We start from the raw sequence: 144,179 nt of genomic DNA, 5'->3' as shown, positions 1-144,179 counted from the left end.
GAGGCCAGTATTGGAAAGAAAGTAACCTGGGTGAGAAATAGAGGAGGACGAGGATCTGAAGAAGTAAGAGGAGGAGAAGGAAGAGGTGAAATAGGACAGGGGAGAAGGAGAGGACGGGGAAGAGGAGTCAGGAGCACAATAACTGATGAAATCAGAGCGACATTGGTTGACCATGTTGTCAACCATGGGATGAGCATGAGGGAGGCTGGGCAACGGGTTCAACCAAATCTGAGCCGCTATACTGTTGCAGGTATCATCCGGATATTTCTAAATGAGAACCGGTAAGTAACTGTAAATGCTGTAGTCTTACTGGTACAGTAATATGTACTGCACTTTCAGAATGAGAAGGATCTATCACTAAAACCATTCAAATGTTTTTACAGAACTGCAAGAAACTCAGTATCTGGTGGAAGAGGTCGACTCAGAGCAGGAGACACATATTATAAATATAGTAATTGTAATTAACTGCATCAGACTCAGAACTTCAGGACCACATAATGGCAGATAATTCCATATTCCAAAACGTTAACAGAGTGAGTCTCTGCACTGTCTCGTCTACTGAAACACAACATAATTAGGATGAAGCAGCTGTACAGAGTCCATTTCGAAGGAAACTCAGACCATGTAAAACAACAGAGAAATGAAAATGTGCAGGTAAACTATACTATCCCATCATTGGTACTGGTTCTGGAAGTATGTGGTGCTACGTCATATTGACTGATCCCTATGATCGGACACCGTGCCATCATCAACGTCCTGGGACAACGTGGTGGCAACAGAACAATGTGTGCGGCTATTAGTCAAAACGGCGTCCTTCACCATCATGCAATCTTAGGCCCATACAACACTGCACACATTATCACATTCTGGACACCCTCCACAACAGACTAATCCCTAATGACAAGGGGCCAGAGCATCAGATACGTTATCATCTGGGAAAATGTTAGTTTCCACCGGGCAGTTGTGGTCCGCAATTGGTTCACAGGTCTCCCTCTTTTCATTGCACTCAATCTCTTCCCATACTCTCCGTTCTTGAATCCTATAGAATAATTATTCTCTGCATGGCATTGGAAGGTGTATGATCTCCAGCCCCACCAACACATACTCTTTCTACAGGCAATAGAGGAGGCTTGTGGAGACATCGGTCAGGGGTCATGCCAGGCCCGGATAAGGCACTCCAGGCAATACTTTCCACGCTGACTAGCTCAAGACAACATCACATGCGATGTGGATGAAGTCTTATGGCCAAACCCACAAAGAAGGCGAGATGTAGCCTCATTCTATTCTGTTATTTTCTTTCTAGCACAAATGTTTTTGTTTTCTACTGTGCTTTTGTTGTTTGAGGAGGGTTAGAACATTTGAGAAAAAAATACACTTTTTCCCCTTATTTGTATCGTGTGTTACGATTTGGATACATGTGTGTTTACTACATGTATGACAAAACTTGCAAACTGCTATGCCCTGCACACAGAAAAAGCAAAAGCCACAAGTGTTTTTCATTTATACTATCAGTACGTAGTTGGTGCTTCGTGTGCTTATTCAAATGATGGTTTGTGTGTACTGTATTGACGCAAAAACACAATTCTTTAAAAGAGTTTGAAGAGTTTTGCAAGAATTGTTTGCTTTTGCAAGAGATGTATAATGTTTTGCTGGTTTGGTGTAAGGTTTTGTGATTAGTGTGTAGAGTTTTGCAAAAATAGCCTATAGTTTCAAAGATAGTGCCTAACCAATCAGAAAAAAAACTATAATATGGCCCTGGATGCCCTTCGAAACCCAGACAAAAAAATAGCATGATTTGGGGGATTTTCACCAAATGTAAACCATAGAATATTCCTTTGGATGAACAACTGTTGACATATATTTGACATTTGCATCTGAAAGCATAATTGAGAAATAATTTAGTTTGCATATTTAAAACATTTTGGCTTTACCCTGGCCTCCTTTAATAATAGAGTGTTTAGTCTGTAGGTGCTACAAAGCAAACATTGGTGTCAAGTGGAGATTTACTGCTTGCTCTGTAATAGGAGTAGTATTAAAAAATATAAACATGAATATTGAAAATGTGTCAAATGTTTGTATATACTGTTGAACATAAAATAGTGGGATATCTGCTCCTTTTAGACTTATGATCCAATTTTTAAGCAATACCAACAGAATGGATTCAAAATGGTCGCCCTCTGCTGGTGACTTTCAGGATGTGCAATGATACAATTAAAAGCAGTGTTGTGATTGGTTACATTGCCTACTATGCCAATTTCTCTAAGACCCCACTCTGGAACTTTTAAATGCCCTTAGGGTATATGTATATAAAACATTTTTTGAATCAAACCAAATTAAAAATGTTGTATTTTCTATATTCTCCACGATCAAGAAGGGGGCCACTGAAATGTTTTGCCACGAGGTAGTGGGCCCCCAAGCAAATCTTGCTTAGGGCCCCCAATAGGCTCCTCAATAACGATTAAGTATATGTGCTTGTTATGCTTTGGTTTTTGGTAGGTGATGTCTGAAACCTGAAAGAGACAGGGAGTTAACTCTGTGACATGTTTCTTCATAACAGTAGCTATATCCATTCTGTATGTACATTGGCCTATATAATGTTCAAGTAGTTAACTCCAAGTCAGATAAAACACACACACACATACAAAAAAAAAAACACAGAAAGTCTCTTATAAACAGTGTTAGATACCACGTAGCAACTGTAACTACTTGACAAAGTGCAAATAAAACTTGAGTTTTATTCTTTAAAGAATGTGACAGCAACTTTTCACCATTCAGCAACCAGTCAATTTGCTGTTATATCTTAATAAACCCGCAGTCATTAGATGCTTAGCTATTTACCTGTAGCTGTACATTTTAGTTGGGTCAGGACCGCTGACCATGTAATTCTGCTTTCAAGACAACTGGGATGTTATGACGCGTGAATGAGGACCCAAAAGCGAATTAACAAAACTGAGTTTATTTAATGACGAAACACACGTAGGCTCAGATGGACAGGCAGATTCCGACAGGACAGGACAAGGTTGCAGCAAACACGACGATAGTCAGGTTCAGGCATGAGAACACAAACGAGAATCCGACAAAGACAGGAACAGGAACAGAGAGAGATATAGAGACCTAATCAGAGGGAAAAAGGGAACAGGTGGGAAAAGGGGTGAACGAGGTAGTTAGAGGAGACAAGGAACAGCTGGGGGAAAGAGGGGAAGAAAAGGTAACCTAATACGACCAGCAGAGGGAGACAGGGTGAAGAGTAAGAACAGGAACAGGACACAACATGACAATACATGACAGTACCCCCCACTCACCGAGCGCCTCCTGGCGCACTCGAGGAGGAAACCTGGCGGCAACGGAGGAAATCATCGATCAGCGCACGGTCCAGCACGTCCCGAGAGGGAACCCAACTCCTCTCCTCAGGACCGTACCCCTCCCAATCCACTAGGTACTGATGACCACGGCCCCGAGGACGCATGTCCAAAATCTTACGGACCCTGTAGATAGGTGCGCCCTCGACAAGGATGGGGGGGGGGGGGGGGGGGGGGGAAGACGAGCGGGGGCGCGAAGAACGGGCTTAACACAGGAGACATGGAAGACCGGGTGGACGCGACGAAGATATCGCGGAAGAAGAAGTCGCACTGCGACAGGATTAATGATCTGAGAAATACGGAACGGACCAATGAACCGCGGGGTCAACTTGCGAGAAGCTGTCTTAAGGGGAAGGTTCTGAGTGGAGAGCCAAACTCTCTGACCGCGACAATATCTAGGACTCTTAGTTCTACGCTTATTAGCAGCTCTCACAGTCTGCGCCCTATAACGGCAAAGTGCAGACCTGACCCTCTTCCAGGTGCGCTCGCAACGTTGGACAAAAGCCTGAGCGGAGGGGACGCTGGACTCGGCGAACTGAGATAAGAACAGCGGAGGCTGGTACCCGAGGCTACTCTGAAAAGGAGATAGCCCGGTCGCAGACGAAGGAAGCGAGTTGTGGGCGTATTCTGCCCAGGGGAGCTGTTCTGACCAAGACGCAGGGTTGCGAAAAGAAAGACTGCGTAAGATGCGACCAATAGTCTGATTGGCCCGTTCTGCTTGACCGTTAGACTGGGGGTGAAAGCCGGAAGAGAGACTGACGGAAGCCCCAATCAAACGGCAAAACTCCCTCCAAAATTGAGACGTGAATTGCGGACCTCTGTCCGAAACGACGTCTGACGGAAGGCCATGAATCCTGAAAACATTCTCGATGATGATTTGTGCCGTCTCTTTAGCAGAAGGAAGCTTAGCAAGGGGAATGAAATGAGCCGCCTTAGAGAACCTATCGACAACCGTAAGAATAACAGTCTTCCCCGCTGACGAAGGCAGTCCGGTGACAAAATCTAAGGCGATGTGAGACCACGGTCGAGAGGGAATGGGAAGCGGCCTGAGACGGCCGGCAGGAGGGGAGTTACCGGACTTAGTCTGCGCGCAGACCGAACAAGCAGCCACGAAACGACGCGTGTCATGCTCCCGGGTGGGCCACCAAAAACGCTGGCGAATGGAAGCAAGCGTACCCCGAACGCCAGGGTGGCCGGCTAACTTGGCAGAGTGAGCCCACTGAAGAACGGCCAGACGAGTAGGAACGGGAACGAAAAGAAGGTTCCTAGGACAAGCGCGCGGCGACGGAGTGTGAGTGAGTGCTTGCTTTACCTGCCTCTCAATTCCCCAGACAGTCAACCCGACAACACGCCCCTCAGGGAGAATCCCCTCGGGGTCAGTGGAGGCTACTGAAGAACTGAAGAGACGAGATAAAGCATCAGGCTTGGTGTTCTTAGAGCCCGGACGATAAGAAATCACGAACTCGAAACGAGCGAAAAACAGCGCCCAACGCGCCTGACGCGCATTAAGTCGTTTGGCAGAACGGATGTACTCAAGGTTCCTATGGTCAGTCCAAACGACAAAAGGAACGGTCGCCCCCTCCAACCACTGTCGCCATTCGCCTAGGGCTAAGCGGATGGCGAGCAGTTCGCGGTTTCCCACATCATAGTTACGTTCCGACGGCGACAGACGATGAGAAAAATACGCGCAAGGGTGGACCTTGTCGTCAGAGAGGGAGCGCTGAGAAAGAATGGCTCCCACGCCCACCTCTGACGCGTCAACCTCGACAACGAACTGTCTAGAGACGTCAGGTGTAACAAGGATAGGTGCGGATGTAAAACGATTCTTGAGGAGATCAAAAGCTCCCTGGGCGGAAACGGACCACTTAAAGCACGTCTTGACAGAAGTAAGGGCTGTGAGAGGAGCTGCCACCTGACCGAAATTACGGATGAAACGACGATAGAAGTTCGCGAAGCCGAGAAAGCGCTGCAGCTCGACGCGTGACTTAGGGACGGGCCAATCAATGACAGCTTGGACCTTAGCGGGATCCATCTTAATGCCTTCAGCGGAAATAACAGAACCGAGAAATGTGACGGAGGGGGCATGAAAAGTGCACTTCTCAGCCTTCACAAAAAGACAATTCTCTAAAAGGCGCTGGAGGACACGTCGAACGTGCTGAACATGAATCTGGAGTGACGGTGAAAAAATCAGGATATCGTCAAGGTAAACGAAGACAAAGATGTTCAGCATGTCTCTCAGGACATCATTGACTAATGCCTGAAAAACAGCTGGAGCGTTAGCGAGGCCGAAAGGAAGAACCCGGTATTCAAAGTGCCCTAACGGAGTGTTAAACGCCGTCTTCCACTCGTCCCCCTCCCTGATGCGCACGAGATGGTAAGCGTTACGAAGGTCCAACTTAGTGAAAAACCTGGCTCCCTGCAGGATCTCGAAGGCTGAAGACATAAGAGGAAGCGGATAACGATTCTTCACTGTTATGTCGTTCAGCCCTCGATAATCTATGCAGGGGCGCAGAGACCCGTCCTTCTTCTTGACAAAAAAAACCCCCCGCTCCGGCGGGAGAGGAGGAGGGGACTATGGTACCGGCGTCAAGAGCTACAGACAAATAATCTTCGAGAGCCTTACGTTCGGGAGCCGACAGAGAGTATAGTCTACCCCGGGGGGGAGTGGTTCCCGGAAGGAGATCAATACTACAATCATACGACCGGTGTGGAGGAAGAGAGGTGGCCCTGGACCGACTGAACACCGTGCGCAGATCGTGATATTCCTCCGGCACCCCTGTCAAATCGCCAGGCTCCTCCTGTGAAGAAGAGACAGAGGAAACAGGAGGGATAGCAGACATTAAACATTTCACATGACAAGAGGCGTTCCAGGAGAGGATAGAATTACTAGACCAATTAATAGAAGGATTATGACAAACTAGCCAGGGATGGCCCAAAACAACAGGTGTAAAAGGTGAACGAAAAATTAAAAAATAAATGGTTTCGCTATGATTACCAGAGACAGTGAGGGTTAAAGGTAGCGTCTCACGCTGAATCCTGGGGAGAGGACTACCATCCAAAGCGAACAAGGCCGTGGGCTCCTTTAACTGTCTGAGAGGAATGTCATGTTCCCGAGCCCAGGTCTCGTCCATAAAACAGCCCTCCGCCCCAGAGTCTATTAAGGCACTGCAGGAAGCTGACGAACCGGTCCAGCGTAGATGGACCGACAAGGTAGTGCAGGATCTTGAAGGAGAGACAGGAGTAGTAGCGCTCACCAGTAGCCCTCCGCTTACTGATGAGCTCTGGCTTTTACTGGACATGAAGTGACAAAATGACCAGCGGAACCGCAATAGAGACAGAGGCGGTTGGTGATTCTCTGTTCCCTCTCCTTAGTCGAGATGCGGATACCTCCCAGCTGCATAGGCTCAGCACCCGACCCGGCAGAGGAAGATGGTAGTGATGCGGAGAGGGGGGCAACGGAGAACGTGAGCTCCTTTCCACGAGCTCGGTGACGAAGATCAAGCCGTCGCTCTATGCGAATAGCGAGTTCAATCAAGGAATCCACGCTGGAAGGAACCTCCCGGGAGAGAATCTCATCCTTCACCTCCGCGCGGAGACCCTCCAGAAAACGAGCGAGCAAAGCCGGCTCGTTCCAGTCACTGGAGGCAGCAAGAGTGCGAAACTCAATAGAGTAGTCTGTTATGGATCGATTACCTTGACATAGGGAAGACAGGACCCTGGAAGCTTCCTCCCCAAAAACAGAACGATCAAAAACCCGTATCATCTCCTCCTTAAAGTCCTGATACTGGTTAGTACACTCAGCCCTTGCCTCCCAGATTGCCGTGCCCCACTCACGAGCCCGTCCAGTAAGGAGAGATATGACGTAGGCGATACGAGCTGTGCTCCTGGAGTAAGTGTTGGGCTGGAGAGAAAACACAATATCACACTGGGTGAGGAACGAGCGGCATTCAGTGGGCTCCCCAGAGTAACACGGCGGGTTATTGATTCTGGGCTCCGGAGATTCGAAAGCCCTGGAAGTGGCCGGTGGACCGAGGCGGAGATGGTGAACCTGTTCTGTGAGGTTGGAGACTTGGGCGGACAGGGTCTCAACGGCATGTCGAGCAGCAGACAATTCCTGCTCGTGTCTGCCTAGCATCGCTCCCTGGATCTCGACGGCAGAGTGGAGAGGATCCGAAGTCGCTGGGTCCATTCTTGGTCGGATTCTTCTGTTATGACGCGTGAATGAGGACCCAAAAGCGAATTAACAAAACTGAGTTTCTTTAATGACGAAACACACGTAGGCTCAGATGGACAGGCAGATTCCGACAGGACAGGACAAGGTTGCAGCAAACACGACGATAGTCAGGTTCAGGCATGAGAACACAAACGAGAATCCGACAAAGACAGGAACAGGAACAGAGAGAGATATAGAGACCTAATCAGAGGGAAAAAGGGAACAGGTGGGAAAAGGGGTGAACGAGGTAGTTAGAGGAGACAAGGAACAGCTGGGGGAAAGAGGGGAAGAAAAGGTAACCTAATACGACCAGCAGAGGGAGACAGGGTGAAGAGTAAGAACAGGAACAGGACACAACATGACAATACATGACATGGGATCTTTTTTCCCCGAGTTCCCAGTTGTCTTGAGCACACTTAAGTCAGAAGTCGGAGATTTACCAGTTGTTTTGAACGCGGCATAAGAACTTCCTACCAGAGTAACGTTAACTAGGCAAGATTTACAGGAATGTTATACAGACATGCCTGGTGCCCAAAATGTATGACGTGTTGCACAGCAAGAGATGAGTGGGGGCAAACAAAATCGGTTCAGTCAGTAGCCAGATAGTTTAATATGTTTGTAGCTAGAAATTTCAGAGAGAATTTGAAACTTGTGTGCTGAAGTTGGGACATGGGAATATACATTTTTCTGCCTGAGGGGAGCGTTGTTTACTACCTAAATTATTTGGTTCATCTGGTTATCACAAGTGCTTGGAAGAAATTGTTCTCATTGACAAGACAGACCTGGTTGACATTAAATTCACATTATTGTATTGACCCTTGTTCTTTCTCTGTACATTGTGTGCAAAGACACACTTTGTACACTCGTGCCAGTTGGAAATTGGCCCACTAACATTTCTTGATTTATAACTGGATGGAAAACTGATAGTTGCCTTAACTTATTGAAATGCATGGCGAATAAACAGAGCGACTATGTTTTTAAAATGTCAATTGTATGCAATGCAAATGACACTAAAGACAGCCATTGTGAATTCATTGTATGAATTAATTTTGTACAGTCTGATTTGGCAAATTTGTAAAATAAAGGCTTATGTAAACTGGAATTGTGAACTGGAAGTGTGACTAATAGTTTACACAAACTTTTTCCCCGTGGCACATTTTCTGTCTGGTGTCCTCATTGCCTTCATTGTTGTTTTCCTTACAAATAATTACTTTGGACATATGTGCGTTCCTATCAAAGTAAGTGCCTTATTTAATGTATATCGTGTTGTTGTTTCTACTGTAGCATACCGTATGTATTTATCAGTGGAGGCTGATGATTTGAAAAACTGAGGAGGATGGGAGACCCACGGTATAGGCGCGGAACGCAAGAAGACGTCAAAGTGTGTTTCAAAAAAGAGTAAATATTTTAACCTAAAGCATATAATAAAGACATTCATAGTAGAATACTATGGGGAATGGGAAAGAGAGGGCTACTTACACCTTTTTGGGAAGGGATCACAGCAGTGATTGAATGAGGGTATGAGGCATGAATTGAGGTGTTCAGAGACTTGACTTCAGTGCAGGACAGGATTTGACTGGGAAGACAAAAACAATAATACAACACACTTCACAGTTAGACAAAAGAGCTAAGAATGAGTTAGTCCAAGCAAGGAATAAAATCATTGATGTGTAATAATGTGATTGGGTTTGTGTATGTGATTGACTCTACATACAGTAATGAGAGAAAAAAGAGAGGGGTACCCACAGTGCTTGGAGAGGAAACATTAAATTTAACAGTGGATGAGCGGGCACATGAGACGTGGCTTCAGTTCATGTCAGGAGAGAGTTGACAATGGTAGTGGAGTTGTCATCAGTTCTTAAATCAGGGAACAGGAGGGGACTTAGCTGTAAATACAAATAGCAGATTGTCATGTACTGTCATGTTGTGTCTTGTCTCTGTCCTTTCCCTTCACCCTGTCTCCCTCTGCTGGTCGTTGTTAGGTTACCTTTTCTCCCCCGCTTTCCCCCAGCTGTTCCTTGTCTCCTCTGACTACCCATTCACCCCGTTTCCCACCTGTTCCCTTTTTCCCTCTGATTAGGTCCCTATATCTCTCTCTGTTTCTGTTCCTGTCCTTGTCGGATTCTTGTTTGTTGTGTTTCATGCCTGAGCCAGACTATCGTCATGTTTGCTGTAACCTTGTCCTGTCCTGTCGGAATCTGCCGGTCTATCTGAGCCTACCTATGTTTGGTTATTAAAGAAGCTCTGTTTAAGTTAGTTCGCTTTTGGGTCCTCATTCACTCACCATAACAGAAGAATCCGACCAAGAATGGACCCAGCGACTTCGGATCCTCTCCACTCAGCCGTCGGGATCCAGGGAGCGATGCTAGGCAGACACGAGCAGGAAGTGTCTGCTGCTCGACATGCCGTTGAGACCCTGGCCACCCAAGTCTCCAACCTCACAGAACAGGTTCACCATCTCCGCCTCGATCCACCGGCCACTTCCAGGGCTTTCGAATCTCCGGAGCCCAGAATCAATAACCCGCCGTGTTACTCTGGGGAGCCCACTGAATGCCGCTCGTTCCTCACCCAGTGTGATATTGTGTTTTCTCTCCAGCCCAACACTTACTCCAGGAGCACTGCTCGTGTCGCCTACGTCATATCTCTCCTTATTGGACGGGCTCGTGAGTGGGGCACGGCAATCTGGGAGGCAAGGGCTGAGTGTACTAACCAGTATCAGGACTTTAAGGAGGAGATGATACGGGTTTTTGATCGATCTGTTTTTGGGGAGGAGGCTTCCAGGGCCCTGTCTTCCCTATGTCAAGGCAATCGATCCATAACAGACTACTCTATTGAGTTTCGCACTCTTGCTGTCTCCAGTGGCTGGAACGAGCCGGCCTTGCTCGCTCGTCTTCTGGAGGGTTTCCGCGCAGAGGTAAAGGATGAGATTCTCTCCCGGGAGGTTCCTTCCAGCGTGGATTCCTTGATTGAACTCGCTATTCGCATTGAGCGACGGGTTGATCTTCGTCACCGAGCTCGTGGAAAGGAGCTCGCGCTCTCCGTCGCCTCCCTCTCCGCATCACTACCATCTTCCTCTGCCGGCTCGGGTGCTGAGCCCATGCAGCTGGGAGGTATCCGCATCTCGACTAAGGAGAGGGAACGGAGAATCACCAACCGCCTCTGTCTCTATTGCGGTTCCGCTGGTCATTTTGTCACTTCATGTCCAGTAAAAGGCCAGAGCTCGTCAGTAAGCGGAGGGCTACTGGTGAGCGCTACTACTCCTGTCTCTCCTTCAAGATCCTGCACTACCTTGTCGGTCCATCTACGCTGGACCGGTTCGTCAGCTTCCTGCAGTGCCTTAATAGACTCTGGGGCGGAGGGCTGTTTTATGGACGAGACCTGGGCTCGGGAACATGACATTCCTCTCAGACAGTTAAAGGAGCCCACGGCCTTGTTCGCCCTGGATGGTAGTCCTCTCCCCAGGATTCAGCGTGAGACGCTACCTTTAACCCTCACTGTTTCTGGTAATCATAGTGAAACCATTTCTTTTTTAATTTTTCGTTCACCTTTTACACCTGTTGTTTTGGGCCATCCCTGGCTAGTTTGTCATAATCCTTCCATTAATTGGTCTAGTAATTCTATCCTCTCCTGGAACGTCTCTTGTCATGTGAAATGTTTAATGTCTGCTATCCCTCCTGTTTCCTCTGTCTCTTCTTCACAGGAGGAGCCTGGTGATTTGACAGGGGTGCCGGAGGAATATCACGATCTGCGCACGGTGTTCAGTCGGTCCAGGGCCACCTCTCTTCCTCCACACCGGTCGTATGATTGTAGTATTGATCTCCTTCCGGGAACCACCCCCCCCCCCGGGGTAGACTATACTCTCTGTCGGCTCCCGAACGTAAGGCTCTCGAAGATTATTTGTCTGTAGCTCTTGACGCCGGTACCATAGTCCCCTCCTCCTCTCCCGCCGGAGCGGGGTTTTTTTTTTGTCAAGAAGAAGGATGGGTCTCTGCGCCCCTGCATAGATTATCGAGGGCTGAATGACATAACAGTGAAGAATCGTTATCCGCTTCCTCTTATGTCTTCAGCCTTCGAGATCCTGCAGGGAGCCAGGTTTTTCACTAAGTTGGACCTTCGTAACGCTTACCATCTCGTGCGCATCAGGGAGGGGGACGAGTGGAAGACGGCGTTTAACACTCCGTTAGGGCACTTTGAATACCGGGTTCTCCCTTTCGGCCTCGCTAACGCTCCAGCTGTCTTTCAGGCATTAGTCAATGATGTCCTGAGAGACATGCTGAACATCTTTGTTTTCGTTTACCTTGACGATATCCTGATTTTTTCACCGTCACTCCAGATTCATGTTCAGCACGTTCGACGTGTCCTCCAGCGCCTTTTAGAGAATTGTCTTTTTGTGAAGGCTGAGAAGTGCACTTTTCATGCCTCCTCCGTCACATTTCTCGGTTCTGTTATTTCCGCTGAAGGCATTAAGATGGATCCCGCTAAGGTCCAAGCTGTCATTGATTGGCCCGTCCCTAAGTCACGCGTCGAGCTGCAGCGCTTTCTCGGCTTCGCGAACTTCTATCGTCGTTTCATCCGTAATTTCGGTCAGGTGGCAGCTCCTCTCACAGCCCTTACTTCTGTCAAGACGTGCTTTAAGTGGTCCGTTTCCGCCCAGGGAGCTTTTGATCTCCTCAAGAATCGTTTTACATCCGCTCCTATCCTTGTTACACCTGACGTCTCTAGACAGTTCGTTGTCGAGGTTGACGCGTCAGAGGTGGGCGTGGGAGCCATCCTTTCTCAGCGCTCCCTCTCTGACGACAAGGTCCACCCATGCGCATATTTTTCTCATCGCCTGTCGCCGTCGGAACGTAACTATGATGTGGGTAACCGCGAACTGCTCGCCATCCGGTTAGCCCTAGGCGAATGGCGACAGTGGTTGGAGGGGGCGACCGTTCCTTTTGTCGTTTGGACTGACCATAGGAACCTTGAGTACATCCGTTCTGCCAAACGACTTAATGCGCGTCAGGCGCGTTGGGCGCTGTTTTTCGCTCGTTTCGAGTTCGTGATTTCTTATCGTCCGGGCTCTAAGAACACCAAGCCTGATGCTTTGTCTCGTCTCTTCAGTTCTTCAGTAGCCTCCACTGACCCCGAGGGGATTCTCCCTGAGGGGCGTGTTGTCGGGTTGACTGTCTGGGGAATTGAGAGGCAGGTAAAACAAGCGCTCACTCACACTCCGTCGCCGCGCGCTTGTCCTAGGAACCTTCTTTTCGTTCCCGTTCCTACTCGTCTGGCCGTTCTTCAGTGGGCTCACTCTGCCAAGTTAGCCGGCCACCCTGGCGTTCGGGGTACGCTTGCTTCCATTCGCCAGCGTTTTTGGTGGCCCACCCGGGAGCATGACACGCGTCGTTTCGTGGCTGCTTGTTCGGTCTGCGCGCAGACTAAGTCCGGTAACTCTCCTCCTGCCGGCCGTCTCAGGCCGCTTCCTATTCCCTCTCGACCGTGGTCTCACATCGCCTTAGATTTTGTCACCGGACTGCCTTCGTCAGCGGGGAAGACTGTTATTCTTACGGTTGTCGATAGGTTCTCTAAGGCGGCTCATTTCATTCCCCTTGCTAAGCTTCCTTCTGCTAAAGAGACGGCACAAATCATCATCGAGAATGTTTTCAGAATTCATGGCCTTCCGTCAGACGTCGTTTCGGACAGAGGTCCGCAATTCACGTCTCAATTTTGGAGGGAGTTTTGCCGTTTGATTGGGGCTTCCGTCAGTCTCTCTTCCGGCTTTCACCCCCAGTCTAACGGTCAAGCAGAACGGGCCAATCAGACTATTGGTCGCATCTTACGCAGTCTTTCTTTTCGTAACCCTGCGTCTTGGTCAGAACAGCTCCCCTGGGCAGAATACGCCCACAACTCGCTTCCTTCGTCTGCGACCGGGCTATCTCCTTTTCAGAGTAGCCTCGGGTACCAGCCTCCGCTGTTCTCATCTCAGTTCGCCGAGTCCAGCGTCCCCTCCGCTCAGGCTTTTGTCCAACGTTGCGAGCGCACCTGGAAGAGGGTCAGGTCTGCACTTTGCCGTTATAGGACGCAGACTGTGAGGGCTGCTAATAAGCGTAGAACTAAGAGTCCTAGATATTGTCGCGGTCAGAGAGTTTGGCTCTCCACTCAGAACCTTCCCCTTAAGACGGCTTCTCGCAAGTTGACCCCGCGGTTCATTGGTCCGTTCCGTATTTCTCGGGTCATTAATCCTGTCGCAGTTCGACTTCTTCTTCCGCGATACCTTCGTCGCGTCCACCCGGTCTTCCATGTCTCCTGCATCAAGCCCGTCCTTCGCGCCCCCGCTCGTCTCCCCCCCCCCCCCCCCCCCCCATCCTTGTCGAGGGCGCACCCATCTACAGGGTCCGTAGAATTTTGGACATGCGTCCTCGGGGCCGTGGTCACCAGTACCTCGTAGATTGGGAGGGGTACGGTCCTGAGGAGAGGAGTTGGGTTCCCTCTCGGGACGTGCTGGACCGTGCGCTGATCGAGGATTTCCTCCGTTGCCGCCAGGTTTCCTCCTCGAGTGCGCCAGGAGGCGCTCGGTGAGTGGGGGGGTACTGTCATGTACTGTCATGTTGTGTCTTGTCTCTGTCCTTTCCCTTCACCCTGTCTCCCTCTGCTGGTCGTTGTTAGGTTACCTTTTCTCCCCCGCTTTCCCCCAGCTGTTCCTTGTCTCCTCTGACTACCCATTCACCCCGTTTCCCACCTGTTCCCTTTTTCCCTCTGATTAGGTCCCTATATCTCTCTCTGTTTGTGTTCCTGTCCTTGTCGGATTCTTGTTTGTTGTGTTTCATGCCTGAGCCAGACTATCGTCATGTTTGCTGTAACCTTGTCCTGTCCTGTCGGAATCTGCCGGTCTATCTGAGCCTACCTATGTTTGGTTATTAAAGAAGCTCTGTTTAAGTTAGTTCGCTTTTGGGTCCTCATTCACTCACCATAACACAGATAGATTCCATTACAGCTACGCCATCGTAGGTTTGAACAACGAGTTTGTCCATGAAGTTAAACAAAGCCTGTGCATCTCATCCACTTGACACATTAAAGTAACCCAAGAAACGTTCCTGAATAAAGCCCTGATCATCCACATACCTGATGATAACTGACAATGGCAAGCAGACTGGTGGCAACCAGAGTTGGGGGGCAATTTTTACGCCCTGGGGCCCAGTTTTTCCCTATCTGTTAAACTAACCAGGAAAACTGGACCCTATAAGGTCCCTAATCAGGTCACATGGTTTAAAAAAACTGAAAGAAACTCCTGGTGGCCCTGTTGGGGGGGAACCCTTAGACTAGATTAAGTGGGGGATTTCCTCTGCCCAGACACAGAGACAACAACTGATAGACAATAGAACTCACAGGGCTGAGCTTGTTTTTTGCATGTTTGCATCATGCAGGTCTATGCAACTGCAGGCTTTATAAAAAAAAAGTACTTACATCTGCCATCGCTTATATGTTTATTGATTAATTCCAGTTAATATTTTTGGATTGAAAAAAGTGTAGGCAGCCTAGCCAGCCCCATTTTGAATATGAACCAAATTTGATCACATTCACATTTTCTCCTGACACACATATGGACTATAAATACATAACGTTACCAATTAGTTACCCTGACCAAATAGACAGCGCACATAGGCTGTATGCATCAGCTCTTATTAGTAGCCCACAGTTGATCAGACTGAAAAAAAGGTTTCATCCCATACAGCAAGTCAAATCTCTAATGTGTAGGTGTATCCTAGGCTGCTGCAACATGTGTTTAATGACTTTTTGCTTGCGTCTGTCCGGAGTGATTTTGTGTTTATCATCTTTGATAAATAAATACTGTAGGAAAATGGAAAGCCTACTTGAACTGCGCTCTGTCAACCTCTCTCTTTAATCTAACTTGTAATGGGTGATGTGATGGAAGCTATCAAATCATTCTGAATGATCCCAGAAAAGACAGTAGAAAGTTCCATATGTTCAGCAAGTAAAGCATCGTAATGTGCAATTACCGCTACAAGCTCCTCCGTGGTTGCACTTGTTAGTTAGCGGAACATTCCCTCTTGTGTCCTTTAAAAGCCAATTATTGCATGCCCAAAAACGCAGTGGTGTTGATAAGCCACTTGAGAACATCCATGTTTCTTCTTACTTTCTCGTTGTGTTGCGCATTCTGAATATGCAGACCTTCGTCATGATCAATGCAACTTTTTCACAGAAGCTTGAATCTTATATGCTCCCTGCTTTTGTTTTGCCGTTTAGCTGAACGATCAATGTTCTTCAGATCACTTTACCCTCTTCCACCCAAGGCTCAGGCTTTCCAAAAGGCAGGCAAAGCCAGCAATACAGGCAGATTAACAGGGAGCCTTTCATCAATCTGCTATACTTTTGATATCAATTGGTATTGAACACCCTCACCCTTTCATCATTCTTCATGAAACTGATCTCAGGCAGAGGTCGACTCTCGGTTTAAATTCACACCTTTTCCGTGTACCCCAGAGAATGAAAGGGGTTCAACAAAAAGCAAACAACATTTGCAGTAGTGTTGGCGGCGAAAGGTGCACACTCGAACTGGTAGCTACCTAGTTACTGAAGTTAGCAGAGGAAATTGAAATAAATTGCACTAACTGGACACAAAAATAAAGTTATAAAACCAAGCTTCTCAACAACATAGGACTCCCCCATAATGTTCCGCGACACAACCCCATTACAACGCACTAGGTTAGTTTTCTGATCCTAATCATATGATTGGATGGACAAAATGTCAGTTCATACTGAAAAAGCTTTGATTGGTTGGAGAACGTCCTCTAGAAGTGGTCATAATTACCATGTAGGTCTATGGAAGGGGGTGAGGCCTACGAGCTTCATAGGTTTTTGTATTGAAGTCAATGGATCCAGAGGAGGACAGAAGCTGGCTGTTCTCCGGCTACATCATGGTGCTGACCCAGAGAGTGCTGTTGAAATTACTATAGACCTTCATTGGAAAATAGTGTGTTTTAATCAATAACTTGGTGACATATGAATATATTTAGTATAGTTTTATCTAAAAAATGATTTTTAGTGTTTCATTATTTTTATTTTTATGAAATTTCACTGAGAAGGATGGTCCTCCCCTTCCTCCTCTGAGTATCCTCCACTGTTGTATGTATGTATGTATGTATGTACAGTGCCTTGCAAAGTATTCGGCCCCCTTGAACTTTGCGACCTTTTGCCACATTTCAGGCTTCAAACATAAAGATATAAAACTGTATTTTTTTGTGAAGAATCAACAACAAGTGGGACACAATCACGAAGTGGAACGACATTTATTGGATAATTCAAACTTTTTTAACAAATCAAAAACTGAAAATTGGGCGTGCAAAATTATTCAGCCCCCTTAAGTTAATACTCTCCTCCGGCACTGACAGTTCTCTGGCTCATTCTGGGTTCAACTCGCCATCTTTCTCTGGATTTTTGGACTTGAAAAACGTCAAACTCCATTGTCTTTTTAAATGTATTTTTAATTTGGCTTTCCCATGATTCAAATTCAGTAGGGAGATGGCTAGAAATCAAATCAAATTTTATTGGTCACATACACATTTTTAGCAGATGTTAATGCAGGTGTAGCGAAATGTTTGTGTTCCTAGCTCCAACGGTGCTGTAGTATCTAACAATTCTCAACAATGCGAATAGTGAAATAATGAATAAATCATGCCGCGAGAGGTACCGGATCTAGGCAAATAAGTGCCGATACAAAAAAAGTCAAATCTGAGAGGTGCCTGTTCAGCTTTGCATGCTCTTGGTATTCTCTCAACCAGCTTCATGAGGTAGTCACCTGGATTTCAATTAACAGATGTGCCCTGTTAAGAGTTAATTTGTGGAATTTCTTTCCTTCTGAATGTGTTTGAGCCAATCAGTTGTGTTGTGACAAGGTAGGGGTGGTATACAGAACATAGCCATATTTGGTAAAATACCAAGTCCATATTATGGCAATAACAGCTCAAAAAGTAGAGAGAAACAGCAGTCCATCATTAATTTAAGACATGAAAGTCAGTCAACATGGAACATTTCAAGAACCTGAAAGTTTCTTCAAGTGCAGTTGCAAAAACCATCAAGCGCTGTGATGAAACTGGCTCTCATGAGGGCAGCCACAGGAAAGGAAGACCCAGACTAACAGAGGAAAAATGTATTCGAGTTACCAGCCTCAGAAATTACAGCCCAAATAAATGCTTCACAGAGTACAAGTAACAGACACATCTCAACATCAGCTGTTCAGAGGAGACTGCGTGAATCAGGCATTCATGGTCGAATTGCTGCAAAGAAACCACTACTAAAGGACACCAAAAAGAAGAAGAGACTTGCTTGGGCCAAGAAATACGAGCAATGGACATTAGACCGGTGGAAATCTGTCCTTTGGTCGGATGAGTCCAAATGTGAGATTTTTGATTACAACCGCTGTGTTTTTGTAAGACTCAGGGTAGGTGAACGGATGATCTCTGCATGGGTGGTTCCCATCATGAAGCATGGAGGAGCAGGTGTGATGGTGTGGGGGTGCTTTTCTGGTGACACAGTCTGTGACTTATTTAGAATTTAAGGCATACTTTACCAGCATGGCTACCACAGCATTCTGTGGCAATACCCCATCCCATCTGGTTTGCGCTTAGTGGGACTATCATTTGTTTTTCAACAGGACAATGACCTCCAGGCTGTGTAAGGGCTAGTTGACCAAGAAAGAGAGTAATGGAGTGCCTCATCAAATGACCTGGCCTCCACAATCACCCGACCTCAACTCAATTTGAGATGAGGTAAAGCAGCCAACAAGTGCTCAGCATATGTGGGAACTCCTTCAAGACTGTTGGAAAAGCATTCCAGTTGAATCTGGTTGAGAGAATGCAAAGAGTGTGCAAAGTTGTCATCAAGGCAAAGGGTGGCTACTTTGAAGAATGTCAAATATAAAATATATTTTGATTTGTTTAACACTTTTTTGGTTACTACATGACTTAAATATGTGTAATGTATATCTTCACTATTATTCTACAATGTAGAAAATAGTAAAAAATAAAGGAAAACCCTTGAAGGAGTGGGTGTGTCAAAACTTTTGACTGGTACTATATATTAAGTTCACCATTTTTTAACAGATTGACCAATGGTGTTTTCATAAATTGTGAAGAGAACAGGTCCCAAAATCGACCCATGTGGTACACCTTTATGTACTTCAAGAAATTCAGACTTAACCCCAACAATCACGATGGCCTGAGTTCTGTCACTAAGATAATAATGAAACCATGACGAAGGTTCAGAGTTCAGACCTACAGTATCAAGGACAACTTATTAAATCAAATAGCATGATCCACTGTATCAAACGCTTTTAACAGGTCCACAAACAAAGCAGAACATTTTATTTTAGTGTCTAAAGCATTGACAAGATCATTAACAACTAAAGTGGTTTCTGTAATAGTGGTATGCCCAAGCCTAAAGCCTGAAGCCTGTTTACATTCAAAATACATTTCTCAGATAAAAAAAGAACAAAGTTGTACATTTACCAAGGATTCAAGAATCTTAGCTTGACAAGGAAGCCTTGAAATGGGGCAATAATTATGAACCTCTACAGAATTGGTGGGTCCCTTGCGGGACGGTTGAGTTAACATAGGCTAATGTGATTAGCATGAGGTTGTAAGTAACAAGACATTTTCCCAGGACTTATCTGATATTGGCACAAAGCTTAAATTATTGTGAATCTATCTACACTGTCCAATATACAGTAGCTATTACAGTGAAATAATACCATGCTATGGTTTGAGGAGAGTGCATGTATTAACTTGAAAAGTTATTAATTAACCAATTAGGCACAGTTGGGCAGTCTTGATACAACATTTTGAACAGAAATGCAATGGTTCATTGAATCAGTCGAAAACTTTGCACATACACTGCTGCCACCTAGTGGCCAAAATCAAAATTGTGCCTGGGCTGGAATAATATATTATGGCCTTTCTCTTGCATTTCAAAGATGACGGTACAAAATAAATACAAAAAAATGCATGTTTTTGTCTTTGTATTATCTTTCACCAGAAATAATGTGTTATATTATCCTACATTAATTCAAAAATGTTGCCTTTCAAATGGTCTCAAGAATATGCACATCTTTGGATATGTCATTTTAGGCAAAACAAAATTAAAGGGTCCGATCCTTAAGAGGTTTTTAAGATCACTACTATCCTTATGGAGTGGCAGCACAAGAGCTGATTTCCATACTTTTGAAATATTTCTTGATAAGAATATGAAATATAAAATGTGGATTTTTGAGCCAACAATGATGGGAGCTGCACACTTAAGCAAATCTAATTGGTCAGCCCCTGTGGATTTCTTTGACTATCACTTCTCTGATCATTCAACAAGTTTCCCCTATCAGCATCCAGCCCAGTATTATTGTGAAGGCTTTAGAATAGCCCGCTGAAATAAAATGGTGATTAAATGCATCAATTATGGATTTTTTCCCCGTATTGAGGCCAGTGTCTGAATTAATTTGTTGTGGCAGAGAGGAGGAAGTAGAACCCTTCAAGGATTTTACAGTTTTCCCAGAATTTAGCTGGGTTCCTATTCCAATCCGAAAGACCGCTTACGTAATAATCAAATTTAGCCTTTCTGGTTTGACTTACACTATTATTCTTCAGTTGCTTAAAAGCTTGCCAGTCTGGGCCTAAGCCTGTGTTCTTGGCCTTGACCCAAGCATCATATCTTTAATTAATAACTTCTGATAATTTCGGAGTGTACCAGGCATTCAACCCGCCTTTAACCCTACCTTTAACATCTACAAAACAAGCTGAAATCTAAATCAGGTTCAGGGATAGGTGAAATACAATTAAGGTCACTAAAATGAAGTTAATGTAAAAAGCCTGTTCACTGAAGTTTCTAAAGTTCACGAGGCTTATATATATATTTTTTATCATTCTCCATATCTTATATTCCAATTTGTCCAACATTATGCATGCCCACTATGGTATTGGGCGGCCAGTATTTGAGAACTCTTATTGCAAGGTATGCTATATGTCTAGGCTATGCCATATGTATTGGCTAATATGCATATGCAGATGTCGTTTTTAAACCTCCATTCTAGAATACAGTACATGACACACACTGTTGTGTCTGGACTATCATTAAACGCGAAGACTGTTATTTTATAAAATCAATTCTCTATGTGTAATTATTATTATGTGATTAAGTGAATCATGTAAACTTTAATTAACTAGGAAGTCGAGGCACCACGGGAAAATGTTTACAGAGTCTCTATTTCCCGAATCGACGCTTCAGATATTCTCATATCTTATCGATTAGTCTTCTATTAATGTATCATTATTACCTCATCAGTTCTCATTACTGACCGTTGCAAACCCTTGGATATCTGAACGAACCCTGGCCTAAATGATGAATCAGCGATATACAAATTGGCTTATTTATTTATTTACTAACTAACTAAGTAATCACAGAAATACATAACAAACAAACAGTAGATATTGGTTACTAACACAATGCATTGATAACTCCCTAGTGGGCTAAACCGGTATCACGGCATGGTAGACAATCGAAAGGGGTGGGGACAGGAAAAGCGGGAAAGACTAAATGGATTCACTACACACAGTTGATCATTATATTCATTGAAATGCTCATCGTTTGCACAGGAATGGCCGATCATTCAAAAATAATTGCAATGCGTATATTTACACCCACATGTCGTTGTTGTCTTCTCTGTTGGAATCGTCGGTCCGTCTGTTGGAGAGTCAGTTCATCAGAGAGTCTCTGGTAACTTCCCCAAAAGTCACAATGTCTTTCATATTTGTCACTTTCTCAGTGGCTCTGGATAGTGTCTGTTGTAGTGGATACAGATGGTTGTTGCATAGAATAGATGCTTTTGCGGTTGTCAGTATTCTCGTACTAGACTTATGTAATTTCCAGCTGCAGACTAATAATTATACGTCTAGGATTTGCTCTTATTCTGTAGTGATCGATAGTCTCAGAGTTGAACCATTTCCAGCCGCGTAGCCAAAACTACACGCTGTCTGGTCCCCTGGGCCTATAGAGCTGTAGTTCTTAACCATTTCAACATGTAGCGTCAGCTCCATATTTTCTGGTCTAATGTAAATTTCATCAGGAGTTGGTTTATACACTTCTGAGAAAAGGGCGGTCCATGACGCCGACGTAATGTCTATGCTCACGTGGGCGTGGCCCCTGATTTGGTTAACATGATATGAAAACCCATATTTTCTCATTTAGAAGGTTAACATCACATTACATCTTTTCAAAAATAGTTTCATGTTTAATCACATAAGTTTCACAATATTTAGATGTAAACCACATAAGTAAGAAGTGTACACAACCAAAGACACAGTAATGAGTGTTTCCTGTCCTTCATGAGATTGCCAAATAAAACACATTCGACGTGACTGTCCCTTAAGTGTCCACGGACCACTCCCACATTCTCAAAAATAGAAATATTGTTTAATTATTCAAACTTTTGATGTCCAAGGGCCTCTCTGTGTTCCACAGTTTACATTCCTATCTCAAACACTACAGATTATAGGGGCAGGGTATTTTATGACCGACCATAAAACATCAGAATTCCTGCTTTTACAAGAGAGATCACGCTGTAGAGTGGACCCTGCACACACACACACACACACACACACACACACACACACACACACACACACACACACACACACACACACACACACACACACAACTTTCAATATACATGCTTTTATTTGGTTTCTATACCAAGTATATGATTGAAAGTTTATTTAAGCCTGCAGCTAGTTACTTGAAATGAGACATATGATCATGCCAAAACATGATAAAAAAAATACTTATTTGAGACTTGTGCTGTACAGTTTATAACTGTGGCAATGAACGCAACAAAATACACATTTTAACACACAAGGTATCTTTTGTCTAGCGACAAACATTTACTACAGGCTGTGGTGTATCCACTAACATATCTTCACTAGCATCACTTGTTTTCTCAATTATTTCATTGCCTCCGCATAGGAGATTCGATTGACCACTCTAACTTTTGCCAATCTCCTTCACCATTACAGGACACTCCGGGAACTCAGGATCGTGATCCCCATCACAATTGCAACACTCTTCCTTCTACACACCGTTCTTCAGTATACTCTGTTCATCTGTATACACTTGAAACATATCCAAATCCTTTACAATCCTTACACTGCAATGGTTTGGGGACGAAAGCTCTTTACAGCGTATCTTACATAACCAAACTTCACATGCGTAGGTATTTGCTCTTTATCAAAAAACAACAGGACTGACAGACTTTCTTTTTTTCTCCATTCACCCAGCGGGTCAGATGCCAGGCACCAACCACACCAGGAATTATCTTCAGGTATTCAACCTGAACATCCGTCGTCAACCCTGAGATGACTCCTTCGACAGGTGCTCTACTCCGAAGTTCAAATCACAAAACTTTTCTTGTCCAGATTCTTTTGAGGCCCACTGCAATCTTCCTCTGCTCTTCAGAATTGCAATTAATCTAAATATGACCTGTCCTGGTCACTCTGACATCACTTACTTACTTACATCACTTACTCACTTACATACTTCACCATTTCCGACACCTCAAACGGGTTTCCCATTACTCAACACACACACTTATTATCCACCCCAATTTTAGACAATTTCCTTTTTGTTCCAGTTTTCGATATTACTGTTGTCCATTCAGAACGTTCGTCCTCACCGAACGTTCTCTACGCACTGCTTGATTCGAACTCAGCATCGTTTTCACAAGAGGCTGTGTTTACATCATAGATAAAAGCATGCCAATGACTGCCTTCAGCACAAGAGGTATGTTCAGGAGTTCTGATTGTGTTTGGCAAATTGGCAGAAACAGACAGTGTTGAAATATAGACTTTATGGGAAATTGTGCAAGAATTGAAGGTGGCAACAAATGTCATCATAAGAATGTTTTACTGTCATATATAAATAGTCTGCTCCTCCTTTGACAGGGATGATCAACTTCAAGGTTTTCATCTTCGGCCCACCACTTATTCGATATGAAGATGTTTTTGACGAAAATGAAAACGTGGCAGTTTGTCACTTCACAGGATTGGGGTAATAACATGTTTAACTACTTAAGACATTGGTTGGATTCTTGGTTGTGCCTTTAGATTTAGAGAAAATTAACAACTAAGGAATCATTTTTCACTTCTCTCATTGGGCACGTTCGAGGGGATCACTTCTCTTAAGTCGTGATCAACCATTTCAAAGTGTGTTCACATTATGGGGATAAAAATTGTCCGACGTGCGCCTAAATGTCGATTGCATGAACTTGACAAAAATCATGTGTTCTTAGGTTATGAAGTTGGTTCAACGTAATTTTTAAAAAAATGACATGGAAACAACTTTGATTCAACCAGTGTGTGCCCAGGAGGCATTGTGAACCACGGGTGTTTTTGTTTGGCCCATGTGAACGTGACCAAAGACATGACAAATAGGAACCAACTTTGCTGCAATTCATGAATACAGTGGATATGTGCTAATTAATGTGATATTTGAGGCTCTCTCTCACCAATTCATTGTTCACATATATTTTTCAGTGTGTGATATAGGAGTTGGAGACATGTTTATTTCAACGTTCTAAAGAATGCTTTTTATAAACAATGGCAAAGCCTTGCTGTTGTCTTAGGTCTCTCCTTATGAAGTGTTGTGTTGTCTCTCTTGTCCTGATGTGTGTTTTGTCCTATATTTATATATGTTTTGATATTTTTTATTTTTAATCCCAGCCCCCGTCCCCGCAGGAGGCCTTTTGCCTTTTGGTAGGCCGTCATTAGAAATAAGAACTTGTTCTTAACTGACTTGCCTAGTTAAATAAAGGTTAAATAAAATAAATAAATAAAATGTTGGAAAACCACATCAGTGTCTGACTTTGGGCTGTCGCAGATGCACCTCCCCCGACTTCAAGCCTCAACTGTGATCTGCAGTCGGTTGCTTTTTTCTTACCACTCAAATGCGCCTTGTATCAGTGGTGCCACAGCGAGAGGGATAACTGGTTCCAAAACCTGTCTTCTTCAGCAGGTTGCATTTCTTTTCCCACTCACCAAGTGAGGAGTTTTTATATGAGTGTCCAATTTGGTTAACAAAACATGTAATTACTTATTTGCTACATGTGACTTATTTATCAAACTGAAGTTTCGTAATGCTTAGGTTGTTATGAGTGTGCTGATCAGTAGACGTGACATCACGGCAATTTAGAGAAAAAACACTTTATATCAGTGCCTGTTGTATATAATAAATGCATCCTCAGGATATCTTGTTTCCAGTTTGCATAAAGTCCAGTGAAGTTCCTTGAGGGCCACCGTGGTATCAGCTTGAGGGAGGATATACACGGCTGTGACAATAACCAAAGATAATTCTCTTGGGAGATAATACGGTCAGCATTTAATTGTGAGGTATTCTAGGTTGGGTGAACAAAAGGATTTGAGTTCCTGTATGTTATTACAATTACACCATGAGTCGTTAATCATGAAACATACACCACCGCTCTTCTTCTTCCCGGAGAGATGTTTATTCCTGTCGGTGCGATAGACTGAGAATCCAGATGGCTGGACGGACTCCGACAGTATATGTTACAATCCCTGATGTCTCTCTGGCAAGAAACACCTGCCCTGATCTCGTTAACCTCCAGGGACAGAACATTAGTGAGTCATATACTCTGAAGTGGTGGGTGGTGTGCGCACCTCCTAAGTTTGACTAAAAGACCGCTCCGACTTCCTCTTCTCCGCGGGCGTTGTTTTGGGTCGGCCTCTGGAGTCAGTTCAATTGCCCTGGGTGGTACGAACAAAGGATCCACTTCTGGCAAGTCGTATTCCAGGTCGTAATGCTTGCAATGCTTGTGAGTTACCACTGCTCTGATACCTAATATCTCTTCCCGATTGTATGTAATAACACATAACATTTTCTGGGCTAACAATGTAAGAAATAATACATAAAAATAAAAAAAATACAGCAAAGTTTCCTAAGAACCAGAAGCGAAGCAGCCCTCTCTGTCTGCGCCATCTTATTTAAGGGATTCCATTCCAAGCATAGAGGAGTTATTCCATTTGACAGAGCAACGTTGTTAGTTTCCTACAAGCCTTTAATTCCAATAGTAATATATCATATTCTTGACTTTCAACAGAAGAACATCCTTTGGCAGGAAAAAACTAATTTGGGAGAGTTAAAATCTCCCATTCAATGGTGTTCTGTCATGTTGTGGGCACAAAGACGTATGAATGCCACCAGGGCAAAGACCGACAAACAAATGCCAAAGAGAAATATGCCGCTGAAATGAACATGAAGGCAGTAAGTTCAAAGAAAGATCACTGTAATTTACACTATATACTTTTATATTTAACATTCATTTCATTTTCATAACGTTGAAGTACCAACTAACAATGGAATGTTCCTCAATAAAATTGAAGAAGATGGGACTTCAAATGGGTGTCCTAACTCTGTGGTCACTAAAGATCCCATGACACTTATTGCAAGTGTATGTAATGATGAGTACCATTTTATGTGTAATGTGTATATCAAACTGTATTCTCATCATGTAAAACTGTGTATAAAAGTACCCTGCATGTAAAGTGTATGAATAATGTATATATAACAAAATATCTGTAAAAAAACAAAAAAAGTTAAACAAGTTTACTTTGGGCCAATAAAAGTAGAGTATGTAAGTTGGGTTAGCGTGGTGAGTTTCCCCTTACACTGTTTGGGTGCTTTGGGTGTCTAGAAAAGTGTCATTTAAGTGCAATCAATTATTTATTATTAATTGTTTTGCCATCTTCCATAGCTTGAAGACCATGCCTTTGTACAGCGGAAAACTGGTTCAAAATACCGGAAAGGTGGACTGCATGGCTATGTTAAGTTAAATAAACAAATTACTATAGTAAGGGCCTAGGTGCTTGGCAGTCTGTGTAGTAGGTGCTTGGCAGTCTGTGTAGTAGGTGCTTGGCAGTCTGTGTAGTAGGTGCTTGGCAGTCTGTGTAGTAGGTAAGGGCCTAAGATATGTCAATTTGTTTGTCTACATGCCATTTTAAATACAATGCAGCTATTGGAGTAAACCTATTTTGGGGTAAGACAAGTAACCATGAGTAAGGGCAAATATCACGATAAGCTTGCGAGCTGAGTTTGAATAAGACATCTGATTACCACTTTACATTTAGAACGTTTGGTTTTATTATAGTTAATAAATAACCACATCATTGGTGAATCACTAGATAAAACAAATGCATGTGTCTTTAAAAATAATCTTTATTTTGGTTAAGGAAACCGAGCAGCACATTTTCCCATAAAAAACAAAAGTCATCAAGAATATTAACAATTATTAAACTGTGAATATCTTTCCATCATTGTTTTACATGTAGACAATGCCAAAATAAATGCGAAACTGTTTCTGGATGCTCAACACAAAAGTACAATCAATGTTAATATCTTTTTTGAGTTTCTTCAGGTAATGATTCACAGGGTAATGCTTATGGATCATTCTGAAAGAGACCTCTTTGACCTTGTTAACAAGCAAGTTTTTGTGTGGTAATAACCAGACTTTTTCCCAACAGATATTAGTGACCAATGTTTTCCAGTAATTTATGACATAATGGCATTGCAAGCCGTTTGGCATTACAAGCTGGTCGATATACGCGCCATCACACTCCCTCATCTGATTGGTCGAGTAGGTGGGATTTCTGATTTTGTGGCTGTGGTAACGATCAAACTCCTCAACACGTAATCTATAATTGCGTCGCTGGATGATGACGTTTGAGTTTAGGACATAAACAACATGGATGAGAGAGAAGCGCTGAAAAGGCAAATCGATCTGTTGCAAAGTAAGGTGGTGTTTTACAGTGCAGTTAACATTACTGATACACTATATTTAATAACTAATACTTACCAGTTACAATTGAAAGCTGTCACGCTGGCAGTTATAACCACCACGTTTCTCTGTTGATGCTTAGCTAACGCTATCTAATTTAGCTGGTGCAAATTGACGTTGCTAGCTAGAACACGCTTTTCAATTTTAATTAACCACTGTTGCTAGCTACTTCTTAACCTCTTTCTGTCATCTCACAGATCTCATCAATAACCATAGAAGTATCCATGGGGATGCCCCTTCTTGTTCTGGCCAGCAGTGGCACCCAGCGAGACCACCAGCCCGAGGCAGGAGTCACAGCTCATTTTTCAGCCCCACATTCCCCTCGCGTGGTGGGCCTCACCCCCCTCAACCCACAGGACACTGGAGGAAGAGCTACACCCTCAGTAGCAAGACCAGCTCATCCCAGCACAGTAGACCTACTACACAGACTGCCAAGCCCTCTCTAGAGCAGCAGGGTAGACCAATACAGATTACCAAGCCCTCTTTAGATTCTGTGGCACCCAACTCCTCTACTGGATTCCTGTCCCTTCATGCTACAGATACCTTACAGCCCAGCCACAGCAGTAAGGGCCCAGCTAGAGGAGAGAAGGATGGAACAAAATGGGCTACGTCTAGGGATCTAACAGGGCCAAGGGGCCAGCAGTACGCACTCACAGGGGGAGTGAGAAGATCTATGACGGGGACAGGCAGTGGATCCACAGCTATAGAGACAGAGACTGAACCCGGCAGAGGAAGGACAGGACCTGGGGGCAAGGCTGGGCTGGGAGTTTCGGCGAAGAGCTTAGGACTGGGACTGCCTCTGATAATGACCGCCCCTGGACAAATGGACTTGTCAGGTGTCCCTGCCAAAACGACCACCACTGCCACCAGGGTTCAGAGCACTGCTCAGCTACATATTAAACATTGCGTGACTGGGAAAACCAATACAGCAGCTAAGCAGGTTGTCCCCAAGGCAACCTCCAACAGCAACCCCACCCCTAGCGATGCCAATTCACTTCCTCTACCTCTTCCACCTCCTCTCTCTGCTCCCCCTAGTGCCTCTCTCAGTCCCAGGTCCAAGCTCACCCCAGCCCAGCCAGCCTCCTCTCCCCAGAACCACTCCAAGTTTACCTGGGTGAAGAGCCATCAGCCAGGAGGAGTCAGGCCCAGCCAGGCCAGAATAGAGTCCCGGCCCCCAGAAAATCTAATCACATCTGTCACCACCACAGTCTCCCATTCTGGGGTCCCTAGCAGTTTCTCATCCAGCCCCAGTTCCAGTAGGAAAGCCTTTGCCCCCAGAAAAAAGGTTCCCCGTAGGCTCAGTTTATCCACTGCAGTCCCTAAGACCTCCAAGTACACCTGGGTGTCCTCTGCTGCAGGGGTCCAGGCTAGGCTGTCCCGGAAGCCTCTCTCACCCAAAGACCTGGCCCTGGCTCTGGCTCTGCCCCAGAGAGCTGCAGAGGGGTTCGTTGCCAAGAAACCAAAATCCCCAAATACTTTAGCCAAGCAGCGTAAGGCAGCAGCGGCCTCCTGCTCCACTACCCTCAGTAGTCGCTACTGCTGGAAGGCAGGTTCTGGGGGAGGGGGGCAGACTGGCTCCGGGACAGGGTCCAGAGTTGGGTCTCTGTTCCGCTGGACCTCAGAGAAAGAGAATGGGGCCAAGGGGGGGTCTAGTGTCCCTCCATCTGTAACTCAACGCACCGCCTCCTCTTCCCCTGGGGGGTTCAAACTCAGGAGCAGGATGAAGATCATCAGGAGGTCAGTTAGCAGGTGAGAAAGAGGAGGATGAGGGCAGCCAGTGATTTATTTTCTCATCCATTCTCTTACTATAGAGCGCAATAGTAATGGTGTCTTTTTGTAAGCACTAACTCCGCCATGGCTCGTTGGGTCAAAGCCTATGGGGAGCTGAATTTATTTTTTTTAATTGGGGGGTAGATAAACGTGAAAATAAGGTCTGTGGCAAACACAAGCTTAGGAGTTCTTATACATTTTCTTTGAGATAATTTTCTTCTAATTACTTTTTGTGAATTTTTAAGCATTTATGTTAAAGAAAATAGAAATTAAAGGTCATGTTAACTCAGGGGTTACCAAACTTTTTCGCTCAGGCCCCTCTTCCAGCATTAGGATCCTGCGCCCCCCTTTCAAGCGCGCACGCCATGTCTGTTACCATTGGCAAAAGCACTATTCATGACAAACTGTTCACACCCCTCTTGGCAGAGGAATTTATATTATTTCCCCACTACCTGTAACACACACACACATTTAACACACTTACACACACACACATTAACACACACACACACAGAGACAGACAGATGCACACACACACAGACCTCTAACACACACTCTCCTATGTATTACAGTGGGTCTGGGGCAGAACGGAGATCCAGCCCAGCAGCCATGACCCTGATCAGCCGCTACTCTCTGCGCCTTAGGACACACACTCCGGTCCGGACACAAACTGCAGTGAGGACACGCACCCTTATCCAGAGCCCGGGGGGTGTGAAGAGGACCCCGTCCCTTGAACTGGTCTCATTTGGCAGACACAAGCTACGACGTCTCTCCCCCAACCCCTCCAGGACAGGTAGGAAAAGAGAGCTTGGGAAAAGGGGGCAAACACATATGATGTACAGTCCTATTAGGGCCAGTAGGTTTTTCTGACCTTGGCTAGTGACTTGAACAAAAAAACATCTTCCATGTAACTCCAAAATCAATGTAGGAATTAATGGAGTTCTTTTCCATTCTAACATTTCAATAAAAAAAAAAAGATCTGTTTTTATAAGTTTTGCAAGCAGGGTTCGGGTGAATTCCACAAATTAAATTCCAACTCAATTCCCTATCCCTATAAATTCCATCAATTCAACATTCCAGCAGGGTTGGGGTCAATTCCTCAAATTCAATTCCAATGTAATTTCCTCTCCATTTAAATCCCATCAATTCAATACAAAATTCCATAGCAGTTCTTCAATTCAGAGTAAATTCAACTTGAATTCCAATTCTGAGTCAATAAAAAAATACAATTCCTAATTCATTATTCTGCCACAACAATTCACTCAATTCAATTAATCTCAAATACAAATGATAAATCAATTCAAAACTACAATTCTTAATTCAATATTCTGCCACAACAATTCAAATAATTATATTTCCTCACTAGGCCAATTCCCTGAATTTAAATTCCTTCTTTCAACTCAAGCCAAACACAATCCAACTACCTCAACTCATGGCAGATTCCAAAGACAAACTTAACCTCTTGACAAATTAAGAGGGAATATTCCTGGTAACCCTCAATGTCCCCAGAATTCTGAAAACATTCAGGAATTTGGGGAATTAGCTTAACATATAAAATAATACAATTAGATGCTTTTCAAATTGAAACATACCATCATAAAGATGTAAAACGTTATCTTAAATATAACCCAGCAACAAGCAAATGTGTGCTTCTGCACCGGGACCAGTGTTCAATTCCCGTTTCCACCTTTCATGCAATTTGTCTGTCTAAATAAAGCACACATTCTACAGGTAGAGTGGAATTCTACTCCAAATAATGTATGATAGGTTTATTAATTCAGTAATTACATTTACACTCAGTGTTTTAAAATAAACCGTTGGTGTTAATAACTTGAGTTGAGTGCCATTGTCATTTTTACTCTGTGTAGAAAAAAACACTCACATTCAGAACCATAGCCGTCATTATCATATCTCCCAGCGTGCTTTATTGCAGGTTGATTTTTAGAATTGTTTATTACAATTTCTGTGTTTTTGCATGCACATCAATTGATTGATTGATCTGATGTTGTACAAAGATAAATAACAAACATTTTCTAATCTAATTCAATCCGTTAGTGGTTGGACTTATTGCACCCGTTAATGAGATCATTGTTCAAGTTGAAATGGTTTAGGTAGTTTCCTTTGTCCAACTCTCCATACCTTGGCAGTCGTTATAAATGCAGGTTGTGGGTGATTAAAAGTTCCAATTATTGGATATCCATATCCATATTACTTTGCAAGCCAGCATAATGTGACTTGCTTGATGTGTCCTGCAAACCATGAGTTTCAGACCACTGTGTTGGGGTAAAACTAGGCTGTTGCAGTATAGGCTTATGATATGTGTTGTCAGAGAGGGTTACATTTTAAGGATAAGATATTCACTTAGGCCACTCAGGAACATTCAATGTCATCTTCGTAAGCAACTCCAGTGCATATTTGGCCTTGTCTCCCAGTGTCTGTTGGAAAGCAGACTGAACCAGGTTTTCCTCTAGGATTTTGCCTGTGCTTAGCTCTATTCCGTTTTATCCAAAATAACTCCCTTGCCATTGACTAACATACCCATAACATGATGCTTGAAAATATGAAGAGAGGTAGTCAGTGTAGTTGGATTTGCCCCAAAACTACCCAAGCGCTGGTTAATAGTTCCAGAACTTTGCAGGTTGCTATGGCAAACAAAAATGGTTGCTATGGAGGCTTTTCCCCGCCTTGCTAGCTTGCCAACTACACAGCTAACACAATCACTTCAGACTGAAGCTGGAAAGACAGCAAAGTATCTGCATTTCGTTTAATTTGACCTGTTTTTCTATTGATATTTCTTTGTATATATCCATAGAAATTATGTTGATTCGTGATTTCGACCGTCTGATAAAAAATTGCCTGTCTGTCACATCCGGTCACGTTCATTATTATGGGACACAGTGGAAATCGAATTTCAATATTGTAACAATGTTGCAAAAGTTTGAGCTAATTTGTGATGCTTCATACAGTGTTGATCAAGTTTATAAATTGTGTAGCTGGGCAGATGATACAGTGGATCTGTAAAAGTAGTAGTAGTAGTGTGTTGCTAGGCAACGGTGTAAACTATGGCACGTTTTATTAGCGCTGGGCGATATGGCCAAAATATCATATTATATGGTATTTAAAAAATGTTTTTGATTAATAATAGTTCTAAATTTGCATTATGAGTAGTGCGTGACCTTAGGGTGGCAACACATATATTCTAAATGATTTCAATCTCCAAAGTGTAAACTTTTGGAATCATGGAAATAGAATGTTTATTATAATTATATAGTTAGAATATAAATAATAGTGGGCACTTTGAATACAGTGTTGTTTGACATGACAACAAATGAAAATGCCATGGACGAGTTATTGTGACAGGGTAGGAACCAATGGGACCCTATAATCGTGTGCTACATTAAATCTTTATTTATGTAGCCAACATATTCATGCTTCGCCAATTCCTCTTTGATTTAGAAGATACTGTTGCGCAAACAACATGCTGATTTAAGCCTCCACCAGTACTGGTATCAGGCTGTATTAGCTAGCTACGTTTGCTCCGACTCAGTACTTTTATGAGCTTGTTTGCTAGCCAGCTAACTAGCGATTAGCATTTGTGGCTAGCACGATTTAGCTTAATTAACTTGCTAAGAAAATACAAACTAACTGTTTGCAGATGTAAGAAACACAAACTAATATTGTAATTATAGAACGCTTGTGGATTTATATTAAGATCAAAGTGGAAACAACATCGTTGTCATCAACATTGTTGCATGTGCTGCATTGACCATGCAGACTGAACAAAAGTGTCTCGAGGTCAAGCAACAACAAATGCGCTCCTTGAGTGATGGGGTGGGACTAGGTCTTATTGAGATAGCTGTGAATGGTGTCTTAGTCTGTGTTAGCTACTGTGTGACTAATTTACTTAAAGATGGAATCCTTAATGTTGAAACTGACACTTACGTTTGGGATATTACGACACAAAGAAGCTACTGCTAACAATCACTGTTTGTTGCCATCTTTAATGAATATATCCCTCTGTGTAGAACTACATGACATGGACTGGAGTAGTGTGGATATAATCTGTCTAACAGCTCTATGGTTTAGTAATTTTAGGACACTGGGATCATTTTGCGCTTTGCAGTGCTCGAATCGGCCAATCTGCAGATGGTATCCCACACTGTCTCCAGTCTCCTGCAGGGGGCAACATACCCATCTCTATGGGAGGCCTATGGAGCAATGCAATGTGGTCTTTGTGTGAGGTCGGCAGTTAAGAAGAGAGGAGTGAGGGGGGGTGTAATTGATAGCCTGATTGAGCTGTGATGGTGAACAAGTGATTTCAGTGGGTAATGTTCGGGGCTGGAGGTGGGGAAGAGAAGAGGCTCTACTATCAAGCCCTAACATCACTACACCACTCACCTCCCCATCTCCCCCAGCCAGCCCTCTAGATAAAAAGCAGCTTATGCATAATTATCATTTTGCAAATTGGATTGTTTTAACAAACTAGAGAATCTAGGCCTAACCTGATAGAAAGCAATCAGTGTTTTTACAACCCTCTACCCCTCTCTTTCTTCCATCCCCCGGTCATTCTGCTATAGCAGCCCCTGTCATGCCCATCTGTGTCGACTCCCCCCAGTCAATGGAGTCGAGCAGACATTAGAACATACATCACTATTAACAATGGGCTTTATTCATCCTGATGGCTGGCTGTCTGGCCCTCTCCATCGCTCACTCTCTCTGTTTCTCTCCTTTCTCTCTCATCATTCACCCTCCTCCTCTCACATCAACTCTCTGTCCTCCATTGTTTTCCTGCTGTTCTTCTCTTCTTGTTCTGTCTCTCACCCCTCTCTCCATCCAGTCATTCTTTCTCCTAGTTCTATGCCTTATCTTCTTTTGTAAGTGTCGAGATGAAGCTGTCCTGAAGCAGGACATGTTGTTTTTCTCTCAGTGATGGAGGGAAGGAAGGATAAACTGAGAAAAGAAGGGATGGAGTGAGAGAGGAAGATGGAACGAGGGAGAGAGAGAGGAAGATGGAAAGAGAGAGGGAAAGTAGCTATCTATGCTGCAGATAAGAGCTGCTAATAAAGAGCAAATAGAATTACTAATGATAAGGAGCAGTTTTACAGCTCTGATGACCACACACACACAATGTTGTTTTCTCTTCGATGAACTCTCTCTCCCTCAGTGCAGCAGTAGTGCAGGTGTTAATTTGGCTTCCCGGATATCTACGGTTTAATTTAAAGAGAGCATAAACCTGGCATAAAAGTGAGCATTCAAGGCTGTTATGAATCGTGTGTGTGTGTGTGTGCGCGCATACCTGTGTACTTATCTGTGAGCCCAGATAACCTAATAAAGCAGATAAACCACAGGAATGGACAGAACGCGGAGTGGAGGAGTGCTGAGCCGTGTGGGTTCAGGCCCAATGTGCTGGCTCGCTGGGAGTGGAGGGTCTCTCTCCCCCTCTCCATCTCGCTTTCAGCCTCTAAATCAAATGAATTGTAATTGTCACATACGCCGAATACAACAAGTGTAAACTTTACAGTGAAATGTGTACTTACGAGCCCTTTCCCAACAATGCAGACTTAAAAAGTAATAGAAAATGTACAGTGCCTTGCGAAAGTATTCGGCCCCCTTGAACTTTGCGACCTTTTGCCACATTTCAGGCTTCAAACATAAAGATATAAAACTGTATTCTTTTGTGAAGAATCAACAACAAGTGGGACACAATCATGAAGTGGAACGACATTTATTGGATATTTCAAACTTTTTTAACAAATCAAAAACTGAAAAATTGGGCGTGCAAAATTATTCAGCCCCCTTAATTTAATACTTTGTAGCGCCACCTTTTGCTGCGATTACAGCTGTAAGTCGCTTGGGGTATGTCTCTATCAGTTTTGCACATCGAGAGACTGAAATTTTTTACCCATTCCTCCTTGCAAAACAGCTTGAGCTCAGTGAGGTTGGATGGAGAGCATTTGTGAACAGCAGTTTTCAGTTCTTTCCACAGATTCTCGATTGGATTCAGGTCTGGACTTTGACTTGGCCATTCTAACACCTGGATATGTTTATTTTTGAACCATTCCATTGTAGATTTTGCTTTATGTTTTGGATCATTGTCTTGTTGGAAGACAAATCTCCGTCCCAGTCTCAGGTCTTTTGCAGACTCCATCAGGTTTTCTTCCAGAATGGTCCTGTATTTGGCTCAATCCATCTTCCCATCAATTTTAACCATCTTCCCTGTCCCTGCTGAAGAAAAGCAGGCCCAAACCATGATGCTGCCACCACCATGTTTGACAGTGGGGATGGCGTGTTCAGCTGTGTTGCTTTTACGCCAAACATAACGTTTTGCATTGTTGCCAAAAAGTTCAATTTTGGTTTCATCTGACCAGAGCACCTTCTTCCACATGTTTGGTGTGTCTCCCAGGTGGCTTGTGGCAAACTTTAACCAACACTTTTTATGGATATCTTTAAGAAATAGCTTTCTTCTTGCCACTCTTCCATAAAGGCCAGATTTGTGCAATATACGACTGATTGTTGTCCTATGGACAGAGTCTCCCACCTCAGCTGTAGATCTCTGCAGTTCATCCAGAGTGATCATGGGCCTCTTGGCTGCATCTCTGATCAGTCTTCTCCTTGTATGAGCTGAAAGTTTAGAGGGACGGCCAGGTCTTGGTAGATTTGCAGTGGTCTGATACTCCTTCCATTTCAATATTATCGCTTGCACAGTGCTCCTTGGGATGTTTAAAGCTTGGGAAATCTTTTTGTATCCAAATCCGTCTTTAAACCTCTTCACAACAGTATCTCGGACCTGCCTGGTGTGTTCCTTGTTCTTCATGATGCTCTCTGCGCTTTTAACGGACCTCTGAGACTATCACAGTGCAGGTGCATTTATACGGAGACTTGATTACACACAGGTGGATTGTATTTATCATCATTAGTCATTTAGGTCAACATTGGATCATTCAGAGATCCTCACTGAACTTCTGGAGAGAGTTTGCTGCACTGAAAGTAAAGGGGCTGAATAATTTTGCACGCCCAATTTTTCAGTTTTTGATTTGTTAAAAAATTTTGAAATATCCAATAAATGTCATTCCACTTCATGATTGTGTCCCACTTGTTGTTGATTCTTCACAAAAAAATAGTTTTATATCTTTATGTTTGAAGCCTGAAATGTGGCAAAAGTTCGCAAAGTTCAAGGGGGCCGAATACTTTCGCAAGGCACTGTAAATAGTAGCACAATAAACAAAGATATATACAGTGCCTTGCAAAAGTATTCACCCCCCTTGGCATTTTTCCTATTTTGTTGCATTACAACCTGTAATTTAAATATATTTTTATTTGAATTTCATGTAATGGACATACACAAACTAGTCCAAATTGGTGAAGTGAAATGAAAAAAATTTAAAGTGGTGTGTGCATATGTCACCCTCTTTGCTATGAAGCCACTAAAAAAGATCTGTTGCACCCAATTACCTTCAGAAGTCACATTATTAGTTAAATAAAGTCCACCTGTGTGCAATCGAAGTGTCACATGATCTGTCACATGATCTCAGTATATATACACATGTTTTGAAAGGCCCCAGATTCTGCAACACCACTAAGCAAGGGGCACCACCAAGCAAGGGGCACCATGAATACCAAAGAGCTCTCTTAACAGGTCAGGGACAAAGTTGTGGAGAAGTACAGATCAGGGTTGGGTTATAATTTTTTTTATCAGAAACTTTGAATATCTTAGGGAGCACCATTAAATCCTTTTTTCAAAAAATTGAAAGAATATGGCACCACAACAAACCTGCCAAGAGAGGGCTACCCATCAAAACTTGCGGACCAGGCAAGGAGGTCATTAACCAGAGAGGCAACAAAGAGACCAAAGATAAGAGCTGCAAAGCTCCAGAGCGGAGATTGGAGTATCTGTCCATAGGACCACATTAAGCCATACACTCCACAGAGCTGGGCTTTACGGAAGAGTGGCCAGAAAAAAGCCATTGCATAAAGAAAAGAATAAGCAAACACGTTTGGTGTTCGCCAAAAGGCATGTGGGAAACACCCCAAACATATGGAAGATGGTACTCTGGTCAGATGAGACTAAAATGGAGCTTTTTTGCCATCAAGGAAAACGCTATGTCTGGCGCAAACACCTCTCATCACCCCAAGAACACCATCCCCAGAGTGAGCATGGTGGTGGCAGCATCATGCCGTGGGGATATGTTTCATCGGCAGGGACTGGGAAACTGGTCAGAATTGAAGGAATGATGAATGGGGCTAAATATTGGGAAATTCTTGAGGAAAACCTGTTTCAGTCTTCTAGAGATTTGAGACTGGGACGGAGGTTCACCATCCAGCAGGACATTGACCTGAAGCGTACTGCTAAAGGAACACTTGAGTGGTTTAAGGGGAAACATTTCAATGTCTTAGAATGGCCGAGTCAAAGCCCAGACCTCAATCCAATTGAGAATCTCAAATAAAATTTGATTGGTCACATGGTTAGCAGATGTTAATTCAAGTGTAGCGAAATGCTTTTGCTTCTAGTTCTGACCGTGCAGTAATATCTAACAAGTAATCAAACAATTTCATGCATAGTTTCCTAAGATCGCGAAGCGAGGCGTCCATCTCTGTCGGCGCCATCCCACCTGTGTTATGACTTAAAGATTGCTGTACACCAGTGGAACCTATCCAACTTGAAGGAGCTGGAGCAGTTTTGCCTTGAAGAATTGTCAAAAATCACAGTGACTAGATGTGCCAAGCCCCAAGTGACATGTAGCTATAATTGCTGCAAAAGGTGGATCTAAAAAGTATTAACTTTGGGGGGTGAATAGTTATGCACGCTCAAGTTTTATTTCTTGTTTGTTTCACAATAAAACATATTTTGCATCTTCAAAGTGGTAGGCATGTTGTGTAAATACAGTGCCTTGCGAAAGTATTCGGCCCCCTTGAACTTTGCGACCTTTTGCCACATTTCAGGCTTCAAACATAAAGATATAAAACTGTATTTTTTTGTGAAGAATCAACAACAAGTGGGACACAATCATGAAGTGGAACGACATTTATTGGATATTTCAAACTTTTTTAACAAATCAAAAACTGAAAAGTTGGGCGTGCAAAATTATTCAGCCCCTTTACTTTCAGTGCAGCAAACTCTCTCCAGAAGTTCAGTGAGGATCTCTGAATGATCCAATGTTGACCTAAATGACTAATGATGATAAATACAATCCACCTGTGTGTAATCAAGTCTCCGTATAAATGCACCTGCACTGTGATAGTCTCAGAGGTCCGTTAAAAGCGCAGAGAGCATCATGAAGAACAAGGAACACACCAGGCAGGTCCGAGATACTGTTGTGAAGAAGTTTAAAGCCGGATTTGGATACAAAAAGATTCCCCAAGCTTTACACATCCCAAGGAGCACTGTGCAAGCGATAATATTGAAATGGAAGGAGTATCAGACCACTGCAAATCTACCAAGACCTGGCCGTCCCTCTAAACTTTCAGCTCATACAAGGAGAAGACTGCTCAGAGATGCAGCCAAGAGGCCCATGATCACTCTGGATGAACTGCAGAGATCTACAGCTGAGGTGGGAGACTCTGTCCATAGGACAACAATCAGTCGTATATTGCACAAATCTGGCCTTTATGGAAGAGTGGCAAGAAGAAAGCCATTTCTTAAAGATATCCATAAAAAGTGTTGTTTAAAGTTTGCCACAAGCCACCTGGGAGACACACCAAACATGTGGAAGAAGGTGCTCTGGTCAGATGAAACCAAAATTGAACTTTTTGGCAACAATGCAAAACGTTATGTTTGGCGTAAAAGCAACACAGCTGAACACACCATCTCCACTGTCAAACATGGTGGTGGCAGCATCATGGTTTGGGCCTGCTTTTCTTCAGCAGGGACAGGGAAGATGGTTAAAATTGATGGGAAGATGGATGGAGCCAAATACAGGACCATTCTGGAAGAAAACCTGATGGAGTCTGCAAAAGACCTGAGACTGGGACGGAGATTTGTCTTCCAACAAGACAATGATCCAAAACATAAAGCAAAATCTACAATGGAATGGTTCAAAAATAAACATATCCAGGTGTTAGAATGGCCAAGTCAAAGTCCAGACCTGAATCCAATCGAGAATCTGTGGAAAGAACTGAAAACTGCTGTTCACAAATGTTCTCCATCCAACCTCACTGAGCTCGAGCTGTTTTGCAAGGAGGAATGGGAAAACATTTCAGTCTCTCGATGTGCAAAACTGATAGAGACATACCCCAAGCGACTTACAGCTGTAATCGCAGCAAAAGGTGGCGCTACAAAGTATTAACTTAAGGGTGCTGAATAATTTTGCACGCCCAATTTTTCAGTTTTTTTTTTGTTAAAAAAGTTTGAAATATCCAATAAATGTCGTTCCACTTCATGATTGTGTCCCACTTGTTGTTGATTCTTCACAAAAAAATACAGTTTTATATCTTTATGTTTGAAGCCTGAAATGTGGCAAAAGGTCGCAAAGTTCAAGGGGGCCGAATACTTTCGCAAGGCACTGTAAATGATACAAACCCTCCAAAAATCCATTTTAATTCCAGGTTGTAGGGCAACAAAATAGGAAAAATGCCAAGGGGGGTGAATACTTTCATATGTCGCTGTATATATTTAAGTATGCAGGGGTACGAGGTAGTTGAAATACTAGGTAGGGGTAAAAGTGACTAGGCAATTAACAGAGTAACAGCAGCGTATGTGGAGATTGTGAATGTGTGTGTGGTGTCAATATGCGTGGGTGTGTGAGTGAATGTGTGTGGGTGGAGTCCTCTAGCTGTCTCTTTGTGTCTGAATTTGTCTATATGTCTCTGTGGAATGTGGTGTTGCTCTATATAATACAATCACACAGTTAGAACAGAGCTATCTCTAAGTCTTCGCATAACAAATCCAATCCTGTCAAAAGACCATGTTAGTTTCAGACTTCACTTCACTGAGAGGGTGTCTTGGGGGGTTGGAGGTGTAAGTTGAGAGGGCAACTGTTGGCGCTTTAGAGTTGGTGTAGTTCACATACTGGCCCTGCTATGGCAGCCATGTCCTCCTCTTTCTCAGCATCAAGTTACTGGTACCCCCCCTCCACCACACACACACACACACTTCCCAGCCGGTTACCCCGCCAACACAGACGTTTTGTGGGGATCCCGCTACCGTGCCGATGATCGGCCCATTTGGTCCATAAATTATCATAGTGCGACATGTGCATCTACCCACAAATATATTTAGGCTTCACTTAGTGACAGTATGCTCTTATATCATGCCCCTGTGCTCTGCTATTGGGTCTTTGTATGACTTAGCAATATAGTGATTCTATGATATACTCTGCAATAAAATCTAAATCTAGCTGTACTATTTGTTTGAATATGCAACACAAAATGTAGGTGTGCGTGTGTGGACCATCTGTTAGTGCAGGTTGTAAACTCAGCAAAAAAAAACCATCCCTTTTTCAGGACCCTCTTTCAAAGATAATTCGTAAAAATCCAAACAACTTCACAGATCTTCATTGTAAAGGGTTTAAACACTATTTCCCATGCTTGTTCAATGAACCATAAACAATTAATGAACACGCACCTGTGGCACGGTCGTTAGACACTAACAGCTTACAGATGGTAGGCAATTAAGGTCACAGTTATGAAAACTTAGGACACTAAAGAGGCCTTTCTACTGACACTGAAAAACACCAAAAGAAAGATGCCCAGGGTCCCTGCTCATCTGCATGAACGTGCCTTAAGCATGCTGCAAGGAGGCATGAGGACTGTAGATGTGGCCAGGGAAAGAAATTGCAATGTCTGTACTGTGAGACGCCTAAGACCGCGGTACAGGGAGTCAGGACAGACAGCTGATCGTCCTCACAGTGGCAGACCACGTGTAACAACACCTGCACAGGATCGGTACATCTGAACATCACACCTTCGGGACAGGTAAAGGATGGTAACAACAACTGTCCAAGTTACACCAGGAACGCACAATCCCTCCATCAGTGCTCAGACTTTCCGCAATCGGCTGAGAGAGGCTGGACTGAGGGCTTGTAAGCCTGTTGTAAGGCAGGTCTTCACCAGACATCACCGGAAACAACATTGCCTATGGGCACAAACCCACCGTTACTGGACCAGATAGGACTGGCAAAAAGTGCTCTTCACTGACGAGTCGCGGTTTTGTCTCACCAGGGGTGAGCGTTACACAGAGGCCTGTACTCTGGAGCGGGATCGATTTGGAGGTGGAGGGTGCGTCATGGTCTGGGGCAGTGTGTCATAGCATCATCGGACTGAGCTTGTTGTCATTGCAGGCCATCTCAACGCTGTGCGTTACAGGGAAGACATCCTCCTCCCTCATGTGGTACACTTCCTGCAGGCTCATCCTGACATGACCCTCCAGCATGACAATGCCACCAGCCATACAGCTCGTTCTGTGCGTGATTTCCTGCAAGACAGGAATGTCAGTGTTCTGCTATGGCCAGCGAAGAGCCCAGATCTCAATCCCATTGAGCATGTCTAGGATCTGTTGGATCAGAGGGTGAGTGCTAGGGCCATTCCCCCCAGAAATGTCTGGGAACTTGCAGGTGCATTGGTGGAAGAGTGGGGTAATATCTCACAGCAAGAACTGGCAAATCTGATGCAGTCCATGAGGAGAAGATGCACTGTAGTGCTTTAGGTGGCCACACCAGATACTGACTGTTACTTTTGAATTTGATCTCCCCTTTGTCCAGGGACACAGTATTCAATTTATTTTAGTCACGTCTGTGGAACTTGTTCAGTTTATGTCTGTTGTTGAATCTTGTAATGTTCATTCAAGTATTTACACATGTTAAGTTTGCTGAAAATAAACACAGTTGACAGTGAGAGGATGTTTATTTTTTTGCTGAGTTTCTATCATTCTTGTCTCTCAGTTGTCTCCTCATTAATCAGTATGCATGCATGACTGTAAGTCGCGTTAATAAAAGTGTCCGCTAAATGGCTAATATTATTATTATTAAAATCACACCCGCTTGCTGGATTATACTTATATTTTCTATTCATATGTTGTACAGTAGATTAGGCTAAAGATACTCTATGCATTTCAAATGTAATTTATCTCAGTGCTAGTATCAGGTATAGTCTAGGCTTCAAATATGGCAACAACGCAACACACACACTGATCGGTGAGAATGACACCATCTCCCCTAACACACACTGATGTCATGCGTCACATTTAAAAGCCTGTCCTTATTTGGCTGTGGTTTGGCTTAATGTGTTTTTGTTTGTTTATTTGCATCATTCACTAGTTCACACTTTCTCTAGTTTCTCCCACTATAGTCCCCCCCGTCTCCGTCGTAAACATTCCGTTATACACACACACAGCTTTATTTGGCTATGGGCTTGAAATCACACTTGTATTTGGTTGGATTCAGAATACACAGTTGCTGTGTCCATATCTGTATATGCATGTACGAATACGTGTAAAATAATCTTTCTGCATGCCAATAATCGTCTCTTACTATTGTAATAGTTATTGAGTGAGGAGGGTGAGTCGTGTGTGTGTGTGTATTTCTTTCATCAACTGCGTGTCAACATATCCCACTCTAAATGCCATTCCCTAACACATTGTCAGTCAGGCACCATAGCTTTGTCAATCAGGCACCACACATGCTCTGCTTCTTATGTCAGGCAGCAATGCCAACCCACAGCTCTCTTCGCCCTCCCCCAACAGGACAGGTAGCCTATTCTCATCAGTGAGGTATTTGAAACCTTGAATAAGGGTTTCAAATTTGGGGAAATGACACTCAATCTTTTTAATGTTTTAGACATTTTGTGAGGAAAGCTGTGTCTCAGGTTCTGCTTTATTGCAGTGGTTGCACAGACTTTCCTCTACGCTTCCTGTGTCTACCTTTCTCTATGACAAGTCTCTCTCTCTCTCAGTATGTATCTCTCTTTCAATTCAATTTAAGGGGCTTTATTGGTATGGGAAACACATGTTTACATTGCTAAAGCAAGTGAAATAGATAATAAACAATGAAAAAAAAATGAACAGTAAACGTTACACTCACAAAAGTTCCAAAATAGTGGCAAAGCATTTCTCTCTCTCTCTCTCTCTCTCTCTCTCTCTCTCCTCTCCTCTCCTCTCCTCTCCTCTCCTCTCCTCTCCTCTCCTCTCCCTATCACTCATACACACACACACACATGCGTCTTCATGCATCCACAGAATCACGCACACAGATGCTGCTTTGTGTTGCCAATGCAGTAGAGATTTAACCAGCTATTGTTTTGAAGGACCACCCACATCCCTCGTTATGAACTACTTTATGGGCATATTGATGGGGGAATACAGTGGTGCCCCCCTGCTGACAATGTCAGAGTTTAATTCAAAAAGAGAAAAGCGGCGAAATGGAGGGTTTAAAATAAAGAGAAGTGGGGCCAGAAAATGTATGTTTGGGAAAGACTTGGTGAAGTGGTAAAACTGGATGATAGCAGTTAGGTGTGAAGATTGTGCGGTAACTATACACATTTGACAATCACAGTACGGGACTTGAAAAAGGCCTATGGCATGTCAAGGGAACTGTAGCCTACTGTTCAGATGGGTTAAATGGTAACTGAAATCTGGACACAGACTGTAGTAGATCTATAACCTCTCACATAGCCTTAATATTAACTCCTGCAGAATTAAGCAGATCTTGCAGGGAAATGATAAACCAATTTAGCTTGTTAACAGCAGAGAATACCCTCTTGGATCAAGAGGCTTGCTGTCTAATATTTGTTTTGTGCGTGCAGCAAACTGTGAGTAGAATTTGAGTTACTTGTATAACTTTATGAGCTGGGGCGTCTGTCCTGCAAATACTTTAGGTCAGAGACTATATAATGTTCGCAATGTGCTCGTTAGCATTTAGTTAGCATTCTCTATGGGATTTTACGTTTACTTGTTAGCATTGCTAACCAATCAGATTACAAATAGCTCCCCTTGTGTTCACTGCTGTTATTGACGAATATACCGGTATGGCATAAGGTCGGTATAGCTATCTGGATACCGCCCAAGCCGAATTGCCTGTTTCTGTTTGAGTCTTTTTATTAAAGAACGTGAGACAATGTGTCTGTTTGCTGCTTTTCATTAAAGCATGTATAGCAGTTCTTTATACAGCCTAAAATACGCTTGTTCATATCTGTTTTAATAGCATATACTGTAGTACCATTTACATGGATTCATACAGACTACGTGTGATCTTTGCATAGGCCTGGCTATTCATTGCAGTAGGAGTTTCTCCTTTTAAGTATTTTTTTTTGACAATGGAAGACGATTGCCCCACTGGTTTAGCCTGGTGAAACCAACCTGATCGCTGCGTTCACCATCCTATAAGTGAAATAGAATGGTGAATACAGCAATCTGGCTGGTTCCACCAGGCTACCACTGGTTTTGCCTTGAAATAATATGTCAACATTACAAAATGTGTGGGGGGGGGGGAAGACAAATCTTTCTCACAGTGAGTGAGTGATGGTGGAGGCAGGGTGAGATCTGGCCCCTAGCCTTGCCCAGCTGGGCCTGGGAGAGCAGAATAAAGCTTTTACAGTGTTCAGTTTTGGGTACAGTACCCAGAATGTGTTCTGTGGGTTTGTTCTATTATGTAAAGCTCCAGGAAGCTGCTCCAGTCCCTCAGTCAGTCAATCACAGAGCAGAACACTGGCATCTACCCCCTCACTCCCCCTATAGAGTACAATAGTATGAGTCATTAATACCCATAAAACCTAGCGGTCAAATAAGGAAATGGTTCCAATAATTTTCCCATCATCAATATTTCCCCTTAGGTTTTTTTTAGAAACACTTAATGTAAGGGCTGTGTTTTGTGTAGGCATATTCTGGCGTGACGTTTTGATGACCATGTAAATATCTCTAGGACAAGGGGACTTTTATCAATATATTCACCTTTATTCACCACCCAAAAATGAAATGCTAATGTGGCTGTCATAAAGAACAACAAATGCCATGACGATCTGGACGAGACTGCCGAATCGAGACAAAGGTAAGAATCTCTGATTAACTATCTAATGTTAGCTACATTTTGTAATTGATACATTGGCTACATTTCTTTCAAAGGACAATTCTGTGAACTGACTTGTGCAAGTTTTAAATGGACCTGTTAGCAAAGGTGTCATCTAGAGATGCCGCGCAGGAGCTTGCAGAGATTTCTAGCCTTGCATGATGTCTACTTTAATGCTAATGAGCATTTTCAAATCTGAGGGTAAATAGAGCCGAATATATTGATGTCACCTTGTCCAAGAGAGATTTACATGGTTATCAAAACGCCATACGTGAAACCACAGCCCTTATTGTATGTTGGAAAAACGATTGGAACCATTTCCACGTTTGAAGGCTAGGTTTTATGGGTATTATGACACCTCCGCTGTGGGGCTCTATCCCTCACCTCTCCCTCCCCATTACAGTAACCCAACACCAACTCCTTCCCCTCCATGTGTCTTTACAGAGTGAAGTGTAACCATAATATTCATGGGGGTTTGGCATTTGCGTGTCCTTGGATCGCCTGGCATGTTAATTATGGGACCTCCTCTCCCTGTCTCTCTACCTTCCTGATTGCATGCAGGGACACTTCTGGTCCCATTGGGGCAGGGGTAGTGGGTGACGGGGTAGGGGGGGTTAGGGACTTTAGAGCTTGGGAGTTGAGGTCCAAGCAGGGGGCTTGAAGTGTGTCCCTTGGTTGGGGGGGGGGGGGGGGGGGGGGGGTCAGGAGCAGCCCACCTCTGCTCTAGCCTTTAACACCCTCTTGTAAGACAATCCTCCCTCTAGTCCAGTTGGTTTAGGATGGGGAACCTCAGAGGAGAGGAGACTGGCTTTACACTGGGTTACCTTCAGAGCTAGATAGGACATGTAGCTGACTGTAGTTACCTCACCACCAAATGGGAATATATTTTACAACTTGTCTTACATATACTCAATCAATCAATCAATCACTCACTCACTCACTCACTCACTCACTCACTCACTCACTCACTCACTCACTCACTCACTCACTCACTCACTCACTCACTCACTCACTCACTCACTCACTCACTCACGCACTTTCCTAGTTTACACTCCCAAACTCCTTACTGACATACTCACTCAATAGGTTACTTATTTACACACAGTCACTGTGTCTGTCAGTCAGTAGCACCAGTATCTCTCTTACTCACACTAATAGCACCTACTAGTCAATCCCGCAGGGATGGAGAGATCAGTGGAGATGGGTAGGGGCATGGGCCTGTCCCAGCCACTCTGACTGACCACAGACCACAGGTTCAGGAACTATTCTGAGCTATTCTCCCCCCACCTCCTTGCTCACTCCCTCTCTCCTCGATCCCTCTTCCTCTCTTTCTCTTCTCCGTCCCTCCCTCTCTGTCCAGAGGGAGTAATGATATTTTCCTAATTAACTGGTTGGCTGATGCTCTCCCAGGCCCAGCTGGGCCAGGCTAGGGGCCAGATCTCACCCTGCCTCCACCATCCCGTCCAGTGCTATCCCTGGTTAACCTGGGTGAGGCTAGGGGCCAGATTACTCTTCTCTCTGCCTCACCCCTTCCTCCCTCCCTCCTCCGCCTGGCTCTCTCCCCAAAAACATTACCGGGCCCCTAGTAGCCCCTCCAGACGTGGGGAAACCCAACCCTCTAATCTCTCTCACTGCCTGATATTTTTTGTCAGCCTTTCCAACTTTCCATTTCAGTCGTGCAGGCTGCAGGGCCGGACACCTGAGAACCCCCTGTCTATTCTGGTCCTCTAGAGTTAATCAGCCAGCAACCTCTCTCCCCCTCCCTGCCTACTTCCCTCCCTCCCTCCTCACACCCTCCTCTCCTCCGTGCCCCAGTCCATCCCTTGGGGGCAGTTAAGTTTTCTCCAGTCTCTTGGGCCCCTCAGCTATGTGGCTATGTGCTTCAAGTCATGATAAGCATGCAAGCCTCCAAGCTCAACACCAGCCTTTCTCCTAAGCCTCTGCCCTGACCTCCCCCACCTGCCCCCTGACCCTCTGTGTTCTATGCCCAGGCTACACACACACACAAAAACTCTCCTCACCATCCTATCCCCACAGGTGTGCCCATCACCTACCTCAACAGAGGAAGGTGACAGACAGGTGTAAACTGAATGATGGATGGGTGAAACATATATGAACCCGGTCTCGCCCTATCGCTATCTCTCCCTCCCTCTCTCTCTCTCCACTGTCTCACTCCTCCGCCTTCTCCCTCCTATCACACTTAACCCCCCTCATTTAACTCCGGCTAGTACCCTTTATCCATCTCCTTCTCTCCCCCTCCATCACTCCTCGTGCTCACCCCAAGCCCTGGTTGTGTGTGTGTCCCTCTGCGTCTGAATAATTCATGCTTAACCTATTTCATTAGGGAGATTTGCTCTGAACAGAGAGAGGCAGAGTAATTGAGTCCTCTTAACTGTGTGTGTGTGTCTTTGACTGACTGTTAGTGTAAACATTCTGACACAGTGATAGCAGCATCGAGCGACTGTAAGAAGAGTCTGAGGAGCCACCAGTCTCTATCCCTCGCTCTCCTTTTCACAGTTACCTAGTTTATCTCATTCTCTCTCTCTCTCTCACTCTCTCACTCTCTCACTCTCTCACTCACTCACTCACTCACTCACTCACTCACTCACTCACTCAGCGTTTCCTGCTAACCAAATCAGTCTTTCACAATACTTGGCGGCGCTGGGGATTGGCCGTCTTGGTGATCGTGGCACAATACTAGTGTTGTTGGTAATATCCTGGTCTGATGGGTGACTGGCGTGGCTACAGACGCGTAGTGCCTTCATTACTGCTCTCTATAACTCATCGTGTCTCTCTCGGGGCTTGGCAGGCTGTTTTTATTTTTGTATTTATTTGACTAGGCAGTTGGAACAGCATTGTGGTTAGGGTCAGCGTCCTAATTATTCACACCTGTCCTAAACCGGGTAAAGTGTACAGCCAGGACCAGGGGATACAAATGCACGTGTGCATGCATCCACCCGCATACACACGTGTTTGTCAGCTGCTTGTATTTCTGCTCATGGACTGCAGAGGGGGCTGTGCACTGTGAATGCAGGCAGGACCAGGCCCGGTGACCCGAATGATCTCAAGAGGATGGTCTATCTATGAGTCTTACATCTGACATTGTCGGTCGGGCTGAATGTGTGAAAGTACGTGTGAGATGCATGTTACAGGTGTCCTCTACCCTCTACTGTATGTCACTAAGGTAATCACAGACAGGACAATCCGGAACATAAGAATTTAGGTGGCCACCACAGCCTCCAGCTAGACCTAACCCTCTCTGTAACTGGTTGGGGGAGGGGACGGTGGAGAGTACTGAACAGGAGATGGATTTGATTTTGGCTTTAGGCCCTCAAAGGATCAAGAATAGGAGCACTACTCTTGACTTAACCACATTTCCCAGCCAGATCCACCCCTCTCTGTAACAGTAATGTGTTCTGTGTATGGGGGCTGCGGAGTTGACCGCTTCATAAGAAGGTGTGAGGGGGGAGTCTGAATGTCACACCTGACCCTCCGCACCTGTCCAGCTGTATGATACTTAACGTCACCCTTCTCCAGGCAGCTCTGCGCCTGCTGCTTAATACTAATATGTACACTACGCACATATGCACACAAGCATGACGATTACACACATGCAGTGCATTCGGAAAGTATTCAGACCCCTTCCCTTTTTCCACATTTTGTTACGTTACAGTCTTATTCTAAAACGGATTCAATTATATTCCCCCCTCATCAATCTACACACAATACCCCATAATGACAAAGCGAAAAAACAGTTTTTAGAAACGTTTGCAAATGTATAAAAAAAAACTAAAACAGAAATACCTTATTTACTTAAGTATTCAGACCCCAGGCCTCCCGGGTGGCGCAGTGGTTAAGGGCGCTGTACTGCAGCGCCAGCTGTGCCATCAGAGTCCCTGGGTTCGCGCCCAGGCTCTGTCATAACCGGCCGCGACCGGGAGGTCCGTGGGGCGACGCACAATTGGCCTAGCGTCGTCCGGGTTAGGGAGGGATTGGTCGGTAGGGATCTCCTTGTCTCATCGCGCACCAGCGACTCCTGTGGCGGGCCGGGCCGGACATTTTTCGTCCTTGAGCTGTTTCTAAAACTCGATTGGAGTCCACCTGTGGTAAATTCATTGATTGGAAGTTATCTAGACAGGCACAAACCTGTCAATATAAAGGTCCCACAGTTGACAGTGCATATCAGAGCAAAAACCAAGCCATGAGGTCAAAGGAGCTCCGAGACAGGATTGTGTTGAGGCACAGATCTGCGGAACGCTACCAAAACATTTCTACAGCATTGAAGGTCCCCAAGAACACAGTGGCCTCCATCATTCTTAAATGGAATAAGTTTGGAACTAACAAGGATCTTCCTATAGCTGGCCACTCGGCCAAACTGAGCAATTGGGGGAGAAGTGCCTTGGTCAGGGAGGTGACCAAGAACCCGATGATCACTCGGACAGAGCTCCAGAGTTCCTCTGTGGAGATGGGAGAACCTTCCAGGAGGACAACCATCTCTGCAGCACTCCACCAATCAGGCCTTTATGGTAGAGTGGCCAGACAGAAGCCACTTCTCAGTAAAAGGCACATGATATCCCGCTTGGAATTTGCCAAAAGGCACCTAAAGGACTCTCAGACCATGAGAAACAAGATTCTCTGGTCTGATGAAACCAAGATTGAACACGTTGGCTTGAATGCCAAGTTTCAGGTTTGGAGGAAACCTGGCACCATCATGTGGTATGTTTTTCAGTGCAGGGACACATTCAATGACATACGTTAAAAAAATCTCAAATACTATTTCTAAATACTCTGTGCCCCACACACTCCTCTGTTTGAGAGAGACAGAGAAGAGGAGAGAGAGAGAGAGAGAGAAAGAGAAGGAGGGGGTGAGAGGAGAGCGACTGCGAGAGAGAGTACAGTATTGATTTGGGGGCAGTTCATTCTGTGATGTCCCTGGTGAGGTGCTCTGGGGGAAATAGCTAGTTTGTCTCCTGTCACTTTGGCTTCACAGTTAAAGAAAGAACAGAGCGGAGAAAGAAAACCACCTCCATAGACCAGAGCATCAACATCAAAGGGACCTGGGAAGTCACTGGGGAGATCTAGAACAGACGGTGCTTGCTTGCGTGCGGTGGAGAAGGTTGTATTGATCATTGGTCGTTTACTGTCCCTCGATCCCTGGTGAATTGCACTGTGGGAAGTGGTTAATTTGTCGCCTGTCCAGGGGGGGCTTAGACAAGATGCGTGCATACAGTATGTGTGTGTGTGGTCATTTGTTTCCTGTCCTGAGTCGTCCTCAACTGTTAAAAGCCTCGCTCGGTCTCTGTGGTGACAAAGTGATGTCATTGATCCCTCTGTCCAATGACAGTAATGCTGGACTAACTGGCCTCGTTAACATAATGTATACATTATATACTGTAGAAATTGTATAGGGAGAAAATAACAGTTATGAAAGACTGAAGAAGCATTGTACTCTTTGTGATCTAGGAGGCTAAAAGCCTATTCAAATTGAAAAGAGTTGAAGCATTGGTACGCAGACAAAATTTCATTTCATATAATATGTACATAAACTTTTCAATTTACATTTGCAACAGAATGTCTTGTGCCGAGAGGGTTCTGGGACATTTACCTTAAATATCAAATTTTTGCAACCTATTTTGCAACCTGTATGGTGCAGCTGTCAAGTTGTTGGACCTTAAATGAAACTGCTATACTTGTTTATCACAATTTTCTTTAGCCAATTTTGTTATTTTAATGCATGGCTGACAGACCAGTTCTTTACCTTCTCTGCTTTCCACTTTCTGATGTAATGCTGCAATCAGTTAGTTGTAATTTTGTGTAGAACAGACTTCCATATATTTTGGTTAACTGCTTGTGTGACAACTCCACCAGTCCTATTTATGATATCATATACAATTATATATTATTATAAAATATATATATTTTTTTTAATCAATCGTACATTTGAGTTGAAACATAATATGTGTTCTGTCTGTTCTGGTGGATTAAACTGAAATTGCAAACAGTTTTCTATTGCTGGTTTTAAAAATAGCAATATTTTGAAAATAATTTAATTTTCAAATAACCGAAAGTGAGAGGTGGTAATCTGATGAAGGGAACAGGCCATCCTTTAACACGGGGTGAGCCATTCTTAGTAATCTGCTAGAGAACCGGTTTGGATTTAAGCATAGCTTTTGTATGACTGAAGCCTTTAGTGAGCGGTCCAATGCTTTAATATTTTATCATTTCTGCCCACCTAATTCCTATTCATTATATGAATATGTCAGTTTAATTTTGTCTGGCATGCCGTTCCAAATAAAGTGGTATATTTATTGCTCATATTTAAAAATACATGTCGTTAGGTGTAGGCAGGGCCATAAGTAAATAGGTCAATTGTGACACGACTAAAGAATTGATTTTTCCACAAATAGACAGGTGTTGTCCTTTCCATGGTAACATCATTTTATCTAATTTGGCTAACTTTCTATTAAAATGTATTGTAGTGAGAATTTATTTTGGGATATGAATACCGATCATGTCCACGTAGCCATCGGACCATTTTATTGGTAAACTACCCAGTAATGTAAAAATTGTATTTCTTACATATCCAATATGTAATATGGTGCATTTATCATAATTCGGTTTTAATCCAGAGAGGTTAGAAACATTGTCTAGATCCTCTGAGGCTGTGCAGGGATCCAAATTGCGATTTAAAAGAAAGCATAAATTGTCAGCGTGCAATGACACCCCGTTTTTAAGCCCTGGATTTCTATCCCCTTGATATTATTGTTGGATCCGATTTTAACAACTAACATTTTGATGGCCGTAATAAATATATGTTCTTTTACTTCTCTTGACAATTTAAAATTGAGAAGTAGCCATTATTTATTATTTTACACCTGTTACTATACATAACTTTGACCCAAGAGATTCTCCTAAATTAAATTGTCCAGCCATTTATATGTGAGGGGAAAAAAGTATTTGATCCCCTGCTGATTTTGTACGTTTGCCCACTGACAAAGAAATGATCAGTCTATAATTTTAATGGTAGGTTTATTTGAACAGTGAGCGCCATTATAACAAAAAAAAATCCAGAAAAATGCATGTCAAAATTGTTATAAATTGATTTGCATTTTAATGAGGGAAATAAGTATTTGACCCTCTGCAAAACATGACTTAGTTCTTGGTGGAAAAACCCTTGTTGGCAATCAGAGGTCAGATGTTTCTTGTAGTTGGCCAGCAGATTTGCAAAACATCTCAGGAGGGATTTTGTCCCACTCCTCTTTGCAGATCTTCTCCAAGTCATTAAGGTTTTGAGGCTGATGTTTGGCAACTCAAACCTTCAGCTCCCTCCACAGATTTTCTATGGGATTAAGGTCTGGAAACTGGCTAGGCCACTCCAGGACCTTAATGTGCTTCTTCTTGAGCCACTCCTTTGTTGCCTTGGCAGTGTGTTTTGGGTCATTGTCATGCTGGAATACCCATCCACGACCCATTTTTTTCAATGCCCTGGCTGAGGGAAGGAGGTTCTCAGCCAAGATTTGACGGTACATGGCCCCGTCCATTGTCCCTTTGATGCGGTGAAGTTGCCCTGTCCCCTTAGCAGAAAAACACCCCCAAAGCATAAGGTTTCCACCTCCATGTTTGACTGTGGGGATGGTGTTCTTGGGGTCATAGGCAGCATTCCTCCTCCTCCAAACACGGCGAGTTGAGTTGATGCCAAAGAGCTCCATTTTTACTTCTGTCTTTTGTTGTTCTGTTGCATCACCTAATTTCTGTTGAGCTTCAATTGGCGGACAGATAGCTTTACATTCTCCTGCAAAATGTCTTGATAAACTTGGGAATTCATTCTTCTGTCGATGATAGCAAGCTGTCCAGGCCCTGAGGCAGCGAAGCAGCCCCAAACCATGATGCTCCCTCCACCATACTTTAAAGTTGGGATTGAGGTTTAGATGTTGGTGTGCTGTGCCTTTTTTTCTCCACACACAGTGTTGTGTGTTCCTTCCAAACAACTCAACTGTAGTTTCATCTGTCCACAGAATATTTTGCCAGTAGCGCTGTGGAACATCCAGTTGCTCTTTTGCGAACTTCAGATGTGAAACAATGTTTTTTTGGACAGCCGTGGCTTCTTCCATGGTGTCCTCACATGAACACCATTCTTGTTTAGTGTTTTACATATTGTAGACTCGTCAACTGAGATGTTAGCATCTTACAGAGATTTCTCTAAGTCTTTAGCTGACACTCTAGGATTCTTCTTAACCTCATTGAGTATTCTGCACTGTGCTCTTGCAGTCATCTTTGCAGGATGGCCAGGGAGAGTAGCAACAGTGCTGACATTTCTCCATTTACAGACAATTTGTCTTACCGTGGACTGACTTTTAGAGATACTTTTGTAACCCTTTCCAGCTTTATGCAAGGCAACAATTCTGAGATCTCTTTTGTTCGAGGCATGGTTCTTTTCAGGTAATGCTTCCTTGTGAATAGCAAACTCAAATGTTGTTTTTTAAGGGGCAGGGCAGCTCTAACCAAAATCTCCAATCTCGTCTCATTGATTCGACTCCAGGTTAGTTGACTCCTGACTCCAATTAGCTTTTGGAGAAGTCATTAACCTCGTGGTTCACATACTTTTTCCAATCTACACTGTGAATGTTTAAATGATATATTCAATAGAGATAAGATCAGATCGAATTTTTGTAAAATTCATGCAGAAATCTAGGTAATTCCAAATGGTTCACATACTTTTTCTTGCCACTGTAAATTCCAGTCATGCTTTTTCAAGGGCCTTTTCAAAGTCAGCTTTGAACACCAGGCCTGGTTTCTCAGATTTTTCAGTGTTCTATCGTTTCTAGTGCTTGTCTTAAATTATCTCCAATGTATTGTCAATGTAAAAAACCTGTTTAAATATCTGAAAATGCCTTTTTAATTATATGTGCTATGCATTTTGCTAGGATTTAAGCATCACAGCACTGAAGTGGAATGGGTCTCCAGTTTTTTAGGTGGACTGGATCTGTATATTTACCATCTGGGTCTTGTTGCAGTAATAGTAAAATCAGACCTTCTTGCTGAGTATCTGATAGTCTACCATTTTTTATAGGAGTGGTTCAAACTTATTAGATATAAAAATATTTGATATACCTCAACTGGTATGCCATCCAGTCCTGGAGTTTTCCCGAACTTGAGGGCTTTAATTGCATTTAGAAGTTCCTCCTCTGTAATTAGGCCTTCACATGAATCTTTCAGTATAGCTATACATTTTACACTATTCACAGAAGAAAAATATCTTTACAATTAACTTAAGTTAGTGGAAATAGAGGAGACTGAAATGAAAACATATGCTTATTAAAGTACTTTGTTTCCACTTTAAAATATAGTTTGGATGGATGACTCCGTCATTTTTATCAAGTTTCTGTTCATTTGTTTTGGTAGAATTTCCAAATTGGAAACATAATTTGTGTTTCCCCCCCATTTTCCATCCAATTCGCTTAATTTTGTATAATATATTACACTTGATCTTTCTTGAATAAGTTCCTTCCTTTCTTTTAGTTTTTCCTTTAACTTATGCCTCTGTTACAGTTTTTATTGCTATTTATCTGTACTGTTAGTTCTCTTTTGACCTAAATTGCCTTTGTTTTAAATATGAGTATTGAATTGCATGGCCTCTAAAGGCACATTTAAAGAGTCCCATACAATAAGGGCATCTGCTGTGCCTATGTTATGAAGGAAAAAGTCAAATTCTGTTGGTTAAAAACCAGTTGTCATCCAGTAGGTTTTGACAAAATTTCCTCGCCATCGCGGAAATTCTGTAAAAGTAATGTGTATACATTCTGTCCCCTATCAACACTCTTAACTTTTGTTGCCAGTGAAAATTACAAAAGAAAGTAGTCAAGACGACAAGCTTGATTGAGTCTCCGCAATGTATATCTCAATAGGTCAGGATATTTCAGCCTCCATATAAAGGGAAGGGATAGGGGGATACCTAGTCAGTTGTACAGTTGTGGCCAAAGGTTTTGAGAATGACACAAATATACATTTTCACAAAATCTGCTGCCTCAGTTTGTATGATGGCAATTTGCATATACTCCAGAATGTTATGAAGAGTGATCAGATGCATTGCAATTAATTGCAAAGTCCCTCTTTGCCATGCAAATGAACTGAATCCCCCCAAAAAAACATTTCCACTACATTTCGGCCCTGCCACAAAAGGACCAGCTGACATCATGCCAGTGATTCTCTCGTTAACATAGGTGTGAGTGTTGACGAGGACAAGGCTGGAGATCACTCTGCCATGCTGATTGAGTACGAATAACAGACTGGAAGCTTCAAAAGGAAGGTGGTGCTTGGAATCATTGTTCTTCCTCTGTCAGCCATGTTTACCTGCAAGGAAACACGTGCCGTCATCATTGCTTTGCACAAAAAGGGCTTCACAGGCAAGGATATTGCTGCCAGTAAGAATGCACCTAAATCAACCATTTATCGGATCATCAAGAACTTCAAGGAGAGCGGTTCAATTGTTGTGAAGAAGGCTTCAGGGCGCCCAAGAAAGTACAGCAAGCGCCAGGACCATCTCCTAAAGTTGATTCAGCTGCGGGATCGGGGCACCACTAGTACCGCGCTTGCTCAGGAATGGCAGCAGGCAGGCAGGTGTGAGTGCATCTGCACGCACAGTGAGGCAAATACTTTTGGAGGATGGTCTGGTGTCAAGAAGGGCAGCAAAGAAGCGACTTCTCTCCAGGAAAACATCAGGGACAGACTGATATTCTGCAAAAGGTACAGGGATTGGACTGCTGAGGACTGGGGTCAAGTCATTTTCTCTGATGAATCCCTTTTCCGATTGTTTGGGGCATCTGGAAAAAAGCTTGACCGGAGAAGACAAGGTGAGCGCTACCAACAGTCCTGTGTCATGCCAACAGTAAAGCATCCTGAGACCATTCATGTGTGGGGTTGCTTCTAAGGCAAGGGAGTGGGCTCACTCACAATTTTGCTTAAGAACACAGCCGTGAATAAAGAATGGTACCAACACATCCTCAGAGAGCAACTTCTCCCAACCATCCAGGAACAGTTTGGTGACGAATAATGCCTTTTCCAGCATGATGAAGCACCTTGCCATAAGGCAAAAGTGATAACTACAGTGGGGCAAAAAAGTATTTAGTCAGCCACCAATTGTGCAAGTTCTCCAACTTAAAAAGACGAGAGAGGCCTGTAATTTTCATCATGGGTACACTTCAACTATGACAGACAAAATGAGAAAAAAAATCCAGAAAATCACATTGTAGGATTTCTAATGAATTTATTTGCCAAAATACATTTAAAATCAGTTTTTCACAATTCCTGACATTTAATTCTAGTGAAGGTCAGTTAGGATCAGCACTTTATATTAAGAATGTGAAATGTCAGAATAATAGTAGAGAGAATTATTTATTTCAGCTATTTATTTTTTTCGGCACATTCCCAGTGGGTCAGAAGTTTACATACACTCTATTAGTATTTGGTAGCATTGCCTTTAAATAGTTTAACTTGGGTCAAACGTTTCGGGTAGCCTTCCACAAGCTTCCCACAATAAGTTGGGTGAATTTTGGCCCATTCCTTCTGACAGAGATGGTGTAACTGAGTCAGGTTTGTCGACCTCCTTGCTCGCACACACTTTTTCAGTTCTGCCCACACATTTTCTATACGATTGAGGTCATGGCTTTGTGATGGCCACTCCAATACCTTGACTTTGTTGTCTTTAACTTCTTGATGCACTCATCCCGTTACCGGGATCATTTTCGTCAACATCCGCTGAATTGCAGAACGCCAAATTCAAATTAAATTACTAAAAATATTTCATTTTCATGAAATCACAAGTGCAATATAGCAAAACACAGTTTAGCTTGTTGTTAATCCACCTGGCGTGTCAGATTTCATACGGCTAAATCATACCAAGCGTTTATGTATCTCCCTCAGTAGACAAAACATTACAAACAGCTAGCAGCCAAGTAGATTGGTCACGAAAGTCAGAAAAGCAATAAATTAATTGCTTACCTTTGATGATCTACGGATGTTTGCACTCACGAGACTCCCAGTTACACAATAAATGTTCCTTTTGTTCCATAAAGATTATTTTTATATCCAAAATACCTCCATTTGGTTGGCGCGTTACGTTCATAAATCCATAGGCTCGAGCGATCAAAACTGGGCAGACGAAAATTCCAAATAGTATCCATAAAGTTCATAGAAACATGTGAAATGTTTTTAAAATCAATCCTCAGGTTGTTTTTACAATATATAATCGATAATATTTCAACCGGAACTGTAGCTTCTTCAATAGGAGAGAAAATGTTCTGCTCCAAGCTGTTGCGCATGCAAAACGCTGCTGGCACCCAGCCATACAATGACACGATGTGATCTTTCTCGTTCATTTTTCAAAATAAAAGCCTGAAACTATGTCTAAAGACTGTTCTCACCATGGGGAAGCCATAGGAAAATAAATCTGGTTGATATCCCTTTAAATGGAGTGAAGGCAGGCTATGGAACAGAGAGCTTTCAGGAAAAACAGCACTTCCGGGGTTAGATTTTCCTCAGGTTCAGTTATATCAGTTCTGTTATACTCACAGACAATATTTTGACCGTTTTGGAAACTTTAGAGTGTTTTCTATCCTAGTCTGACAATATGCATATTCTAGATTCTGGGCCTGAGAAATAGGCAGTTACATTTGGGTACGTTTTTCATCCAAACATCAAAATACTGCCCCCTACACTCAACAGGTATGCTTGTGGTAATTGTCCATTTGGAAGACCCATTTGCGACCAAGTTCCTTACTGATGTCTTGAGATTTTGCTTCAATATAGCCACATATTTTCCCACTTCATGATGCCATCTATTTTGTGAAGTGCACCAGTCCCTCCTGCAGAAAAGCACCCCCACAACATTATACTGCCTCCCCCGTGCTTCACGGTTGGGATGGTGTTCTTCGGCTTGCAACCCGCCTCCTTTTTCCTCCAAACATAACGATGGTCATTATGGCCAAGCAGTTATATTTGTGTTTCATCAGACCAGAGGACATTTCTCCAAAAAGTAGGATCTTTGTCCCCATGTGCAGTTGCAAACCGTAGTCTGGCTTTTTTTATGGTGGTTTTGGAGCAGTGGCTTCTTCCTTGCTGAGCGGCCTTTCAGGTTATGTCGATATAGGACTCGTTTTACTGTGGATATAGATACTTTTGTACCTGTTTCCTCCAGCATCTTCACAGGGTCCTTTGTTGATATTCTGAGATTGAATTGCACTTTTCGTACCAAAGTACGTTCATCTCTAGGAGACAGAATAGGTCTCCTTCCTGAGCGGTATGACGGCTACGTGGTCCCATGGTGTTTATACTTGCGTACTATTGTTTATACAGATGAACGTGGTACCTTCAGGCATTTGGAAATTCTTCCCAAGGATGAACCAGACTTGTGGAGGTCTACCATTTTTTTCTGAGGTCATGGCTGGTTTCTTTTGATTTTCCCATGATGTCAAGCAAAGAGGCACTGAGTTTGAAGGTCGGCCTTGAAATACATCCACAGGTACACCTCCAAATGACTCAAATTATGTCAATTAGCCTATCAGAAGCTTCTAATGCCATGACATCATTTTCTGGAATTTTCCAGGCTGTTTAAAGGCACAGTCAACTTAGTGTGTGTAAATTTCTGGAATTGTGATACAGTGAGTTATAAGTGAAATAATCTGTCTGTAAACAATTGTTGGGAAAATGACTTGTGTCATGCACAAAGTAGATGTCCTAACTGACTTGCCAAAACTATAGTTTGTTAACAAGCAATTTGTGGAGTTGTTGAAAAACCAGTTTTAATGACTCCAACCTAAGTGTATGTAAACTTCCGACTGTATCTCTCACACACACAAATTCTCCCATAATCAAACAAAAGGTTCTCAATTTGGGTTCATGATTAATCTCCACCCATTTTTTTTCCTTCATATTGCATCAACAGTTGTTTTTTAATCATATCTATGTCTCCCTTAATTTGGTTTTCGTACAGATGTTCACAGTCCGACTCTTGAGAAAGGTCAGACATTTCAGTTGCCCAGGCTCCCCCTATGGATAGATCTCATTCAAAAACTTTACTAGCTATTCTGGCAGTTGGCTCATCCAACAGTCTATTCCAAAGTCTCAACATACATGTCTTCCATCTCACCTCACAGGGTTCCCAGCCCATATCCCCATCTCACCTCACAGGGTTCCCAGCCCATATCCCCCATCTCACCTCACAGGGTTTCCAGCCCATATCCCCCATCTCACCTCACAGGGTTCCCAGCCCATATCCCCCATCTCACCTCACAGGGTTCCCAGCCCATATCCCCCATCTCACCTCACAGGGTTTCCAGCCCATATCCCCCATCTCACCTCACAGGGTTCCCAGCCCATATCCCCAATCTCACCTCACAGGGTTCCCAGCCCATATCCCCAATCTCACCTCACAGGGTTCCCAGCCCATACCCCAATCTCACCTCACAGGGTTCCCAGCCCATACCCCCATCTCACCTCACAGGGTTTCCAGCCCATATCCCCCATCTCACCTCACAGGGTTCCCAGCCCATATCCCCCATCTCACCTCACAGGGTTCCCAGCCCATATCCCCCATCTCACCTCACAGGGTTCCCAGCCCATATCCCCCATCTCACCTCACAGGGTTCCCAGCCCATATCCCCCATCTCACCTCACAGGGTTCCCAGCCCATGCCCCCAGTTATTGCAAGTATAGGTGTAAACTTGTGGACAGCTAAAAAGTAACGTACTGCTCTGTTATGGACATGTTCATTTTTACAATACCTCTTAGCACCCCACACTCCTTCTGAATTATCCAGAACTGGACACGCATGTCTGATACAGTTTCTAATACATAGTAAAACTAATATCTTTGAGTGTTTTTGTTGATGTGGATGTTGGTTTGTGTGTACAGTATGTTGGTTGTGTTGGTTTGTGTGCTTGTGCATTTGATATCGGCCTACCTACATGGAAGTGTGAGCCTCTGTGGGTGTGTTTGTGGCTTTCCTTTTTTGACCAAATTATTTAGTCCATGTCATTTGTGTCCGTGGAATGCTTGTGTGAGTGTGTGCCTGCTTCGGTGCATGTGTGCACTTTGTGTGAGGGTGTGTTTGCTAATGTGTGATTGTGTGCTTATCTCTAGACCAATGCAATCTTGCTGTACTCCATGCTTCCCTGTCTCAAAAGGAGTTTGTGCCCCTGATCTATTTTAGAGACGATTACACCCCCTCTACTACCCTTACCCTCCCTCCCTCCCTCGTCCGGTTAGCCTTTCAGGGCATTCTTAGCCTAACAAGTTTGTACATATTAATGACCAACTTGCAGTGTCGCCTCTCCAGTTACCACGATGACAGGGACCCGTTCACGAACGCCACACCCCTCTCCCCTAGTGCTGCTCCTCTCGCTTTATCTCTAACACTCTATTCCCTTTTTATCCCCCCCTTCTATCTCTCTTTTACTTCGTCTATCTTCACTTAGACATTCTACTCGGTCTGTTGGATGAACAAGAGTAATGGTTAGAAAGTTATGAGACCTGTCTGTCGTACCAGTCACTCTGAGAGTCGCGGTGTGTGTGTGTGTGTGTGTGTGTCTCTGTGTGCAGGGCCTCACTCGACACATCTGAGCCGCCAATGTTTAGCTTGGTGTACAGTATTTTGTCATTGTACGTTCATTTCTGGGACCTTTTTCTACTGTGTGCGTGCAGATGCCCGCTCGCGTAGATGCCCGTTCATCCTGGCGATGCTGAGCATTTTAGAGTGGGTCCGGTGCCAGTCTAGCCCTGCCCAGAGGGACCAATTACAGCACAGCAGCTACACCCCGGCACACACACATACAAGCACGCACACACCAGGGTATCCGTCAGGGAAAATGTGACGTCGGACAATGTGACCGGGAAGATTTTCATTTGTTGGCCATTTGAGAAATGTACTGCTCTATATGCACTGGGTGTATAACCTATTAGAGCGTCCACCCACGGTAATCAGAATTGTAGAAATCACATTTAGATTATAGTAATGCATCTTAACAGAACTCGCAACTCCTGTAATGAAGCAACCAATAAAACATCATTTTCAAACATTTGCCGAAATGCATTTTGCAGAAAACACCATTCTCACAGCGCAGAGGTGGAATCTATATATATGCAACAACTAAGATGGGTAATGGGTTGTTAATATGACTAGGAGTGTGCCTTTGGCTTCTGGACAACAAAATATATTTTATATGACAACCAATAGAACAGGAGAGTAAGGGCATATGAGGAAGTCTTTCATCGGCAGCTCATCCAATAGCTTCCTCTAAAGCAAATTTGAAATAAATTTGCCAAAATAATATAATTACTTTTGTCTATACAGAAATAAATGTAATAATTCAAAATACTGCATCGGAGAGAATGACTTAGCCACAGAGGAATTAAAGACCATTAGCTTCTTTAAGAAAAGTAGCTGTGGATTGTTTCAAACCACCAGCTCGTATCGTTCTATGCCTATTTGAGCAGCGTGTGTGGCAATAGGCCTAGCTGGTTAGCTGTCTGTGAAAACATCTAAAATATGTGTGACGTTAATGTGTCTGGACTATAATTTCAAATGTTGAGACAAGAAGAAGGGGACGGGTGTGTGGCGACATCATTGGGTTTACTTGATAGCTACCTACACAAATAGCTAGCTAGAACAAAGTGTTAAGATATTCATTTAAAAAGATTAAAAGCTGTGTGTCTCTCCAGAATGCACTTAGCCGTCTCCCGCCAATTCTAGCCAAATTCATTGTTTCATTTTGTGAGTCGTTTGCCCTTTGATAGTTTCTTTTGATCAATTCCCCGTTACATCTGTCACCAGTAGTAAATGTACCGTTAATCCCCATCATTTGGTGACATACATTTCTGTTAATTCATGTATTAATTACACTAACTTGCCCTTCTCATTTTTTGGAGTGGAAACATTGTTTGCAGAGTTCACAAGCTGCTTCACCCGTGAGAAACACGTTTTGGTTTACTTAATAACCCGACATTTCCAAGTTGTCCATTTTTGACATTGTCTTTTGTTTGGAGCGCTCCATGTGAGCAAGGAGCATGTCTGGTTTCTCTGTCCTGTTAACGTTGAGGCCCACACGCACAGAAGTGCCTGGCCTGATGCGTGCAAACGTCTGATTTCTGATTGTCTTAACTCACCACATCCATCACTAATAAGCGGAGCTTCTCAGTAATCGTTCCATTGCGAGTGATAATAGTATTTGAAAGTCTGCCCTTGATAATCACCAAGCCTCGGTGTGAAAGAGCAAAATATAATTATCTGATGATCCCATATATCCAGTGGAAACATCATATAATACCTGAATACTTTTCTCTTGTTCAAATATGGCTTTCTGTCCCCAGGCTCACTGGCCAGGAAACTCTGATCACCCAGAATAGGCTTGTTGATATAATGCTGCAGGTTCGCTAGCAACAGCTTCTGGCCAGACCCAGTTGATTGATTTGATACAATGCTGCACTTCATTAGCAATAGCTCAAGTCAAGACAGATGAAAAGGGAGACAGACAGGCTCAGTAGAGATATGAATGCAATTGAAAGAACCCACATTTTCACCAGGGTATTTTCTTTGCTGGTTTTATTTGTGGGCTTTATGTATTTTTACTTGGTTAACAGCCAGACTTTATAAGCTTAAAGCTGCATTGGCCTAGGCTATCTCTGAGTTCCATTTCTTTAGCTACCAATGGATCATGGTTGTGTCCACATGGGAGAGGCTGGTTAACCACGTGACAATCATTTTGCGAAATCAATACGCCATTATTTATATGAAACTGTTAGACGAAAATGCCCATATGAAAATCATAGCTGGCATGCAGAGCTGTAGAAGTGGTAGGATAAATTGTCTTCTGTAGGAAGTCTTACAAAAATAATTGTCTCCACGTTTTCGAATTTTGTCTCAGCTACATTGAAGGAAGGAAAGGCACGCCTCAGAATATGAGGTATGACAATCATGTTTCGAACAATGAGGTATGTTTTCAAAATGCACAGCTCACATTGTAAAGTGGTGGGTGACGCGCTGATAGCCCCCCTTCCCGTTGACTGCACTTGAATGTGAGCACTTCAATTACCAAATAAAAATAGTAGGCTATCTCTTTTTAAACGTGGCCATCAAAACTGTTTGTAACATGCGATTGCATTTAGAATTGTTGCGCAAAGACTGGGCTTATAAAAACACATGTTTTACTCCAGCAACAACCAGCTGAGGAGCTGCGGGCAGGAATCCTGCTCAAAATAGGCTCTGTAAGCCTATGCTGTGCGCATGTGATAGTTGTGTTGGATACATCACGACTAACAGAAATACACACACACCAATTGAATTCCACTAAATTATGCAAATTAACCCTTTAGACCGATAGGCATGGCGGTCAAATGTATTTCCATCAATAATTTAAAAATAATTATTTTGCAATTGGATCGTTTTTTACTCCCAGTCAATTTGCCTGGCAACTATTTCATTTATTGGGTTTAATTTATTTTTATGCCACCAATAAGGAGAGCAAGAGAAAGGGGGAGGAGAGGGAGAAAGGGAGAAGAGAAAACTGAGAGAAGAAGACGACAGGGGATAGGTTAGATATTCACTTGGAGAAAGGCGAGATACAAATCTGTATGGGGCAGAGTGAGAAGCGAGAGGGAGTGTTCGAAATAGAGGTGGGTGGGATGATCGGACGAAGAGACTATGTTGGATGGAGGGAGTGAAGAAAGAGATGAATGACTTGAAAGCTGGAGATGAGAAAGGTGGAAAGGAGGCGTAGGGAAAGAGCGAAGGGGGGGGGGGGGGGTGAGTGTTTATTTGGAGGTTTGTGTCTTCGGAGCACCTGCTTGACTTCAAAAGGGCTGGATAGGAGGGAGCGGAAGTCCCCTCTGCCCCACCAAATTAGCACCCTGACTGACTGGGTTAGAGGCCTCACTATCCCCCTGTCACGAGGCCCCCTATCCCCTTCATCAACCACCTGACCCCTCACCCCTGACCACTGTAAATGTAGCCCTCACTGTAGCTGTGGGCCATGCCGCTAACCTTTACGCTAACAGCTACAGTGGGTGGCCAGACAGTAGCTCGTTAGCTTAGCATTAGATATGAATAATAAGGTCAAAGGTCAGGGTCAGGGCCAGCGCCGGTGATCATTCTCCGAGAGCCAAGGGTTTCCACTAACGTAAATAAGACCACAGTTTTTGAGAAGCGCTGAGGGTTTTGTTCATAACTCATAGCCTATAGGCTACGGTGTGTTTTCTGTGTTTCCCCGCCTTGCCTGCCTTTTTATTTATTTATATTTAATTACAATATAGCAATTAAACACTGGAATGGTAGATGTGCAGAAGATGAATGTGCAAGTAGGGATACTGGGGTGCAAAGGAGCAAGGTAAATAAATAAATACTGTATGGGGATGAGGTAGTTGGATAGATGGGCTGTTTACAGATGGGCTATGTGCAGTGATCTGTGAGCTGCTCTGACAGCTGGTGCTTAAAGCTAGTGAGGGAGATGTGAGTCTCCAGCTTCAGAGATTTTTGCAGTTCGTTCCAGTCATTGGCAGCAGAGAACTGGAAGGAAAGACGACCAAAGGAGGAATTGGCTTTGGAGGTGACCAGTGAGATATACCTGCTGGAGCGCGTGCTACGAGTGGGTGCTGCTATGGTGACCAGTAAGCTGAGATAAGGCGGGGCTTTACCTAGCAGAGACTTGTAGATAACCTGTAGCCAGTTGTTTGGCGACGAGTATGAAGCGAGGGCCAACCAACGAGAGTGTACAGGTCGCAGTAGTGGGTAGTGTATGGGGCTTTGGTGACAAGACGGATGGCACTGTGATAGACTGCATCCAGTTTGTTGAGTAGAGTGTTGGAGGCTATTTTATAGATGACATCACCGAAGTCGAGGATCAGTAGGATGGTCAGTTTTATGAGGGAATGTTTGGCAGCATGAGTGAGGGATGCTTTGTTGCGATATAAGAAGCCAATTCTAGATTTAATTTTGGATTGGAGATGCTTAATGTGAGTCTGGAAGGAGAGTTTACAGTCTAACCAGACACCTAGGTATTTGTAGGTGTCCACGTATTCTAAGTCAGAGCCTAGGAGCCAGTCATGTTGGATAGCTCTCTTTCCTCATCTCCTACTCTTTTATAAGCAATTGTCTGATAAGGTAATGGGAAAGAATCCATCTCAATGAGTAATTTCATCATACTGACCTTGTTGTAACAGCATGAGGCTATATTATAGATAATCTAATAAGAGAACACACACACACACACACACACACACACACACAAACCTCAACTACCAGGTGTCAAACTTAAAAGTTCAACACCTGGTAGCTCAGTGTGTGACGCACATGGGCTGTGTTGTTGTGTCTCGACCTTGCCAGTGTGTTACTGTGTAATGGAGACCCCATGAAAGGTGGATCCCTTTTTATAAAGAGGGTGTAAAGAAGGACTAAATACACCCTAAGAACAGCCTCCAGTCCTCTGACTCTTTTCTGTTCCCCGTTCTCCCTCTCTCTCTTTTACACACTTTCTAACCCCTTTCAGTCTTTCTAACCCCCCCTCTAGCTACTGTAACCCCTTCTCTCTCTAACCCCCATCCTTCTCTCTCTCTATAACCTCCTCTCTCTCTATAACCTCCTCTCTCTCTATAACCTCCTCTCTCTCTCTGTCCCCTCTGCCCCCTCTTTCTCTTTACTTATCCCTTGACCCCTCTCTCTAACCTCCCTATGCCCTCTCTAACCTCTTCGTCCCTGGCCCTCTCTCTCTCCCCTCTGCCCTCGCCTCCCTCTTTCACCCCTCCCTTCCCCTTAACCCCCTTTCTGTTATCACTTTGACACTGAATGGCGTTTGAAAGTCTCTGCGTGTCTCTCTTCGGGGGTGTCTGAAAGGAAGAGGAGCTAACACCAGGGTTAGTGTCTGACCAGCCGGCCCCCATCACTCACTCACTGGCCCCGCGGCATTGCCCAAATGATGGATGTTGGCCAGACAGGCATGTGGTGCAACCAGAACCTTACCCTGGGTTTAGATACTCATACCAGAGAGCCCCATATTAGTGTGTGTGGGGGTAAGCTAGGGGTGGTTGTGTAGGTTTGTGCATACAAGTGTACTATCTCTCATTCTTCTCTGGTCTTTTACGCACCACAAAAACATATGTACACCTGCTCCTCCTCTCTCTCACACACACACACACAGACATGCTTTCCTTTGCCATGTCCCCATGGGACTGCTTAGTAAGTAGTTCAGAGCTCTTGACATGTATCAGGCGAGTCAGGCAGGGGTTCATATCCCATGTGGACTCTGTTGTCCTCTGGAGAGAGAGAGATACCTAACATTGGTGTGCCCTCTTACTTAGGGGAGGGTCACACACACACATCCCATCAACTACTACAACTGACGTGTGTGACTGACGCAAGCAAACACTAGGTCTGACCCCGTTTAGTCGACTGGTTGATTGGTTTGGTCGATAAGCTGTGGTCAACCGAGATTTCTTTTCGAGCAGTTTCATAAAAATAAAAAAATAAAAAATCAACATGCCAATTGCACACCTCAAAACTTGAGACATCTGTGGCATTGTGTTGTGTGACAAAACTGCACATTTTAGATTGTCCTTTTATTTCCCCCAGCACAAGGTGCACCTGTGTTATGATCATGCTGTTTAATCAACTTATTGATATGACACACCTGACAGGTGGATGGATTATGCTCAATAACAGGAATATAAACACATTTGTGCATAACATTTGAGAGAAATAAGCTTTTTGTGCATATGAAACATTAGTGGGATCTTTTATTTCAGCTCATGAAACATGGGACCTACACTTGACATGTTGCGTTTATATTTTTGGTCAGTATAAATGGCTGAAATAATTTTACAGTTTTCAACACGGTCAGCACAATAAACACTTGCTTTGGTGTGGTGCCTTTTCACTGCAGTAGGGAAGAGAGCGAGACAACGTGCGCAAGTCACACAGGCACTCGCTGTCATTCTTTAACACAGCGTGACCATCGGGCTCCTGTGTCATTTGTGTCTTAATTATTTGACCGAACACTGTGCTTAAAGCATTAGACAAGCTCAGTGCATATGTTGTTGTTGACACACATGGTGTCTGTCTATATATGGAAAAATAAGGTTAAACATTTCGACCAATCGATTGGTTGAAAGAACAGGACGACTCTCGGTTGACCCAAGATTTGTTTTAGTCGCGGACAGCCCTAAAACACACAGACCCACTCACTCTAATGGCTGATCCTTAAATGGACAATGCCTGAGGCTCTTCCCTTTCGGGCCCCTCTTAACCCCCCTGACGGGGTCTATTTGATTGACAGCCAGTCACTCCCCTTCGACTCCACAACACGTTAACATGTCACATGGGTGACACATGAGTGAACCGAGCTTGTTGGACGATTCGGTCCTTGGAACCCCCCCCAAAAAAAGCACGCGAGCGTCACTAGTGGTTCGTCACAAAGCGAGCCCCTGTCTTCTCAAATCATCTGACTGGGGTCAGGGTCGAGTGTGACTGGGGTCAGGGTCGAGTGTGACTGGGGTCAGGGTCGAGTGTGACTGGGGTCAGGGTCGAGTGTGACTGGGGTCAGGGTCGAGTCTGACTGGGGTCAGGGTCGAGTCTGACTGGGGTCAGGGTCGAGTCTGACTGGGGTCGAGTCTGACTGGGGTCAGGGTCGGGTCTACGGTCTCCGGAGGTGTGTTTCTCATCTGTATGATGTTTTTAAATGTATAGAAGTCTAGAAGGTGTTTGCGTTCGCGTACGGTATGTGCACCCGCATGTGTGTCTGTGCGTGCCCGTGTGTCTGTCCCTTTAAGTGAATTGAAGTGATGGAAGCGTGTGTGTGAAAGACTGGATATTTATTGACAGCATGGTAAACATCCATCCCTGTCCCCGTGGATGGGCCGAGAGGTGCATATCTGTCTCGCTCTCGTACCGCCCAACACATATCCTTCCTCTGATCTGTCCCACGGATATACACTCCCCTCCATGTGTATTTGCACAGTGAAACTAACATTTTGGCGCTATACTCCAGCATTTCATATTTGAGAGGTAATGTTTCATATTAGGCGACAGTACAGAATGTCAGCTTTTATTGAACGTTTTTTTCATACATATCTGTTTTACCCCCCCCCCCATGTTTTGCCCAATAGGAACTGAATGTGCTTTAATGTCTTAACAGTAAAACAGATGTCTGAAAATACCCTCAAATAAACGCTGACATTCTATTCTGTCGCCTCATAAGACATTTGATCTCAAATCCAAAATGCTGGAGTTTAGGGCCAAATTTAAAAGGTTAGCTTCACTGTCCAAATATGGTGGGGAGTGTATTTACTTTGTAATAAATAGTACTGTGACTTAACTTTTCCTGGTATGTCAGATGGCGTGAGTGGTGGTGGAAAATAGGAGACTTCAGAGGGGGGAAAAGGTCTTACACTAACTAACTTGAAGGGGGTTGGGTGGTACACTACCCGTCTTGGAGGGCAGTGGAAGAATCAGCGAGTGTTGGGGGGTGGTGGGGACAGGGGGTGTGGTTTACAGACGATTGCTCCACACACACGCGCACAGATGATGGCTTCACCGCGATGACAGACGAGGCGTAGCCCCTCGGGCGACACCCGAATCCCCCCCAAATTCCCTACTCCAACCCAACAACCACAATGACCCCTCCGCCCTAGTGACATCATCACTTATCGGGCCCTAGGGTGTCCATGCGTATCTCCTTCAATCTGTCAGTACACCTCTCTCATTCCGCCATCTCATATACCCTCGTATGCCGCTTATTCTAACCCCCCACCCCAACTCAACAACAGAGAAAAACACTTTCTTTCTCTCTAAACGTATGTGAATATCTTTAAAGCCCATTATTGTGATCCACATCAATACTTTCCATATAGGAAACATGAGAAAGCATGGCACAGCTGGCTTAACAGAACAGCACAAATTTAGATCATAAGATTCCTGGCATTTTACATGACTTTTATTGTGTGCTTGTTCATGAACTGGAGGCAAACACATGTAATAGCATGCCCAGACAGGAGGCCCTTAGTAGGAAACACTCTGGCCATCATCACTTCTGAATCCCACAGGCTCTCAAGGCAGCTCTGTTTTTATCCTAAGGAACGCTTCAAGGTCACACACACACCATCTAACCCCTGACAGCAGGTCTGGGACCAGAGGCTGGGTCTCCTTCCTGTAGCATTTGTCCGCTGGACCTGTCAGTCAACACAGAGGGCAGAGCTCATTTCTCTCCCCTCTTTTCTTTCTTTCTGTCCTTTCTTTCTTTCTTTCTGTCCTTTCTTTCTTTCTTTATTTCTTTCTTTATTTCTGTCCTTTCTTTCTTTCTATCCTTTATTTATTTATTTATTTCTCGCCTCTCGCTCTCTTTATTCCTTTCTCTCTCTCTCTCTCTCTCTCTCTCTCTCTTCCCTCATTCTCCATTTTGATATGTCTCTCGCCCTCTCTCACACCACCCTTCTCTCTTTCTCTTCCCCCCCTTAATCTGAGACACTAGTATGTACTCACACTTCCCCGAAACATACGCACACGTTAGAGTATTTGTGATCATACGACACCAACACTATCTCACACGCAGACACACACGACACCACTAAGCTCTCTCTCATACACACACGTGCACACACACCCATGAGCACACAGACATGCCAGTCAGTGTGAGATATTGCACAGAACAGGCCATATTTTTGCTGGGTGGGGCAGTGGAGTGGTACTAATATTGCTAACTGATAGTCCGTGCCAGAATCTGATCTCGCCCTAACTTACTATACATATGTATCTATAAGTGAAACTGCCTGCCTGAGCTTAGCATTGGGTGTTAAACTATATGCTGGTAACTTGAGCACCAAGTTGATGGATAACCGCATGACATTTGGTATGCATTTCAATCTGATATCCTCCCAAAGTCAATTAAAGTGCAGCATTAGCTTAGCATTGGCCATGTTAAGTTGTTAAGTTAGCCTATCGTTGGGCATGTCTATCAGATTCCCACTGGGATGCAGAGGATGATCCCCGGGGGATTTGAATGGGGGGGGGGGGGGTGTTGTACAGCAGAGGGGGGTATAGAAGCCCCAGTATCAGACTCACTGTCAATAACAAGATTAATGGTCTACCGAGTCTCCGTAGGCGGTGGTGGGGGGGGGTGTTAGCTGGAATTAGCCGTCAGGTAAGGAGAAGTGCCGCTTGCCAGAGTCACAGCGGCTGTGGGAAGGGACTAGATAGGGAGAGGCAGGGGATCACAGAGCAGGTAGGGGGAGGAGAGGGACAGATAGCAGCCTGTCTCTAGAGACGCCACACGGTGGGGTGCGGTGTTATGATGGCATTATTTGATCACCCCTAAGAGGATGGGGTGGAGTGGTGCTGTGGTGAGCGTCATGCCGCTCTGTCACTCTGCAGACTAGAGCGTGAGACTGGGTGACGAGAGCAGGAGGTGGAGGTCCGGAGTGGCAGGCACACTAAGATCTACTCTACCCGTCCGTCTCATAGAAGACGTAACAGTCTTCACATCCCAGTCCCGGTCGATCAGATGTAGCAGCTACGTTATAGAAGAAACAGCAGTTGATCTGTTTCGAGGGGGGGGGGGGGGGGGGCTGTTGCTACATAATAGGAGAGCATGGAAATTGTCCATCCGTGGCTGCTGCTGAATCGCAGCCAATCCATGTAGAACTCTGTAGTTATTCGGTGCTTAGAGAGTTTGTGGAGGGTTGCGTGTGTAAGTTCAGTAGCAGTAGCCCAGAGCAGAAGGCGTGAGGTGGGCTTGCTGGGAAAGGTGCAGTGCAGAGTGAATAGACTAGATCATCTGTGGTTTCACAGCATGGAGTTGTGTGTCATCTTGGGATGGATGGGTTTGATCTGTGTGTGTGCGTGTGTGTGTCAGCGTGGGATGAATGGAGGGTGTGCTCTGATTGTAAACCCCAGCAGGTTGTGTTGGTTGAGTGGGTCTGGAAGCAATAGGGACTCAATCTTCTTCTACTAGACCACCGCGAACACACACACACACACACACACAAAAACGGGGGTCTTAATCTTCCTCTAATAGGCCTTTGACAGCAAGATGGGGGAGCGAGAGAGAGTACTACCCTTCTGCCATACCCGCACACAGACTCTCAAGCGTGTAGCTACACTACAAACTGGGGCTGTCATTAAACAACAGCTAAAGCGGAACATCATTGTGAGTCGTTGTTGCGACTAGGTGGACTGTGTGAGGGGTGTTTGGAATAGGACTGAGGGAGGGGTAGATGTGGGGGGTAGGGTGTTGACGGGGAGGCGGTAAGAGGTGCGGGGTGCGGGGCACGGCAGCGGTCTTTGACAAGCCCTATTTGTCATCTGCCAGGAGGCCCGAATAGCTCTGAATGCAATACAGATGACTGCTGGGAAGAGAAGGGACTACAGTCCAGGCAACTAATCCTGCACAACCATGCCACCCCCCCACCTCACACCATGGTTATTATAGTAAATGAAAACTGAAACAAAAACAAAAATTGGAAAAACAATTTAGTAAACTGAAATAAAACATTTAAGAAAAACATTTGAAAAACTATACTGAAACCGTCTTTGGCTGCAAAATGAAATAAAATAAAAACCATCAGTGTTCGTTTTTGTTATTTTCCTTCTGAGGTTTTCAAGCTTTTTTCCCCGAATGGGGTTTCTGAATCTGGCAGGTAAATGCTGCGAGTTGATGGCGTAAAAGCTATTTGAAACATCGCCATCACTGGCTAGTGGTAGCGTGAACCATAGGTGTGAACAATAGCGGCAACAAAAGGTCAAGCTGAAACTAAAAAAAAGATATAAACAAAATAAAAATGGTTTTATTAAACTCAAACTAAATAATTATCGAAAGACTAATAGACTAAAAATAGAAAATCACAAAAATATCATAACCTTGCCTCACACATACACACCGATACATAGGCAGCCTTACCTCATTCATACAGAGGGGCGTGTGTGTGGGCAGGTCCCGTGCGAGCGTGTGTGTTTGGGGTAGGTTCCAGCATGATGTGTGGTGATTCATGGGTAAATGTTTGTCTGAAATGAATTATCCAGCTGATCCAGAGCTGTGTGTGCGCTGCCTGACAAGTGAAACACACTCCCCTTCCCCGGAATGTAAGATAAGAGAGAGAGGGTGGAGGAAGATAAATAATTTTGTTGTGTCATTGCTCCAAGCTGCTATTTGCTTCCTGGTCATGCTTTGTTATTAAATGCTTATTAACATGACAGCAAGCACTTAAAGATATCAGATACAAATAATTGAAATTAAGTAGAAAGGGCACATTGTTGGGTCTCTCTCTCTCTCTCTCGCCTTTGCACTCTCTCACTCTCAATTTCCTTCCTCACTCATTAAGAAGACAAAGTGTTGTCACTGTGAGAGATGGGTGGTACAGGAGAGAGAGAGGGAGGGAGGGCAGGGAGTAAGAAAGAGAGAGATTTTCTTTGTCACTGACATCTCTCATTTTCTCCTGCTGGGTCTCAGCGTTTGTCTGAATGAACAAAAGATGATTTATGTGAGATTTGAGCTGGGAGACTTCTGTTTTAGACCTTCCACAACACAGCTCTGGTTCAGTTGGAGATTCACTTGTATATTTCAACTCTAGAATTGACCCCAAGTTTTTATTTAAATTAGAACCCACTGTATTCATCCCAGTCCTCTCCGATCTTCAGAGTCATCAGTCTTATTCATTCTTCCACAGTCATCAGACACAACCTGAACCGTCACAGTACACTGCCTGATCCTGAAAGCTAAATCATAACTCCTGGCTTTGATAAATCCTCGGGTTTGTTAAATTGGTGTAAAGCAGCAGTTTCAGATCCTAGCGGATGCAAATGCCATCCTTTACTCGGCACAGCGTGTATGTCAGCCAATCCCAGCCATCATAAAGCCATATGATGGATACACACCCAAATAAATAAATAACAAAGACTCCTATTATTTTTTTCTCCTCCTCTCTTTTATGGATCTGAAAAAATGATATAACGAATGAGACTTAAGGAGAGAAATCGGGAGGGAGGGAAAGAGACAGAGGACAGGAATTATTAGGCGCATATATATTTATATATATTTCCTTTGTTATTCTCTTATCTTTACATGTGAAGCTTGTTAAGAGAGCACACCCTGCCTGCCACAGAGTTCTAGGTGCGTGTGGGCGCCCTGCGCATGTGTGTCTGTGTCCTATTTGTGTTGTTTCTGCTAACTTGACCCTGAACCCAGGCTTGACCCTAAACCCAGGCTTGACCCCAGGCTTGACCCTAAACCCAGGCTTGACCCTAGGCTTGACCCTAAACCCAGGCTTGACCCTAAATCCAGGCTTGACCCCAGGCTTGACCCTAAGCCCAGGCTTGACCCTGAACCCAGGCTTGACCCTGAACCCAGGCTTGACCCTGAACCCAGGCTTGACCCTGAACCCAGGCTTGACCCTGAACCCAGGCTTGTCAGCCAATCCCCCAGTGGTGCATTGACACGTTGTAGTTTGTACCTATGAGTTAGCTTGGGCATATGCACAAATGCCATGACCTGTGTTGGTTTCTTGACCTGTCAATCTGATGTCAATCACTTCCTCTGTCTTCCCCAGGTCCCGCCTCTCTGTCGATGCATAGCCAATTGTCTCAGCGGGTTTTCAGGACACGCTATAAGATAGTGACGCGCCTGGGCGGAGCCACCTCGCACACACCCCACTATAGCCACGCCCTCTCCTGGAGAGCCAAGAGGATCCATACGGCCAGGTAATGCGTACACACACACACACACACACACACACACACACACGCGCTCACAAATACTGCATACAGTGTTCCACTATTTGAAAGCTCTGTAACACATGGTACGTAACACACACAGGCCCACACACACACTATGGTTCTTATGTTTAGTGTGTCTCCCTTCTTAATATCACTCAGCAGCACCATAACCCAGGAAGGAGGGCCTGTCTTTAAAGTAGCAGACAGGTGTGCCGTTGTGTGCTAGCCTGTGCGTGGAGCGGAGAGGGACCCCGAGAATGTATGGAGCTTATTTTTGCACAGTAGATGACCCAGGGAATGAACCGTTTACACCGGTCCTCTGCTCTGTACGCTCTGAGCATGAATTTACACCTCTTACAATGGGATCTCAGAGAACAACCCATCAGAAGGGAGGGGGCTCTTCTCCGAACGTCATTACCACCTCCCGTCTCTCTTTTCCTCTCTGTCTTTATTTCTCTCTTTCTGCCTTTCACCCTTTCATTTTGAGAATGAGGGAATTCACTGAAATGAAGCTAAACGCATTTACTTAATAAGCACTCAATGAACATGTGATTTACAGGGCTCCAACTTAACCCCTCGCTCTTTATCCCTCCTCGTGTCTTTACCGCGCTCATCCTCACATCCATTCTATCCATCCTGTCCTCCTTTCTCCCTGGACGTGAGAAAGATGCTCGGTGCTAAAACAGAGATTCTAGAAAGTAAACGATATAAATGAGATGAGGGGAAGGTACGAAGTGGATGATATGAAGTGGTTATGAGGTCATAACTGGGGGACGGAGGGAGAGGTAATGAATCCCTATGATGATCTCATTATTGGCCCGACGTGCAATAAGTTCATGTGTTATTCATGACCTCATCACCGTGGGACGGACAGTTAGACAGTTAGTTAATGTTTTATTGTGATTGTTATTAACATTGACGTATGGTTTTATTGCGCCGTTAGTTAAAAGGTAATATGTTTATGCAGTTGGTTAATGTATTATTCCACTAATATGATAGGCCTGTGAAATGGCTTAGTGTCTTAATGATACTCTGTTTTCCTAAGCCTCGTAATGGGCTGTGGCGGGAGGAGATCACAAGCTGTTGCATATCGCGCAGGCACGCGCACAGACACACACACACACACACACTGTTGTGTTCACAGCGCGATGGGTTCATTTGGAGGTGCAGTGTGCTCTGCAGGTGTGCGTTTTGTCTCTGTGGCTGTGGCCGCCAGCTGTGGGCGAGTGTTTGCAGGTGTCTGTAGCCGTGTGAGACGTCCACCGATGCAGACACACTGGCTCCCATGACAAGGGGACACACATGGCTACAGTTCAGCTTGGGGAGATGCAGTAGTTTCTCTCTCTCTCTCTCTCAAATTCAAATTCAAGCTGCTTTATTGGCATGAAAAACATTGTGTCAATATTGCCAAAGCAACAATGTATACAATATCTCTCTCTCTCCCCGTCAGGAAGATTATGTTACTGTATGCCAGTTTGGATGTGTGTGTTCTTCATGTGTTACACAGTTATCTTAATTGCCCCTATGTGAGTTTTTTGGTGTTGTGTGTTTGGTTGTATGTCTGTTTGTGGTGTCTCATTTTGTGTAGTTCAGGTTGAGCTTGGTGAAACAGTGGGACTGGCTGCATGAGGCTGAGAATGAAGCTCGGGCCTCTGGTGACTTATTACTATTCATTTAGCCGCTGCAGTAAATATTGATTCATCAAGGGATTTTCAATTTGAGCCTCGCGACATCCTGTGAAATATCACCAGGTCTGGAGATTGGGGGGGCGGAGGGGGGCTGGACAGGTCCCCTGGGAGAGAGGACGTTCTCCTAAGACCCCCCCCCCCCACTTACTCCCCTCACTACCTCAATCTGTCTGACTCTCTCTAGCACCCCTGAACCTTTTATTAGTTCTATCCTAAGCCATCTAAGCAGTCCTAGCTCATCTATAGCAGTCTCGTCTCATCTTACCCCCTGCACCGAGTTCTGTCCTACCTCTGCAGCCTTCTCATATCATCCCCACTCGGTGTCCCCAAAGCTTTAGAGAGGCCCAAGATGTTGCCTCACTGTAGCCTCACTGTAAATATGGTTCATTCTGATTTCCATAGTGGGGCTGATGCCCTTGGCACAGAGTGTCTAGCGCCAGCCACACATGATCAGTGGGCACCTCTACCTATCTGAGCACTCCTGTCACCCTTAACTCCCCTCTCTCTACTCTGTTAGTCTCCCACCCAGACCCAAGGGAAGTGAGCTGACCTGTCCCGTACCCAGCATGCCGTGCGGTTCTCAGTGTGGTGTCAGCTGTAATGGGCATTGTGGGTGATTGAGTGCTAGGGGAGGCGGGGTATTCCAGCCCCCGCCACCAGGAAATAGATATAATCTCAACATTAAGGCCATTAATAGTAGCCAGAGTTGAATTAAGAACGCCGTAAAACATGCAGCGCATCGCAGGATAAATGACTGTCCCCTCCCTCGCTCCAGCCGTCCCTCGCTCTAGCCCTCCCTCGCTCCAGCCCTCCCTCACTCCAGCCCTCCCTCGCTCCAGCCATCCCTCGCTCCAGCCCTCCCTCGCTCCAGCCGTCCCTCGCTCCAGCCGTCCCTCGCTCCAGCCCTCCCTCACTCCAGCCGTCCCTCGCTCCAGCCGTCCCTCGCTCCAGCTCTCCCTCGCTCCAGCCCCCCCTCGCTCCAGCCGTCCCTTGCTCCGCCCGTCTTCTCCATCCCTTCTTTTCTCGCCTACTCTGTTGCTTATTTGCCTCCCTCATGTTCTATGTTTTCCCTCTTTCTCCCTATCCATATCGTTGTGTTGCTGCTCGCCTTTTTCTTTTCATTGTCTGTCCATCCACCTCTTATTGTGTCTCTTCTCATCCTCACCTCATTTTCATACCTTTTCAGTATCACCTTATCTCTGCTTCTCAGCTCTTTTCCACCTGCCTCACTCTCTTGCACGCGCTATCATCTTGTCAGTTCTCTTTGGGAGTTCATGGTGCTCGATTGTTTGTTTTTGAGCTACTATTGTGACACACACACACACACACACACACACACACACACACACATATGGTCTCTCATCTCGTCTAGTGCTCCTCGATTAATCAGGATGTGGGAGGCGGCAATAAAGGCTGCTCCGCTCTCCTCTCCTTTCTCCCATCACTTACACACTCATTCACTCCTCCACTCAGCCCTCCTTCACGCCAGTTCATATGGCAGTTTTACTCTTCTACTCGTCACTTATCATATCTATCCCCCTATCGCTTTCTCATGTATCCCTTCTTACTCGCGGTCCATTCTAACGGTCATGTTTTTACTTCTCTTTTGCTCTTTTCTAGTCCCCCCTCTTTCTCACACCCGTACACTCTCATCTACAGATTCCTGATTGTCTTAATTTGATGTTGTTTTGCCCCAGAGGTGTCCCTTACTCTCTTACGATTAGTGTCGATTGAATTGTCTTAATGCGTAACGAGTGTGTTTAGGACCACTGTTACTGCATTGCTGTAAGCAGAGTGCAGTCCTCCTCTCCTCGCTCTAGGAAGGAGCTAGACTGTTTGCGCTGCTCAGTCTGTTCCAAGGGTAACTGTTTCCCCAGTATGAGCTTACTAATGCTTTCGCTGCAAGCAAACAGGCCAGAGCAGCATTATTCAGAGCACTCGCGCGACCCCCAAATTCTTCCCTGTCACCAAAACAAAAGTCTGATCGTTCATCAACGGCAGTAGTAGTGCTGAATCGCTCTCTCCTTCATCTGTGTGTCGCGCATGGTGAGAGCTGTACACACAAACACACACACGCACAATTTCACAGGCATGCAAACACTCAGAATATACTCACAAGAGAGTTCCTCTCTGCTATTTTCTCCACCTCTTCCACCTCCTCCTCTGCTCCTCTACACTCACCACCTACAGCTCTGTGGGATCATGGTCCATGGGGTCAACTTACCCCTGCTGTAAATTTACAGTGCATTCGGAACCCTTGACTTTTCCTACATTTTGTTACTAAAATGGATTAAATAAAATATTTTCCTCGTCAATTTGCACACAATACCCCATAATGAAAAAGCGAAAACAGGGTTTTAGACATTTGCAAATGTATTAAAAATAAACACAGAAATAAATGATTTACATAAGTATTCAGACCCTTTGCTATGAGACTCTACATTTATATCAGGTGCATCCTGTTTCCATTGATCATCCTTTAAATGTTTCTACAACTTTATTGGAGTCCACCTGTGGTAAATTCTATTGATTGGACATGATTTGGAAAGGCACAGAGGCACCTGTTTATTTAAGGTCCCACTGTTGACAGTGCATGTCAGAGCAAAAAGCAAGCCATGAGGTCGAAGGAATTGTCCGTAGAGCTCCGAGACAGGACTGTGTCGAGGCACAGATCTGGGGAAGGGTACCAAAACATTTCTGCAGCATTGAAGGTCCCCAAGAATGCAGTGGCCTCATCATTCTTAAATGGAAGAAGTTTTGAACCACCAAGACTCTTCCGAAGAAGGGCCTTTGTCGGGGTGGTGACCAAGAACCCGATGGTCACTCTGACAGAGCTCCAGAGTTCCTCTGTGTAAATGGGATAACCTTCCAGAAGGACCTAAAGGACTCTCAGACCATGAGAAACAAGATTCTCTGGTCTGATGAAACCAAGATTGAACTCTTTGGCCTGAATGCCAAGTGTCACGGCTGGAGGAAATCCTGCACCATCCCTATGTTAAAGCGTGGTGGTGACAGCATCATGCTGTGGGTTTGTTTTTCAGCGGCAGGGACTGGGAGACTAGTCAGGATAGAGGGAAAGATGATCTGAGGTCCTTGATGAAAAACTGCTCCAGAATGCTCAGAATTTCAGACTGTGGGGGAATGTTCACCTTCACAACTACACACCTACACACACACACCTACACCTACACACACACCTACGTGCACGCACGCACGCACACACACAGCTCAAAATCTCTCTTCTCCCCCATAGTTTGTCCCATTAATTAATCGCCATGGTGATTGAGATGATGTGTGTGCAGCCAGGATGTGTCCCCCAGGGCTGCTGGGGAGCAGAGTGGTATATTGGCGTGTTGGTGAAAAGGCTCCCCCTGAAACGAACGTGCTGTCTGGCAGGGGAGGATTTGTGTGGCGGACAGGCCTGGAGTACCTTTGATAACAGATCTCTTGCTTTGGGGTCAAGGGCGGCACAGGAATAGGTCAAGGAGAGAGAAGAGGGGATAAGGAAAGAGAAGAGAGATGGCTCTCTCTTCTCCTCCGGTTGTGTCACTTGGGGCTTTTTTCAATTCTCTCTATCTCTCCCTCCCTCCCTTTCCCCTCGTTCCATCCTCCCTCCTCCTCTCTCTCTCTCTCTCTCATTAATAGGGAGATTACATTGCGATAGTAGTGGAAATAGTGGTGGTGTACAGGAAGTAATATGTATAATGTTCTGTAATGATGTTGTGCTGGAGGGGGAAACTCATTCAGACAGCTGCCTACCTCACATTACTACCCTCATTCACACACACACACACACACACACACACACACACACACACACACACACACACACACACACACACACACACACACACACGCATACAGACACTCATGATGCACTCTTTTATAGGCATACACTTTCTTTCATACTGTATGTATGCTCGCACACACTCAACCACACACCTTGCCATTTTTCCCCAATACTCCCTCACCAGGTGTCTAGTCCCCCCCCCCCCCCCCCCTCCTCCTCCCCTCCCAAGTCCTGCACCATGTGTCAGGGTTAACTGCTGTCTATGTTAAGTGTTCATGCCATATCCACATTAACCTCCATGATGGCTCCTCTGGCTGTTGGGCCCTGCTAAAGCCTCCCTGGGAGGCAGTCACTGCTCCTACATTAGCCTCCATTATGGCTCCCTGGGCTCCAGTTGCCCTGTGTAGGGCACACACTGATCTTATATTTGTGAAACTGAGTGTCTCTGCTGGTGAGTTATGGCCTGGTGCGGGAGAGGGTGAGAGGTAGCTAACTAGCGATCTCGCTGGCTGTGTGTCCTTGTGTGTGATTCTCTGTGTGTGGTTCTCTGTGTGTGTTTCTGTGTCTGTTATTGTGTAACTGTAGTTGTAGTGTGTGAGTGTTTACCTTAGCGTAGTTGTTTATGTGTGTGTTTGGGGTCCCCGCTCTGTTCGCTGTAATGGGAGGCATGAACTCTGACTCCAAACACATTGCCAGCCCATCTGAACTACAGCAGCATATTACCTCCAGCGCACTGCACACCAGTCCCAATCCCACCCAAATAAAAGTGACAGGCCAGTACAATGTATTGCCATAACCCCTGCCCCCCCCCCCTCCCCCCCACACACACACACACACAGTTACACACACACAGTTACACACATAGCACAGAGGGTGACTTCCTTCGCTTCTGCATGTCATTTTGTGAATATTTATTTGTGTGTATTCTGTAGGCTTGTGTGTGTGTGTGTGTGTGTGTGTGTGCGACTGCATTTGTGTGTGTCTGTTCGGCACCACGCGTTGCTTCAGGACCCGAGGGCAGCCCTCCCTGCTCTGGCCTCCTGCCCTGTCTATTATCTCATTGATTTCCTCCTCTTTTCAATTCTCTCCATTTCCACACTGCCGCCCTTTCCATTAGGGCGGCAATTTAACAGAGTGCTGTGACACGGGAGAGAAAGAGGGAGGTGAGGAGGGAGGGTAGGACTGGGAAGCGTAAAGAGGGAGATGAGAAGGGGAGATAAAGTAGAAGAGGAGTGCAAAAGACAGGCAGAAAGAGAAGGGGTGTGGATATGGTGGGGAAGTGAGCATATTACAAGAGCAGTATCATTCAGCTCATTACTACTTTGTGGTTATTCCAAATTGATATTATTGCCCAAGTACTGCGTTCTCCAGGAGTTATCATACCATGATGTTTCCTCCCATAGAAAATACTATCCCAAAACCTGGACTTGTCAAACTGTTCAAGCAAGATGTTCTGTGTATCCATGTATGCTTTTCCTAATGCTTTGCCAATTTCTCCCTCCTCACTCTATTCTGCTTTTTCTCTCCTGTCTCTCTGTCTCTCTCTCTCTCTGTCTCTCTCTCTGTCTCTCTGTCTCTCTCTGTCTCTCTCTGTCTCTCTCTGTCTCTCTCTGTCTCTCTCTCTGTCTCTGTCTCTCTGTCTCTCTCTGTCTCTGTCTCTCTGTCTCTGTCTCTCTGTCTCTGTCTCTCTCTCTCTGTCTCTCTCTCTGTCTCTGTCTCTCTCTCCAGGAGTGTGCTCCAGAGTCGTCTGCGTCCCCCCGGACAGGACAGGCACCCCCCGGCCCAACACTGGACAGGCAGAGGGCTGGGCATGCGCTGGATTGGCGGAAACCTTTACAGCGTCTCAGCCAATAAGCTGTCCCGCACTGTGACAACCAGTGCGCCAATCAACAGGACAGGTACCACACACACACACACCTTATAAATACAGTTTGAAGTCGGAAGTTTACATACACTAAAACTCATTTTTCAACTACCACAAATTTCTTGTTAACAAACTATAGTTTTGGTAAGTTGGTTAGGAAATCTACTTTGTGCATGACTCAAGTAATTTTTCCAACAATTATTTACAGACAGATTATTTCACATAATTCACTGTATCACAATTCCAGTGGGTCAGAAGTTTACATACACTAATTTAACTGTGCCTTTAAACAGCTTCGAAAATTCCAGAAAATGATGTCATGGCTTTAGAAGCTTCTGATAGGCTAATTGACATAATTTGAGTAAATTGTGGATGTATTTCAAGGACTACCTTCAAACTCAGTGCCTCTTTGCTTGACATCAGGGGAAAATCAAAAGAAATCTGCCAAGACCTCAGAAAAAAAATTGTGGACCTCCACAAGTCTGGTTCATCCTTGGGAGCAATTTCCAAATGCCTGAAGGTACCACATTCATCTGTACAATCAATAGTACGCAAGTATAAACACCATGGGACCACGCAGCCATCATACCGCTCAGGAAGGAGACACATTCTGTCTCTTAAAGATTAACGGTCTTTGTTACAAAAAGTGCAAATCAATCCCAGAACAACAGCAATGGACCTTGTGATGATGCTGGAGGAAACAGGTACAAAAGTATCTATATCCACAGTAAAACGAGTCCTATATCGACATAACCTGAAAGGCAGCTCGGTAAGGAAGAAGCCAATACTCCAAAACCGCCATAAAAAAACCAGTCTACGGTTTGCAACTGCACATAGGGACAAAGATTGTCCTCTGGTGTCCTCTGGTCTGATGAAACAAAAATAGAACTGCAAGGCCATAATGACCATCATTATGTTTGGAGAAAAAAGAGGGAGGCTTGCCAGCCAAAGGACACCATCCCAACCGTGAAGCATGGGGGTGGCAGCATCATGTGGGGGTGCTTTTCTGCAGGAGGGACTGGTGTACTTCACAAAATAGATGGCATCATGATGCAAGAAGATTATTTGGATACATTTAAGCAACATGTCATGACATCAGTCAGGAAGTTAATGCTTGGTCGCAAATGGGTCTTCCAAATGGACAATTACCCCAAGCATACAGTGCCTTGCGAAGGTATTCGGCCCCCTTGAACTTTGCGACCTTTTGCCACATTTCAGGCTTCAAACATAAAGATATAAAACTGTATTTGTTTGTGAAGAATCAACAACAAGTGGGACACAATCATGAAGTGGAACGACATTTATTGGATATTTCAAACTTTTTTAACAAATCAAAAACTGAAAAATTGGGCGTGCAAAATTATTCAGCCCCTTTACTTTCAGTGCAGCAAACTCTCTCCAGAAGTTCAGTGAGGATCTCTGAATGATCCAATGTTGACCTAAATGACTAATGATGATAAATACAATCCACCTGTGTGTAATCAAGTCTCCGTATAAATGCACCTGCACTGTGATAGTCTCAGAGGTCCGTTAAAAGCGCAGAGAGCATCATGAAGAACAAGGAACACAACAGGCAGGTCCGAGATACTGTTGTGAAGAAGTTTAAAGTCGGATTTGGATACAAAAAGATTTCCCAAGCTTTAAACAACCCAAGGAGCACTGTGCAAGCGATAATATTGAAATGGAAGGAGTATCAGACCACTGCAAATCTACCAAGACCTGGCCGTCCCTCTAAACTTTCAGCTCATACAAGGAGAAGACTGATCAGAGATGCAGCCAAGAGGCCCATGATCACTCTGGATGAACTGCAGAGATCTACAGCTGAGGTGAGAGACTCTGTCCATAGGACAACAATCAGTCGTATATTGCACAAATCTGGCCTTTATGGAAGAGTGGCAAGAAGAAAGCCATTTCTTAAAGATATCCATAAAAAGTGTCGTTTAAAGTTTGCCACAAGCCACCTGGGAGACACACCAAACATGTGGAAGAAGGTGCTCTGGTCAGATTAAACCAAAATTGAACTTTTTGGCAACAATGCAAAACGTAATGTTTGGCGTAAAAGCAACACAGCTGAACACACCATCCCCACTGTCAAACATGGTGGTGGCAGCATCATGGTTTGGGTCTGCTTTTCTTCAGCAGGGACAGGGAAGATGGTTAAAATTGATGGGAAGATGGATGGAGCCAAATACAGGACCATTCTGGAAGAAAACCTGATGGAATCTGCAAAAGACCTGAGATTGGGACGGAGATTTGTCTTCCAACAAGACAATGATCCAAAACATAAAGCAAAATCTACAATGGAATGGTTCAAAAATAAACATATCCAGGTGTTAGAATGGCCAAGTCAAAGTCCAGACCTGAATCCAATCGAGAATCTGTGGAAAGAACTGAAAACTGCTGTTCACAAATGCTCTCCATCCAACCTCACTGAGCTCGAGCTGTTTTGCAAGGAGGAATGGGAAAACATTTCAGTCTCTCGATGTGCAAAACTGATAGAGACATACCCACAGTCCTTTCTAATCGACCTGGCCCGGGTATCCTGGAAGGACATTGACCTCATCCCGTCAGTTGAGGATGCCTGGTCTTTCTTTAAAAGTAACTTCCTCACCATTTTAGATAAGCATGCTCCGTTCAAAAAATGCAGAACTAAGAACAGATATAGCCCCTGGTTCACTCCAGACCTGACTGCCCTTGACCAGCACAAAAACATCCTGTGGCGGACTGCGCTAACATCGAATAGTCCCCGCGATATGCAACTGTTCAGGGAAGTCAGGAACCAATACACACAGTCAGTCAGGAAAGCTAAAGCCAACTTCTTCAGGCAGAAGTTTGCATCCTGTAGCTCCAACTCCAAAAAGTTCTGGGACACTGTGAAGTCCATGGAGAACAAGAGCACCTCCTCCCAGCTGCCCACTGCACTGAGACTAGGTAACATGGTCACCACCGATAAATCCATGATTATCGAAAACTTCAACAAGCATTTCTCAACGGCTGGCCATGCCTTCCGCCTGGCTACTCCAACCTCGGACAACAGCTCCCCCCCCCCCCGCAGCTACTCGCCCAAGCCTCTCCAGGTTCTCCTTTACCCAAATCCAGATAGCAGACGTCCTGAAAGAGCTGCAAAACCTGGACCCGTACAAATCAGCTGGGCTGGACAATCTGGACCCTCTATTCCTGAAACTATCCGCCGCCATTGTCGCAACCCCTATTACCAGCCTGTTCAACCTCTCTTTCATATCGTCTGAGATCCCCAAGGATTGGAAAGCTGCCGCAGTCATCCCCCTCTTCAAAGGGGGCGACACCCTGGACCCAAACTGTTACAGACCCATATCCATCCTGCCCTGCCTATCTAAGGTCTTCGAAAGCCAAGTCAACAAACAGGTCACTGACCATCTTGAATCCCACCGTACCTTCTCCGCTGTGCAATCTGGTTTCCGAGCCGGTCACGGGTGTACCTCAGCCACGCTCAAGGTACTAAACGATATCATAACCGCCATCGATAAAAGACAGTACTGTGCAGCCGTCTTCATAGACCTTGCCAAGGCTTTCGACTCTGTCAATCACCGTATTCTTATCGGCAGACTCAGTAGCCTCGGTTTTTCGGATGACTGCCTTGCCTGGTTCACCAATTACTTTGCAGACAGAGTTCAGTGTGTCAAATCGGAGGGCATGCTGTCCGGTCCTCTGGCAGTCTCTATGGGGGTGCCACAGGGTTCAATTCTCGGGCCGACTCTTTTCTCTGTATATATCAATGATGTTTCTCATGCTGCGGGCGATTCCCTGATCCACCTCTACGCAGACGACACCATTCTATATACTTCCGGCCCGTCCTTGGACACTGTGCTATCTAACCTCCAAACGAGCTTCAATGCCATACAGCACTCCTTCCGTGGCCTCCAACTGCTCTTAAACGCTAGTAAAACCAAATGCATGCTTTTCAACCGTTCGCTGCCTGCACCCGCACGCCTGACCAGCATCACCACCCTGGATGGTTCCGACCTTGAATATGTGGACATCTATAAGTACCTAGGTGTCTGGCTAGACTCTAAACTCTCCTTCCAGACCCATATCAAACATCTCCAATCGAAAATCAAATCAAGAGTCGGCTTTCTATTCCGCAACAAAGCCTCCTTCACTCACGCCGCCAAACTTACCCTAGTAAAACTGACTATCCTACCGATCCTCGACTTCGGCGACGTCATCTACAAAATTGCCTCCAACACTCTACTCAGCAAACTGGATGCAGTTTATCACAGTGCCATCCGTTTTGTCACTAAAGCACCTTATACCACCCACCACTGCGACTTGTATGCTCTAGTCGGCTGGCCCTCGCTACATATTCGTCGCCAGACCCACTGGCTCCAGGTCATCTACAAGTCCATGCTAGGTAAAGCTCCGCCTTATCTCAGTTCACTGGTTACGATGGCAACACCCATCCGTAGCACGCGCTCCAGCAGGTGTATCTCACTGATCATCCCTAAAGCCAACACCTCATTTGGCCGCCTTTCGTTCCAGTTCTCTGCTGCCTGTGACTGGAACGAATTGCAAAAATCGCTGAAGTTGGAGACTTTTATCTCCCTCACCAACTTCAAACATCTGCTATCTGAGCAGCTAACCGATCGCTGCAGCTGTACATAGTCTATTGGTAAATAGCCCACCCATTTTCACCTACCTCATCCCCATACTGTTTTTATTTATTTATTTTAATTTTTCTGCTCTTTTGCACACCAATATCTCTACCTGTACATAACCATCTGATCATTTATCACTACAGTGTTAATCTGCATAATTGTAATTATTTGCCTACCTTCTCATGCCTTTTGCACACAATGTATATATAGACTCCCCTTTTTTCTACTGTGTTATTGACTTGTTAATTGTTTACTCCATGTGTAACTCTGTGTTGTCTGTTCACACTGCTATGCCTTATCTTGGCCAGGTCGCAGTTGTAAATGAGAACTTGTTCTCAACTAGCCTACCTGGTTAAATAAAGGTGAAATAAAATAAAATAAAAATACCCCAAGCGACTTACAGCTGTAATCGCAGCAAAAGGTGGCGCTACAAAGTATTAACTTAAGGGGGCTGAATAATTTTGCACGCCCAATTTTTCAGTTTTTGATTTGTTAAAAAAGTTTGAAATATCCAATAAATGTCGTTCCACTTCATGATTGTGTCCCACTTGTTGTTGATTCTTCAAAAAAAATACAGTTTTATATCTTTGTTTGAAGCCTGAAATGTGGCAAAAGGTTGCAAAGTTCAAGGGGGCCGAATACTTTTGCAAGGCACTGTACTTTCAAAGTTGTGGCAAAATGGCTTAAGGACAACAAAGTCAAGGTATTGGAGTGGCCATCACAAAGCCCTGACCTCAATCCCATACCAAATTTGTGGGCAGAACTGAAAAAACGTGTGCGAGCAAGGAGGCCTACAAACCTGACTCAGTTACGCCAGCTCTGTCAGGAGGAATGGGCCAAAATTCACCCAACTTATTGTGGGAAGCTTGTGGAAGGCTACCCAAAACTTTTGACCCAAGTGAAACAATTTCAAGGCAATGCTACCAAATACTAATTGAGTGTATGTAAACTTCTGACCCACTGGGAATGTGATGAAATAAATAAAAGTTGAAATAAATTATTCTGACATTTCACATTCTTAAAATAAAGTGGTGATCCTAACTGACTTAAGCCAGGGACTTTTTACTAGGATTAAATGTCAGGAATTGTGAAAAACTGAGTTTAAATGTATTTGGCTAAGGTGTATGTAAACTTCTGACTTCAACTGTACACTGTGCCAGTCATTGTAGGCAAAGGTTATGCACTTGTTATAGACCACAGAGTGAGTGTGTATCTTGCGGTGTGATAGTGTGCAGTCACGGAAGTAGCACTATGGTAGAGGAGGAGGAAATAGGAGGTATGAGGTGTGTTAGACATCTGAAATAATCAAGTTGTCATCAGTCAGTGGGACAGGAGGAGGGGCTGCTGCGGGGAGAACTGGACGACGCAGATTAAACCCAGCCCTGAGCTGCTCTCTCAATCTCTCGCTAGCTCAATCGCTTTCTCGCTCTCGTGCTCTCTGGCTCTCTCTCTCTCTCTCTCTCTCCCCTTACAGAAAAACCACATGATATCACACGTGGAAAACCCTGTGAAAGCGTGTTTTTTTGAACACTTTCCATGTGACTTTTCACATGTGAAAACATGTTTTTGGAACACTTCACGTTATCTTTTACATGTGAAAAAGTGGTTTTGGGACACAACACGTGAAAACGTTGTGCTTTTAACATAGTGTTTTCAACGTAAATTTTTTTTTACACTCTTTGACAAACAGTGGGGCAAAAAAGTATTTAGTCAGCCACCAATTGTGCAAGTTCTCCCACTTAAAAATATGAGAGGCCTGTAATTTTCATCATAGGTACACTTCAACTATGACAGACAAAATGAGAAAAACAATCCAGAAAATCACATTGTAGGATTTTTAATGAATTTATTTGCAAATTATGGTGGAAAATAAGTATTTGGTCACCTACAAACAAGCAAGTGAATGACCTGCAGAGAGCTGGGACCAAAGTAACAAAGCCTACCATCAGTAACACACTACGCCGCCAGGGACTCAAATCCTGCAGTGCCAGACATGTCCCCCTGCTTAAGCCAGGACATGTCCAGGCCCGTCTGAAGTTTGCTAGAGAGCATTTGGATGATCCAGAAGAAGATTGGGAGAATGTCATATGGTCAGATGAAACCAAAATATAACTTTTTGGTAAAAACTCAACTCGTTGTGTTTGGAGTCCAAAGAATACCATACCTACTGTGAAGCATGGGGGTGGAAACATCATGCTTTGGGGCTGTTTTTCTGCAAAGGGACCAGGACGACTGATCCGTGTAAAGGAAAGAATGAATGGGGCCATGTATCGTGAGATTTTGAGTGAAAACCTTCCATCAGCAAGGGCATTGAAGATGAAACGTGGCTGGGTCTTTCAGCATGACAATGATCCCAAACACACCGCCCGGCCAACGAAGGAGTGGCTTCGTAAGAAGCATTTCAAGGTCCTGGAGTGGCCTAGCCAGTCTCCAGATCTTAACCCCATAGAAAATCTTTGGAGGGAGTTGAAAGACCGTGTTGCCCAGCAACAGCCCCAAAACATCACTGCTCTAGAGGAGATCTGCATGGAGGAATGGGCCAAAATACCAGCAACAGTGTGTGGAAACCTTGTGAAGACTTACAGAAAACGTTTGACCTCTGTCATTGCCAAAAAAGGGTATATAACAAAGTATTGAGATACACTTTTGTTATTGACCAAATACTTATTTTCCACCATAATTTGCAAATAAATTCATTAAAAATCCTACAATGTGATTTTCTGGATTTTTTTCTCTCATTTTGCCTGTCATAGTTGAAGTGTACCTATGATGAAAATGACAGGCCTCTCTCATCTTTTTAAGTGGGAGAACTTGCACAATTGGTGGCTGACTAAATACTTTCTTGCCCCACTCTATAGGCCTCAGAGCCAGAACAACCTTGTCAACTGCTGTTGAATAATTAATGAATGGTCAGACACATCCAACCTTTTTTTTAAAAGAAGATGGATGTAATTATTTACTAGCAAGCAATTAAAACGTGCTCTACATCCCAGCGCATTTTGCGAATGAGCTGCTTGCGCATCAAAGGTCAATTGGAAAGAAGAGGAGATATAGAACGTTTAATTGACAGACTAAGTTAGCAAAACAATCGCTTATAATCATTAGTAAACACTTACATTATTAGGTATGGATGATCTACGTGAAAATAAAGATATGGATGGATATGGATATAGGCCTATTCCGTAACTGTCAATTACACGGTTATTCATTCAATTACCGTCACAGCCCTAGGGTTTTCCCTTGTGCTCAAATGTTGTCACGTGTTGTTTCATGTCATCACATGTTGAAATGTTTCATCCCCGTGTTACATTTATTTCACACGTGCTCACCATGTTGTCACACGTTATCGCATTAACGTCACGTAAAATCACACGCGATCACGTGAAAATCATGTGGGTTTTCGTAAGGGGTCTCTCTCCTCCCTCTGTCACCCACAGACTTGGTCTTTCTTTCTCTCCCCCTCTCTTTCTTTGATTTACAGTCTCTCTCGCTTACTCTCTCTCGCTCTCTCTGCCAAAATATGTGGCTGGATTTGAAGAGTTCCCTTCTGTTCCTGCAGCTTGTGACTCGCCTCCTGATACACAAACACACACACACACAGAAGTGCCATTTTCACACACCCACTCTCCACAACACCAAATTCCAGCATGTTCTGAAAATGCCTTCAGTGTCCACCACAACAGCGGTTATAATTTCAGATCTCACCAGTCCAGTTAGCTGAGATTACACGTCTTATTTTCCTGGTCATCTGCCAGTGGCCTCCCATCATAGTGCCAAGATCACAGGAACACACACTGATGAAGAGGATATATTTTACATCTGAAATATTCCAAAATTAGAGACTTGGCTAGGTATCAAGCCTCCTTACCTTACCTCCCCCCTCTTTTCCACCATACCCATATCTCGTTCCCTGCTTCCTTCCCTCCCTCCCTCCCTCCAAAAACTATAGGCTTGGAGAGCTATCAGGTCTCCGGTACACTCTTAGAAAAAAAAAGGTGCTATGTGGAACCATATAGTGTTCGTCGGCTTGTCCGTTTTTGGTGCTAGGTAGATCCCTTTGCAGAGTTTTTTATTTTATTTTACCTAGAACCCTTTGCAGTTTTCTACCTAGAGCCCTTTTCAGAGGTTTCTACTTAGAACCCTTTGCAGAGGGTTCTAGCTATGGTAAGATGACATGAAAATAGAACTCTTTGGCCACGCACACCAGTGGTAGGTTTGGGGATGAAGAACAGAAGCGTATGCAAAAAATATGGTTATCTGTATAATAAAGCTAAAACAAATATATATATATGTTTTTGCTTTATTATACAGATAACCATATATATATACATACAATACACTGCCGGTTCACTCAGGCTCCCTTCTATTCTCCTACTCACTGCTTAATAAAATCACAGAAAATACGACACTGAACAAAAATATAATTGCAACAATTTCAAAGTTACAGTTCATTTAAGGAAATCAGTCAATTGAAATACATTCATTAGGCCCTAATCTATGGATTTCACATGACTGGGAATACAGATATGCATCTGTTCATCAGCTGTCCGGGTGGTTGGTCTCACATAAATCCTGCAGAAGATGAAGCCGGATCTGGAGGTCCTGGGCTGGCGTGGTTGTGAATTCTGCCAAATTCTCTAAAAGGACATTGAAGTCAGGTTATGGAAGATACAGTGGCTTGCGAAAGTATTCACCCCCTTGGCATTTCTCCTATTTTGTTGCCTTACAACCTGGAATTAAAATGGATTTTTTGATTTACACAACATGCCTCCCACTTTGAAGATGCAAAATATTTTTAATTGTGAAACAAACAAGAAATAAGACAAAAAAACTGAACTTGAGCGTGCATAACTATTCACCCCCCAAAGTTAATACTTTTTAGAGACACCTTTTGCAGCAATTACAGCTGCATGTCTCTTGGGGTGTCTTTATAAGCTTGGCACATCTAGCCACTGGGTTTTTTGCCCATTCTTCAAGGCAAAACTGCTCCAGCTCCCTCAAGTTTGATGGGTTCTGCTTGTGTACAGCAATCTTTAAGTCATAACACCTATTCTCAACTGGATTGAGGTATGGCCCTTTCCAAGACATCTAAATGTTTCCCCTTAAACCACTCAAGTGTTGTTTTAGCACTATGCTTAGGGTCATTGTCCTGCTGAAATCCGCCCCAGTCTCAAATCTCTGGAAGACTGATACAGGTTTCCCTCAAGAATTTCCTTGTATTTAGCACCATCCATCATTCCTTCAATTCTGACAAGTATCCCAGTCCCTGCCAATGAAAAACATCCCCACAGCATGATGCTGCCACCACCATGCTTCACTGTGGGGATGGTGTTCTCGAGTGATGAGAGGTGTTGGGTTTGCGCCAGACATAGCATTTTCCTTGATGGCCAAAAAGCTTATTTTTGTGTCATCTGACCAGAGTACTTTCTTCGATATGTTTGGGGAGTCTCCCACGTGCCTTTTGGCGAACACCAAACATGTTTGTTCATTCTTTTCTTTAAGCAATGGCTTTTTTTCAGTGTATGGTGTGTGTACGTCTTAAAGTAGTCCTATGGACAGATACTCCAATCTCTGCTGTGGAGCTTTGCAGCTCCTTCAAGGTTATCTTTGGTCTCTTTGTTGCCTCTCTGATTAATGCCATCCTTGCCTGGTCCGTGAGTTTCGGTGGGCGGCCCTCTCTTGGCCATATTCTTTCCATTTTTTAATAATGGATTTAATGGTGCTCCGTGGGATGTTCAAAGTTTCAGCTATTTTTTTATAATCCAAACCTGATCTGTACTTCTCCACAACTTTGCCCCTGACCTGTTTGGAGAGCTCGTTGGTTGTGCCCCTTGCTTAGTGGTGTTGCAGACTCTGGGTCCTTTCAGAACAGGTGTGTATATATACGGAGATCATGTGACACTTAAATAAATTCCACCTGTGTGCAATCTAAGTAATTATGTCACTTCTGAAGGTAATTGGTTGCACCATATCTTATTTAGGGGCTTCGTAGCAAAGGGGTGAATACATATGCACGGACCACTTATCCGTTTTTTTGTGGGTTTTTTATTTTATATTTTGAAACAGGTAATTTTTTTCATTTCATTTCACCAATTTGGACTATTTTGTGTATGTCCATTACATGAAATCCTCATAAAAATCCATTTAAATTACAGGTTGTAATGCAACAACAGGTTATAAAACGAAACACCAAGGGGGTGAATACTTTTGCAAGGCACTGTAAATGTCCATTCAATTCTCTGGCAACAGCTCTGGTGGACATTCAAGCAGTCAGCAGGCCAATTGCACGCTCCCTCAACTTGAGACATCTGTGGCATTGTGTTGTGTGACAAAACTGCACATTTTAGCGTGGCCTTTTATTGTCCCCAGCACACGGTGCAATGATTATGCTGTTTAATCAGCTTCTTGATAATCCATCCACCTGACAGGTGTGGCGTATCTTGGCAAAAGAGAAATGCTCACTGACAGGGATGCCAAAAGAATTGTGCACAACATTTGAGACATTTTTAATTTTTGTGTTAGGACATTTCTGGGATCTTTTCTTTCAGCTCGTGGAACATGGGACCAACACTTCACATGATGCATTTATATTTTGGTTTAGTGTCATTTGAAATATAGAAAGCGTGGCAAAGACATACAACTATGTCAGTTTAAAACATGAAATTATAGCTGTCAGGTCATTGCATCATATCTGCCTGGGCACACAGTGGAAATAGCTTGCAGTGATGGCAGAGGCTTAAAGACTGTAATAGCCTACTCTAGGCTACTGATGAGTGGTGAGCTTTCTGGTGCCAGAGGCTGCCGGTGGCATCACCCAGGTGGGTGCTACTTGTTGGTAGTGGAGGAGTGGCTACAAAGTCAAGCGGCTATGCTACAAATGGCTGTCTGTGTCGGGCACGGCGAGGTGCGTTGTCTGATCCTCACCCGACGACTCCCCCCCTGGCTGTGAGCGTTATGCTTCATCCCTGTGACTGTGCTATTTCCTTCCACGGCTCAGGCCGTTGACGCTATGAGAACAAACTGATTTTGAACGGCTTTAATTCACCTGTTTAATTACTTGCATGTGCTGTGTAAGTAATTCTGCTCTTAGCTGGCAGGTACGGCCTACATGCAATGTAATAAAACTACCACTACTGCAGTGTAAACACAGACATGGACATGCACGCGTGTCCGCACACAAACACTCACACAAAATATGTCAGTCACAGTGGTGTATTAATAACGCCATAATACCCCATTTTTAAAAAAAATGTTTAGTCTTTATAGAGGCGGTTTCTTTTTTTTTCTCATTCTCTATTTTCCCCAAACAGTGCGGTTGTCCAGTCCACAGGAAGTCTCCCACACCACCTCTAGCACTCTCATCCGGCCCTCCAGCACTCGTTTTGTGGCTAGGTAAGCACTTTAGTACACACACACCCTCTGCTACCTGTACATAATTGCACAACTCTATGTTTTCTTGATTGTGTGTGTTCTGTCTTCCAGTCGTGCGGTTCAGAGGAGTCTAGCCATCATCAGGCATGCTCGTCAGAAGAAGTCCCAGAAGCAGTACTGTATGTACTACAACCGCTTTGGCAAGTGTAACCGTGGCAACACCTGCCCCTACATCCACGATCCTGATAAGGTGGCTGTCTGTACCAGGTAACACACACACCCACACCTAACATGCACAGATCTCCTCAAAACCACCTGTACAGACTGTGTGGGCTCTCTGATTGGCTGCTCTGTGATCTGATGACTCTTCCCATTGGTTCCTGCAGGTTCCTGAGGGGTACGTGTAAGCAGACAGGTGGGACCTGTCCATTCTCCCATAAGGTGGCCAAGGAGAAGGTGAAACTATGTGACACACACACACACACACACACACACACATACCATCCTTGAGGTGAGAGTATGTGAAACGTCAATGTCTCTCTCACACCAGCTGGGTTGGAGTGTACTGTGTAGTTAGTCAGTTAGCGTTTGGCCCCGTCAGGTATATAGCCAGGGAGGAGGTGAGAATATGGTGTCTCACACACGTACAGATCTGCAAACATTGGAGGATTAATGCTAGGGGGTGGGGAAAGGGATTGCGTTAGGACCGACTATTAGTTTACCCCGCAGAGATAGATATGGAGACATGTCACATACAATATGTGGTTTTTAGAGTTATGGTTGGTGTATAGAGATACAGCTAGAGTCCTCATTCACTCGATTGGCACAGCTCCTGTCTCTGTGCTCTCACTGGCAGTATTAAGATATACACACACACACACTCCCACTGGTAGTGTACACACTCAGAGACGTGACCTGATTCTATGGTTAGGGGGGTGCGTGTTGAAAGGAGTCGGTGGTACGGGCGATGGGGGTATCATGACCAAAATGGTGGTCCCTATCCCAGGTCTCAGATGTCCCAACATGGTTTACACCTGAACACGTACACCTTAATAGGCATGGGTACAGAGAGTATGGCATGAGTACACAACCCCTTAATTAACTAGAAGACACACCTACATACAGCTGGTTACACATACCCAATATGTTAAAGGTCTGAGACACATACACACACACCTGAACTGGATAAATCACTAATAGGTCAGAAGTATGACTCTTGTTTCTAAACTGTTTAAATTTGGTGCCAATTGGTACCATGCCAATTGCATCTGTGGCATTGTGTTGTGTGACAAACTGCACATTTTAGATTGGCCTTTTATTGCCCACCAGCACAAGGTGCACCTGTGTAATGATCATGCTGTTTAATCAGCTTCTTGATATGCCACACTTGTCAGGTGGATGGATTATCTTGGCAATGGAGAAATGCTCACTAACAGGGATGTAAACAAATGTGTGCACAACATACGAGAGAAATAAGCTTTTCGTGCATATGGAAAATATTTTATCTCAGCTCATGAAACATGGGACCAACACTGTACATGTTGCGTTTATATATTTGCTCAGTATTGATCATTGGCTGCATCTTTAACTTCTGTTAAACGACTCCCTCTCTAACAGAGAAAGACTACAAACTAAAAGATAATAATCACATGTTTAGTACTACCAACAGTCAACACAATGGTTCATCTTCGATTAGTAATTCTGCTTCATAGCTACTAATTGTGTAGTTAAAAAGTCTAATTTGTTTATCTGGCCCCATAGCACAGAATAGGGTCATGTAGTGGTGTTTAACTAGGTGTTTAACGAGGCCAGTCCGTATAGGGTAAAGGAAAGTGGTTACACTGGACAGGGAAAGATGTTTTTCTTTAGACAAACAACCCACAGACAGGTGTCCTGTCCAGCCTCGCAACCCAATACGCACGCATACTAGTAGGGACTGGGGATAGACGAGGAGCCCCAATCCTGTAACCCCCCCCAGAAATAACTCCTGAAACTAGACCCTCTGTACTGTACCCCCCACCTCCGCCCGTCCCCCCTTCCTACCCCCTCAGGCCCTGGCGACCGTAACTCGTACACACAGCCAGCACATAAACGCATCATGATAGCTAGCTGGACAAGCTGCGGCCTGGATAAATATTTCTGTAGCAGTTAATTAGGTAAAACTGATCCCATCCCAACGAGCCGCCCTGATTCTCTCATTGCCCCCCACCCCCACCCCCACCCCCACCCCACCCCGGCCCTCTTCGTATAGCTCTCCCTCTCCTAGCTCCTTTTCCCTTGCTCTCTGTCTCGCACCTCTCTCTACATGGTGTATATTTAGACTGGCCTGCACCACTCTCACACAGCGTACCTTACTCACACACAAGAGGACATTTCACACCTGCATGCAGGCTGTCACACGCGCACACACACACACACTCTCTCTCTTTCTCTGTCAACTGCAATTAAGGCCATTTAACAGCAGAGGCAGTGACAGATTGTAGAAGGCGGGACCTATTTGAATGGTGGATTGGCTTGTTGACTTTAACTCTTCATCTGACTGTGTTTTCTCTAGTATGCTGTGAATGAACTTTCTTTCTCTTTCTGTCTGTCTTGCCTCTCTCGTTCCCTCTCTCAATTAAATGTTCAATTCCATTGAAAATGCTTTATTGGTGTGACATTTGTATGGAGATATTGCCAAGCAGAGATCGGTAACACCAACTTCTCTCTCTCGCTCTAGATGCCTGTGTGTTCGTACTTCCTGAAGGGTATATGTAACAACAGTAGCTGTCCCTACAGCCATGTCTATGTGTCCCGCAAGGCTGCTTTGTGCCAGGACTTCATCAGGGGATACTGCCCTCAGGGAGAGAAGGTATGACACACTCTTAAGAATACACACACACAATCAGTCAGTCAGTCCCACACACATGTATGTACACAAGCACTCACATACACCTCTCAGACACAGATACTCTTTCACACACACACGCATGGGGACCTTCACAGACATTCTCTCTTTATCATGATCTGATGACCTATGGTAGAGAAGGTAGATATACCCAGTGGTGTGGTGGAGGGTATACACCGTTTACCCACTCGGTGGGCATTGCGTATTTAAGTGATAGATGCCCGAGAAGCCGGTGTTTGGAGGATAGATTGGCACGGGTGTTGTTTGGCCCGAGACGAAGTCCCTTCGAGGGGCATTATTACTTTTACACAACGGGTTACCAACATATTCAAATAACAATTGACATATTTTCATTAAAAACGTTATTTTGATGAATGCATTCATATTATTTCATCCTTCCACAAGATACAGTCCCGAAACAAATCTACTGTAGGGGGGCTACCCAAGCCGGCTGGTCGTTCGTTCTATTGGTTCGGTTGCCAGAGACGGGACCCAGTCGTTCAGTCTTTTTATTCTGTATAAATGGACACGACCCAGTCGTTCGTTCTAAATGTTCCTTATCCCTTGCTTGCTAGCTAGCCAACTACGGTTAACTTACAGTCGCGTCAATCAGTGCAGACAGAATAACAATAGCAGCTGCATTTGTTTAAGCTGTTTTCAAGTGACATTTATTTGGATATATCCGTAACAACGAGCTAATGAGGCACGATTTCGCCTGGCGTAGAAAATGTGCTCTCTTGTTATGACACTGTTGTTCAGAGGAGCTAGCCAACAACATAGCTAACACAAAAACTTCAAACTGAAGCTGAAAATACCTTTTTTCAATTGACATTTCTCCTGATCCCTACACGTTCATTACTATGGGACAGTTGGAGATCGAATTTGAATATTGAAACATTGTTGCAAATGTCAGAGAGACAGACTGCGTGGTTTATACAAATCTCCGCTGTGAGAAAACTAAAATGTTATTCCAAACGTGTGAGATAATGCCTAGATGCTTTTTATAGTAGAGATCAAGTTTATAACTTCCCTGCCTGCCTGGGCTGATGAGACAGTGGATTGCGCAGTCAGATTGAACAGAGTGAGAGGGCATTTTAATGTCATAGATTTAATCGTTGGTAATTTGTGGAATAGACACCGGCTGCAGTGCGCTTTTAATCAATCAACATTCAGGATTAGACCCATCCGTTGTATAAACGCATATATTAATCCCCAGAATGCGTATCAAAGTAGTGTCGTGGTAGGTTTACACCATAAACGATCTTATCTTTTCACATTTTCAGCACAGAAATGTGCACACGGCAGTTGGCCTAGAATGTTCCAAAATGCAATTTGCAGGAAAACACAGTTCTAAAATACACACCGCACATGCGAGCGATTTCATGGACCGAGATGGAAAACTCCATCTCATGTGCTACAGAAACACCACTAACCAAACACATATATTAAAGGGTAACTACACTCAAACATCCTTGTGTGGTTTAAGCATTGTTGTGTACTTAGAATATCCAATTTGGTTGTTTTCTATTTTTTTTAAAAGTGTGACTTTGAGAGCGAAAACCTGAACAGAAAAAACAAACCTGTGAATTTCTGACTCAGTTGACAGCCTCATTTATATGTTTCAATAGTAGGCCTACTATTAGACTACTTGCACAGTGCAGCTTGGTTTGGCCTGACTTTGAAAGACCAAAATGGGATGTGTCATTTTAAGTCATTCAGAGAGTGTATGTCGCTGTTTCTCAAATCATTTTTCACAAAGGGCACCTTTCCTTCGTGGACCGTTTGGGAAAGGTTTGGCAAAATGAGTGTATACCCACTTCTCCAGGCACCGCTACACCACTGGACACACCCTCGTGGATATAATCTTCACACAAACATATGAACTGTCCTCCAAAACAGCGCTGGGTATGGAGGGGACAGCTGTTGAGAGTGAGGGCTTGTCAATAGTGACATAACTCTAGTGTCTGAGTGACACATTGAGGACCAGAGGGTAACAGTGCACGGCCACACAGACACCCCAAAAAAATGTAGACTTCCCATACACACTCTGTTTCCACATTCACCGCTAGTACCCCTCCTGTCCTCTCTTTCCGCCTGTCTCTGTCCCTACCAATCCTATATCTGTTCATCTATCCCCTCCCTCCTATAATCCTCTCAGTTGTTGTTTATGAGTGTCTGTGTAGCACATGCTTTTTCACACTGTCAGGCCTCATTTATATATAGCACAGAGAAATGAGGATATATAAAACCAAAGGGCATTCATATTTATTCTATTAGCTGAAGTGCTTAGGTCTGGTGTGTGTGTGTGTGTGTGTGTGTGTGTGTGCTCGCGTTTGGGCTTGCTAGCTGGTGGCTGTGGGAGGGATAGCAGGCAGTAATTACAGATGGAGGAAGTGCTGAGGATGGCACTATGGGGCAGGCAGGCAGACACTCCAGCAGCTCAGGGGTTAACCCCGCTTCCATCTCCATCCTCTTTTCTCGTTCCATCTCTCGCTTTGTCTCGTGCTCACTATCCCTCCCTCCCTCTCTCTTTTCTATCTGTCCCCCGTCACTACCTTCTCCTCTTTTTCTACTCTGTAGCGCCTGTCTCTCTCGTTTTATCCAATTTGGACCCTCTTGGTCCCTTTCGCCTTCTCTCATTCCCTTGATCGCCCACCTTTCTCTTGTTTCTCCATCTCCACCACTCTTTCAACTTCCATTCCTCTCCTTTGAACCCCGATCCACCCCCCCCCCTTCCGTTTCCCTCTCCTCTATCTCCCTCCCTCTTTGCCCCTGTCTTCTACCCCTCCCTCCATCCCTGTAATGGTAAATGTGCTGACTCGTCCTGGTTTGGAACGCAGTGGATAGAGAGCTCTTCTAATAGACCTGAGACGTCCCAGCATTTCTTAAATCAAGTGGAAAATGATTAACTTGGTGTGGAATGAAGATGTTCTGTCCTCTTTCACTTTTTTTTATCTTCCGTTTCTTGGCTCTCGCTCTCTTTCCCTCTTTCCCGTGTTTTATGAAAATGAGAATGTATTCGACTGCTGGCAGTTGAGTCTTAGTAGATTTGGCGTTTTCCCTCTCCTTACGCTGGTGTAAGGGGTGCGTGCTGGTGGCAGGGAAGTCAGGCGCAGGAGAACAAACTTGGCATGAACGGAGTCGTTTAATAAATGCTGACAAAACTCCAAAAATCTAAATGTACAAAATAACAAAAGTGGGTACAAAAAACCCGTCGCACACCAACACTAAATAGCACATCACATACAATCAAACAATCTCCGACAAGGACATGAGGGGAAACAGAGGGTTAAATACACAACATGTAATTGATGGGATTAGAACCGGGTGTGAAGGAAGACAAGACCAATGGAAAATGAAAAATGGATCAGTGATGGCTAGAAGGCCGGTGACGCCGACCGCCGAACACCGCCCGGACAAGGAGAGGGACCGACTTCGGCGGAAGTCGTGACTGTTGGAGAAGGACTGTAAATACGGTTGGAAGTCTTTGTATGGTCCCATTCCCTGGTCTAGAAACGACCACTCTAACCCCTGGGCACATCTTGGTTGGATTGGTTAAAAACAATGTAAAGCGTCTTCAATCTGCACCTCTGCTCTCAGACTCTTGAATTATAACAGACTGATACCATAATAGAGACAGACAGGCTTTGCTAAATTTGGCGAATAAATCAAAGTTTATTTGTCACGTGCGCCGAAAACAACAGGTGTAAACCTTAGTGAAATGCTTACTTACAGGCTCTAACCAATGGTGCCAAAAAAAAGGTGTGTTTGTAGGTAAGTAAAGAAATAACAACAGTAGAAAGACATTTGAAAAAAAGAGTAGCAAGGCTATATACAGACACCTTTTAGTCAGGCTTATTGAGGTAGTATGTACATGTAGGTATCGTTAAAGTGACTATGCATATATGACGAACAGAGAGTAGCAGAAGCGCAAAAAGAAGGGTTGGCGGGTGGTGGGACACAATGCAGATAGCCCGGTTAGCCAATGTGCGGGAGCACTGGTTGGTCGGGCCAATTGAGGTATGTACATGAATGTACAGTTAAAGTGACTATGCATATAAGATAAACAGAGAGTAGCAGCAGCGTAAAAGAGGGGTTGGGGGGGCACACAATGCAAATAGTCCAGGTGTTCAGGAGTCTTATGGCTTGGGGGTAAAAACTGTTGAGAAGCCTTTTTGTCCTAGACTTGGCACTCCGGTACCGCTTTCCATGCGATAGTAGAGACAACAGTCTGTGGCTGGGGTCTTTGACAATTTTTAGGGCCTTCCTCTGACACTGCCTGGTGTAGAGGTCCTGGATGGCAGGCAGCTTTGCCCCAGTGATGTACTGGGCCGTATGCACTACCCTCTGAAGTACCTTGCGGTCGGAGGCCGAGCAATTGCCGTACCAGGCAGTGATGCAACATGCTCTCGATGTTGCAGCTGTAGAACCTTTTGAGGATCTGAGGACCCATGCCAAATCTTTTTAGTTTCCTGAGGGGGAATAGGCTTTGTCGTGCCCTCTTCACGACTGTCTTGGTGTGTTTGGACCAATCTAGTTTGTTGTTGATGTGGACACCAAGGAATTTGAAGCTCTCAACCTGCTCCACTACAGCCCCGTCGATGAGAATGGGGACGTGCTCTGTGCTCCTTTTCCTGTAGTCCGGACGATGTTTACGTTAGGGCATTAAAACATATAGCATTACGGTGTGACTTTGAGTGTTTTGGTTTGCCGCCTCAGAAAAGCGAGATAAGTCTAAGACCTACACTAATCTGACCCCTAGGGTGCAGGAACGGCAGGGGGTCTGAGTTTGGGAGTTAGTGGTACTGGCTATAGTGAGGGGTTGGGGGTATAGCGGAGAGAGAGGGGCCTCTTCGGGGAGAGGAGAGGGGTACCCAGACTGGTTCATGGCTGAGGGGACCATGGGGTGAACTAGAGTCCAAACTGTTCCTGGAAACTCAATCTGCAGACCCCCACCCCTAACACACACGCACATCCCTTACCCCCACCCTCGCTCTATTTCTGGACCAACCTGCTCCAGGCTGCCCCCCACACACCAGATGCACACAAACACGGCTCGCACCCCATAGTGAGTATAATTAGCTTTTCTGACAGGTGGGAGGGATCGAATCTCCCTCAGAATGAAGTTACCAATTTACGCCCATATTACACTGTCACACACACTCTCACTGTCACATACACTCTCACTGTCACATACACTCTCACCAGACCTTCATCTGTATACTCACTCAGGCACACGCAGTGCTCTTAAGATGACCACGTTCAAAACATAAGGAACATGACAGACTGACCAGGTGAATCCAGGTGAAAGCTTATTGATGTCACCTGTTAAATCCACTTCAATCGGTGTAGATGAAGGGGAGGAGACGGTCAGAGAAGGATTGCACATCTGTGCAATTCAGAGGGTCAATGGGCAAGACAAAAGATTTAAGTGCCTTTGAACGGGTATGGTGGTAGGTACCAGGCACACCGGTTTGAGTGTGTCAAGAACTGCAACGCTGCTGGGTTTCAAGAATGGTCCACCACCCAAAAGACATCCAGCCAACTTCACACAACTGTGGGAAGTATTGGAGTCAACATGGGCCAGCATCCCTGTGGAACGCTTTTAACACCTTGTAGAGTCCATGCCCCAAGGAATTGAGGTTTTTCTGAGGGCAAAAGGGGGTTTAACTCAATATTAGGAAGTAAACAACGTGTTTTTTACACTCTGTGTAGTAACTAACAGAGCAGTCTCAAACTGTCTTCTCGGGTTATGTTAACCTCCTGTGTGTTTCATATAATAAGTGGTATTGGTCTGTCCTCTCCTCCAGTGTAAGAAGAAGCACACCCTGGTGTGTCCAGACTTCTCCAGTAGCGGCTCCTGTCCTCGAGGGGCCCAGTGTAAGCTCCAGCACCGTCAGAGGGCCAAACGCACCGCTCCTAACCCCAACCCCACCACAGGCCCCTCCGCTGCCCCGGCCAAGAAGGCCCGCACCAAGAGGTCAAGAACAGGCCCTCAGTCAGAATAATTACATGACAAAGTGAAATGAATTAGATACAATTTATAATTTATATAGCAAATAGATTACATATAGCAAATAGATTACATTACAAATTGAAAACAGACATTTTGGAAAATGCATAGGCAACAACCATAAAACAACACTGTAAAAACGGACATTCATTTATATTGCCAGATGTGCACAGATTATATTACATTTCGATGTCAACAATGTTTTCTAATCTCCTCCTTTTCCACTTCCCCCTCTCCTCTCTTCAGGCCTAGCCTGTCAGTGGTCCTACCTGATAACCAGACGGCAGAGGGTTCTGCTCAGGCAGATCCAGGGGCACCCTCGTCTTCTTCCTCGGGTCCTCACAAGACCAAGCTCCCGTCGTTCATCTCCCTCTCTAGCTCCCCCGAAGACACAGACGCCCCGGACACGCCCCCTGCCGACGGGGCAGAGGTCACAGGTGAGAGGTCATACAGTGACCAGGAAAGTTAGTCTAGTTCTGCCTCTATGGTCGCCATGTTGACTCCTATGACCTGGAGGGGTGGGCTCATCAAACAGTGCATTGGAAAATTGTGGTAATCATTGTGAGCACTGTGATTCTTCCAACTGCCCCATGTTTTTAAAACATAGCTCAGATGTCCCACTGCTAATCGAGGAAAGATGGTGAATGGATTTTTTTTTTTAAATAATCTAATCAAGATCCATTCAAATTATTTGTCACATGCTTCATAAACAACAGGTGTAGACTAACAGTGAAATGTTTACTTAGATGATAAGCAGCAGTAGCAGCAGTGTGTGTGATGAGTCCAAATATTTAGTGCAAAATAGTCAATGCAGATAGTCCGGTTAGCTATTTGGTTAACTGTTTAGTAGTCTTATGGCTCGGGGGGTAGAGCTGTTTAGGGTCCTGTTGGGTTTCAGACTTGGTGCATCGGTACCACTTGCCATGCAGTAGCAGAGAAATGAAAATGTTTAGTGACTTCCTCTGATACCACATGGTATAGAGGTCCTGGATGGCAGGGAGCTCAGTCCCAGTGATGTACTAGGCCATACGCATTACCCTCTGTAGCACCTTGCGGTCGGATGCCAAGTAGTTGCCATACCAAGCAGTGATGCAGCCAGTCAAGATGCTCTCAATGGTGCTGCCGTATAACTTTTTGAGGATCTGAAGGCCCATGCCAAATCTTTTTAGCCCCTTGAGCGGTAAGAGGCGTCGTCGTGCCTTCTTCACGACTTTTGGTGTGTGTGGAGCATGTTACTTCTTTAGTAATGTGGACACTGAGGAACTTGAAGCGCTCAACCCGCTCCACCACAGCCCCATCAATATGCATGGGGGCGGCCCTCCATTTCCTGTAGTTCGGGATCAGTTGCTTTGTCTTGCTAACGTTGAGGGAAAGGTTGTTGTCATGGCACCACACCATCTTCGTCGGTGATCAGGCCTACCACCGTTGTGTCGTCAGCAAACTTAATAATGATGTTGGAGTCGTGCGCAAACAGGGAGTACGGGAGGGGACTAAGCATGGACCCCTGAGGGCACCATTGCCATGGGGTAAATATTAGTGGATGAGGAAATACGGTTTGGGAACGCCCTGATATTGGGGTACTTAAGTACTTTTAGGAGGTTGATACTGGTTGCAGTAGAAGGTAATATTTGAGTATGATAATACTTAGCTGGAAGTGTAATAGTGCTTAGTGGGAGAGAGGTAATAATATTTAGGTTTGAGGCAAGAGGGAGGCACAGCTGGGCTCTCTGTTGACAGACTGACAGATAGAGGATTAGAAGAGGGCCTCCCTCCCCCGTCACCCTGTCGGCCTCCCCCCGTCGCCTACTCTCTCTTCTATGTCCACCTGCCTCTGCCCCTCCCTGACATAGAGGAACCCTCAATCACACACCAACACACACATTTACTCTCACTGTCCAGTCGTGAAGAAACAGACCACAAATTAACTTACCACTTCAATTCTCTTTCTATTGCCCTCCTTCTCATATTATCTTTCAGTAACGGTACATTTTAACAATGTCGACATTTTGCTTGAAAGAAATAAACAAAAATCTGTTTCTACCTAATACTAAATAGTACCTTGCGGTACCAGTAAATGATTCAATAACTCCAAAAGAAAGTGTTAATACACTACTATGTTACTACCATATTACAATTACATTTCTAAGTAAATACCAGGAAGACGGCGACTGTAAATTACACCAGAACCTTTCTCTCACTTTCTCTCCATCTGTCATCCCTCTCTCCCTCACTCTGTCATCATCCCTCTCGCCATGTCTGTTTCGGGTTCATATTTAGTCTCTCTTCTCCAGGAAACAACTGTAACCTTTCACCTTAAGCTGCCCCTGTGTCATCTGGACATCCTGCATGCCACTCCCTTACTGCTAGCTACCATGACACGCATATATATACCTCACACACATGGAATCCCTCTTTTCCTTCATCTCGATGCATCTTTCTCCCTTTACATGGACTATGGAACTCATTCTCTCTCCATCTATCTGCTGCCCCCCCCCCCCTCTCTCTCTCTCTCCCCTGTGTCCCCCTCTTTCTTCTCTTCTCTCTATACTCATCCTTAACCCTCCCTTCATCCCAGCTTTAGTATGTCTTTAAATCCTGCAGAGGGTCTTGCCTGCATCATTGGTTATTCCTGTCTGGGTTAGCTGCTGTAGCACATGCTGACTGGGGTGTATACGTGTGAGTGTGTAGAGCCAGGGATTATATGGAACCAGGGCTCCCTTCCGGGAACACAGCAGTCAGAGCTCAGTCTATAGCTGCTGTGGTGCCCAGTGGCAGTCTCCCATGGGCACGGAAGGCTATTTTAATGTATGGGTACTGTTTTAGCAGGGTACAGAGCAGCTACCAGTCACAGCAAAAACTCAGTATATACAGACAAAGAGGAACAATGAGGCAGACCATATACAGTGCATTCGGAAAGTATTCAGACCCCTTGACTTTTTCAACATTTTGTTACATTTTAGAGTAAGGCTGTAACGTATTCAATATTTTTTTTCCCTCATCAATCTACACACAATGCCCCATAATGACTAAGCGGGAACAGTTTTTTTAGAAATGTTTGCAAATGGATTACAAATGAAAAACGTAAATACCTTATTTACATAAGTATTCAGACCCTTTGCTATGTGACTCGAAATTGAGCTCAGGTGCATCCTGTTTCCATTGAGCATCCTTGAGATGATCAATGTGGTAAATTCAATTGATTGGACATGATTTGGAAAGGCACACACCTGGTGGCAGCATCATGTTGTGGGGATGTTTTTCAGCCACAGGTACTGGGAGACTAGTCAGGATCGAGGGAAAGATGAACGGAGCAAAGTACAGAGAGATCCTTGATGAAAACCTGCTACAGAGCACTCAGGACCTCCGACTGGGTAAGGTTCACCTTCCAACAGGACAACAACCCGAAGCACACAGCCAAGACAACGCAGGAGTGGCTTCGGGACAAGTCTCTCTCAATGTCCTTTAGTGGCCCAACCAGAGCCCGGACTTGAATCCGATAGAACATCTCTGGAGAGACCTGAAAATAGCTGTGCAGTGACGCTCCCCATCCAACCTGACAGAACTTGAGAGGATCTGCAGAGAAGAATGGGAGAAACTCCACAACTACAGGTGTACCAAGTAGGGCTGACCCCAATTAGTCGACTGGTCTATTGTTTGGTGGTTAGGTTGTTGGTCTACCGAGATTGTTTGAGTAACAAATATATACAGTACCAGTCAAAAGTTTGGACTAATCCTTCATCCCAAAATGTTGTCTTAGGCTGCATGACGGTGTGACGCAATTGCGGCGCCTCCAGAGGCACGCAGAGGCCAAATCGAGCTCCGCATCGCCATGCGCCTCCCACATTTCTTTAACAATGCGGAAGGCTCTCTACAGGTCCGCATTGACATGATTGTCTGACGGTAGGTGGGGTTAACATCTTGTATGAACACAAACTCACCTTGACAACAGCTCCGTGAAGCGCAAGAAGTATGCTGAGGCCATATCAACGTAAATGCTGCCTGGCCAACGCAGACGACAGATTGACCATGCGCTCAGATGCATTTCTCTCTCCAGATTGCGCTTTCATTTGGATTTGGATCAACTACATGACAATGATTTTGACATATGAAGATGTTATAAATTAAATGAATCTGTTTCACCAAAATGTGCATATGAAAACCATAACTGTCGCCCTCGAGGCATATGTCTTATTTCATCCAACCGTAAACTTTAAGCATCAGACAGGCTCAATGCATATAGTTGATTTTATTCAAACATAGGGTGTTTCTACATAAGGAAAAATACACGTTTAAAAATGTTGACCAATAGATTGGTCGAAAGATCAGACGACTTTCAGTCGACCAATATTTATTTTTTGTCCTACTGCCAAGAAGACTCGGTTGTAATCGCTGCCTAAGGTGCTTCAACAAAGTACTGAGAAAAGAGTCTGATATTCCAGTTTTTGCTGTTTTTGCTTTGTCATTATGGGGTATTTTGTGTAGATTGATGGGGGGGGGGGGGGGGGGGGGGACTATTTTAATCCATTTTAGAATAAGGCTGTAACCAGTGGTGTAAAACTACATTAAAGGACTACTTAAGTCGTTTTTGGGGGGTATCTGTACTTTACTATTTATATTTTTGCATTTTACTGGGTGACTTTTACTTGAGTTTCCTATTAAGGTATCTTTACTTTTACTCAAGTATGACAATTGAGTACTGTTTCCACCACTGGCTGTAACGTAACAAAATGTGGAAAAAGTGATGGGGTCTGAACACTTTCCGAATGCACTGTACACACACACACACACACACCATACACACACACACTTAGGCACACAAACACACAATCCTCCTGAGACACAGCAAGTGGTCAGTTACACACACAGACCACCTTCAACTCTGTGTCCAGTGCAGTTAAGTGTTACTAATGAGCACTGGTTTATCCCTCAACACACACACAACCTCACACACACACACACTCTCCACACCCCTGTGGCTTGTTAAGGGTGGAAAGAATCCAAACAAGTTCCTCTCCACTGGGGCTGTTGCAGTGACCGTATTACTGCCACACCAGCAGTCATGACCATAGTAAAATTCCATGTGACCATTGAGTCATGGGAATCTCCTTTCATGCACTCTGGACATGCATTGGTAGTATCCGATTCGCTAACGGCCATCAGGTCCTAATGGACTGGTACTCAGGGCTCTATTGTCCCTCTAACCACTCTGACATCAATGGAAAAGTCACATCAAACAGTTATCATCAAAACAGTATCATGCTTTTAAACCTCACCTCACTGTGATGATCCATTTGAAGAAAGAAGTTCCAAAGCAGTTTGAAACTGAGTGTAAAACATGGTTGTTGTGGATGTTTCAACACAGTGAAACGGACAGCGCTTTCTAAAGGTGATGATTAATTCCAAACACCCATGTGCATTTTAAAGCTGATGCATAGGCTTATAAGCCCAAGTCTGGGAGATAAAAAAAAAGTAATTAAAATGGATTTTGCTGTTATACAATATATAGCCTACCCCATATTACATATTGCAGAAAAACATAAAGCAAAACTGATTTAAGATGTCTTTGGTACATAATTGGTTTAGCCTATACTCCAAAATTAAACAAATTTGGGTAATTTGCTTTTGAGTGTGGACTGTATTAGTATGTATACTGGATGGACTGGTTACCTTATGCTACAGTCCAAAAGTTCTATCCACGAGTCTGGGAAAGAACGTACTGTATAGCCAGCCCTAGGCGATGCTGCCGGTTCATTGATTGTGCAGGGCTGCTTACAGTGAATTTGTATTTGATTTTGAATAGCCTAGTAATAGGGATTTTATTTTATTTTAAATATTTTTATAACGCGAAAACATGTTACTATCGATGTTCCTGAACAGATATCACTTCGTTTCCCAAGTTAAGCACTGAGTAGATGCAGGAATAGGGTTGAAGAGCCCATGGCATACAGAGTGTGGGCGGGATATCACCTGCCGTGCAGCGAGAGCATGCTCCTCAAACAGTGGTTGATGTGTGGAGTGAAATAAGTGTTCCTTATATTTATTTCTCAGCTGCTCATATTAAGCACAACTCCGCTATCAAACTGAAGTTGTGTATCCGGCATCATTGATCAACGAACTAGTGGGAAAGAGTGAGGCCTCCATTTGCTGTTTGACTACATACACATTAATTTAAAAAAATTCCCCATGCCCCTGTACCTGCCCATTTGGTAATGGGCCACTGAATCAAAACTAATTTCACATATTAGTAAAGACGAGATTAAATTGAGAATAGTCTGATGGGTAAAAATATGATCCCTTGATGGGAGAACGGCTGTGCAGCCTGAGGCGAGGAACAAAGCGCAAGCTTTTTTTCTGACTTTCTCAAATCATCAATTAGCCTATAGTCACATCATGCAGCCCATACCGTGCATTCAGACCTCTTGACTTTTTCCACATTTTGTTACGTTATTCTAAAGTTGATTATATATATTTTTTTTTTCCCCTCATCAATCTACACACAATAACCCAAAATGACAAAGCTAAAACAGTTTTTTTTTTAAATCTAATTTATGAAAAAGGTGGAAGGTGAACCTCTGCCCCAGTCTGAGGTCCTGAGCGCTCTAGAGCAGGTTTGAATCAAGAATTGCCGTAATTTGCTCTGTTCAACTTTCCCTCGATTCTAACTAGTCTCCCAGTCCCTGCCGCTGAAAAACATCCCAACAGCATGATGCTGCCACAACCATGCTTCACCGTAGGGATGGTGCCGAGTTTCCTCCACATGTGATGCTTGGCATTCAGGCCAAAGAGTTAAATCTTAGTTTCCTCAGACCAGAGAATCTTGTTTCTCATGGTCTGAGAGTCCTTTAGGTGCCTTTTGGCTAACTCCAAGTGGGCTGTCATGTGCCTTTTACTGAGGAGTGGCTTCCGTCTGGCACTCTACCATAAAGGTCTGATTGGTAGAGTGCTGTAGAGATGGTTGTCCTTCTGGACGGTTATCCCATCTCCAGAGAGGAACTCTGGAGCTCTGTCAGAGTGACCATCGGGTTCTTGGGGACTTCCCTGACCAAGGCCCTTCTCCCCCGATTTCTCAGTTTGGCTGGGCGGCCAGCTCTTGGAAGAGTCTTGGTGGTTCCAAAATTCTTCTATTTAAGAATGATGGAGGCCACTGTTCTTGGGGACCTTCAATGTTGCAGAAATGTTTTGGTACCCTTCCACAGATCTCTGCCTTGAAGAAATCCTGTCTCGGAGCTCTATGGACAATTCCTTCGACCTTATGGCTTAGTTTTTTCTCTGACATTCACTGTCAACTGTGGGACCTTATATTGACTGGTGTGTACCTTTCCAAGTCATGTCCAATCAATTGAATTTACCACATGTGGACATCACCCAAGTTGTAGAAACGTCTCAAGGATGATCAATGGAAACAGGATGCGCCTTATCTCATTTTCAAGTCTCGTAGCAAAGAGTCTGAATACTTATGTAAATAAGGTATTTCTGTTTTTTATTTTCAATACATTTGCACACAAACAAATCTGAAAACCTGTTTTCACTTTGTCATGATGGGGTTGTGTGTGTGGAGATTTTTTTTTTTAAATCAGTTTTAGAATACGCCTGTAATGTAACAAAGTGGAAAAAGTCAAGGGGTCTGAATACTTTCCAAATGCACTGTATATGTTTTGATTTCTAAGATATTCTAAGGTTCGTATCATTCACTACTAAAGCTGCCAAACAACTCTAAATCTTGTGTAGAAGACCTGTTTCAAATGATCACTTTCATGCTCAACATAGCCATTTCATATGCGCATTTGTTCCAGATTGGTAAGAATATCCTTTCTATTTTATTCCCCTCGGTTCAATGATATTCTTCTTGCTATAAAATCATATAATATAAAATAATGGCATGGGACTTATAGGCATATATTGTCAGATAAATCAACAAGCCAACTGCTTATGGCAGGTGCATATGCACAGATAACATACAGTAGTCCAACTCATATTCTGCTAAACTTTATGTTAGTTAACGGTTAATTACCGGCAGCATGACAATAACCGGCTGACAACATTTCATGACCGCCACAGCCCTGATCTCCACTTTACATAAATTAACCCAATAGCTATGCATCACTGCCGGAGCACGCACACGCATGCACACACACCCCTGTTCTCCCATTCATTCAGTTCCCAGTTTGCTCATCAGCGGAGATGCCATCACTCAGGCTTTCAGTAGGACAGAGAGCCCTGCGTTTCACCCATTCACATCCTTAGGCACACCGTCACACACACACACACACAGCCTGTCGTTTTGTGCACCCCTGTGGTTGTAAGAGCGATCTCTCTGCTGTCTGACATGTTAGTTTTGTTGGTATCTTTAATCTCAATCTGTTTCTGTTGTGCCTGTCTGTCTGTCTTCCATAGAGAGAATACTGCAGATCAAGCCTCGACTCTAGAACTACAGGAACTAGAATGGATACTGCCTGAACACCAAATGAGCTGTGAAAATACTACAGAGACGTATGTATTGAATGCTTATGGAAGCTCTGACGTTTCTCAGACCCATAACTGTATCTGCTCTCAACCATACTCAGGGTCTTTAATGTAGCTAAAAGTTTGCTTTATGGACTCATACATTTCATACAGCAATGATGTTTGTAATGCAGATTGAATTGATATTTGTTTTTTTGTAAATTGTAGCTTGATGAATTTCGAATAAAATGTATGTTATTACTACTGTACATGCCTTTTGTTGGACTTTGTTTTGCTCTTGGGTCAGGGGTGGTGGGGGGGGGGGGTGCTAGCCTCTATGATTGTCTGCTCTAAGGCCCATGTATTCTGAGAAAAGGGCACCCTTCTGATAAAATAACTATTACCCACCAACCTCTCTCCCTCCTACATTCTCTCATCTTCCATCCCTCTCCAAGATCGGTCTCTTCTCCTAGATCGTGCTCGGTCTCTCTCACGCCATCTCTTTGTGTCATATAATTAGTGTGTAGGGAGATGGAGGGTGGCACAGAGAGGATGTTGGGATGTGTAATCCATCCATTACCTGCCTACCGAGCCCAGAGCAGTCCCTGATAATAAAACTATTACTACGCCCCTTTGTGTGTTTGTGTGTGTCTCTAGTATGTGTGTGTGTGTGTATATATGTGTACAGCTCCTGATATTTAGACCATTAATACGCTATTTAACCGAGGCGTCGTCACAGTGACAAATTACTGTTGCGTCGCCCTGGGGAACATGTTCACACAGCAGAGCTTACCACGGCAACACAGAGCATTAATACACGCTAAGGAGCTCTCACACACACACAATGTAGACCAAGGTTATTGTAGTAGCTAAACTAAAACTGAAACAAATACGAAAACGAATCATGAAAAAACTATTTAATAAACTGAAATAAAATAATTTACAAAACTAAAACTATACTGAAACTATTATCTTTGACTCCAAAACAAACTTAAATTCAATTAAAACCATCATGAATTATGTTCAGTTAGTTTTCTTCCTAAACTTTGGGTAAAAATCTAATGGAAGTTTCAATGTGGTTTTAAAGCTTTTGGGGGGGTTCAAGCTCCTGAATCTGGTGGGTAAATGATGTTAGGAGATGGCAATGTTTCCAATAGGTCTAGCTTGTGCATCACTATCACTAGCTAAACCGGGGAAAAACGTCTAGGTAGCTAACTTGGTTATTCTTACAAGCATTTGATTGGCGTAAACCACAATGCATCAGTGGTGTGAACATGGGCGAAACACCAGTTTCCTTCCACCATATTGTTTTGCCCCAGTCTCAGCGCTATTCCCTTTAAATCCAAGTCATATTGAGATTGGCTTAATAATTGAAAGGTAACCTATGACCTGACCCATCACCTTATGTATAACTGCCCCACAATGCAAGAAGTGACTCCCCCCCCCCAAAAAAAAAAAAACACTATACAACAGTATTTACTATGTATCTTACAGGATGAATGTGCAACAAGCTCTCACTGCAGAATCCGTTTGTCCATAAACGTCAAATTTCAAAGGTCATTCATTCCGAATGATTAAGGGTCAAGGTTTGGGATAGGGTTCAAGCAAAACAACTCCAAGGTTAAGTTTAGGCATCATCTCGGAATGGTTAAAGTAACTGCCCAGTGTTTCCAGATTTCTATTAAATATGCTTACAATATAAATGTTTTTCCTTGCAATTAGTTTTTATTAAGTATGCTAAATAAACTGCTTTTCTGAGTTGGAATGGTGTGGATTTATACCGGTCATAAAAAATATGCACGCAAGTAGACCGCTGATTGGCCAGCTCATCCTCCTCAAGGAGATGACATCATGTTCTATGAGGAAATTGCAAGCATTTTTTAAATGGTCTGTTTGAGGTGGATTTTTTTTTTTTTAAGTGTTTTTTTCTCCAATTATATGCTTTGGTCACAAATGCGAGTATATGACTAGTCAACTCGTAACCAAATGATGTTGTTAACAGAATATGAACTCTTCAAAGTAAGGGTTGAGGTTTGTGATAGGGTTAAAACAAAAAACAGTGCCTAGAACTGGGATTGAGCTCGCGACCCCCGGAGCCGGAGCTCGCGACCCCCGGAGCCGGAGCTTATGACTTACAACCATCCGGCATCCCCGTCCACAACGCAGTAGAAAACTGGTAGTCTACTTGGTGGTTATAGCACTCGCCCTTTTCCCCTAGTGGCTTGGTTTTGTAATAATCTCCCGACGTCCTGCTTACCTGGACAGATGTCGAATTTCACAGTGGATCTTGAGCGACCAAGCTGGAATGAGGACAGGATTGGATGATTAGGAAACAACGACTACCCTTTCTTTCACTGCCTTTTTTCTTCAATATACCTTTATGCAGAAAGTGCACACCAGTTCTGCCCACTGTAACAATCAATGTGCCCATGTGTGCATGTGACTGATCCACCTGATTCTCTATGTGATCTATTGACAGTGGAGAGAGAGAGAGAGCTCGACATGATTGTAACACGAGACAAAATTCACAAATTCTACACTACAATGTAGTCCGGTCTTAAAGAGGCAATATGCAGAAATCGCTCCGCCATTTCCTGGTTGCTAAAATTGTACAGTAGCATTTGGTGGACCGGAAAAGCAAATTGGTACAATTTAAGGTCATGTGGCAATCAATAATGCAGGCACTAGGGATGGGAGCGTGAGGGTCTGTGCAGATGAGATGTAGTCGTTGTTTGTGTGCATCTGTAAGTTGATGTTTGTATCTGGTGTATATTTTTTATTTATTTTTATGACAAATCAAATATTTTTTAAAGAACAGGAGCACGAGGGTTTGATTTCTAAAAGATGTGTCCTGAGATTTGGTCTAAAGTCCTAAATGAATCAGGAATGAGCAAGGTCAACTATACCATAAGGACCCCTTATTCATGTCCTCATTACATGTTGTGCAAAAAGACTCACTCACGGTCTGTAAAGTTTAAACAAACAATATTGGAATCACCATGGTCACAACCATAAATGGTCAACTCCATCTGCCTGATAGATTAAGATGGAATAATCATTTTTCTTCAAATATGTTACGTTTAATTAGGTTTTAGTTATTAAGAAACTGAGAGAGAAAAAAATGCTACTGTGTATACCACTACAATGAAGAAGAAAACAAGATATACAGTACCAGTCAAACGTTTGGACACACCTACTCATTCCAGGGTTTTCATTATTTTTTACTATTTTCCACATTGTAGAATAATAGCAAAGATATCAAAACTATGAAATGATCCATGTGCAATAATGTAGTAACCAATGTTATATTTGTTATATTTAAGATTCTTCAAAGTAGCCACCCTTTGCCTTGATGACAGCTTTGCACACTCTTGACATTCTCTCAACCAGCTTCATGAGATAGTCACCTGGAATGCACTTCAATTAACAGGTATGCCTTGTTACAAGTTAATTTGTGGATTTTTTTCCCCTTCTTAATGGGTTTGAGCCAATCAGTTAGGGGGGTGATATACAGAAGATGGCCTTTTACAAAATAGGGCTAAGTCCATATTATGGCAAGAACAGCTCAAATAACCAAAGAGTCCAGAGGCCAGTCCATAATTATTTTAAGATAGTCAATGCGGAAATTGTAAAGAACTTTAAAAGTTTCTTCAAGTGCAGTCGCAAAAACTATCATGCTCTATGATGAAATTGGCTCTCATGAAGTCCGCCACAGGAAAGGAATACCCAGAGTTACCTCTTCTGTAGAGGATAAGTTCATTAGAGTTACCAGACTCAGAAATTGTATATAACACAGAGTTCAAGTAACAGACATCTCAACATCAACTGTTCAGAGGAGGCCTTCGTGGTCGAATTGGTGCAAAGAAACCACTACTAAAGGACACCAATAAGAAGAAGAGACTTGCTTGGGCCATAAAACCCAAGCAATGGACATTAGCCGGTGGAAATCTGTCCTTTGGTCTGATGAGTCCAAATTTTATATTTTTTGTTCCAACAGCCATGTCTTTGTGAGACGCAGAGTACGTGAACGGATGATCTCCACATGTGTGGTTCCCACCGTGAAGCATAGAAAATCAGGTGTGATGGTGTGGGGGTGTTTTGCTGGTGACACTGTCAGTGATTTATTTAGAATTCAAGACACACTTACCCAGCATGGCTACCACAGCATTCTGCAGTGATACACCATCCCATCTGGTTTGGGCTTAGTGTGACTATCATTTGTTTTTCAACAGGACAATGACCCAAAACACACCTCTAAGCTTTGTAAGGGCTATTTGACCTTGGAGAGTGATGGAGTGCTGCATCAGATGACCTGGCCTCCACAATCACCCGACCTCAACCCAATTGAGATGGTTTGGGATGAGTTGGACCACAGAGTGAAGGAAAAGCAGCCAACAAGTGCTCAGCATATGCGGAAACTCATTCAAGACTGTTGGAAAAGCATTCCTCATTAAGCTGGTTGAGAGAATGCCAAGAGTGTGCAAAGCTGTCATCAAGGCAAAGGGTGGCTACTTTGATGTCTTCACTATTATTCAACAATATAAATATTTAAAAATATATATATAAAAAAAAATCTTCTCCATCAGATGTTTGTCAACTCAATTCCATCAGAGTGCTGAAAGATCTGATTAGATTCTTTTTTTTAATGGGATTTTTCAAATGTTTGTATTTAACTCATTTTTAGAGGCAAAAATATGTTTGTTTTGAGTATCTGTGGTCAACTCCGTCAGAGGCTTGTCAATATTTGAATCACTGTTGTGCAACATATTTCTACATTTACATTTTGGTCATTTCCAGGCGCTCTTATCCAGAGCGACTTACAGTACAGTGTGAGCATACATGTTCATATTTCATACATGTTGCTCAACAATTTAAGTATTTGCTGTGCAAGATCTAAGGGATAATGTTTGCTTTATAAAATGTTGTTTTATGTTCTAAATCTAGAAAAATATACCAAAATGCTAATGGAATTAGCTCTGGAGCATATAATAGTGCTATAAAATATTATATTTCTACTGCATATTTAAAAATCTAAAGTTAGAATTAAACAATCAAGGTTTTTAAACACTTGTTGGACAATAATTGTACAAATGAAATGCCTTTTATGGTGACTGAAGGAGTTTACATAAATCCAACAAGTTGCATTTTATGAAGACATTTTGGGGGGGGGGGGGTTGTGTGATAGCCGATACTTTGGTCTATCAAGCATATAGATTAAGACAAATATCTGTGGGGGAAAAAAGTTTAGATTGTCCAGTCTTTCAAGAATTCTTGAGCTCTAAAAACAGGAACATTTTCTCTCAGCCTCATGGCAAAATGTGTAATAAACTGTGTGGTTCGAGCCCTGAATGCTGATTTGGCTGGAAGCCACGGTGTATCAGACCAGAGGTATTACGGAACGTATTTGATCAAATGTTACTGTTCTAATTACGTTGGTAACCAGTTTATATGATCAATAAGGCACCTGGGGGGGGTATGTAGCCAATATAACAAGGCTACGGGAAGTGTCCAGGCACTCCGCATTGCATCGTGCGTAAGAACAGCCATGGTATATTGGCCATATACCACACCTCCTCGTGCCTTATTGCTTAAAAATAGCATGAGATTAGCTATTAAACTACACCTTTTTTTTCTGTGTCCCATGGCAACAAAAAGGTTTGGGAGGGGGTCTTGCTCGAACCTTGCGGGCCATTTTGCGCTACGCCACTGCCGAAGACCGGGAGCTATCACTCTTCCATCCTCCCTTCTTGTTTCCCTACTCCCTCTTGCTGAAGATGTAAGTGCCTTAGACAGGTGTCTGCTGCTGCTTGTCTCAAACCCTCAACACAGGCTGCTGAGCTCGGCAAAGCCTAATTAAGATCAATATTTGAATGTTTTGTAAAAGCGCACAAGAAAAGGGAGAGGAGAGAGAGAGGTGTGTGTGTGTGTGTTTCTTCTCCGCAGTAGCATAAAAAATACAAACTTAATATAAACAGAGTGGCTATTCCATTAATAAAGATCAGTTTCTTTGTGAGAAATGATTCATTAGCTCTCCTCACTCATCCAACTTTTTTCTTTCCTTCTGTCATTACCTCTTTCCCTACATTATCTTCATGGCTCATAGATTCAAGATGTGCAAGTATTGGATAAAGTAAACTGACTTTTTCACTGACTCAATGTAAGCTGTGGCAAACACCTAACAACATGTAGGCAGGTATGTAGGGTTTTCTGTCAAATCTCCATTTAACATGTTGCCTCTTCCTGTTGACCTTCTATTGGCTTCATAAAGTGTGTATGTGTGTCCCTCTAGAAATTGAAACTGATTCCTTAAGACCAGCATTTAAGACTTTAAGATGGCCACAAAAACTCTGTCTCTGATAACCTTAACTCCCCCCCACACACACACACACACACACACACACAGACCAAGGAGTAGACTTTGGAAAGAAGAGGGTTAACTTCGCCCAAAGCTTGGGCTTGTGCCCACCCTGCTCAAATAATCTCCCACTCGCTATGTGGATCTCCCGCGTGCTGATGTCCATTTTTGCTTAAATCGGTAAGAACTGCACCAGCAGCGAACACCCAATATGCAAAGACACAAAGGAATCCCTGACTTCTTCTAAATGTATGTCTCAAGGCCTCGGCCACACACACTTCCCTCTCACAATGAATGGACCAAATGGCAGATCTTCTTAAATGTGGCATTTCAATGCGGACTGCTTAGCTTGGCATTTGGGGTCCGGCTCCTGCTTATTTGATAAAACCCCAACCCCCGTTATGATGACTTAGTGCACCTTAAACTTCAAATACCTTGATATTTCTGTCCCGTTTTCATCTTACAGTCCTACTTTTCTTTTCATCTTAGCCAGCAGATTTGAGCCAGGAAGAGAGAATGCGTCCCAACTGGCACCCAATTCCCTACATAGTGCACTACATTTGACCAGAGCCCTATTGGCCATGGTCAAAAGTGGTGCACTACATTCGGGATAAGATGCCATTTGGGAGGCAAATAGTGTATTTCACATCTGTAGTGTTGGACAGGAAGTTGAGCTCAGCGCAGTGTCAGGACGCACACAGTGTATTTCACAGCTGTAGTGTTGGACAGGAAGTTGAGCTCAGCGCAGTCAGGTGCAGGTTTTATGGTGGCTATTGGCTACTCTTCTGCCCTATTCATCTCATATTATACCTGACTAAGTTAACTTACTGCTTGCCCTCCACCTTTTTTTCCATCTCAATATCACTAGACCACACGAGTCTGGGGGCCTAGGGGCCATGTAGGTTAATTTGACAATGCACTACCATTACGCATTGCCCCTTAACCATTATTAACTTAGGCTACTGACGTTTTTCATCGTATCACTAGACCACACCAGTCTCTCTCTGCAGGGCCTAAAGGGCTATGAAAAATGTATTCCTTTAATGTATACTAAACAAAAATAGAAATGCAACATGCAACATTTTCAAACATTTTACTATATGGAAATCGGTCCATTTAAATACATTCCGTAGGCTCTAATCTATGGATTTCACATGACTGGGAATACAGATATGCATATGGTGGTCACAAATACCTTTTTAGAAAAAAAGGTAGGGGCGTGGATCGGAAAAGATTATCTGGTGTGGCCACCATTTGCCACAATTATCATGCTGAGACGAGAGGTTATGGTGTCGGATGAACAGCACGACAATGGGCCTCAGGATCTCGTCAGGGTTGCTCTGCATTCAAATTGCCATCGAAAAAAATGCAATTGTGTTCTTTGTCCATAGTTTTTGCCTGCCCATACCATAACCCCACTGCCACCATGGAGCACCCTGTTCACCTTTACATCAGCAAACCACTCACCCACACGACACCATACACATGGTCTGCGGTTGTAAGGCCGGTTGGACATACCGCTAAATTCTCTAAAATGACATTGGAGGTAGCTTATGGTAGAGAAATGAACATTAAATTCTCTGGCAACAGCTCTAGTGGACATTCCTGCAGTCAGCATGCCAATTGCACACTCCCTCAACTTGTGACATCGGGCATTGTGTTGTGTGACAAAATTGCACATTTTAGAGCGGCCTTTTGATATTCCCAAGCACAAGTTGCACCTGTGTAATCAGCTTTTTGATTTGCCACACCTGTCAGGTGGATGGATTATTTTGGCAAAGGAGGAACGCTCACTAACAGGGATGTAGATACATTTGTGCACACAATTTAAGAGAAATAAGCTTTTTGTGCATATGAAACAATTCTGGGTTATTTTATTTTAGGTCATGAAACATGGGACCAACACTTTACATGTTGCGTTTGTATTTTTGTTCAGTGTAATATGACAAAGAACTATTCTTCCATTATGCTTTAATTGCCCCTCGACTAAACGCCTAACCCAATTTGCAGAGAAAAGACACAAGTGGGCAGAATCTCAGTATTCATCCTACCCTCCCTTGAGACGCATATCACTGGTATCGACGTTCTGCTCAACCTTCTGCTTTGATTTTCTTTAGCCCGGGTGCCTCTCCAGATGAAGACGTACGTCTCCATGATGGGGGGCGTACATTGCGCGTTCCGCGCACGATGGGGGAGCACGTTGCACGCGAAGTTTAATTATTTGTCGATCCGCGGAGATGGGTCGGCATGCAATTTGTAGTTAATTGCGACTTAAAACCCGGAGCAGGGGCCATCACGTGGAATAGCCTAATTGTAATTAATCCCCCCACACCAATCGCCCGGACCCTCAGCCCTACGGAAAATGTGGCTTGATTTTATAGGGGCGTGGTACTAAATCCATCACCACATAGGGTGGACTCGTGATTAGGGAGGTCTGGCCCGGGGATGCCAGGTTCTTTCAGACCACAGCTGCATAGGACCTGTGTCCTTGTATGTGGTATAATATACATCAAATACGAAGCGTATAATCACACCTCTCCAACTTTTACCGTCCCACTTCATCCCAATATTATCTCATGCTTTTTTTCTATACGCTTTTCATTCGGTTTTTCATTCAGTTTTGAAGTGAAACCTGAGACAACTTTTTGTTGTATGATTTTTTTTATGAGAGCGTTAACGGGACTCCCCTGCTACCAGTGCTCCCATAAGGGCTTTACGGAGTGGCCAAGCACCTCAAACTTAACCAGACTCTCTTATTCCTCCCTTGTTTAGTCTGTTTTATAATAATAATATTGACAATTCTAACGTTTCTGTTATAGACTGGAATAGATATATTATCACCACTGTTCATCCACCCCATTGCTATCAATCGTGTGGAAGTTAGCTAGCCTAGCGGAGCGCCTCCCGCGTACCTTACATGTGCCTGCCTCTCTCCTCTCCGTGCAGTAGCACGATCTCGTCGCTAGAGGGGGAGATGAACCTGTTCCGCGAGCATGAGTTCTGCGTTCCGACAGCTGCCGGCTGGTCCCAGCGCGAGATGTTGCTATAGGATAATGCAAATCCACCGCTGTCATCTTCTCCCATTGGTCCGTCACATACGAGGTGGGAGGGTCGGGCGCGTGGTGTCTTTAAAAGTGCAAATTGCCTTTCCCAGCGTCTCAGTGACACTGCGATGTTGCGCTGCACTGCAGAGCCGAAAGTCACGGCCATCTGCCGGATAGAGAGAGCCAACTGTGAAAGGAATTAATCAGCTCACACACACATATACACACACTCTCACACACAGGACGCAACGTTCCCAGAGTGAAAGGGAAAACCGTGGGGACCGACGCATTCGTGAGTACACAGCAAACTGATAAATCTGGACTGACCATTCAGAAACGGCACCAGTTAGTCCTGTGTCCCACCACCGCTTAAGGAATATCTATTTTTAATATACATACCTATTTTTTTGCTTGTAAGAACTCTTGAGAACTGTTTTTCTCCGAACCATTCCATTGTGGACTCCAGCAGATGCAGAAAGTGGGAGATTTTTATTATTATTATTTATACGCATCTTTTACGCGCGCGTGTCTAGTGCACAGTGACTTTTTTCCGAGCAGTCATGCTCGTGTCTTGTGTGGAAAGTTTTATTCTGGTCATATGTAACACATGCTGCATGCTGCAGTAACTTCAGTCGCGAGCATCGCGAGCCTTCCTGCTCTCCTCCTGCAGAGAGCCTGGACTCGCTGTCCTTGCGTCAGTCGAGGCGAAGAAGAAGGATACAGGAAAATATATACATTTTTTTTTAAAGACAACAAGAGAGCAACAACTCCAGAACAGGAGATGAGAAAATAAAACCATCCCCTGTGCTGCTTTCCTTCACAACCACTGACTGAAGGACAGTAAATCAGAAGGCGCGAGTCGGTACAGAGGTGGAGGGAGTACAGGACCGGTTGGTGTCTCCAAATTTCACCAGGGGGCTCGAGTTTCAGCCGGCCCTGGGCCGTGGTATTAAAAAGTTAATTTGACCTGGGATAAATTGTCAACAAGAAAATTGGCAGAGGAGAACTGGCAGGTGTACAAGTTAATTTGCGTGCATACATATATTAACACCGGCGCCGCTATACATAGTAGTTGTTTTAAGGACTAGCAGTTTAATACGAAGTACCCCCTCATCTATACAACCTTACAACTCCACGCACCGGGCACACAGACGTCCTCTTCGAATCGAAGAAGCAATCTGCATCCGCGAGGGCTGCCCAGTGTCCTGCCCGGTGTTGGTTTGGCTGTGCGGGCGGGAGTCGTCGCATGGACTGACATGGCCACCGACCTCGCCATGAGCGCAGAGCTGCCCAATAGCCCACTGGCCATCGAGTACGTCAACGACTTCGACCTAATGAAGTTCGAAGTAAAGAAGGAACCTCCAGAGGCTGACCGTTACTGCCACCGCCTCCCCCCGGGATCCCTCTCCTCCACCCCGATTAGCACGCCCTGCTCCTCCGTGCCTTCCTCGCCCAGCTTCTGCGCCCCCAGCCCCGGTGGCCAGTCGAGCCAAAACCTGGCCAACGGCGTCAACAGCAACAACAGCGGCAGCAGCAACACCCAGAGCGTTGGCGGTAAGCCTCAGTTGGAGGACCTGTACTGGATCCCCAGCTACCAGCACCACATCAACCCCGAAGCCCTCAACCTGACTCCCGAGGATGCGGTGGAGGCCCTCATCGGCAACGCCCATCACCACCATCACCACCACCAGGGCTACGAGGGCTTCCGCGGTCAGCAGTATGTAGGGGAGGATCTATCCGCGACCTCGGCCGGTCACCATCACCAGGCCCACCATCACCACCACCACCACCACGGACACCGCCTCGAGGACCGCTTCTCGGACGAGCAGCTGGTCAGCATGACAGTGCGCGAGCTCAACCGGCAACTGAGGGGGTTCAGCAAAGAGGAGGTGATCCGCCTAAAGCAGAAGAGACGCACGCTCAAGAACCGAGGTTACGCGCAGTCCTGCCGCTACAAGCGCGTGCAGCAGAGGCACATGCTGGAGAGCGAGAAGTGCACGCTCCTGAGCCAGGTGGAACAGCTGAAGCAGGACGTTGCGCGCTTGGCCAAAGAGCGGGACCTCTACAAGGAGAAGTACGACAAGCTGGCGAGCCGAAGCTACAACGGTTGCGGGCCCGGTAACAACAACAGAGACCCCTCCAACGGAAACCACGGGAAACTGGCCTCCACGGAATTCTTCATGTAAGAGACTTATTCGTGACATGACTTTTGCCCCCTTCTTAAACGTATTTAAATTTAAATATATTATTTATATTTTTCTTTTTGCATTTTTTTGTTTACAGTTATTCCTTTAGGAAAAACACTCAGTGTACATTTTAAAAGTACAACATAGCATAATGCTTCATATTTAAAGAAACAAGCAAGGTAGGTGCGCACATAGGCTAAGTAGCCTATTTTATGTGCGCAGATATAATTGTTCGATAAGTCTTAAAGATGCTCTTTGAATGAACTTCAATACACCAAGACCTCTTGATCTCGACATGGGATCACAAACTGTCAAATCAATAGACTGATTAATATTTTATGATGCAAAAGATCTCAGAGAAACCCTGATTAACATTTGGAGTCTTGTGAATCAAACTTGGCAAAGTAGACCTACTGAACAGAAAAAAAACAAAACTGAAATCCCTATGTTTTTCTCAGACAATAAATCCCTACTTGTTTGTTTTGATTCTTTATATGGCGTCTTAAAAGAGAGCCTTGAGCATCTTGAAGCTGGTGGGACTCAAGGAAGAGAACCCGGTATTTATTTTATCATCATTGGGACTGAATTGAAATCAAAGTGATCGAACCACGGAAAAAGCAATACACCTTTGCAGCTCCTGCAAGCCCCGTTGATGTACCGGACTCTGATGATGGAGGGGACCTGATATAGCCTTCCATCCCCGTTAACGGAAAGGGAACATTTGAATATTGCAAGTCTAGTTCCATCCCTTTTAGCAACCCTGCATGCAGGACATGTATGGTACGGTAACCCAAACCTCCAGTCATCTAACACGAAAGCATGGCCCATGGTTCTTTCCTCCTGTCTTGGTACTTTCCTCTCCTCCTCTCTCATCCTTCTCTTCCTATATTAAGGCCAAGGACGCGTCTTAACCGATATTTTCAATCGATTTTTCTATTGTTTTAAAACAAAACAAAAACCAAACAAAAATAAATGATCAACTGGGCCAGATATTCGACTTGATTTATTCCCAAGTGTACATATGTGTAGAGAACAGTTTTTGTGTTATTTAGTTACCTTACTTTTCAAAGCTTTTGTTGCTCGATGATGATTACAATGTTACAGCATGCAAATAGTCTACGATATCCTCTTACTTCTACTGGACATGTGGCCCATATGATGTAAACGAGAAGCCTAACTGCACTAAGATAAGAACATTTTTTGGGGTAACATTTTTTTTGTTATGGCGTATTGATAGTTATGGTAATAAGGTGGATATAGAAATTCGATGGGAGGTGATTTACATAATAGCTACAAATATAAGGATGGCATTCGCTGCTAAAACTCTATGCACCAACTTAACTAAACTCTTAATTCATGGATTTTTTTTAAAAATTGTATAATAATAATAATAGAGGTGATCTGGCGGCTTGTGAATACTAATTTATTTAAGTCCGCAGTACGGTGTCTTATAGCTCAATATATCTTCTGTCTGATCTGATGTGTTGAGAGATGGCTACAGAGGATGCTTGTTTTTTGGCATACAAATTAGAATATTTTGAGCTGAGGGTATGGTGCCGACTTAGACTAACTAACAAATCCTTACAGTCATCAAGAAATCCCTGGATCGTGTGTTACCTGCTGCCTAGATATGTGATGTGCAATATTGTGCAGAAGTTCTGAACCACTTTGTCAATGCCAGTTGTTAGTGCAAGGCTGATGGCGACCTGTGTAGGAATACAGCCAGGTTGACACGACAAGGATAATTATGAGAGGTGTTTGCAAGTCGAATCATAATTAAGTGGAATAGAGGTGTTGTTTTTTACCTCCCAACATGCTGCAACAGAAGATAATTAATTATCTTGGATAATTGCATAGATTTTAAGTGAAATTCATTGTGGTGCAAATGCAATTCGTCTTAACTTAACGAAATAACTTATTTTGGTACTTTGTCTGATCTTAAACATTTTACAAAAATATGTCCTATTTTAGTGAAAAGTTATTATTGATCGATTATCAATCAATTCATTCATTACTCAGACAATAAAGCGGAGAGATGTGTCATTGGCCTCAGAGATTTATCCTGTGTTTTTGGTGCTAAAATCATTTAGAATTTTTAGAATTCCAACGTGAAACAGGCCTAAACACCAGCATCATGGCAAGATGGTGAAGTATATTCTGCACGGTGCTGTCGATGCCGCGTTCCCGTGAAAGTCGGAACTAGGAAACTCGGAAATATCCGACTTCCGAGTTTCCTAGTTCCGACTAGTATGTGAACGCTATATCTTTAGGCTATATATGATTTCTATATATTTATTCGAGAAACGTTTAAATGTCCCAAGTGTGAATAAGTCAAAACAAAGACATGTTTCAAAATGGAATGTTGTTGAGAATCTTGTTTTCAAAATGTTTAATAAAAAATTCTGTCCAAAATCTGTTCATCCTTCCCCATGTCTTTCGTTTAAATGTGCCTTTAAGCATTGAACAGTTGGGCTCCGCCGAAAATATAATGTTTACTCAATCCACACAAAAGGTTAAAACATCTACAGTAGCCTTATAAGAAAATAAATAGCAGTTTTTTTATAGGCCTATTAATTATTTCGAAAATAATTGTGAAAATTAAACCCCTCTCGCCTGAAGCGCTCGCCTGTTTGCAATGGTAAAGACCTGGATTGCCTTTAGAGAACGAATATCTCACATGTTCAATTAAATTACAGATGTTCTAATTTTGAGAATATCCAGTTAAACACCAGCGGATGTTTTAGCTATAACCGAGCAATTCAAGAATCGTATATATATATATATATATATATATATATATATATATATATATATATATATATATATATATATACACATATATATATATACACACACACACACACACACACACACACACACACACATACACACACACATATATATAGGCCTAAATGGAAAAAAAATAAATCAGGAAAAATGCAATGAAAATGTTCTAATTCGCCTATAGGCTAGCTCAGAGTTAAACAAATTAACGTAATTGTAATAGTTTAGATATCCTATGTTTGTGGATTAGGCTATATTTAAACTACTTTTCAGGTTCTGCAACGATTGGCCATCTAAATAAGCTACTGAGCTCCAACGAAATGAGAAGCAATCTGTTGCAAAAAGTATAACACACAGAACCGAAACCACAATACTAATTTGTTTTATTTAAAATGTACAATTATGATATTATTATTATTATGACCCTTTCATCAACGTTCTTGTTGTGCTGTATTTTAACCGAGATAAGCTACACGTGAACTTGCCTACTTTCCTCATGTCAAACGAAACAGTTTAGTCTATATCACACATCAACCGCAATTTCTGTAAGGACGCACTTTAGTCTAATTTAACCGCCGTTCGACAGAAGATGGGCACGAGCTTCTCCAAGTCCCTCTGCTCGGTATCCAGTAACGCCACTGGACCAAATAGTCTTTCTATACAGCCGTTTAGGCTAGTCAACTACTCTGTGCAGCCCTTTCTCCACTGATCACGAGCTTCCCACTGGGCAAAAACTGTTTCCATGTCATTTCAACAAAAACATTCCATGTGATGAAGTTGAATCAACGTGGAAAACTGATTGGACTTCAAATAAGGGAATTTCGTATTTTTTTTTCACCCAACTTTTAACCTAAATCCAATGACATGTGCATGTTTTTCTTGAATTCACGTTAGTTGAAAACTCAACGAAATGTAAATCAAAACTAGATGTTGAACTTAGTCTGTGCCCAGTGGGTTGTATTGCCCGGGGAAAGCCCTGCGCGTCACCATGTGATGGATGGATGGCTCATGGACTTCGCGCACGTTTACTGCCCTGGGCTGGCAATGCTCGCACCGCAAAGGGGGAGGTTCAGAGACGTCGCTGGTGTAAAAGGTAGGAGAGCAGACATCTCTCTCTAAGCGCCGTGAGCATGTTTCTTTGTAATGTGGAGTGTTTAAACAGTGCGTTTAGAGCAGCCAGGCCTAATTTGGGTCCATCCCTTACAAAACAAGAATGCAGTTATAGTGCATTATAACTGCAGTATGCTGCAATCTTGTTTTGTAAGGGATGGACCAAAATTAGGCCTGACTGCTCTAAACACACTGTTTAAACACTCCACATTACAAACTAATTACTGCAGTAATTATGCAGTGAACTGCAGTTACAGTGCAGTATTACTGAAGTTCATCTGCAGTATTCTGCAATTACTTCATCCAAAATACCACAGTTGACTTTTAGTGCAGTTTCAAAACTAAACTTTTTATGCAAAGGATTCATTCAGGTGTGTGTGTGTGCGCATGTGCGTCCGCACATGCCCACCCACCTGTGTGTGTGTGTGTGTGTGAATGACACAGTGGGGGTCGGTGCTGTTTAAGATGAGGGGGACAATACTTTTTTTTATGAGCATGACCTTATTTCTATTACAGCATATTCAATGACTGTCATTCATATTCCGTTCACCCAGCTCAATGTAACATCAATAGGTTTAGGTTACTACATGATACTAGAATTTTCCCTGTACCCATCATGAGGTTGCTACAACCTAGCCTATGAATGAAAGTTTACTATGTAGGTGCACAGGTTTAGAGAAAAATGTGAGTAATCAAGGTGGCAGACAGTGACACTGTCAATACTGCCTTGCACACTCTTGCCTGCATCTAGCTGACCTAGAGTGCAATCCTTAGTCCAACAGTTGCAAACTAGAGTTTCTATTGGAGAAATTCAGGTATGTTTATCCCTGTTTTGTTGCATTTGTTTTTGTTTAAGAAACGTTTTTCAACAGAATCAGCGGAATGAATACAGTGCCATGATATATATTTTCCTTCATTCTAATTTTCTCTACTTTCGCATATTTTTGATAATAAATGTTATCAGGTCTTCAATCAAAACCTAATATTTGATCAAGGGAACTTGAGTGAACAAGTAACACAACAATTACATACTTATTTCATTCATTTTATAAACAAAGTTAAGCAACACCCAATGCCCCTGTGTGAAAAAGTAATTGACCCCTTGTGTAACCGGTGTGAAATGGTTAGCTGGGTACGCGCTAATAGCGTTTCAATCGATGACATCTCTGGCTCTGAGACTTGAAGTAGTTGTTTCCCTTGCTCTGCAAGGACTGCGGCTTTTGTGGAGCGATAGGTAATGATGCTTCGAGGGTGACTGTTGTCGATGCTTGCAGAGGGTCCCTGGTTTGAGCCCAGGTAGGGGCGAGGAGAGCGACTGAAGCAAAACTGTTACACTTGCACTCAATAACTGGTGTGCTACCTTTAGCTGCAATGACTCCAACCAAACCCTTCTTGTAGTTGTTGATCAGTCTCTCAAGTCGCTGTGGAGGATTTTTGGATGACTCTTCCATGAAGAACTGCTGTAACTTAGTGACATTTGTGGGTTTCCAAGCATGAATTGCTCGTTTCAAGTCCTGCCACAACATCTCAATTGGAATTAAGTCTGGACTTTGATTAGGCCATCCCAAAACATCAAATTTGCTGCTTTTTAGCCATTTTCACGTAGACTTGATTGTGTGTTTTGGATCATTGTTTTTCTGCATGACCCAGTTGCGCTTCAGCTTCAGCTCACAAACGGATGGCCTGTTATTCTCCTGTAGAATTCTCTGATACAGAGCAGAATTCATGGTTCCTTCTATTAAGGAAAGCCGTCCAGACCCTGAGGCAGCAAAGCATTCCTTACTATCACACTGCCACCACCATGCTTGACCGTTGGTATGAGGTTCAGTTTTGGTTTTCACCAGGCATAATGTGACCCATGTTTTCCAAAAAGTTGACTCAAGTATGCAAAAGAAGCACCTGGATGATCATCAAGACTCTTGGAAGAATGTTCTACGGACAGATGATTCAAAACTACACCTTTTGGGATAACGTGGGTCCCATCACATGCAAACCCAGTTCACTTTCATACCAGCCACATACAAGCAGCATGATCACTTTGCTCGTTAATTCCTTCTTGCATCTAAGAACTCTTCCTCCGATCACTTTTTCCTTTGACTTATGGACTTCAGTGCTAGCTACCATAGCATCCCTCTGTTTAAGCTGGGTGTTTGAGTAGGCTAAACTAGCTAGCTGCATTTGCTAGCTAAGTATGTGAAAGTGAAAATGACAAAATCTCTCTCTCGCTGTCCCAATTTTTGAATAAATTAATTTGTTCAAAACCTTTCAACTATTGTCTTTCTCTCTCTTTGAGTCAACTACTCACTCACCACATTTGATGTACTGCCGTGCTAGCTAGCTGCAGCTTATGCTTTCAGTACTAGATTCATTCTCTGATCCTTTGATATGTCAGTTCATGCTGCAAAAGCTCTGATAGGTCGGAGGGTGTTTTTTGTGTGTGTTTTAATAAATTATTTGGTGATGTGAATATACAGTGCCTTGCGAAAGTATTCGGCCCCCTTGAACTTTGCGACCTTTTGCCACATTTCAGGCTTCAAACATAAAGATATAAAACTGTATTTTTTTGTGAAGAATCAACAACAAGTGGGACACAATCATGAAGTGGAACGACATTTATTGGATATTTCAAACCTTTTTAACAAATCAAAAACTGAAAAATCGGGCGTGCAAAATGATTCAGCCCCCTTAAGTTAATACTTTGTAGCGCCACCTTTTGCTGCGATTACAGCTGTAAGTCGCTTGGGGTATGTCTCTATCAGTTTTGCACATCGAGAGACTGAAATTTTTTCCCATTCCTCCTTGCAAAACAGCTCGAGCTCAGTGAGGTTGGATGGAGAGCATTTGTGAACAACAGTTTTCAGTTCTTTCCACAGATTCTCGATTGGATTCAGGTCTGGACTTTGACTTGGCCATTCTAACACCTGGATATGTTTATTTTTGAACCATTCCATTGTAGATTCTGCTTTATGTTTTGGATCATTGTCTTGTTGGAAGACAAATCTCCGTCCCAGTCTCAGGTCTTTTGCAGACTCCATCAGGTTTTCTTCCAGAATGGTCCTGTATTTGGCTCCATCCATCTTCCCATCAATTTTAACCATCTTCCCTGTCCCTGCTGAAGAAAAGCAGGCCCAAACCATGATGCTGCCACCACCATGTTTGACAGTGGGGATGGTGTGTTCGGCTGTGTTGCTTTTACGCCAAACATAACGTTTTGCATTGTTGCCAAAAAGTTCAATTTTGGTTTCATCTGACCAGGGCACCTTCTTCCACATGTTTGGTGTGTCTCCCAGGTGGCTTGTGGCAAACAACACTTTTTATGGATATCTTTAAGAAATGGCTTTCTTCTTGCCACTCTTCCATAAAGGCCAGATTTGTGCAATATACGACTGATTGTTGTCCTATGGACAGAGTCTCCCACCTCAGCTGTAGATCTCTGCAGTTCATCCAGAGTGATCATGGGCCTCTTGGCTGCATCTCTGATCAGTCTTCTCCTTGTATGAGCTGAAAGTTTAGAGGGACGGCCAGGTCTTGGGGCTGAATAATTTTGCACGCCCAATTTTTCAGTTTTTGATTTGTTAAAAAAGTTTGAAACATCCAATAAATGTCGTTCCACTTCATGATTGTGTCCCACTTGTTGTTGATTCTTCACAAAAAAATACAGTTTTATATCTTTATGTTTGAAGCCTGAAATGTGGCAAAAGGTCGCAAAGTTCAAGGGGGCCGAATACTTTCGCAAGGCACTGTAGATTCATTTAAAAACGATAACTTTTCAAGTGTTTTACTATTTATATGAAATTCACTGAGGAGGATGGTCCTCCCCTTCCTCCTCTGTGGAGCCATGTGTGTGTGCCACTCACTCCAAATGTGTTTTTTCTCCGGGAGCAGTAAGAGCACTGAGGGGTGAGGCCAATGTGTCAGATCTTGTGAGTGGTGATATGACATCCATCCAGTCCTCAGATTAACAGGGTTTCCATAATCCTTCAGGGTCACTGACATGGAGCACGCATCACAGTTCTATCTGTATGCTCCATGCAGTTAGCTTGGTTCTATTTAGGTTTCAGACATGCAAGAAACATGTGTGTTACAGTAGTTATGTGTATGTACAGAAAGTGGTTCTTCCATGGCCAAAAGATGAAAAAGCAGGGGGACCAGTGGAGGCTCCCCAGAGGAGGAAGGGGAGGACCATCCTCCTCAGTGAATTTCATAAAAATAAAGAGAGAAACATGAAAATTATAATTTTTAGGTAAAACACACTGTTTTGCAATGAAGGTCTTACAATAGCCTCAACAGCACTCTGTAGGGTAGCACCATGGTGTAGCCGGAGGACAGCTAGTTTCTGTCCTCCTCTGCGTAAAAAAATTAAGGAAAAAGCAAGAGAGAGAGCTATATTTAGTTGTATTTCATTTCACTTTCACTTACTTAGCTAGCGAGCCAGTTTAGCCTGCTTAAACACCCAGCTAAAACAGAGGGGGATACAATGTTAGCTAACTGGCTATGACTATCCAACAATGAAACTCTTCAAAGTCAAGCTAACATTTGTTTTATTTATTGCCACTGGGGCCCGCTGATGTAACTGCTAAACTGTTTGCTGCTGACTGTACACTGTACTGCATGGTTGTAGCGGGTTTACTAACGTGTTAGTTCTAGTAGCTATGTTGACTATGACATTAATATGGTGACAATGTAGGCTGTGTGTAGTGGTTGTGATAAAGGTTTGGCATGGTACGTTTTTTTTGTTGCCTGGTCACAGACAGCTGATGTGTTGTGCACTGAAGTCCACAAGTGAAAAGAAAAGGTGAGAGGAGGAGAGCATGCGGATGCGAGAAAGAATTATACAGTGATCAAAGGGATTATGCTGTTTGTATGTGGCTGCTCTTAAAGGGAAGTGTGTTTGCGTGTTATCAAGGGTGTATTCATTCTGCCGATTCAGTTGGAAAACGTTTCTTAAACGGAATGAAAAAGGGATGAACATGCTTGAATTTGTCCAATGGAAACTCATTTGCAACTGTTGGACTAATGATTATACCCTAGATCAGCTAGATGCAGGCAAGAGTGTGCAAGGCTGTATTGAATGTGTCATGTATTGAGTATCATGTAGTAGGCTAAACCTATCGATGTTACATTGAGCTGGGTGAATGGAATATGAATGACAGTCATCCAATATGCTGTAATAGAATGAAGGTCATGCTCATTCAAATTTAAAAAATCATTGTCCCACATCTTAAATGACACCGAGAGCCACTGAAGGGGACTGTATGAGACATGCATACAATTCTGTCTATGCATGTGTTACTTATTTTTGTGTTCAGGTATTGCAGTGCTTGTATCTGTGTATTCGTCTTTATGTGTTACTGTTTGCACAAGTGTATGTAGCTATGTGGCATAGGGCATGTGAAATAGCAGGTTTGTTTTCTGGTCTCAGTGCTGTATCACAGTACTCTGTTTACTGGAGGGCAGGGAGAGAGGCGCCGAGTACGTGTGATATTTAAGCAATAAGGCCAGATGAGGTGTGGTATATGGCCAATATACCATGGCTAAGGGTTGTTCTTATCCACGCAACGCTGAGTGCCTGGATACAGCGCTTCGTCGGGGTATATTGGCCATATATCACAAATCCTAGGTGCCTTATTGCTATTATAAACTGGTTACCAACGTAATTAGAGCAGTAAAAATAAATGTGTTTTCCTACCCGTGGTATTCGGATGTCAGCTAATCAGCATTCAGGGCTCGACCCACCCAATTTATATTGTCTGATATACCACGGCAATCCGCATCCCGGACCCAAACTACCCTGTTTATAATTAAGCTGTAGTGCCTGAGGGGGTGTGGTATATTTAATCAATAACGCCCGATGGGGTGTGGTATATGGCCAATATACCAATGCAAAGAGCTGTATCCAGGCACTCCGTGTTGTGTTGTGCATGGGAACAGCCCTTAGCCATGGTATATTGGCCATATATACCACACCATCTCATGCATTATTGCTTGAATATAACCAGGAAAATAGCTGAAGAGTGACCTCGAAATTGGATGTCTATCCATGTCATGAGGAAGTTGGGAAATGCCTTCAAAACCAGCTTTTTATTACCCTATCCCAAACCTTAACCATTCTGGAATCAGTGGTGGAAAAAGTATCAAATGTTCATACTTGAGTATAGATACCTTAATATAAAGTTACTCAAGTAAAAGTGAAAGTCAGCCAAAAGTAAAACTAAAATATACTTAAGTATCAAAAGTAAAAGTATAAATAATTTTAAATTCCTTATGTTAAGCAAAGCGGACCGCACCATTTTCTTCTTTTTCAAATGTATGTATTGCCTGGGGCACACTCCAGCACTCAGACATTATTTACAAAAGATGCATTTGTGTTGAGTGAGTCCGCCAGGCCAGAGGAAAAATGTGACAATTTTCCTGTCCTGCTAAGCATTCAAAATGTAACGAGTACTTTTGGTTGTCAGGGAAAATGTATGGAGTAAAAAGTACAATATTTTGTAGCGAAGTTAAAGTAAAAGTTTTCAAAAATATAAATAGTAAAGTGCAGATTCTCCAAAAAACGACTTAATAATACTTTAAAGTATTTTTTAATTAAGTACTTTACACCACTGTCTTGAAGGAATGCCTAAACTTAAAGACATGCTTCGGTATTTTAGCGACTAAAAATGTATTTTTTTTTAAACCTCCCCTTTGGCCTGGATGTGTCCATGTGTAGTTCAGACATGCATAATCTATGAGCAGAATTACTGTTCTATCGCAATTACCCATGAAATCCCTAGTTTGAAGCTGTGCTGTCCCGTGCCATTTTCTCTACATTTCCCCCCACGTGGGCCAGCCTCCTAGCAATTTGAGTTCTAGCCAGTGAGCTTCAGCCTCTCGCATTTGAGTGAGAACTAGAAGAGACCTGCCCAGTGTTGTCCAATTAAGTTGCAGGGCAGGCCCAACAGCTCAGTGGACACAGCAGATCGAGAGAGCAATGACGTGGTGAACTTATCTGCGCATACGTGATGTAGTATGCAATTTTCGGGGACCAATTTTGGCTTATGAGTGCTACTAACTACTGGCTAAAAAAGTATATGAAAGTACCGGAGAAGCTTTTTAAAAGTTTAACCCTATCCAAAACCTTAACCCCTAACCCTAACTTCGAAATGTGATGTTTGGAGCAGCTTCTAAATGATACCTTTGGAGAAATGGGACGATGCTGAGTAGGAGCAGCAACACAGGGTATCAAAAACACTTTGATGTTGGATGTTTGGAACATCTTAGAAATTTGACCTTTGGAGAAATAGAACAATGCTAAGCTGGAGGTGAAACTTGAAAATTAAACATTTGGAGAAACATGGAGAAATGTGAGAGCTTCTTGCAGCTCTGCTTTGTGTCGAGCCTAAGAACAGCCCTTAGTCATGGTATACAGGACAAATATTACAAACCCCCGAAGGTGCCTTATTGCTATTATAAACTGGTTACCAACATAAATAGAACACACAAGTATTTTTGCATCAAAACTGTTGTATATTGTCTGATATACACACGTCTGAAATGCTTTTTCAGCCATTTAGCATTCAGGACCCAAACTACAAATGGCCAATATACCACACACTCTCAGGCCTTATTGCTCAAATAGTAAACAAGTCTGGCATTGTGTAATCAATAATGCTGTGGTTTAGTGGAAGCTGTTTTTTTAGGGCCAGACCTATTTTGGGTCAATTCATTCAGGTAAGTGGGTGTGTGTGTGTGTGTGTGTGTGTGTGTGTAAGAGCTGACTGAGCAAAAACTAGAGGGGGAGTATAGGAACAGAGGAGAAATGCTTAAGAGGAAGCTGAGTGTGTGCGTGCACATATGGTGTAATTGTTGTTGTTGTTACGTGTTCTACTCCACTAATTTCTAGGGAAATTATGCAAATTCATTTAGCTTTCCTTTTGGACTACTGGTCTATATGTTATTCCATTAACTGCTAATGATCACAGCACCCTTTACGTTTAAATGACATTTAATTGGATATTGTTTACTTACTATTTCCACATTTAACACTAGCTTTCCCATATTTATATAGTGAAGCTAAACCCTTTGTTAAAAGGTTTTGCTTTGACTATGGACACAATCATTTAATTTGTCTCCTCAATTTAATCTATAGGTCCATTATTTCATCTTCCCTGCCTCTCCTTCTCTCTTTCCTCTCTTCCCTCTCTCTTTTTCCACACTCAGCTTCCTCTCTCGCCTCTCCTCTCTTCCCTCTATTTATCCTCCCCCTATTCCTCCGTTTTTTGCTGAGTCAGAGGATTCACTGGGCAGTCTGACAGCCATCACTTCACCCTGCTACTGCACCTAACCTAACCTGACCACACACACACACACAAACACATTTTCTAGATACACAGACTCTGATTTGTGTGTGTGGCATTGTGTGTGTTTATTATAGGTGTGTGTATAGTGCAGGCTACACTTGTGCTTCCCTGTGTAAGGTTACTTACGGCCCAAGGTGCACTTGAAAGAGATAGAGGGAGAGATAGACGGGTATAGAAAGAGGTAATGAAAACAAAGGACAGTGATAGAGCTAGAGAGAGAGGGATGGAAGCGGTGCTGTGTGTCTCTGACGTCTGAGCTGCTGCTACTGCAGCTGAGATTTCCCACAGTCAGCGTCTCTTAGGCTCAGCTTACCCACTCACCAGAGAGAAAGAGAGAGTACAATACACACTCTAACACACATACACTCAGACATACACACACACCATATAAACACACAGGCACACGCCGCACACAATGTACACACACGCCGCACACAATGTACACACACACACACACATATATATATATATATAGAAAATACATATATTTGACAAAAGCTGACAGTGAAAAAAGACTACTGTCTTTGTAGTGTCGGAAATTAGGTTACATTTAGGCTAGCTCACATATTCTGCACCTGTGTGTTAAAATGGTTTCTGCCTACTGTTCTGTAGGTTTATTAATATGGTAAAGGAGTCAATGGAATGTAGACGTTCCATTGCCCAGATTGGCGCGCACAATCAATCTGATTTAACATAGTGGATATTTGTTAAATCTGTCATGATTTATGTATTGTAACAAGCCCACAATGTGGTTACTTATTAAGTCTGATTTGTATATACAGTTTTGATATACAATACTTCAGAAAGTATTCACACACCATGTCACTGCAAAGATACAGGCATCTCTCCTAACTCAGTTGACAGAGAGGAAGGAAACCGCTCAGAGTTTTCACCATCAAGCCAATGGGGACTTTAAAACAGTTACAGAGTTGGCTGTGATAGGAGGAAACTGAGGATGGATCAACGACTTTGTAGTTACTCTCCAATACTAACCTAATTGACAGAGTAAAAAGAATGAAGCCTGTACAGACTCAAAATATTCCAAAACATGCATCCTGTTTGCAAAAAGGCACTAAAGTAATACAACAAAAAATGTACCAATTCACTTCTTCTTGCCTTCACATCAGGCAATGCTTCTTGTGAATAGTGTTTTTTATAGGGCAAGGCAGCTCGAACCAACATCTCCAATCTCGTCTCATTGATTGGACTCCAGGTTAGCTGACTCCTGGCTCCAATTAACTTTTGGAGAAGTCATTAGCCTAGGGGTTCACATACTTTTTCCAACCTAGTGTTTAAATGATGTACTCAATATAGACAAGAAAAATACAATAATTTGTGTGTTATTAGTTTAAGCAGACTGTGTTTGTCTATTGTTGTGACTTAGATGAAGATCAGATCAAATTTGATGACCAATTTATTCTGAAATCCAGGTAATTCCAAAGGGTTCACATACTTTTTCTTGCCATCATTTCTCACGAAGCTGGTTAAGAGAATGCCAAGAGTGAGCAAAGCTGTCATCAAGGCAAAGGGTGGCTACTTTGAAGAATCTAAAATATATTTGTTTAAAACAATTTTGGTTACTACATGATTCCATGTCTTATTTCATCATTTTTATGTCTTCACTATTATTCTACAATGTAGACAATAGTAAAAATAAAGACAACCCCTTGAATGAGTAGGTGTGTATAACCTTTTGACTAGTACTGTATCTAAATGAGATATTTATGTATTCCATGTTCAATAAACATTTCTAAAAACATGTTTTCACTTGTCATTATGGGGTATTTTGTGTAGATGGGAGAGAAATTAAAACATTTAATCCATTATGAATTCAGGGTGTAACACGACAAAATTTGGAATAAGTCAAGGGGTATGAATACTTTCTGAAGGCATATTATTTTTTGGTTTTCGCTGCAAAATATCTAGATAAGTGTCAATTTTCAGGTTTAAAAGAAGTGACTGCTAAATGCTAACTCCAGTTCGTATAAGCTGGTTAGCCTAGCTAGCATACATACATCGGTGGTGGTAGTCAAAAGTCATTTTTAAGTGTAATGCAGTTGATTGGTAACGATGACATTAAACATGCTTTGGAGTTGACATCCATACAGGCATTATACTCTGATTTTTACGTCAACATAGTGAAATACACATACAAGAAACAGCCTAAATGTAGGCTCATTTTGCTGGGGAGCAATCAGGAGACTCAGGATCTTTACCCCATGGCCCTTTCCCCCAAGTATCTTTACCGCATCTATTGGTTCCTTCTTTTGGAAATCATAACACCTGTGATATAAACTAATCTTTTTTTGGAAGCTCAGTAAAAAATAAAAAAAAGTATTATTATGGGAAAATAACTGTTTGTAATTAATTATATATGAAAGTTGTAGGAATTAAATAAAAATGTTCTCTGGAATTTTCCCTATCCCTTTCTAAGGCTACACGTTCATTTTTACTTAAGACATAGGGCCTATGCTTGCAATAGAGGTATGTTTAAGCAATAAGGGGGTGTGATACATTATATACCATGGCTAAGAGCTGTTCTTAGGCACTAAGATATACCACGGTTGTCAGCCAATCAGCATTCAGGGCTCAAACCACCCAGTTTATAATTAGGTTTGAACAGTCACCCCTCCCAAATAAATCTACAGTTTGATAAATCGCCCATGAAGTGCTATTAACGCTCACAGGGTATTAATCATTATTACGTTTGATCTTGTGATTGAGCCACTGACCCGGGGCGTGCACCTGGCAAGATCCCCATAGTGGCAAAGTCATTACAGTGGAACGGTTTCAAACACCGTGGCCGGGGACTCTCACCACAGTTCCACAGACTCAGAGGGGAAAAAAGAAAGTAATTTACCTTGGGAGCACGAGCGTGTGCCGGAGCTGACCCCTGCTGTGCCTCCACCGGCTTCGCACTGTCACACACGTGCTCTGACACGCACCCTGCTGAGTAGGCAAACCCAAACATGCTATCACAAGGGGAAAATATGGCCAAACAGCGATTTTTGTCTGTTTTCCGTGCTCTGAAAATAAACAAACAAACCAACAAACACAGAAGACATAGGCCGGAGTCAAGTAATTATTAGAAATGATTAAAGGAGTGATGCTTTGTGATGCAGGTAGACCTAGTTTGGGGAAAATGCAGGCTTTTAAACCAATTAGACTGCACGTCATTTTGCATCATGCACGTCACTGCTACAAAACTAAGCTCCGCAACCACTATAGTTTCCCTAATTTTCAGCAAGAATTTTATCAGTAAAACTGTTCAATCATTGTAGTTAATATACAAAAATCTAACTATTATTTAATCTGATGAAGATACTAAATCTTCTCTCACATAGTCTGTTCAAAATGTTATTTCATGATTAGTGATGTTACACACACACACACACACACACATATATATATATATATAGAAATGAATAAAAGCTGAAATAAATCATTCTCTACTATTATTCTGATATTTCACATTCTTAAAATAAAGTGGTGATCCTAACTGACCTAAGACAGGGCATTTTTACTAGGAGTAAATGTCAGGAATTAGTTTACATGTATTTGGCTAAGGTGTATGTAAACTTCTGACTTCAAATGTAAGTCACAGGGATTCACTCTGCAGGCAATAATAGTGTTTAACATGTTTTTTTAACAAATACTTTATACCACACACAGTTATCTGTAAGGTCCCTTAGTCGAGTAGTCAATTTTAAGCACAGATTCAACCACAAAGACCAAGGAGGATTTCCAATGCCTCGCAAAGAAGGGCACCTATTGATAGATGGGCAAAAAATAAAAGAAGCAGATACTGTATTTCCCTTTGAGCATGGTGAAGTTATCAATTACACGTTGGATGGAGAATCAATACACCCAGTCACTACAAAGATACAGGCATCCTTCCTAACTCAGTTGCCAGAGAGGAAGGAAACCTCTCAGGGATTTCAACATGAGTTCAATGGTGATTTTAAAACAGTTACAGAGTTTAATGTCTGTGATAGGAGATGGATCAACAACATTGTAGTTATTCCACAATACTAACTTTCATGTCAGAGTGAATTAAGAAGCCCCTACATAAGAAAAATATTCCAAAACATTTGCAATAAGGCACTAAAGTAAAACAGCAAAAATGTGGAAAAATAAATGAACTTTATGTCCTGAATAAAAAGTATCTCATATTTTCAAGCATGGTGGTGGCTGTATCATGTTATGGGTATGCTTGTCATTGCAAGGACAAGTACTTTTTTTGCGTAAAAATAAACGTAATAGAGCCTAACACAGGCAAAATCCTAGAGGAAAACCTGATTCAGACAGAGCTTGAATAATTTTTTTATGGAAAATAGGCAAATATTGTACAATCCAAGTGTGCAAGGCTCTTAGAGACTTACCCCAAAAGACTCACAGATGTAATCACTGTCAAATGTGATTCTAACATTGACTCAGGGGGTTAAATACTTACTGAAAGCAATGTATTTACATTAAAAACCATAGTCTATCAGATTTCCAGTCATTCCAATTAATTAAATAACCCTCGCTCTTCAAGAATAAGACTAGGAAATATGAAATATGGAAAAATAAATACTGCTGTCATTGAATGGCGTTCCTTGAGCACTACCAAACAAAACAATCTCTGGGGAAGCCAAGCCAGAAAAAACCTGCAGCATCAGTCAAAGGTTTGGACACACCTACTCATTCAAGGGTCTTTCTTTATTTTTACTATGTTCTACATTGTAGAATAATAGTGAATTCATCAAAACTGTGAAATAACACATGGAATCATGTAGTAACCAAAAAAGTGTTAAACAAATCATTATATATTTTTGATTTTTGATTTTTCAAAGTAGCCACCCTTTGCCATGATGACAGCTTTGCACACTCTTGCCATTCTCTCAACCAGCTTCACCTGGAATGCATTTCCAACAGTTTTGAAGGTGTTCCCACATATGCTGAGTTCTTGTTGGCTGGTTTTCCTTCACTCTGTGGTCCAACTCATCCCAAACCATCTCAATTGGGTTGAGGCCGGGTGATTGTGGAGGCCAGGTCATCTGATGCAGCACTCCATCACTCTTCTTCTTGAACAAATAGCCCTTACACAACCTGGAGGTGTGTTGGTTCATTGTCCTGTTGAAAAACAAATGATAGTCCCACTAAGCGCAAACCAGATGGGATGGCCTATTGATGCAGAATGAGTAGGTGTGTCCAAACGTTTGACTGGTACTGTATGTGTTGTGGTAATTGCATTGTTTGATCTATAATCTGTTACTTCATATGCCTTGCGACCATGATATATAGACCTAAGGCAGAGACAATAAGAATACAGTGGCAGAATAAATTCAACTACAAAACCCGGAGAGTGACCTCTGGCCGGCTGAAGTCCACAAAGCATATTGCATGTAACAAACAGTTACATGACGTATAGCATGGTCAAACAAGCAAATTAATGTTTCCGCCATTTTCGGACTACTAAACAACTATTGATTTACAACCACAGAGTTACCACAAGTCGCAAAAAGCAGCCTGGAGCTGCCCCCACTATTCCAGCCCCATTTCAACCTCAACATTTCATGACCTATGCTTAGTCTAATACAGGGACAACTAAAACATACCAATTTAGACCAATCAACGTAAGCTAAATATGATGTGGCTGTCCGTGGTTCTGATTTCTCTCTCCCTCTGTGTGTGTGTGTGTGTATGTGTGTATGTGTGTGTGTGTGTGTGTGTGTGTGTGTGCGTTCATACAAGAACAAAAAACATGTTGACTCACTCTACTTGTAGAGAAATGCCAATGCCATCCTCCTCTCTTTCATGTTGATAAAACGGTCTATGACTCTAGGCTACCTGGCTAAAATGCTTGCTTGCTAGCTTATCTTAACAAAGGTAGTTAACTTAGCCTTCTACATCTAGCTACAGTATATATTGAACTTCCAATCTCCAAGGCCGGGGGCACAATGTATGAGTTTATGGTTGATTCAGAATCACTCTTATAATCATTGGCCAGTATGGAGAATTAAGCAAAACCACACGTCCAAATCCCTATCTACATCCATGGCTAATTTAGGAAAGGGACAATTTTAGCTAGCTAGCCACCGGAGGACAACAACACAATGAGATGCATAAATTCAAGTTGTTTCTGTCAAGGACATTTTGTTCTCGATGTGATGCGATTTGAGTGAAGCCAAATCCAAACTGGCTTCCCTTTTTGATGCGCCAGGACCATAGTCTGCCACAATGGAAGTTATAATACCTGTAAAACATAGTGTTTAAACATGGAAATGGTTCCAATCATTTTCCACCATAAGTTTTTTACATAGTGATTTTTACGAACACTACGAACTCACAAATTAAATATGTGTTTGGTGTAGGCTTACCTTGGTGTGAGTTTTATCAAAATATTCACCTCAATTTACTCTCAAAATTTGAAATGCTATTCAGCAACAGTGAAGACCTTAGCCAGACTACAAATTCCTGCTGGAAGCTCCTGCGCATCATCTCTAGCTGACACTGTCAGCTACCATTCACCCGCGCGATCAGAGACCTGTGTCCAATCCATGATGAATCCATGTGCTGTATTGGAATTTATTTAATAACGTTTGAACCTCCTCCATCCCTTTTCTCTGTCTTAGCTAGACACTGACTACACTTTAACTAGCTAGTTAGCAGAGAAGTTGATAAAAAATATATTTTGTATTAATTAGTCTAGATAATTGTTTGTACAGTATGTCAACTTTGGTGTCCATTTCAGATCTCATGGCATTTTTCAAGGATGAGCATAAGAGCATCAAAAGAGGAGAAGACCACTATAAGTCTGGCCATGTGGAGAAGTGCAGCTATAGTGATGGGCAACTTACCAGTTTGGTCAGGGTCAGCATGAGGGATAAAATGTATCCTGTGTCAGTGAGTGTAGCTATTAAGTTATGTTTGAGGATCTTAGCATTACAATGTGTAATATACAGCTGTCAACATTCTACAAGAGTCATGTTTAAGCAATAAGGCCTGAGGCGTTGTGGTATGCGGCCAATATCCCACGGCTAAGGGCTGTTCTCATGCACGACACAACGCAGAGTGCCTGGATTCAGGCCTTAGCCATATACCACAAACCCCAGAGGTGCCTTATTGCTATTATAAACTGGTTGCCGATGCAATTAAAGCAGTATAAATACATGTTTTGTCATACCCGTGGTATACAGTCTGATATACCACGGCTGTCAGCCAATCAGCATTCAGGGCTCGAACCAACCCGTTTATAAAATCAATTATATAATCATTAACCAGATTACCCCAGATACAGGACTTAGATGAGCGATAACTCAGTTCTAGAATGTTGTCATTGATGAGAATTTATTTAAAAATCGATTGACAGTCAGAATTTACTTAGTTAGACATCCATTGTAGTTTCAAGAACAGAGACAAATTTTCAAAGGCACAGTATTTATTTATTGGGAGTGGTACGTGCATTTACACAGTTTGATTTATAGGATCCTTCCCACTATAAGATTTTTATCTCAACTGAAAGTTTGGCTGGTCACAATATCGGCTGTACGGATGTGGAATGCGAGTAGAGGAAGCCAGCCATGCCTAACCAGGTGCAGTCAGTGGAGGACCTGTACCCAGACGAAGACTACCACCCTCTGTCCCGAGACCCCACAGAGGAGGATTTTCAGTGGCTAAGGAACCTTCTCCTGAGCAGGTTCAGTTGAATGGTATGTCGCCTTGAACCTGAACCAGAACAACCGTTACCCTCCCTGTCATCCCTGTCTTTACCGGGCATTGTTAAAAATGAGGGCACCTGGGGCATGCAGGTATTATGGCTGGCATGGCGCTGTCGTTGGTGCAGCAGGAGACTATACGGCAGGCAACAGTTGGACAGAGCACCAGCCCTAACTGGTGCACCATGAGGAGAGGGAGGTTGGCGGCCAGCAATTATGGAGCGGTGGATATGGCCAAATGCGTTACTCTGTCGCTGCTAAAAAAGGGTCCTCAGTTCAGTCTTTGATAACAGATAACGAAGAGTAGGGCATCAAGAAATTCAAAATGGAAACAGGGATGGGTATGCATGAGTAAAGGCTTTTGGTCACAGGGTCTGGGATCCTGGGTGCCTCTCAGTGGTGGAGGTCAAGTGTCCCTATGGTGCAAGAGACCTTACCATTGAAGATGCAGTGAGGTCAAAGGATTTCTATATCAAGGAGACCATCTGTATTGGCACCAGGTCTAAGGTCAGCTCCACATCACTGGAAGGGACACCTGCTTCTTCATTGTGTGGATCATCAAAGCCTCCATCACCATCCCGCGTTACGACCTCTGGCAGACTCATATTCCTACTGTCAGTACCTGTTTTCAGGGAAGCTAATGGTCCAAAAATATTCCACATAATTCACACACACACACACACACACACACACACACACACACACACACACACACACACACACACACACACACACGGCTCCCAGAATAGGTTATATTACGTACAAGTTTTGCTCAAAGCAGCCAACTAAAGTAATGTAGTTAACTTTATCATGGGCACAGTGGGAATTTATTTATTTGATGTTTATATTATTTCTTACCCCCTGTGTCGTACTTGCTGAAGGCCCCAGTCATCCCTGTCTGTACCGGAGATTGTTGAAAAATTATCGTACACAAGGATCATTTTGCTATTTGATTTAGAATTTTAAGATACGTTGAGTATCCCCCCCCAAAAAAATATATGTATTATTATTATTATTATTATTATTATTATTATTATTATTATTGGCCTTACTGCTATTAGCCCATACAAACGCAATGAATAACAGATTCCCTACATGGAACAACATATATTCATAGTAATGTGTATCCCAAACTGTTCGGAAGCTACAGACAGAAGTTGGCTGTTCACCTGTACCGACTTCAGATGAGTCCCAAGGCACGTTTGGGTGTCGTTAGAGCACAACAGAAAATACCATGTTGTTCATGAGTGTGTCATCTTTCCATAGAGGGGTCATAATAGTAGGCCAAACTGTTTAGATGCTACAGATGCTTTTGTGAGAAGACTGATTTTGGGATGTCTCATGGACTGACAAACACCACTCTAGCTCTGTCAGCTTTCACTGCAGATGTGGAAGTGTTACATAGGCGGAGGCGATGGATTGAGACACATCCAAACAGATATCTCTAGCTTAAACTGACAGATTTATATCGGGCTTATTTTTATTATGCTAAATATATTTTTGTGAGGGCTCGGACATCAACCTCAGGGTTATTAACGTAAATTCAATCACAAAGGCTGGTCTGAGTGCTTCTCCTCACAGTTTCATTCAGTAGTACAACACAATTCACATTGCATTTTATTATGGACACAGTGGGAATTTATACAGTATCTATGTTGAAAATGATGTCTTACCCCCAGAGTGAGAGAGAGTGTACATCACTTCCAGCAGATTTTCTTGCTGAGGGTGAGGTTGATCATGCACTGCTTCTCATGGGGGGAGCCTGATGTTCCGTATGTCAAGCCTCATGTCTAAAACATGATCCACAGATGACACAATCGCAATCGCACTCCTCACTGCCCTTTCCCACCTGGACAAATGAACACCTATGTGACAATGTTGTTCATTGACTACAGCTCAACGTTTAACACCATAGTGCCCACAAAACTCATCACTAAGCTAAAGACCCTGGAACTAAACGCCTCCCTCTGCAACTGGATCCAGGGCATCCTGATGGGCCACCCTCCAGGTGGTAAGGA

The 144,179-nt window shown here is 43.6% G+C and overlaps 2 protein-coding genes across 2 annotated transcripts; both read left to right on the top strand.

Annotated features, from left to right (window-relative positions):
• Window positions 1–27,267: 27,267 nt before the first annotated feature.
• On the top strand, window positions 27,268–110,912 carry zc3h3 (zinc finger CCCH-type containing 3). The gene is made up of 12 exons (XM_021599624.2): window positions 27,268–27,407; window positions 27,652–29,203; window positions 29,797–30,017; window positions 73,789–73,939; window positions 81,161–81,330; window positions 93,241–93,322; window positions 93,413–93,568; window positions 93,688–93,757; window positions 96,021–96,152; window positions 101,999–102,168; window positions 102,448–102,638; window positions 110,596–110,912. Exons 1-12 carry the CDS (start codon window positions 27,362–27,364, stop codon window positions 110,625–110,627), a joined length of 2,973 nt encoding a protein of 990 aa, XP_021455299.2. The 5' UTR covers window positions 27,268–27,361; the 3' UTR covers window positions 110,628–110,912.
• Window positions 110,913–120,169: 9,257 nt separating this feature from the next.
• On the top strand, window positions 120,170–124,646 carry LOC110521774 (transcription factor MafAa-like). The gene is made up of 2 exons (XM_021599623.2): window positions 120,170–124,408; window positions 124,459–124,646. Exon 1 carries the CDS (start codon window positions 121,299–121,301, stop codon window positions 122,226–122,228), a length of 930 nt encoding a protein of 309 aa, XP_021455298.2. The 5' UTR covers window positions 120,170–121,298; the 3' UTR covers window positions 122,229–124,408; window positions 124,459–124,646.
• The last annotated feature ends 19,533 nt before the right edge of the window (window positions 124,647–144,179 follow it).

The sequence above is a fragment of the Oncorhynchus mykiss genome, chromosome 30 (genome assembly GCF_013265735.2).
Source record: "Oncorhynchus mykiss isolate Arlee chromosome 30, USDA_OmykA_1.1, whole genome shotgun sequence".
In the NCBI taxonomy this organism is placed as follows: Eukaryota; Metazoa; Chordata; class Actinopteri; order Salmoniformes; family Salmonidae; genus Oncorhynchus; species Oncorhynchus mykiss.
The sequence above is the reverse complement of the archived record's forward strand: the minus strand, read 5'-3'. Positions and strand labels throughout refer to the sequence as shown.

What these genes read in the sequence shown, in the direction of transcription:
- zc3h3 (XM_021599624.2), top strand. Translation starts at nt 27,362, where the DNA reads ATGGATGAGAGAGAAGCGCTGAAAAGGCAAATCGATCTGTTGCAAA. An exon ending in ATCAGGAGGTCAGTTAGCAG is followed by an intron (nt 29,204 to 29,796) that starts GTGAGAAAGAGG and finishes TATGTATTACAG; the next exon opens with TGGGTCTGGGGCAGAACGGA. An exon ending in ATAAGGTGGCCAAGGAGAAG is followed by an intron (nt 93,758 to 96,020) that starts GTGAAACTATGT and finishes CTCTCGCTCTAG; the next exon opens with ATGCCTGTGTGTTCGTACTT.
- LOC110521774 (XM_021599623.2), top strand. Translation starts at nt 121,299, where the DNA reads ATGGCCACCGACCTCGCCATGAGCGCAGAGCTGCCCAATAGCCCACTG.